The sequence below is a fragment of the Strigops habroptila genome, chromosome 7 (genome assembly GCF_004027225.2).
Source record: "Strigops habroptila isolate Jane chromosome 7, bStrHab1.2.pri, whole genome shotgun sequence".
Taxonomy (NCBI): Eukaryota; Metazoa; Chordata; class Aves; order Psittaciformes; family Psittacidae; genus Strigops; species Strigops habroptila.
Window position 1 is genome coordinate 28962532 of NC_044283.2, and position 144179 is coordinate 29106710.

General features: G+C 39.9%; 5 protein-coding genes and 1 long non-coding RNA gene across 11 annotated transcripts; 2 read left to right on the forward strand and 4 right to left on the reverse strand.

The window, feature by feature from the left end:
* Nucleotides 1–12234: 12234 nt before the first annotated feature.
* Nucleotides 12235–19653, forward strand: SRD5A3 (steroid 5 alpha-reductase 3). The gene is made up of 5 exons (XM_030493100.1): nucleotides 12235–12772; nucleotides 15520–15671; nucleotides 16094–16285; nucleotides 17643–17765; nucleotides 18282–19653. Exons 1-5 carry the CDS (start codon nucleotides 12312–12314, stop codon nucleotides 18539–18541), a joined length of 1188 nt encoding a protein of 395 aa, XP_030348960.1. The 5' UTR covers nucleotides 12235–12311; the 3' UTR covers nucleotides 18542–19653.
* Nucleotides 19654–20356: 703 nt separating this feature from the next.
* On the forward strand, nucleotides 20357–31252 carry TMEM165 (transmembrane protein 165). Of its 2 annotated transcripts, none has more exons than XM_030493106.1 (6): nucleotides 20357–20684; nucleotides 22121–22346; nucleotides 24887–25062; nucleotides 25900–26082; nucleotides 28789–28894; nucleotides 30328–31252. In XM_030493106.1, the coding sequence occupies exons 1-6, from the start codon at nucleotides 20520–20522 to the stop codon at nucleotides 30402–30404; spliced, it is 933 nt and encodes a 310-aa protein (XP_030348966.1). In that variant the 5' UTR covers nucleotides 20357–20519; the 3' UTR covers nucleotides 30405–31252. The 2 variants fall into 2 exon arrangements, with proteins under 2 accessions (XP_030348966.1, XP_030348967.1); XM_030493107.1 differs by lacking the exon at nucleotides 20357–20684 and adding an exon at nucleotides 20747–21481.
* Nucleotides 31253–36748: 5496 nt separating this feature from the next.
* Nucleotides 36749–89321, reverse strand: CLOCK (clock circadian regulator). 4 transcript variants are annotated; one of them, XM_030493101.1, is made up of 23 exons: nucleotides 88888–89321; nucleotides 87160–87259; nucleotides 70651–70765; nucleotides 68142–68232; nucleotides 67492–67551; nucleotides 66931–67079; nucleotides 63186–63277; nucleotides 62205–62294; nucleotides 61120–61240; nucleotides 59858–59971; nucleotides 57239–57357; nucleotides 53434–53516; nucleotides 53108–53214; nucleotides 52353–52500; nucleotides 52054–52129; nucleotides 50968–51109; nucleotides 50476–50576; nucleotides 49513–49602; nucleotides 48513–48671; nucleotides 46175–46381; nucleotides 44712–44920; nucleotides 44190–44451; nucleotides 36749–42038 (listed from the first exon to the last, which is right to left on the reverse strand). In XM_030493101.1, exons 4-23 carry the CDS (start codon nucleotides 68186–68188, stop codon nucleotides 41856–41858), a joined length of 2559 nt encoding a protein of 852 aa, XP_030348961.1. In that variant the 5' UTR covers nucleotides 68189–68232; nucleotides 70651–70765; nucleotides 87160–87259; nucleotides 88888–89321; the 3' UTR covers nucleotides 36749–41855. The 4 variants fall into 4 exon arrangements, with proteins under 4 accessions (XP_030348961.1, XP_030348963.1, XP_030348964.1 ...); XM_030493103.1 differs by lacking the exons at nucleotides 87160–87259; nucleotides 88888–89321 and having other exon boundaries at nucleotides 48513–48659; XM_030493104.1 differs by lacking the exons at nucleotides 87160–87259; nucleotides 88888–89321 and having other exon boundaries at nucleotides 46175–46336; nucleotides 48516–48671.
* Nucleotides 89322–94252: 4931 nt separating this feature from the next.
* Nucleotides 94253–97037, reverse strand: LOC115610954. Its single transcript, XR_003992408.1, has 2 exons — nucleotides 96528–97037; nucleotides 94253–96437 (listed from the first exon to the last, which is right to left on the reverse strand). It is a non-coding gene; the product is annotated as an uncharacterized LOC115610954 (long non-coding RNA).
* Nucleotides 97038–102318: 5281 nt separating this feature from the next.
* PDCL2 (phosducin like 2) lies at nucleotides 102319–107425 on the reverse strand. Its single transcript, XM_030492802.1, has 7 exons — nucleotides 107325–107425; nucleotides 106813–106858; nucleotides 106552–106672; nucleotides 105984–106074; nucleotides 104876–105019; nucleotides 102829–103037; nucleotides 102319–102482 (listed from the first exon to the last, which is right to left on the reverse strand). The coding sequence occupies exons 1-7, from the start codon at nucleotides 107423–107425 to the stop codon at nucleotides 102319–102321; spliced, it is 876 nt and encodes a 291-aa protein (XP_030348662.1).
* Nucleotides 107426–108757: 1332 nt separating this feature from the next.
* Nucleotides 108758–122634, reverse strand: NMU (neuromedin U). 2 transcript variants are annotated; one of them, XM_030493108.1, is made up of 9 exons: nucleotides 122440–122634; nucleotides 119649–119707; nucleotides 115772–115819; nucleotides 115614–115673; nucleotides 115050–115079; nucleotides 112805–112879; nucleotides 111066–111119; nucleotides 109671–109710; nucleotides 108763–109112 (listed from the first exon to the last, which is right to left on the reverse strand). In XM_030493108.1, the coding sequence occupies exons 1-8, from the start codon at nucleotides 122564–122566 to the stop codon at nucleotides 109675–109677; spliced, it is 489 nt and encodes a 162-aa protein (XP_030348968.1). In that variant the 5' UTR covers nucleotides 122567–122634; the 3' UTR covers nucleotides 108763–109112; nucleotides 109671–109674. The 2 variants fall into 2 exon arrangements, with proteins under 2 accessions (XP_030348969.1, XP_030348968.1); XM_030493109.2 differs by lacking the exon at nucleotides 112805–112879 and having other exon boundaries at nucleotides 108758–109112.
* Nucleotides 122635–144179: the final 21545 nt, after the last annotated feature.

Below are 144179 nucleotides of genomic sequence, written 5' to 3' on the forward strand. Positions count from 1 at the left end.
ACATAACATTAAAATCAATGCACATTTATTACGCCTGATGATGCTGTATTCGATTAGCTGCTTCTGTTTTAGCTGGTAACTTCCAGACATTTGCAGTAGCTATGTTTAGACACATTTACTATGTGCTCGTGACAAAACCACAGAGCCATAGATGCTTTAAAGCTGAGATCTCCATAAAGATGAGGCTGCTCTTGAAGGTTTGCACTGACTGGAGGTCAAATTTGGGAATTACATAATTCTTCACAGCAATCTCATTTGTTAGGGACCAGAGATAATCTGTTTACATTTGGATACAGACTTGATATTCTTTTAAGTTAATTTATTGTTCTTGAAATGGTTGGGAGCAAATATCTTCTTTAGTCTCAGGGAAATGACAGCTTGGGTAGGAGAAGCACGAATTCCCCACCTGTTCCTATTAAGGTGCCATGTTTCTTCTTCTGAGAGGCATCCTGATGGAGCTGAATGGGTAGGTCTGTCTCTATAGTCATTTTGGTCCTGGGACACCTACCTAGCCTTTGGGAAAGGTGCCAGCTAATAACAGCCATCGTGGCAATACCATGGTGTGGCTACTTGTGGTTATAAGACTCAAGAATTCCTTTCACAGTGAACACCAGGTAAATATTAGGCAAAAACTCTCCCTTACTGGTGATCTGGAGACAAACCAAATTACAGTTAAGTTCGTCATCCAAGATCTTCTAGTTCCCCAGTGGAACATAAATCCTTACTTACTTATCTGGGCAATTAGATGACTGAAATACATAGACTTATAGCACATATTTTTTTGGAAAATGTTAGCTTGAGTCTATGCCTCATATTAATCTTTACTTCCTTAAATCCCTTTTCCAAAGGCAAAAGAGCTCCATTCTAGGCAAAGGCACCCTCAATGAAAACCTAATAGTGGACCTAAGACATAATCCAGTTATTTGTGAACATGACTTCACAAAATTATCCTCATACATTTTTAGTCGCATACAATGGCAAAATGCAAAATTTTGGAGGTTTCAATGTAACTATGAATTAGGTGAACCAAATGAACACACTGTCTTATTCAAACTAAAGTGTATTCAGGTATTCCTGGTTGATAATCATTTAAACATGAACTCCTATTGCAATAGGATGGCTTGCGCAGTTCTTGGTCATATAAAATAAACTGCGTAGGTAGGTTAGATTTCTTCTTCATCTAGCATGGATGAAATTCCTGACAGAACAGTGGGATTCGTTCTGGTGCTCAGGGCTGAGCTCTATAGGCAATTTCAACTCAGGCATAAAACAACAGAGGTTGTATTTTATATGCAGCATCACTAATGTTCAAAAGCTTCTTTAAACACAAACATTCTAAAAAAATTAATGTTCTGATCTTTTCTGTTGTTTCATTAATAAATAGTTTAAAAGTTGAGCAAACCCTTTTATGTCTCCTCCTAAGATTTATCTTTTCACGTCTCTATGGTCTATATTTCTTTTTTTCACACCATAAATCTAGGTTCCAAGCCAGATATTTGTAATAAGTCTATAAAGAAAACAGAAAGAGGTGTGGTAAGTTTATCAGCTTGAACCACACATTTAAATTTCTGGTGCACATAAAAATTCCAGACTTTAGTCTCTTGACTCTCCCTTTCAAAACATTTCCTGCATGGCTTAAAAAAAAAAAAAAAAAAAAAATGAGGGAGAGGGAGGGAGGGGGAGAAAAAGAAAGAGAAAGAGGGAGAATTTTGCACAGGAAAGACACAAAATACAGTTCAATACTTTTTAGAAAGCTGTAACAGCAGAACTTCTTGGATCCTCAGCAGAGACATGTTCAGATTAGCCCCACTGTCCTTCCAGGCAGGCCAGGCTGGCTGCAGGACCCACCATTTGAATGGAGGCAAGTAAGAAGCAGTGGTATTTCTTGCTGAGATTTATGCCTGTTCTTTATTTCCAATGAGAAATGAAGAAAGAATCCCCCTTTATTTCTCTGAGACAGTACAGGGGTTTTGGTACAGACCAGACTGGAGCTGCTGCAAGGAGAGATGCAAGGAGCCATCCCCCTCCATGGAAGGGCTCGATGCTGCTGGTGGGCAGCAGTGGGATAGCTCTGTGTCAGTTCCACAAGCAGGAATCCAAAATCCCAGGGTGGAAAACCGTAGTACTACACAGAAACTCCTTTGTTTTTCCCTTCCTGGCATCTCAAAAATCCTGTATCATAACAGCTTAGTACTAGTCACTAATCACTACTTGAGCAAGTAAGAGAGAGCTGCATAGAGTTATTTTCATTTCCTCCTAAGTAGCCTCTTCCAGTTCATCAGATCACTTTCCAAGTCTCTTTAGTTGTAAGTAGAAACAAATGCTCTACGTAGATAAAAGGAAGGAACCACGCAGAAAAAAACATCCACTGACTTTGCATTTTTAGGTGTGAAGAACTCTGAAGCTGCCTCTCCAGCACAGACATCACTCCAGCATGGGTTTTTGGGAATTAAACTATGCTTTTCCTGAAGTCTTCAAACAAGTCAGAAGCTGTTGATTCCACCAAGAGGTGAAATTAGGCAGGACAGCAGGCTAAACTGTCTGGATTAGGGTGAAATGAAAAACTAAACACTAGATGCATGTTTCTTCAGCCAGGATGGATTTTCAGAGGAGCTCGTTGAGCAGGTTGGAAATAAAATTTAACTAAAGGGGTGGCCTTGGTAGGGAATGCCAAATCCAAAGGTTTCCACCAAACCCCCGATCACTGAGAACTGGCAGGCAGAGAGAATACTGCTAAAACTGATTTTTGCAGAAGCAGGGAGGAAGCAAGCGCCATTGTCCAAAGTCATGCAAGGGCAAGCAGAGGGACTCATCATGAGTGTTGTACAGATGGTCCCATCAAAAGGCAGGAGTGACGAGCAGCAGGCTGGCCATTCAGTTGCCCTTTACATTTCTCACATACATACACTGCTCATGACAGCCAAACCTCTGACTATCGTGCTAATAAGTATGAGGAAGATCCTTAGCTTAACTCTATCCTTGTTCAGCAAAGCCACTTAAGCTTGGGTTTAATCCTTTGCTGAATAGGGAGAGGCTCCTGAAATAAGACCTAAGTCAGCCACAAGATAACAGAATTTGAAGGATCTGGGAGAGTCACTCTTGCCCAGTTAAAGCTGTGATGTGCCACAGTCTGTCCTCTTGGCCAACAGCATTCATGTACCTCGGCAGGCCAGCTCACCAGGAGCAGACCCATCACGCAGGATGCCCAGTGCTTCTGTTCTTACAACCCTGTCACTGAGAGCAGGAGACAGGGCCACTTGCACCCTTCTGAAATGGTGTAAATGACTGGCAGTGCAGAAGTGGTCTTTATCACTTATTGCCTTGTGCCCTGAGCACCATCTCCGACAAGTCAGCTTAGAAGGTATAGTGATCCTACCTTAGCTGTATTTCTTGTCACATCTATGGGCTGTGTGGTTGGAAAGAAAAACGAAAACTGTTTACAAACTGGTCCAAATTGCTGCCGTTTTCATCTTCCCTTTTTTTCTTGCTTTAACTACTTCAAAACTGAGAGTGATTTCAGCAGGAATGGTATTCTATATGTAAAGCACACCAGAGCTACGGGTATAGCAGAGCCAGCACATTGCTCTCTGCTCCCAGCACAAAGGGCAGAGGCACATGCAAACAATACATCCCCATTGCTCTGACAGTCATCTTGTTGCTCTCATTCCAAGGCTTTTGAAGCCTGTCAGGGCAAGATTTCATTAAAAGAGCCCAGAAATCAGCAGTCTGGAGAGCACAGCCTGCATCTCCTCCTAGGTAACAGTGCCAGCCCCGTGTGACCTCAGCTTTATTTTGAGTCCAGACAATAAGAATATTTATTAACTGCTGTCTCGATTGCTGAACAGCACACAATGAATCTGGCAAGTAAGTCGTGACATTAGCCAAAGCTGCTTACAGTATCTGAACACAAGGGCTGAGATTATTTATCATTAGAGACCCCACACACCTCAATCATATCTACCCGCTCATAAACCGTTTATTTTTCTAGCCTCTAGTTCAGAGAGCAACAGAGCAGCCTGTGTCAGTGCAAATCTGTAAGTAAGGCACTGCAAGTAATTAACTTGTGGATGACCTTTGATTTGCTTTGCCAATTCCAGACTTTTTCTTTTTCTCATTATTTTGTCCAGAAAAGAAATAATTGCCATTTGAAAAGATTTGCCTCTTCATTCCATGCCCCCAGATCAGGAGCTAATCCTGCACCATCATGCATTTGACAGATCTGGTAGGTAAGGAAACCTCAGCTCTCCTACAAGGTATTTGTTACTGATTAGCTGCATCTGAACATGCTTACAGCATGCAGTGCTCTTCAGGCACAGTTTCTCTCTCAGCTGTAGTCAATATTTATCACAATTCTACTGGGGTTTGCAGTGTTAAGCCTCTAATAAATATTTATTGTGAAAATTTCTAATGTAACACTTTCCTGCTAAATATTTACTAGAGATTTTCTGTCACAAAGTGCACTGGGGAACAAAATTCCTTCAAAAAACTGTTACTACCAAAAAAAAAAAATCAATTAGAAAAGCAAGCTAAGGTGAAAATCAATCAAACAGCTGGCAAAAAGAACTATAGAAAATTAAGCATATGCCAGCAAGGGAAGAAGTACACAGCAAAGTAAGGGTTTGGCAGAATAAAAGAAGATGTGCGAGCTAAAGTGGAGCTTGCTCCCTTCCCACTCCTGGTTTCATTCAGAACTAGGCTGAGATTTGTAACCAAAAGCTACAGATAATATTTATTTCCTTTGAATAAAATCACATTCTCTTGCAACTGCATTTGGAAATACTGCAAAGCCAGCACTAGTTTGTCTAATTTCTAACCTCAGACTGAAAGCTTAAGCTCAGATATATTCAGGATCAAGTCCTTCTAAGATAACTTAGCAGTTCGAAGCGCAAACCATACACTATTAGCACAGACCTTACATGCTATCTGCACTACTACCTTTTTCGCCCTTTATAGCAATGTGTGAGTACTTGTATTAATACGAAAACAAAGATGTTAAATTATCTTTCTGATATTGTACTGAGTTAATCAGGAAGAGTTAATTTACCAGAATGATATTTATACAATAAGGATAAATGGAGAAAAAAAGATGAATATTCATAAACAGCTTTCATTTCCCCTGTGACATGTTTAAGTTTAGCAACACAAATGATTTTCTACAGCTGTTTTTACAGCTGTTAATTGTACTTAGCAGTTGAAAACTTAAATTTCTTTCACAGGTCATGGACAGTAAGGGTTTGTTGAGCTGCTATATCTTTCCCAAGGCAGGACCATTGGGAAGCAAGAGCAGATTCATGAATTAAGCCTATGTCTTCATGTTTTGGTACAACTCAGCAGAACACTGGTAACATATGGAAAAAAATACACATCTGCATTCTGGGAAAGGGCAATAGCCTGGCATTTTCAAATCTAGCATTCGCCTTGTTGAAACAGTCAGCATCTCTGGAACACAGACACTTTCCTTAGCCTCCCATATCAAGGGAGGGGTATCCGCTCTAGACGATGCTCAGTCGAGAAGGTGTTTTTGCTACTCAGTAATAGCATTCTCATAGTCCGTGATAAATGTCCTGGTACACAGGATTTCATGTATAGACTGGGTATCTGAAACAAACTCCTTTGCATTCAGAATTCTCTATGTTCACAACATTGCAATACAAAATGGGGAGTCTCTTCTTTCCAAATGGAGCCATATGGGTATTTGAGATGTGACCAGATTTATGGTCACATCTTGAACCTTCTTTTCTCTAGGAAGACCAAAGCTTGAAGATTTTTTATCTCCTTTTTCTCTCCATGGCAGATGAAATCTCAGAATTAGAACACAAGTTCTACATAACAAAAGCAAATTCATAGCCAAGATTATTCTATAACACATTTTAGGGAAAAAGGTAGTTTTCAGTCCTTGCTGTTGTGAATGACCCCCTTAGCTAGTGAGTGATAGAAGAGCAACTGCCTGAACTGTGCTCTCCAGACCTCTACGGACCATCTGTAGGCTCCTTATGACAGCCACTGTAGAGCTTCTCCAGGTTCAAGTCAAGTAAGCTGTTGCTCTGCCCATACATCTTACAGCTTGCCTGCTCTGGAGTTCGGCTGCGCTCCAGAGTGAGTGCTTTCAGGCTGGCCCTCTGAATGAAAAGGAACCTCAAAATGGAAAGGAGCCACAGAGTGGTCCACAAGATGTGGTGTAGACAAAGTACTTCTCTTCAGATAGTTTTGAAGCAACGTTTCGTGGAACAACTTGCCCCAGAGAACAGCAGCTATGCCCCAGACTCCCTTCTGTTTCCCAGCTGATTCTCATGAACCACGTACCAGCATGAAAATACTTTTCATTCCCAGAGGGCATATGAAAGGGCCACTAATGCCATCTATTTCCATGCAGTGCATAAAGCAGCGTACAAACTGTCTTTGTTTCCTTGAGGAAATTTTCACCCTTCCCAATTGTGAGCTATAAATGTTGATATTGCCTTTCTCGTTGCCTGCCAAGTTTACTTAGAACTTTCCCCCTTCAGCTGGTAGCCCTGTTAAAACTAAATGCCCTCCATGGCTTTTATCAGCACTGGTCTTTCTCCTCTGGCAGGCAGTCAGTGCCCCTGAACTCTCAACTCTTGTATTTGAATCTGAAAGTTTCAATAAGAATCTCAGGGAGAAACCTTTCCTTTTGAACCCATGCCTGAATGCAGTCTGTCTATTCCACGAACACCCTGATCATTTTGCAAGCAAATTATATTCTAGCATATTTCTAAAATAACATAAAACAATATACAGAAGACAGAGTCAGGTGAGCATGTCCTTTGAGGATTTTGGTACAGAGTCAGACAATTATTTGCTACTATTAAGGGTCTGAATTCTGCTCCTGCCAAACTCTGGGGTTGTATCATGGTCCAGTGCCCTTTGACAAGGAAAGCATTAATGATTCATCCCTGAGAATTTTAAGTCATCTTCCCCGCTCTCATTTTAACCATAACTTACCTATAATCTTAAGTAAAGGTCTATTTATTCTTCATTAAGCTATCCTGCAGATCAAAATAATTCAGGTGGTAATTACGAGCTTTATGTAGTTTTCTCCATCAGAAACTTCCTTAGATAATGATAGTTTTTTAAAAAAATCCAAATGCAGGTCCATATAGCAAACAACAACTTGCTCAGACTTAGCCTTCACAGCACGTGACCAGCCCACGATCAATACCGTATCGTGCAAGCTGCAATAAAGCTGCTTTTATTCCCAGGGTGAAACTCCAAACTGTCTCAGATTCCAAGTCAACTATGTCGGCAAGATACTTGCTAGCTATGATCAGTGAAAATTCAGCAAATAACATATTGTGAACTGTGAATAGATCATGTATCTTAGCATCACGGCTCTGCGAGTGTTAGAAGTCACACCCTGGAATCTACGAATTCATGTGTATGAGTTATGCATTAAGAGCTATGCAAACATAACTGTTTATCACAGGAGCACTGCACCAAACCTACATGGGAACTCTCATCTTATCAGAGAGTAATTCCTGCTTTCCATCAGCTAGTGGAAACACATTTTCTAATTTGAAAGCCAAGGGGATGTAGCGATCCTTGAATGGTGGCAAGTGCATTTCAGTGCAAGTTTCTCAAATCTCTAAGTGCTCATTTTCTGTACTCTGTGATTTATGCTTTCCTGGCCCCACTATCTTGGTATTATCTTCCAATGATTAAAACCAGTACAGCACAGGGTAGTATTTTAACCTTTAAAATGTAGCAGTCTGTTGGCTTTCTTGGTTTGTTTTTCCACAAATCACAGAAGTGTGTGACTTTCCCCCATTATGCTAATTAGCTGAATCAGGTAATGTTTTAATAATTCAAGTTTCTAGACCTGCTGGTACCGACCAACTTATTAACATAGATTATCATGCCCCATAACCGAGAATCTAGATCTTAGGGTCCTCACTCATATTGGCTTTAAGCATGTTCATAAAGGTCTGAAGGACCGTGGCCTCTATTTGTACTTTCAAAGTTGCCCTTGTGCTAAATTCACATTGAATCCTGTCTCACAGAGATTACCAAGAAACCCACCTTTAGATATTTTGGGCTTTGTTAGCAAGTTAAAGTATTCATTGGAAAAAAAGTCTGAACAAAGCAACCAGCAAAATGTATCTGAGTAACTGAATGATTCCCTATTCTCCCTTATAAATTAAAAAAACCAAACCAAAATCACTACATAAAATCAGTGGTTAAGTCTATTAAGTCCAGAGTTGCAGCGAAATCTACTGTGGGCTGGCCATTAAATGATGCTGATTTTTGTCCCTTATGCAGACAAATTCTTTTGAACAATATGATGGTCTGAGTTGGAAATCTCCAAAGCAGACCTTTGCTGTCCCACCCACACAGGCATTTCATAAAGTGCTATCAGACATTATGGTCCATAGCGGCCCACACAAGTCCAGCATTGTGATACACGGATTTGAGCTCCTGTCTGCTCTCTCCAGCATTCTCTATATGGTTCAGCCAAGCCTTGACCCTCCTTCCCACCTTTTGCACAACATCTTTTCAGGCTGTCTCTCCATTCTCCTTGGTGGACAAGTTTTGCTGTAAGTGATGTCTCACAGCAGCCTATAAATTGTCTAGGTAGGTCTCCTTTAACAGACAGGAACACAAGGCAGTTAGTTACATTTACAGATAACTCCCTTGCATGGCCCAGGCCCTGGTGAAAAAGTGAGGGGTTTTTTCTCAGTGAAAATCTCTTTGCATGACATTCACCAAACCAGCTCCAGATTCAGGAGCGTAAATAACTTATACCCATTTTTATTCTGGATCCTTTAAGATTCTCTTTCAATCAGGATGATCTTCACCAGGAAGGACAACTGAGCTCATCAGCTGAGACATTTGTGTTTAGGAAATAAAAACCTGGCACTCTGGAGGTACCTGTCCCATCAGTTACATTAGGAACCCACCTAACTAGTTTCAGCTAGATACCTACTTTTCAGATAGCTAAAGTTACGTAAATCCACCCATCGAAACGGAGTAAGTGTTGATGAGCTGAGAGCAAAAAAAAGAAACACAAAGAGCTAACAGGCAACCACAAAAGTTTGCAATTGTCGAATTACAAAGCCTACAAATGTTATCGGTATATCAACTGCTACAAACAGCTAACGCCAGGAGGGACTGGCGTGGGAGCCCCGCAAATCTGCTGGTGGGAGGATGCTCGAAGGATGCAGCCGGAGTCCAGCGCAGGGCGGGCGGGCTCCGGAGGAACCGAAGGGTGCTGGTGCCACCTAGAGGGAACTATTGGCCTAAGTGGGAAAATCATTACCGCGCATGGGGGTTATAACGTGCCACTGACGTACAGCTCCCGGGAAAAAACTCCTAGAGAGGAAGGCTCTTACGGCTGTGCAAAAAAATATGCACAATTGTGAGAAGTAGCAGCTTACAGCTTACATCTTCTCCTCAACATAACTTGCAAATATAAATATAGAAGGTATATTTAACACAACCAACTGCTGATTCCTCTCCCCTTCAAATAATTTCCCAGCCTCACAGCTGTATTCTTTCCCTTCTTCCTCCAATTATCTGAACTCTGAGGAAACAGCCGACAAACCGACCACATCTGGAGGTCGGATCCTGCTTCTCTGCACTGCTGGAGCCAGCTGGTAAGGGCACAGTGCCTCGGGTGTCCAGGAAGCACCAACTGTGCAGCCAAGCAAGCCTCAGTCAAGCAACTTCACAACCCTCTGCTGATCACCAACTTTTCTGAATGATCTACCTGAAGTCCAACATCTGCCTGTGTAACTTAAAACTGCTCTGCATTATAACAGGAAAAGAACCTGCATCCACAAGCAAAGGAAGGATTAGTGCATAAATATATGTCACTGTCTTTCTCTCACCATTAAATCTGCCACCTACAACCTATGGCTCACTGTGATAATTACAGAGGTGATGATAACTTACAGGGACACTATGGAGCTTTCGGGAGTGTTGCTGATGGGTGGACTTCGCAGATTTCTCGTAGGCTGGAGTAATTTTTGAGCAAGTGTTCACTAAATCATTGTGGACCACAGCACTTTCCTCACCCTTACGCTGCTGTACGATGGTCGCTGCCATGGGTTGGTTTGCAGGCATGGCATTCATGCTGTGGCTCTTACTTGCCCATAAAAAACCCTACGTGGCAGCAGTGCTGGAGCTAAGGAATAAGATACTAAAAGGGACCTGTTCTGGCTGTTACATCTGTAGTTTTCCTCAGACATTAATTCCTCTCCTTTCCCATCTATATATCCTGGTAGAGTCCAAGCAAGTCTTAGCTGCGGCCTTCTGAATCCCTCTTTGCCTGGCTTCACAGGGTGCCATGTAGAATTAGTGCCTTGATCCTCCTACGTGCTACAGACCCACATACAGAGGATTCCTGTTCTCTATTCCCAAAATAAAGGTTAATTTTTCTTAAATAAAGGTTAATTGATGAAAGAGTATTTGATATTAAACATTTGCTAGTTCACTGACCTCCATGAGAGCTGTACTTCCGAGGCTCTGGCTTAGTTAAATTTAGGACATGGCTGAAGTGCCAAAAAATTGGGTACCAGTCACCCTAAAGGGGAACACAGCACAATGTACTGCATGTCTCTGGGTGCATGTGACTGTCCTGCCATTCCTCAGCTCCATCCCCCAGCAGCACGCTTGTAGGCCCTCTGGTCTCCACTGTCCTATGGGCACTGTAACAGCCACATTCTTTTTCCTTCACTTTACAAACATCCCCAAAGCTCAAACTGCACAGAAAAATGTAACTTGAGTGCAGAGGAAGCCAAGCACCTGCTCAGTATGCTGCAGGGCCATGCCATACACATGGTTGGCCACCAAAATTGCTGAGCAAAATTGACTTTTAAGCTTTAAAAGTCTGCTGTTCAGACAAAGGAAGTATCCTTTTTACGGGCCAGACTGTTGCTCTCCCTTTTCATATGTGCCTTATGAAAGCCATGAGAGGACCAGCCTGCAGAGACAAGGCTGCAATGCATCTCCTTCATGTTTCAGAGTGGAACTGAGGCTAAAAGAAAGAGGTACATCTCCTGTGCTTCACAGAGCCATGCTGTGAGAGTGGACAGCCTCCAGCTGTAGGTAATGAGCAGCACAAGAGGACACGGTGCCTCTAATCCCGACCTGCCGAAACCCCTTTCTGCCACAGAGGACTCCCATGCCACCAAAACAGATGTGGCTGCTCCCTGCTTACACATGGCCTGCTCTGCCCAGACCAGACACCGCAGCAGCACTTTCAAAACGCATCTGTGTGGGACACAGAAATGAGCACCTGCCTGTGTGCTCCCCAGGACAAGGGCAGGGCCATGGCAGAGTGCTAGGTGCGAGGCTGGGGAGCAGCAATGGCAACACACCCAGGCGTGCTCTCCTTCCACTGCTGTCACAGGGAATTACCCCATGGGATTACCCACACATCGCCTGCTCTTCCCTCCCACTCCCCAACAATGTCCACTCACCTGCCTGGTGCCTTCATATCGTGCTAATTACCCAAACCAATTACCCATGAAATGCCTGAACCAGATTTAGGATTCAGCTATACTGAACTGACGAGGGAATAAACTGAGCTCCAAACCTTGACATAAATGTATTCACTTTAAAATATTTATTATAACCCATTACACAGATATAACTGGAGAGCTACCAAAACATGCTTTAGCAGAAAATGTGAACTCCAACGATTTTTTTCTCAAAGCAATGTTATTGACATCATGAGTGCTTCAGATGAGCATGTGCTTCAGATGTGCTGCTTTGCAGGATTCAATGACAACATGGATTAACACAGTCATACATGCCAAAATAACATCACTTTTCTCATATATATTATGAAAAGCTTGAAACGCCTTTCGGTATCTGCTTGGAGGCAGTGAGTCAGATAAGCGACTCACTAATATTTGGTCAGATAAACAACAGCTGAACACCTGCCAAGTAACACTGGGGTTTCTCTTAGGAGGGGAAGGGTTGACCCACAGGGGGTCAAGAGGGAAGCGTCTCCCTGTGGTGCCAAACTGGTTTGGCTTCTTGGTTTCTCAAGGCAAAAAGAGAAGCAATGAAAGCTTTCCCTTCTTGTAATGACAAACCCTGTAATATTATTAGAGTAAAATTCTGAATATGGGACCCACATACATGTAACATGAAGGAGGTGGCTGACAGGTAGCATGCGACTGGGAGAAGCCCTGAACCGGGAACTCGGTGAGATTACAGGCAGCCGCAGAGAAGTCGTTCCTGGGTTACCGGAGGGGACACGCTTAACTCGTGGGTTTGCCTCTCCACAGCGCCGTTAAACCTACGGCAGCTTTCCGCCCGCCGCTGAATCTAAACGAAAAGCTGTGATGGAGACAGCGCAAACGCACACGGTGATGTCAGTCACACAGACCCCCGCGCTGTCCTGGGCGGCAGCTGCAGAGACAGAGCACGGCGACCCCGCTCCCTCACCCCGGGCCCTTTCGCCCCCCAGGCCCTCGCCGCCTCCGGCTGGAGGAAGGCGCTTCTCCCGACTGCGGCAACAGGAAGGAGAAGCACCGCCAGGCCCCGCCCGCCCTCCGCGGCGGTGGGCGGAGCGGAGCGGGGCCATGGCTGGGTCCGGCGCCGTGCCGGCGTTGCTGGCCGCCGCCTGGGCCCTGCTGGCCGCCGCCTTCCTGGCGGTGCTGGTGCTGCTGCGGCGGGCCCCGGCCTGGCTGACCGGCGGCGGCGGCGTGTCCGGCCTCTTCCAGGATCTCATTCGCTACGGGAAGACGAAGGGCGGCTGCGGGCAGCGCCCGGCCTGGCTGCGCCTCGTCCAGGTGCCCAAGAGGTGAGGGGCGGCCGCCGTTTGTGCGCCTCGGCTGCTGCGTGCCCTGTGCGCCAGCAGCATGGGAGTGACTCGGTGTGCATTTCATGTGATTCCGCTGAAAACGTGGAATATGAATAGCATTGTGTGCCTTTACAGAGTTGGGCTCAATTACTTTGCAGAAGTGTTTTTACTCTTTTTACATAGAGGCTGTAATTATACAGAGTCCATAAAGTCCAAACTGGAACAAAAACGTAATCCCTTGAATCCCAGTCCCATGCATTATATGCAAAACAAACCTTCCTGCAAGACCCTGATCTGGGACCTGGGAATATGGATTTCTGAGTGTAACTGTGGAAGTATACTGCAGGTTTACTGTCTTAACCTGTTCTCAGTCATCATCTTCTCCCTTCCAAGTTTCTTTTAAAACGTGACTTAGGATATTAATAACTATGTTAACATAATGATTTGGACCCTGAGTGATAAGACAAAAGAACCACTGTGTTATCCAAACACATCTCTTAATAGATGCTTAATAGGATGAAGGAGGGAAAAGATGGGGGGGGGAGGGGAGGGAACAAGCCCTAACCATTTCCGGCTTTTTATATGTTACTAGGATTTCATCATATTTGATCAGCAGAGATTTATGATTAGAACTAGCCTTTGGCTTGAACATAGGCACCACAGGATCTTGCAAGGCCAGCAGGACAAGACTGGGAGGTTATTTAACCAGAAGATCTGATCACCCCTAAATGTAACCACCTTGTTATCACTGACACATTTTATATACACAGCTTTCAAATCAAATGTGTGGGGAAAAAAAATAATTTGTGACGCAGCATGTTATTCATGGAAAGATAATGTAGTATCTTGGTTATGAGGCTTCAGTTACAGAAAATACAAGAGATGTGTTTAAGCTCTGCAATACTCTTAGTAAAAATAAAGGTTTGTAAAGGTTTTGTCTTAATTACAGCATACTGCAAAGTGCCACATTCTTAAGATAGATTTTCATTTGAGTTGACCTTTCTTGAACAGATATTTCCCATCATCCCCTCTAAGGGAAGATGGTGTCTGAAGAATGCTGCTTTTTCAGGGAATTGGTCTTGAGCTCTCAACATCTACAAAGCACTTCTATTACTTGAGTAGTGAACCCATAACCCTGCTAGCTGAGATAATCCCAAAGACAGCCATTGAGGCATTTTCTGTTTCCATTCATCTGCATCTTGTTTCCAAACAAGCATTGTGTTTTCACGGGCCTGGGCTTGTTTTTAACTTTGACATTCCATCTTGTCAAATGTTGTGTTGGTTTGGCAAATAGTGAACGTTCCTCTCCGTAAGGGATGATACATATGCTTACTGCAGTGCTGGATCGCTCTGTAGGTCAGATACTTTGCCAGTGTAGTTGGGATTGCAAAAGCTCACAGGGCATGTCTCTGCTAAACTGGCAGGGCTTACTGTGTGCTGGTAGCAAATAGCAGTGCATGTGGAGAAATTTCTCTGGTGAGTGAGGAGACAGGAGTCTGCTGAGTAACAGGACAGCCGGGAAGGGGCTTTAAAGTTGGAGATAACAATGAGTTTTTATCAATATAAAAGTTTTGTTTGTCTTCTAAGCAGAAAATGAGGGAGAGGGGCTAAATTTTACTTCTGCTGTTGCAAGTCAGCAGAGCAAATGTTGCTGTCCCTGCTTGGTTTGAGGAGGAACCAAGGAGAAGTGATCATCTTGAAGGAGCTACCAACTGCTAATGGTCAAGGCACTCTGGAGCATGCAGGGATCCTTGCTACCTCGGTGGTTCTGCCTTGGTCTCGGTAATGCTGTTGGTAGATACCTGAGCCGCTTTGTGAGGTGGTCACTTTATTTGGTTTCACCAAGCAAGGGTGTTGTACCCCTACACTCCCCCAAAAGAACAGTTTGCGTATTCCAGAAAAATGTGGTCTTCTCTTACTATACATTCATATCTTAGTTTTGTACCAATAGTACAATAGTCAAGACAAGGCCATCAGCATCTTCTCCTGGCACATATCCTGATTTTTTTTTTTTTGGTAGTGAGAAGGACTTTTAGTTTTAAAAGCAAAAGGAAATACTGGATCACCTAGTTTGAGCAGGGTGTCATAGGCCGTAACTTCATCCAGTTACCTGTCTTCACTGTAATGTCTTCCATTTCAGTAATGCATAATGTGCTTTCATAAGCGCATTGTGGGGGTGGGGCATTCTTTTTCTTAAAAAAACCTCGGTCTTGCCTTGTAATCACCCAGTGGTATGGGTGGTCTCTCCGTTTTTTCTGTATGATTGTTGCATATCTCTAATTTGAACAGGGATAAGGTATTTTAGTGTACAGCTGAGCAATTACTTCTGGGTGCCTTTTATCATCTACATTTGTCATTTAAGATGTTTAACATGTCACGTATGCATCCACTTGATCTGAGGAAAGTAGGAGTGCTGTTAGGCACAACAGCCTGGAAATGCCCAGAAAATTAATTTGGATGCTTTCAGTGGTGTAAATTATGAAGAAAAAATTGTGCACATCATGATTAGTTGTAAGTATTGAGGAATACCTTTGCAATGTGTGGTTTACACTTTCTCCTCTTTAGTGCAGCTCTGGTTATTAAGGTAAGCTAACTCACTAACCTGCTAAGATAAGCTAACTAACTAACCTTGCATCCCAGGTTCTCTGCTTGCTGATATGTGGACCATCAGGCAAGCATGTCCTGCAGCTATGTTTCCAACTGAGGAACAATGGGGACATTAATGAAGACCCTTTTTGTTCCTACAGGTGGTTTACTCACTTTTATGTGGTTTCTGTGCTCTGGAACGGCTTTCTGCTGATTTGGCTTTTCCGAGCTGAGTTCCTTGGAGGGTCACTCCCATCGTGGATTCAGCACATGCACCATGCACTTGGCAGAGATTCTCAGAGTGAGGACATGGGCAAGTATTCTAGCAATTATGATGCAGCTATATAAATATGAGAAAGCTCTGCTACCATCCTTTGCTGAATTTGTATTCTTCAAGTGCTACTTCATCAGCAGTTTTTAAACTAGGCTCCAAGTGACTTTCCTGGAATACCAAGTCCCTTTGTCATTATTCAAGGTAGAAATCATTCTAATTTATGGACATGATGGGTTTCAGGAGTCCTTTTAGCTGAAAGGGCCGTTAGCACCTTCTAGAAGTAATCTTGCTATGGTCAGTAGTGCTTCACATGTGCAAATATTTTCTCCAGTGCTCAGTTAATTTAAAATGAGGGTAAAATTTTGCTGTGGGGAGGGGAAAAAAAATAGCCTTTTTGAAGCACTCTCGGAGTTAAATTGTTCCTATCTGTCTCAAAGTTGCTACTTTTTATCTGCAAGCAGATAGCGAGCACTTCTCTGCGCTCCTGGTTCTCCTGCTGCTTTGGCTGCATAGTTGTCGAAGACTTGCAGAATGCCTCTGGACCAGTGTGTTTTCTAATGGTGTCATTCATATTGTGCAGTATTGCTTTGGACTTGCTTACTACATTGCTGTTGGCTCAACTGTGCTATGTCAAGTACCTACTGTCAGGAATGGTAAGTGCCTGCTTAATTGTTACCAAAGATGTAGTTTTGCTCCCATTTGTTTCCATCATGGCAAATGGTTTTGTAGAGGGCTGCTTGTGTAAGAAGTGTGTTAACTGATGACACGTAAAAATACTGTCATAGTTCAAAATAACTACACTGCAGTATGTCACATAATCAACCAGCATTATACACAAACACAGACGCTGACACACACTTGCATGTTAACGATCACTGTTGTTTCCTGAAAGACATCTCAGGTAGATGCTTTCAGGATCATTACATTTCAGGATCAGATCAGTTTTTCACTGAGATACATCTGTTTTATGAAGGACAGTAATAGGTACCAATTCTCAAATGCCACAATGCAGCTTCAGGTCTCAAAGTGGAGTTTGATTTTTGCTGTAAGCTTTCTTGTAAGGTGAGGCTGTGTCAGCCACATCCTTTGTTTTCCATTGAGAACTTGCCGCTGCTCTGCCTTGCATCAGTCAGGCTTTTATTTCTCTCAGTACTGTAATGTCTCCCATAATACAGCAGAAATTTGAATTACATTACTTGTTTCTGCCAAAACTTTCCACTGGGTCTCACAATTGAGCTGCTGTTCCCCTGCATAGATGAACCACAAGCTGGTTGTAGCACTTCTATGACTAATTTTTGTAAGGTAGTCACTACCAAGTATGTAACTTTAGTGAAACTTTGAACCACTTCAACCATATCAGCTCTAGTTTCATCCAGTGATTTTTTTCTAACAAAACTTCTGATCTCCTTTGTGTAGATAAAGCCTTTTTGTTTCTGGACCTGTTTTCTACTTTTCACATCTTGTAGGTTCTTAGAGATGGTGCATTGGCTTGTACATTGGGAATCAATTAACATTTTTTTGAAGGCATAAATGGTTAGTCTGTATGTGTGTGCACACGCGTGTGTAGGTGTATCTACGTATACGTCTCACTCACTGTGAACAAGACAAACAGCTGTGTACTTATATGTTGACCTGAGCCACAGCAACGTCTTTAATTAGGGTCATAAGAATTACAGTGTTGAATATTGAGGTCTTAGACTATCAGTTATGTGCCTCATGTGTACAAATGTTTTCCCCAGTGAAATGTTCCCCCCTGCCCCAGTTGTACATCATGCTGTACCTTAAGCCGCTGGATTAAAACCAAGATATTTTTAGTATAGAGCAGTTGAAGGAAATTAACTACTAGCTGAGCACTGAAATGGTGCAGGATTTAAAAGCATCTTTCAAGGGATTAGAGGCCCACTACTAGAATTTTGTAAGACAGTAACATTTAGAAAATCTCTGCAATGTTTTGGGATGATGCTTGGGAAGGTATTTCCTGGCCAGATATTATTGAAACGTCTTTTTCAGGAAAAGAGTTTTCTGCACAGATCTGCTGGTATCACGTCATAGGAGTTACGATGTATATTTGGGCTTCTCTTCACCAACACAGATGTCTTGTGATTCTAGCTAATCTTAGAAAAAGTAAATCGGGTAAGATGTTTCATTTCTGCCAATCATTTAGTTAGGTCATTTTCCCCTGGTTGTTTCAGTAGGCTTCTATAGCTTCTAGTATCTTACAGCATGAGTATTTTTCAGCTCCTGTAGTATGGTGCTCTCTAGAAGACTTTCAGTAGATCAAATGAGGCTATTTGGAAAAGAGATGGCTGAATGAGGGTTGGGTGTGTCAGTATATATAGTTCTGTAGAACTTAAAATGAAGATCTAGCTTCTAGTACCCTAAGGACAGACACATGCTAATGCTTAAGACTTGTGCCGTTCCTTGAGGACCTCGCTTCTGTCTCCATGTGAGCTAAAAATAGGTTTCCTTACTCTGTACAAACAGCCAGAGGTGGCATCTTATTTCATTAGGAAGCACAGAGCTGCCAGATCAGATGGAGGTGGATGATGATGATAACTTTAATGAGCATATGTTGTTCTGTAATTGTGAGTAGAAGAGAAAGGTTTCTTTAATGCATGTTTTTCTCAACTAATTTCTGTTTGCTTGCAGGAAAGGTTGTAAGTCTGAACCACAGTGTGCCTTTTGGAGACTGGTTTGAAAGAGTTTCTTGCCCTCACTATTTTGCAGAGCTCCTCATATATGTATCTATGGCTGTCACGCTTGGACTTCACAATGTGACGTGGTGGTGCGTAGTGATGTATGTTCTTTTTAACCAGGCACTGGCTGCGGTTTTGTGTCACGAATTCTATCAGAAAAAGTTTAGCTCCTACCCAAAGCATCGAAAAGCATTTATACCATTTGTTTTCTAGAATATTTCTTCTAAAGTATCTTTAGTACAAACTGAGAAGTGTTTCCTCTAAGGGAATAAGAGATGTATGGCTTGCTAAAGCCAAGGTAAAATTGCACATATTCTCTAGTTCTAGCTTAAAATCTCATCCATGTTACCAATTTAGGTGGGGAAATGTAAGGTCTCTGCTTATCAAATGAACTAAAAAAAAAAATCACCAAGGACCTTATTTCAAACTGAAGAGATGCTGATTGTCTCTTTTCTGTTTTATAATGGTATCTTATGTGAAAAACACTTGCTGTTGTGCAAGCCCAAATATAGATATGTGAAAACTGTCGTGAAAGGAGGGTGCAGGGAATAATTTGAACCACTGTATTTCATGTCTTGCCTAATATTTAAGCATATTTTTTCCTGATCTCTTTTCTTTGAATCACTTCAGAGGGAGGCAAATTGTGTCTCTTTCTGTGCTTCCCTGTTGATAATTAAAACCAGCCACTGCTTTATAACTGCAAGCACAGAAACCAGTGGAGAAGGCTGCAGTGGAGGAATGACTCATGCTCAGCAGTGGAGATAAACAGACCCATTCTCTCTGTTCTCTAGTCTGCACTGAAGTGTTTTCATTTATTGATGAAAACCTGTTTATTCCTAAGTGGGAAAATCATGGAAGGTGCTCTTTCGAGAGACAGTAGAAGAAAATTTGCAGAAAAGTAAGGTTCCTGGTTATGATTCTGTCATCCTTTAGTGGGTTATTGGAATTCCTCGTGTGTTAGAGGGGGCAGTTATGCAGGATGACCATATCCACGACTTCACTGGTTTCTAAACAGCCTGTGAGAGCAGATGTAATGAACTGCTGAGGCAAAGAACACACAGAAACCAGTACCTGACAAGTGGTGCAAAGAAATTCTTTACTGGGGACATGATGTTGCTCAGCACAGGGTTTCTTTGCACTTAATCACTGAATATTTAGTGCTTTTCATGATACTGGAGTGAATAATCAGTTTGCATGGTGTAGCATATGGGTGCTGTTGTTTCAGCAGGTTTTCTACTTACATGCATGTATTATTTTGTATATGAGAAGAATTTTTATGTACTAAAGTATACTGAATTATCTAATTAAACCAGTTTATTACACCACCTATTCCGTGTAATTTTTTCAAAATTGAGCAGTGTATTTGCAAAACATGAGCAGTTACTTTTCACAGAGTGCTGGGCCTCTCTTGGCTCTTGTGCCCCTCTCTCCATCAGCTCCATAGCTTCAGTTCACCGTGGAGCATAAACAGCCGTGTCTGGGGAGCTCTTCTTTCCGTACTGGGGTTTATTTTTAGCGATTCGCCTGCCTCCAAGCATCTCCTGTTCCGCTGGCATTCTTGGTCCCGTTTACTGGACTGTCACTTGCTTCTTGGGGAGCGCGGTCCTGGCCTTGCCGCGGGGAGAGGGAGAACCAGGATCACAGACACTCGAAGCATTGCTTTGTGCTGGGGCTCTGAGAAACCTGGATGAGCCCAGGCCACTTCTGTGCAAGTTTTTCCGTTCTCACGCATCGGCTCTGCTTCCCGTCGCTCAGCGCCCTTTCCCTGTCCGTAGGCAACTCCGAACGCAGGGAAGGACGTGCCCGGACTCGCCCTCTCCCCGGGGAAAGTGGCACAGCCGCCCTGCCCCGCCCCTCCCGACGCCGGGAGCCGGCGAAGGGGGCAGAAGCCATCGCGGGGGTCGCACCTCAGCAGCCCCGGGCCCACAGCGGGCCGGCTGGGGCCGGGGTCCCCCGCCCGCTCGGGCGGGGCGGAGGGCGGGGCGTCCGTCAGCGGCGGCCGTGGCCAATCGGCGCGCAGGGCCCCGCCCCTCCGGGCCGGGCCGTTGCAGGAAGCGGTTGGGGGCCGGTTGCGGGGCCGCGGGGCCGGGGCGCTGCGGGCAGGGCGATGACGCGGCGCCTTTAAGAGGGGCCTCGTGCCGTGCGTGTGCTCCCCCCCCCGCACCCCCCTGCACCGCCGTGCTCGGCCGCCATGGCCTCGCCGCCGCTCCCGCGGGCCGCTGCGCTGCTGCTGGCGGCGGCGCTGCTGCTCCTGGCGGCCCCGGCGGGGCTGCGCGCCGCTCCGGAGGAAGAGCCCGGCAGGAAGAAGGAGCCGCCGCCACCGCCGGCAGCGCAGGGAGCCGAGCCGCGGGCTGAGGTGAGGCGGGGACGGGCCGCACGGTACCGCGCCGCGCCGGCCGCCTGCACGCCGCCCCCTCCTGCAGCCGGGCCCCGGGCGGCCAGGTCAACCCCCGGGCAGCGCAGCCGGCGGGCGGGCCCGGCCTGCAGCGCGCTTCCCCTCTGGAAGGCCGTCGGACTCCTGCGTTCCCGCCCTTCAGCAGGAAAAGGGGGAATTTAGGTCCGACGCGAAAAATGGGCTAGTGTTTTTTTTCACCACTTAAGTATTCTGTGCCCTGCTCGGGGAGGAGGCGGGGAACCGGCCTCTCCGGGTCTTCCTCACAGAAGCAGGTGAAAGCAGGCTTTGATGTGACTCAAAACCTCCCAGTTCGTCCTGAATATTTAAGGTTAATTTCTTGACGTTAAAACTTTTTAAATGGTGTTCTTGGTTAGGACCTTCTGGTGCCAGGTGATCACGCAGGGGGTGGAAATATCACTAACATATGGCTTGATGTGGCATGCAGAGCATGTCAAGTTTTAAATATCAAACCCCCAAATTTACAGCACTGCTAAAGGTAAAGGAAGTCTGAGAAGTCACCGTGTACCACATAGAGCATGGAAACTTAAATACCCAACCCAAAAACTTACAGCAATCCTAAGAAGCAGAATGCTGGGAAGTCACCATGTTAAAACACGTTGCAATCTGTCTCTGCTGGTAGATGTGCTGAACCAAGCTGCCTAAGCCATCTCTGGTCAAGCATGGGAACACTGACTTCCTTGTTCTGGGTCTTGCTTTTGATGGTAGATATCTTAGCCTCTGTAAAAGTAAACACTTGGGTAAGTGGCACAGGGAGTGTGCCTGTCCAGTTTGACCACTGGAAGTCTTAAAGCTAGTTTTCTATGATGAACATAGAGCATGTGCAAAAGAAGCTAATGAAAACCTGCACAAAATTTTAATGTGGCTGAGATGCAAGATTCTGCAAGGGAAGAAAGTGATTCTAACGGGTTTTAAAAGTACTTTGTATTTCTCATAAGTTAACCCTCGTCACCCTATTTTGGTTTGAAGAGTTTAATTCTCAATACTTATAGCAGAAAACTGCTTGTTTGGTCAAGGTCATAAAGTAAACAGCCAGGCATTCTGAAGACAACAATATTAGAGCTGAACTAACGCAGCTTTCCCCATGTTTTGTTGTAATAGTGGTTCTTGTGTTCTGGTGATAGTGTGCTTGGTGAAGTACTGTTTTAATCATCAGTGCACGACCTGCTCTGCTTGCAAAGTGCCTAAGTAGCAATTTTGAGGTAGGTTGCAGCCAGTAACTAGTTAATGATCATTAGCGCTGCATGAGAGGTGTGTACTTAAAATGTCACACTATGCAGCATGGTATGACAGGAGAGATACGAGGCTCCGAACTTCACAAACTATTGCAGCCTATTAATTAACTAGTGGGTTTTTTGTTGTTTCCCCCTCCCCTACAGAAGGGGTCCTCGCTGGTTGCTCCCGTTCACATTGTCAATGAAGAGTCAGCTGACAAGACTAATTTGGGCTTTATTCATGCATTTGTGGCTGCTATATCGGTCATCATCGTGTCAGAACTGGGGGATAAGACCTTCTTCATTGCAGCCATCATGGCAATGCGGTACAACCGATTGACTGTACTGGCTGGTGCTATGCTTGCCTTGGGACTGATGACATGTTTATCAGGTTAGCACTCTTTTCTCTTTGTTTCATCTCTTAAACTGTGCTGGGTACATGTTTATCAATAAATCTTAATTGAAGTTAAAGTGAAGGTAGTAGGTATATGCACTTTCCTGGTTTTAGGAGAGTGTGAAGGTTTTCCTGGGGACCATGGCTCAGATTGAGTATTTAGGCTCTTACCTCTAATCAGGTGTTTATGCTCCCTAGACCTCAGTATGAGTTTAAGGAAGAGGAATGGGATTGGGAACCTAAGCACTTCCTTGATTTTGGGGCCACTGGTTTCCGTTAATTTTTAGCTCCTGTTAAATTAGCATGCCTAAAGGGAATGTGGGAGTGACTTCTGGTTTTCCTCCTAAGGCAAAAGATTCTTAATATGATGACAAATTTCCCTTGTCTGACTTGTAACCCTGTACGTGTCGCTGTTTGGATTGGTGCTGGGAGCAGCTTAGGTGGAAGATGACGTTCTGCCACGATCCTTTGGGATGGGTGGTACTGACAAATCCAAGAGCTGGGGAGGAGGTGGGGTGTCAGGTGGCACTTGAGGAACCTGTAGCTCTGGGTACTTACCTGGCCGTGATCATAAAATGGAGCAGCCTTCAGGTACATCAGGTGCAGCATAAATTTTGTTGTGGGTGTGCTCATTTCTGAATAATTAAAATAGTGTTTGTGGAGATGGCCAGTTAACTGGCTTCAGGCTTCTCTGCAAGTGTTTTTGTGAATGTGTTTGGGTCTAGCTATCGTTATATATACTGCTGCAATTGTTGCAGTCTTAGAGCAGCTTTTGTGTGCACTGTGTGTAAGGATACCATTGTATGAGTTTCTTCTATTACTCACTTAATATAGGTCTTTGAGTCTTCTATTTCTGCACTGCTTGCTTCATTTAATGTTATTTATTACCACAGGTGATGTGCTATTCTGTTAATCATGTGCTCTCTCCTTCTGCTGCCCATTGTGGCTCTCTCTTTTTCTATACTTTCTTCAAATCTTTCTTGATGCTTTTTCATAAAAGCTTTCTTTTCTGCTTTATCCTTCAGTTTATAGGTTCCCAACTATTTCTTCCTTTTCAGAAGGGAGCCTTGCTCCCCTTCTCCCCCCGCCTCCTTGTTTCATCCAAGCTGTGTCTGGAAATTCCTGGGGGTTTTGCCCGCTTTGATTTCATGAAAATATGCTCACTTAAACTCGCTCCAAGTAATCAGTACTTGAGGTGGGTTTTTTTTTTCAAGCTGTGCTTGACAAAATAAGCTGCCTTACTGTTCTGCTTATTTCATTATGTCTATGCTTATATATGCACATAATGCTAAAAAAATAGCTTTTTGTATGGTTTCTTGCACTGCTTTAGTATTTTCAGTCTTCAAAAAGAAGTTTAGTTTAACTCCTTCTGGTTTATTTAGCTGTGCAACTAATACTGTTATATGTGTATGTGTTGTGTTTACTAATAGTACAACTTGATCAATTTTGGTCTCATAGTCTTACTTTTGGTAGTGGCTGTGTGAATTAATGTCCAGATTATGTAGTAACTTCTGAGTGCATTTTCATACTAAGTGTATGTAAGAAAACAGACATGGTAATATACAATGATAGAATAGTTAGGGTTGGAAAGGACCTTAAAATTGTATGCTTCTTTTTAGCTAATTGCATGTGGAGTAAAACAACAGAGAGTTGTGAGTGCATGGTCCAAGCAGCCTTGAAGGTTAGGTGTGGAGTTTTAATTTCTTCTTGTTTATGTAGGCCTTTTTTGTCAAAAAAAAAAAAAAAGGTAACTAGTCTTACTTTGTGAAGAAGTAAGTACTTTGTTATGTTCCCATTTGAGAACTAGTTTTGGCTTAGTTTGATTGCCTTCAATACCCATAACAGTAGGTGCACGATAGAGGTAGCTTTTTGGTTTTCGAGTGGGATCAGTGCTTTTAAATTAAAAGAAGATCAAAGTTGGTCACGTTGTGTGCTTGTGGGGAGTGTGGGAGAGGTGGGAATAGTAATGTGCAGGTATTTGCACTTGGCAAAAGAAGACAGATGTGGATTCATGCAGCTGGATGATTTGTGGGTATGACTAGTAGGCTTAACTTGTAGAAAATCTTATCCTAACTTTATCAGATAAATGAAATGATTGGGAAGAGATGCTATCTAATGTGTAGCCGTATAAAGAAAATGGTGTACTGGTATACACCATGACTAATCTAACATGTTTACAGATGATAGTTTCACGGCATGCTTGGAGGAAGGCTGGACTTGCATAGTCCTTGATGGGAAAGATAATGTTGCTGGGACTGACTCTTTGGAATAGCAGCACACCAACTTTGCTTGGTGTGCATTTCTGCATGTTGATGGGCTTCAGTCTCTGGCATGACCAGTAACGGTTGGGGTTTCTAGAGTGTTGTTATCTTGGAGCGGGGGAAGAAAATTATATAAACCCGACAAAAGATGCAATATTTATTTATCAGTGGACATTTGAATTACAGACTTTGCTAGCAAGCATTCTTTAGATGTGGGAAAAACAATTATGATCCTCGTGCTTATTTTTTTAAATGACACATTTGTTTTCTTTTCAGTTTTGTTTGGCTATGCTACCACGGTTATTCCTCGTGTGTACACATACTATGTTTCTACGGCACTGTTTGCAATTTTTGGCATCCGGATGCTTCGGGAAGGCTTGAAAATGAGTCCAGATGAGGGTCAGGAAGAGCTGGAGGAAGTTCAAGCAGAAATTAAAAAGAAAGATGAGGAAGTAAGTCATAAACTTTCTGTGAATTGTGGCTGATGAAACAGTTACAGCCATGAAGCTACAGAATGATACTGTCATGTTTGGGGTGTTCAGCTGTGTCTGCAGTTGATAGTTTAACACAGAAAACGTTTAGTAAATGGGACAGAAGTGGGCCCTGGAGGCTGTTTCCACAGGTGATTCCACTTCCATGGCAAGCCTGGCTTCTCAGGAGAAAAGGGACTTTCTCCATAGAGGGAGAGAGGTGGGATGGGTGTTTTTATTTATTCCTTGATGCGTTAGCAGAGAGGACATGAACAGTTTACTCTTGCCTCTACTTTCATTTCTTTATATGGGCAGGCAGACGAATGCTGAAATTTGTAGTGTTGCAGCAAAGTCTCTGTTATAATAACTTTCTAAATATACTGGCCCACTTCTAAGCAGTAGTGTGGAGTATTAATCTTATTTCTTTTAAGTTTTGGGGTTTTTTTTCATCAATTTTATAAAATCCTAATGTGAGAGCTGCTGCTTGGGAAGAGGGGGATCCCAACAGGAGGAAATCTGTGGCTATGAACCAGGTGTCATTCCTACTGACACTGCTGTGTAAGTGCAAGCAGTACAAGATGGACAATAACTGGAGGTTCGAGGTGATAATAAGTGTATATATATGTGCACACACGTGTGTGCATACATGTAGCTAGTTTTATAAATGGTGTCTAATATTGATAATGCAGCAGTCAGTGCCTAATAACATTCCAGATACTAAATGGCCAGCTTTACCGTTTAAGTATTTAATTTGTGGTGTTCAGATGATATTTTTAATCTTATGATTGATTGATTGTTTTTTTCCTTTGTCCTCCACAGCTTCAGAGAACTAAACTGTTAAATGGGCCAGGAGATGTGGAATCAGGGCCAGGCACCACTATACCTCAGAAGAAGTGGCTACATTTTATTTCTCCAATCTTTGTCCAAGCTTTTACTTTAACATTTTTAGCAGAATGGGGTGATCGTTCCCAGTTAACAACCATAGTGTTGGCTGCCAGAGAGGTGAGTGTTGCAGAATGCTGCTGTTCTTTTGCTCTCTTTGGGTTGCCCTCAAGAGAAGTGGGAAAGACAAAACCCTCTTGTGGTAGGAGGTATCAGATTTTCACACCTACTGCCTTGCTGTGCCTTACTTAGTGTTACATCTGTGCCAGGACCTGAAAATAAATGCACTGAAGCTCTATGTAGTATTAAAACTATCATTATGTGATTGGGACTGCACAGGCATTTCTGGAAATAGTTGATTTTCTATCATGCAGCTGAATACAGTTGTTTTTTGTTAGTGTTGAGAGATGTTACAGAGCAGATGTTTCTTTGATCTGAGTGGTTGTACAGTTTTAACACAGTAGCTTTAAAAAGAAACCTTTATCCCACCAAACTTAAAGCTGGTCAAAAAATACCTCTTCTTAAAAATCTAAGTGAATATGGTACAGTGTATAGAACTAAAGTAAACCCTAAACTGCTGTGCAGTAGATAATACTGTAAATGAAATTGTATTCAGCATGATGATTGGAATGTATATTTAAACAAAAATTAAGGTTTATAGTCAACCTTTTAATAAGCATAAGTAGCTTACCTGTGCTCTTTCATGCATTGAGATAATTCGCATGTCTGCCCTAGGACTTATGCTTCTTTCAGTGCACTTCCAGACCTTCCCTAGGGATAAATCACAACTGTGTAATAAAGGAGGCTGTAATCTGAAGGATCCTCTTGTCTCTATTGCAGTGTAGGGAAGGTGCTCAGTGCTAACAAGGCAGGGAACAGCAGGATGAGAGGGTAATCTCATTGTTCAGTCAGTTACATGCCATCTCACAAAATGAGGAATATTTATTGCCTATGCCCAGATTTTATATATCGCTTAAGCCCATCTTTTCACATGTGGTTCTTGACTTCTGGTTGGCATTTTCTGAGTGTTCCATTAGGAAGCATCCATCAGACTCTGTGGTCTCTTCTTCACAAAGAAGAATCAGTCTTCTGTGTGAAGTGTTGAGCATTGCAACTAAAGACTGGGATGTTGTGCCTTTAGCATGTGAAGTGTTTGTATAAGTAAGTGCTACAAAAACAAATACTACAAAAAATGGCTTGAAGATATCTTGATCTTGGCTTTCAAAATCAGTGAATGATTATGGTCTGGATCTCTTTTCATTTTATCTGTGGGTCTGTTTTATACTCCCTTATTTCATAATATAGTCATCTAAATCCGTACCTGAATACTTCACAGACACATAGCAGGAGCATTACAGAAATGCTTATGAGAAAAGAAATTACATTTGAGCAGTGTGGTAAGTCAGCTGTGACCATACGTTCTTCAGAGAAAAGAGAAAAAACCCAAACCTCTGTGACTGCTCATTAAGTGAGTAGTGTCTATCCTGCCACAACAAACAAAATGTGGCCCCTTTGGAGGAAAAAAGGGTGATAATTTGGCTGTTTCAGTGCATACACCAGGGGAGTGAATTAAGTCTGTCTTCATGAATCAAGTCCTTACAGCAGTCCTTAAGAACTTGATTTTACACCTTGCTGTAAGACTTGTTCATTTGTCTAAGGAAGCAGAAAAGGAAACTCAGTAGTGTCCTACTAGACTGGCTTTGCCTCAGCTGCTGCATCTAAGCACACTTTTGCTTCTGGAGACTATGCTGAGGGAAACAATTGTAACTTGCTGTCTACCAGGGCATGGGATGTGGGGTGAGATCCACCCTCAGCTGGGGGGCTGTACAATTATCTGAAAAGGAAGGGGGGGGTTGGGAAATGGGGATTTCCAGGAATTTTGGGTCCTGATCCTGGAGGCAAGTATGTTGTGCTGGCACAGTCCTGCTTCCAACCTGTCTGTTGGAGATTCATGCATTCCTCATGTGACAGCAGCAGCTCTTTTTTCCTCTCGGAGCTAAAAGTCTCACTTAGAAATGTGCAGGGGACCCAACGCTACTTTTCCTCATTCATCTTTGTACAGCAGAAAGTCATGATCCTACCTTGCTTTCACTGTCAGTTCTTAAAAGACTCTGTGTCTAATGCTGAAGTCTTCTGTTTTATAGCACATTCAATACGTATGTGTAATTTGTAAGTGGATCCGAGAAAGCTGTACATGTAGTAGAGTTCTTCATGTATTGAGCAGCTGCTTGTTATGCAGTGATGTGAAAGCTGTTGGTGACAGTAAACTTTGAAAACAGTTTTTTACCCTCTGGAAATTCTTTCCTGCTTCCCAATGTGGGTGATTGGGACAGGGGGGCAGAGCACAAGCTTCTGAAGCCGGACATGGGACTTGGAATGTTTTAGCTGCTGAAAGCTTGAAAGCTTTCATTTGCAGTTCATGTATTTATTTTCCTTTATAGTGAGGTTGGTGTTCTTCCAGCTGATGCATGTTGTGTTTCTCAACAGCTGCCACCTTCTCTCCAGAGGTTGCATAATTTTTTCAGTACAGCAGAGTGATTTCTGAATCTATATTTAACAACTTGAAGATGCTTCTCGGTTGAAACATGCCATATGCTCCTGTACTAGTCAGGTTTAGGTTTAAGTCTGTCTCACTAGCTGATGTGCACTGTTACTCGTCTTCAAGGCAGCGATGGATAGTGGAGCAGAGCAAACACCAGAGAGTCCTCCACGCTTGATATTGTGCAACCAGGGAACCCAGGTGTTGCTCCTTCATGGCAGGAGGTTGTCATAAGACTAAAGGGTTTTCAACTGTGCTGATGTTGCCCTTCTGTGTTTTTTCCTCAGGACCCCTATGGTGTGGCAGTGGGAGGCACAGTGGGGCATTGCCTGTGCACTGGTTTAGCAGTTATTGGAGGGAGAATGATAGCACAAAAAATATCGGTTAGGACTGGTAAGTGAAAACTCACTCCTGCCAAAACGATTCATTCATGTTGGTAATGTTTGTGATATGAATGACTATACGTGCTTGGGAAAAGCGTTTCTCAAACCTTTTGGAAAACCCTAAAACCTAAAGTTTGGAGCCTGTGTGTTCCATCCTACCTCCCCCTGCCCTGCCGCGTAGTGAGTGAGCTTCCCTCCCAGGGGGTACCGAGCACTGTCCCCAGGGCTCCTGTCCCTTCTGCCAGGCAGAGGCTGAGCCTGCGCAGGGTGGGTGCATCTAAGGGGTCCAGCATTAACTGAGCTTAACAGTTCACTGTCTGATTTAAGGTATTGTAGCTCCAGGATTAAAGATGGGCACAGGTGAAGCGTGTTTTTGCTTTGCTATTAGCTGGCTAGCAGGAGACCACAGGAAGGAAATACAGTATTTTGGATAGTTGGTATTTATTGTTCAACAATGATAATGGAAATTGTTACAATTGAGTGCAGACCTTCAGGTGAGCAAGACAGCTGCATAGTTACAAGTTATGCCAGCCATATAAAAGCTTTAAAAGCTACTCTGTGTGGCATAAATGTGTTTTTATCATACCTGCTATCTGTAACAGAAGGACCGGTAAGGTTATGCTGGGTGGTTTTCTTTAGATTAGGTTGCAGCTTGCTTCAGCTGTCCATCCTGTGATGTGGTGAGATTTCTTGCTCTCAGGAAGGATTCTGTGAAGCTGCTTCCTATAAATGCTCATTCTGAATATTTCTTCTACAGTTGCAAGGTTGTTAAAAACCAACTTCACCGCAAAAAGTGAAATGTGCATTCTGTGGTGTTTGTTTGCCAAGGAAATTGGTGACAAAATGCTAATCTCACAATGATTTAATATGCTCCTAGTAAGCTCAATGTGGATCTTTGACCACAGGACTAGCCTTGTTAGGTTAGACAAAAGAGCTGTATAGCCTGCTAGTTTGTTTAGAGAAGAGAAGAACATACACAGTGAGACTTTTCTGGAATACTGTCCTACCCTCTAGCTAATTGTGCCCATCGCAAACAGCTAATGTTTTTTATACTGTCTCTTTCAATACAGTTACCTGAACTGTACAAACCATGCTCATTAGTATGTCACTCTTAACTGATGGCTTCCTTCAGCGTGAGAATATTTTATCTTATTTCTCCCCATCCAGCCAAATATTCAGCAGGAGGTGTCAACCTCAATTTTATACTAGCTAAAGTAGTAAAACAAAGCTTCCTTCTAAGGACCAGAATATATTCTTGTAGATGCAGTTAGGCAGTGGGGTGGCATGTGGGCATCCTGACACTGAGGTAGAAACAACGTCCACGATTTACAGCATGAATTTCAAATTTAGGTTATTTGGGTATTAAAAATAAATCTGTAATGTGTCATGGAAGATGTTTAACTCTCAGTTTCTAATCTCTTTTTGGTTTGTGTTTCTTTTCAGTGACAATCATAGGAGGCATTGTCTTCTTAGCATTTGCATTTTCTGCACTATTTATAAGTCCAGACTCTGGTTTTTAAACTTTTTCATCACTGCAGAGGAACAAGGATTGGAAGCATCCAGCAGTGATCCTTGTGCGTTTTTGTATATAGTGTACAGAATTGTAGTTGAACAAGCACTGAAGATGAGACACTGAACTTTTTATAGCGAATGATTCATGGGACTGACACGTTCATGGACAGCTTCTGCAGAGGACATCTGCTTGTTGTCTGGTTTGTTTATTCTGTGGTGCCTGCTCCCTCGGTGGGATGTGTGTGGTTTTCTTGCTTGCTGGGCTTGGCTCAGCTGAGATCTGAGGATCTACTCTCTTGAGTGTGGAGGCTTCCTCTGTTACACCCGGCCACTTTCCCTGTTTCTTCAAGAGCTGATTCTTAAGGCTTCCCGAAGCAGGCTGTGGCTTGTTCCATGTTGCTCAACAGAAGGCGTTAAGGAGCAAACTGCTGCTGGCTCCCACCTCCAAGGACTCTGTTTCCAGGGTGCACCAAGGCTGGATCATCTAAGCCAAAAGAAACCTGGGAGCAGTTCCTATACCATTGAGTGGCTGAGCCACCAACGGAGAATTTTATAAACTTACTTTAGAGGGAAAACTTCTTAATCAGGGATTTTTATCAGGAAATCGAAGTGTGGTGATTAACAACCTACCATGGTCAATATGCAATCTGTCTGGCGTTAGTATTATTTGACTTTTTTATTTTATTTTGAAATATTAAAGTATATGGAAAGTAATAAAATGGTCCAACTTAACAATGTTTCATTCCCAGGACTGAACAATAATGGAATTCTTAGATTTAGATGTGTTCCTGTTTTTCTTTTTAGGAATAGAAATGTAATCTGGAAGAGTATTAATAAAATATAGTGTCTCCATTTATTTTCAGTATTGTTTTTGATGGTTCCTGTAATTCCTGCCACAAACGTTTATCTAGTGATTGTGTACTTCAGGTGAGGGAAGTGTACTAAATTTATTTTGGATACTGATAAATGCCAGTGTTATAAAGATTTTGAAAATGTTAAGCATTGAAGATGCGTGGCTTGCAGAAACACAGGCTGAGAGAGCTGGGCTTGTTCAACCTGGAGAAGAGAAGGCTCCAGAGACACCTTAGAGCAGCTTGCAGTACCTAAAGGGGGCCTGCAGGAAATCTGGAGAGGGACTTTTTACAAGGGCATGAAGTGGCAGGACAAGGGGGAATGGCTTTAAACTGGCAGAGGGGAGATTTAGATTAGATATTGGGAAGAAACTCTTTACTGTGAGGGTGGTGAGACACTGGCACAGGCTGCCCCGAGAAGCTGTGGCTGCCCTGAGAAGCTGTGGCTGCCCCATCCCTGGCAGTGTTCAAGGCCAGGTTCGACACAGGGGCTTGGAGCAACCTGGTCTAGTGGAAGGTGTCCCTGCCCATGGCAGGGGGTTGGAACTAGGTGAGCTTTTGAGGTCCCTTCCAACCCAAGCTGCTCTGTGATTCTGTGCTTACATGCTTTTCTCTGTTCTTCAGTGATCTGTGTTCTGAGCTAATGGCCTAAATAGTTCCCCAAGATCCACTCAGTAGTGCTCTTGTAAAATAGAAGATATGGTTTCTAATACTATGAATCTGCCTGTCATTGAAGCTGAAGTAATATGGAGCATTACAGATGTGACCTTTGCAACTTACAGACAGAGCAGTCCCTAATTATTCTTCTAGGTTTCTCTGCCAGAAGAACCCCTTAACGCCTCATTTCTCACACTGAAGACTGGAGCAGCGCAGTGCCTGTCATGCGCAGTGGTACGGAAACAGGCTGCAGTTTCAGGCTCCAGGTCTGGATGTTCATGTCTTGGCCTGAAGGCAGGGTGCTGCTGGCAGGGCCCGTGCTCATTACTGGGTGAGCCACTGTGCTGCTTTGGCGCTGTGGGTTGTGGGGCTGGGTTTTGGGTTTGTGCTCTTTATTGGTGGTTGGATCTTTTTTCTTCCCTTTCTTCTTTTGAACCAAGCATTGTAGCCAGAACCCACAGCCTCTTCTTTCCCACAGCCTGGAAACACGCACTCTGCCTCTGGTATACACAACCCTATACGTGCTGCTTACAGCTGCTTTGACATGAGAACAATTAGGACCAACAGCAAAATGAAGCTATTTATCATGGTGGTCACAGAGGTGAGTGTGAAGTTGCAGAGCAAATCTCTGCAGCTTCCAAGTTTGTGTTTTACAGTTACACATGATGTGAAGCACTGCTTTTGACCAGTCATGGCAGTGTATTTGACTGCTCTAGTGCCAGCTGGGCCAGAAGCAGTTAGTCTCAACAGTGGTCTCTTGGGCTTTTTAAAAGCGCAAACATCGACTTATCCTTGGCAATGTATTATAAAACTAGATAGCTCATGACATCTTAGTGAAAGCTTTGAAAGGTGCTGTAGCAGTTGCTACTAGTTACAGTGATTTAATGTTGGCAAGTAGCTGCTAGAATGTTTCACGATGTGAGGAAGCTCGTCGGGCTGCCACCGGAGCCTGCTGAAGGTGACCAAGGACTCCACTGGTGTGTCTTTAGCAGCCCTGTCTGCTGCACTGTCTCCAGCACAATAGGGGTCCCTCCACAGCATCTCAAGGCACTCACACCCTCATGCCTGGTTCAGGGGTTGGGATTTGAGCGGCTTTCATCGTACATTGTTCTTGTACTTCTTGTGCCTGGCATCAGGGAGGTGTGTTGCACTGTTCTATCTCACAGTACCTGGATACTCAAGATACAGGTAATATCTTCAGGAGTGCTGTGTGCACATACATACATATATATCTATGTATATATAAAAAGTGTCTTACCCTTTAGGGTGAGTTTGCATCAAAACCTCTCAGATTTTGTTACAGCCTTTCCTCTGTCCATACTTTTCTCAACATAGCAGGTATTAGGAGTGGCAGGTACGTGTGCTGCTGGTGAGGTGAGGTAAGCCTGCTACTACGGCTGCAACATGTTTGGGACACTCTGTGGGCTGCGTCACTGGCCCCTGGGCTGAGATGTCCTGTGCAGATGTCAAACGCAGAACATGAGCAGCTCTGGGCTGATGCTGCAGTGACTTGTGATGAGCTGACAGGTTGTGTTCTGGCACTTGAGATGCTGATACGCATGAGCAATAATCTGCTCCATGCCCTTCCCTTCCACGTCCTGTGCTCAAAGTGAAAGATGCTGATCTCTTAGTAAGAGAAACTCTCTCTGCTGCTTATACCCAGAGATAAAGCAGGAACCATGGGACACATCTGAGCTAAGCAGTACAGTGGGCTTGTGTGCTGCACCTTTATCTCACTTCTTCGCTCAAGATCCTCAATAAACTGAAATGTGTCTAACAGCAGAGCTGGGCATTTGGGAATGGATTATTTTGTCTTTCCAGCAGCTGGCTGTAGCGCTGGCTTCCTCTTTTCCTGGATGCTGTCCTTTGCCATTTGCCAACTTGCAGGAGCGCTAAGCCGGTGCATTAAAGCACCCAGGCTGAGCAGAACCTGTGTGTGATCAGACCAGAGGTGGGGTGTTCATAGACATGCTCCAGCCATGAAGTGTCACTTGGACAAAGCCCTTTGCGGAGAGCATTCAGTGCTTCTGGCTGCCTCAGCTTGCTCATGTGGATGAAGCAGAGCTGCACCTGTAGCTCAGTCTGTGGCAGCAGCATCTGGGCAGCTCTGGGCTGGGCTGGAGGAGCCACGTGCAGGGCTGGGAATTGCCAGATCTCAAGGTTCCAGCCCACAGAGCAGGCTTGATGCTGTGCTGATGAGGCTTTATAACTGCTTCTGTCACAAGGCACTGCGCACAGCCCCTTCCTAGACAGTAGTACCTCTGGGGAAGGCTGAGGCCTGGGTTTTCAGGAAGAAAATAGATAAATTAGAGTGTTCTTTCCCTTTTTAAACAGAGGGCATTTTGGGGGCTGCCTTGCATTTTAGAGTATGAAACAAACAAGGTAACCAGCTGAAATTTTAATTGCACAGCCCTGTGCCATTTCTTGTTCATTTGTAGCTGGAGAATGTGAGATACAGCGCAACAGTGCTTAAACGCAGACGGGAAGGCTCTGCAAACCATTGCATCTGCACCATGAGGATCAGGCAGCTGCCCCCCCAGCTTCCCATCCATCCCACAGCTCTCCCTGCAGGGGTGAGATGCAGCTGGTTCCAGTTGCAGCCACAGGAACCTCAAAAGCATCATCTAAGGCAGGAATGTGCAGCTCTGGCAGCAGCCGCAGGCAGCAGAGGCTTGACAGTGCTGCTGCCTGCAAGTACTCATTCCCAGGCAATAGAAACAAGATGGAGATGAGTCAGTTCTACTGGCGTGACAAAACCTCACATCAACTGAGATGTTTAACATGAGAAAAGCTTGTGATTTATTTTGCAAGGTTCCTCTTCCCAATGCTTAGGGGAAGCCTGCCTCATTGCACTGCATGTGGCCAAGTACAGGAAGTGAAGATTGAAGCAAACTGCTCATCTCTTGTGCTGCCAGAACAAAGTTTTTCAGTGAACCCAAGCACAGGTCCTGTTCCCAAGGGAGCCCGCTCTCCCTGGGGTAATGAAACCAGGAATGTGTGTGCAGGGCAGTGCTTGGCCTTGCTCTTTTGAGACACGCTCCTCAGGTACCAGGCCTGGAAAGGTGGAGGTTCTCAAGGGGCTGCTCTCAGCCTGTGCCGTGAGAGGCCTCAGCACACCACAGCCTGTCCACGAGTGGTCTTACAACACCTCCTAGAGAGGGGTTGGTGGCTGGGCAAAGATATCTCTGCTTTTGAATGAGGCTCAGGCAATTTCAGCCTCATAGAACCCGAGTCAGCCTTAATTTCCAGACATGGAAATGGTGATGTAACAGCACTTGTGCACTGATGTGGCATTTTTCCATAGGTGACTGCATGAGCCCCTGCAGTCAGCACCTTTAGCAAGGTACAGCCACGGGCCCTTGCTAAGGTAGGTACAGGTTACGTTTAACCTGTAACATTTTCCATCTCTATGTGGCTTGTACTATAGCTGTGTATTTCTTCTGGATTACTTAAATTCACTTCACAAGTGAAAATACAGTCACCAAAGGGCCTAACAGTGATGGAGACCATGTGCTACGGAGAGTGCTAGGAACAGCGTGGAAATCCTTGTTGTTATAGGTTACCCTTGAACAGCTGGAATCTTCTGGAATTTAAATCACTAATGCCCGAGACTTGGAAGTGCAACTAACCTTTGGATTGCTAATCTTTACAAGTACTTAATCCTTGCACTTTCATATAAGCATGGGTTTTGTTTCTAAGTTTGCACAACAGCAAAATGCCATTGAAAACATTGCTCTAGGTGTGGCAGCAGTTCCAGTTACAGCTCTTCTTCTTGATAACTTTATGGAAAGCTGTACTGGTATTTCCAAAGTTCAGTTTTAAGAAAATGGATAATCTGGCTGGCCACATGCTATCGGCCTTATCGCTGGTGGGTGTTGACAGGCTTTAACCACAGCACTTCTGCAGCTCACTGTGTTTGGGCCCAGGAGGCTCACGACATGTACAAGTAATATACAACTTGCACAAGTGTTATTTAACTCCCAAAGGCAAAAGATCAGTATCTTCACATGGGCATCTAGTGCGATACCACAGAAAGAAAGAACTGCAGAGCATAAAAAGGGCTGAGTGTTTCTGTCATCTTCTCCAGGCATTCAGCTTCACGTACAGGATTTCCCTCCCTCCCACCTTTCCTTGAACATTTAATTAATGTCAAAGTATTAATGTTTACACTTTCATCAGTGCAAAAGGACTGGGGAGACAGGGTTAGTGTACCCTGAGCAGTTACACATTATCAGCCAGCTCTTCCAGGGGAGAGCTGATGCTCTGAAGTTGTGTTCTCAGCTAAGTAAGTGTGTCTGCTTCCTTTTCAAGAGGCACAGCCGGTGTTTCAAATCATTGCTACGCCTTTAGAATTAGTTCTTTGATAATTCCCCAACAGAAGAAATGCGCAGGGAGGGGAGTTGAAAGAACTGAAGGAGGATGTTGTGCCCATGCCAGGCAGTGAGGGAAGGGCTGTGCTGGATAAACCCCTCATGCACATGCCAAGGCCCTGCAGCGCTCTTGGTCCTTTGGAGAGAAAAGGAACCCTACATGTGAGGATACAAAAGCAGTCTGAAGTTGTGCATGTTCACACAAGTGCTCTGTGAGTAAATTCCAAGGCAGAATTGTAAATACACAAATCAAAGGTCTCTGGCCTTTGGAGTAGGGCACCAGTTTATGAAGAGATAGAGAGAGAAGACAGCTAAAAGGGAAGAGAAGGTAAAATCCACATCAAGCATCTTCTCACAAGCTGCTTCTGTGGGTGGGGGGGAGCGTGTCTTTGTTCCAAGTTGTGGAATGTGGATAAAACTGACATGGAGCAACTCAGAAAAACCACTTCTAGAACGTTAGAAGCTACAAAAAGCAAAATTTTAAATGAGTTACATTTATTCAGTTAAAAAATTGACAGTTAGTAATGGTCACATGAACACCAGGGAACTGTATCTACATTTCCTGACATCAACATGAGCGGCACTGGGGTTTTTCTGTTTGTTTTCTTTCATGTATATAAATCTAATGCCAGATAAAAAAATACAGAACAGAACTGAAACCCAAGACACTGTGAAACCAACACTGTTCAAAACTCAAAATTCAACTTGATGTATCTGAAAATAAATAATTTTTACCTTGCTTGTTAAAAAAAAAGACAACTCACCAACTGCTTTCAAAGCAGTAACAGCTTTAAGACCATTCCCAGAAGTGTTTCATAAATAATCACCCCTTGATTGTCTGTTAATGCAGCATCTCTCAGTCTTAGCTGGGGTCTCTATTTAGGCCATACAGTATTTTGTTCAGACACAGTGTTTTGTGTTCCCCCCTACCCCCCCGTTTTATTTAGGTACAATTGAGTATAGCATATCATGCTGGCAAAACTCATGCAGATGACATAGCATGAAGCAGAGCAGAGCTTAAAATCACCTGTTTAAAAAACAAAACCAAAAGCAAAACAAGGAATGTAGTGTTAAAAGATCATGATAATGAAAAAGCCACTATCCAGTCTCATGGACAACCAAGACAATTCCAAACGTTCTCTCACAGTTGTCTCATCTACTGTGAGTTGTATAAATACGTCTTTCCTTCATCCAAATTCATTTCATTCTCTTCAACTGTTTCCACCAGGGATAAGTAAAAAAATAAAAGGTTAATTATTAAAACTAGTCTCTTTTCCCTTTTAATGAAAATAACCATTTTCCAGCTCCCTGACTGTGCATCTACTTTTAATCATTATTTCAAATAGAGAAACTTACGAATCTGACATATTCGACATCTCCTGATGCCACGACATTTAAAACACTCATGACAACACCTGGGTTAAATCTCTGAAAATAGAAATGGTTCTTGAATTGACTTCAACATCTGAAAAAGGCCACATCTTTAAACCTTCAGACCATTTCCACGCAGATTAGAATCCTAAGGGACACTTACAACTATAGAGCAGGCAAACAAGCCTCCAGATGATTCTCTCTCATAGGCAACTGTGCAATTTACAAACTCCTCCCAGGGAAGCTGTCACCAGAATCCCTTCCCCTGGCTGTGTAAAGCACAAAGGCAACTGGTTTTAGAAGCCTTTTTAACCTTGCACTTTGAGCCTTAAAGGATCACCATGTTAAAGAAACATTTTCCAGAAATGTCTCTCTTGACAGTTTTATGCATGTTATTCTTTGATACCCCCCCTTTAAACAGTTTCACTGACTAAATAAACTGTTTTCCAATAGTCTCTTCAGTAAAGTGCTTGTTATTACTCACAAAAAAATAAAATTAAAAAAAAAGAGAAAGTGCTATTTGAGTCTTCAGATAATTTCTTTTTCTGTGAAAAACTGCCTGATATAGCTTTCTTTTATTCACTTTTACATAAAGCTGAAATGACACCTATCTCTTGTAAGGATACTGGGTTACTCATTTTGGTGTTTGGCAGTAGGCGAGATGCCCACAGAAGGTGGTGGTGACACACTGGAACTGTAGTGCAGAAGGTAAACCTTCTAGATGAAATGGAAGGCATATGGAGAGCTCCTACTAGAATCCTTTCATATTTATATACAAATATAATATATATTAAATATAATATAAAAATAGCTATATTCTTTTTCTCTGAAGTTATCATAGAAGCTTTTCTTCAAATCCTCACCCATTGCAGGCAAACAATGTGTCTCGTAAACTCCATGCAACTATGCTGCCTTTTCACTCCATCACGTATCACCAGCCCATTTCTTCATAAATCCAATCCTCTCCTTAACAGACTCCTTCCCTTCTGTCAGAGTCAACCCCTAAAGGTTATGCTCCAGAACCTGCAGCATCACAGCATCTGTTATCATGCTATTTATTAGGACGTTGCAAATAAGTCTATGACAGTGGTAAATGAGTCGGGCAGAAGCAAAAGGCTGATTAAGAAAGAGGTGATAGCCTGGTCCTCTTCCCACTAAAAATCAAGGACAGTTCGGCAATTGATTCAGCAACAGGAGAAGCTGCAGAGCCTTTACATACACGCTTTGCAGTCACTACCTGTGAAATAAAGCATCTACATACTTGCACAGAATCAGGGCCGAGTCCTACATACTCGCTTTTGTTAGAAGTTTGCCTGATTTGTGGCAGGAACTTTTCAAATGTGTGCTATATTTTTCCAGTTTCTATGAATTTCCCCATATTCTAAGACTTTCCCTACTAGCTGGTAGTTCTGTAATTGTATGACCTCTCTCTGAGGTTACAAAAAGCTTCTTGATCAAAGCGTACATTTCTATAGTTCTCTTTCAGCAGCCATGCTGTCGTCATCATCTAATTCCTCCCTCACCTAGTTTAGCCTTTTCACTGACAGACCTATAGCAGCACACCAGGGTTTTTGAGAAGGGGGAAATGGGAAAGGAAGTTTAAATGAAGCTTTATATAAAAAGCTGCACCATTAACTGCCTGGTTGGGATCTCTATTTTCTGTAATTCTCAGTATAATAGCTTAATAAACCTACTTTACCCTATTCAATAGTTTAACAGCACTATTAAAGCTCTTCCAGTTTTCTTTTTTAGTTCTATATTATAATTGCTTATTTTTTTTTATCTAACCTACTTTCCACTAAGCTAAAGTACTGATAGAACAGACCTCTCTAGTCAAACGCAGCTTCATTTAGGAACAGGTGGAATGGCGTAGTAGGGACAGAAGAGCAAGGCAGGATTTCCTCACATAGAACTTTACACAAACAGGTTTCTGACAAGAATTCCACCCCAGAGAATGCCAGAAATCCCTTTATAGAAGGGGAGTGTTCCTTGCTATGTTTGGTATCGGCATCTGTTCCTTGCTCCAGGTTGCAGCAAGAGGTTTCTTGGAGCAGAAAGCAATCTGATTCTCTTTGGTACCATTTCTCTCTCACTCTCCTTCCTTGTTCACTGCTGTGCTTTTTGGTGCCAAATGCTTGCTTTATAACTGGGGAATAACAAAGATCTAATGATAGAACACATGCAGAGGCAAAGGCTAGCTTCAAAATGCAACCAACATGCTTGACTAAACTGGTAACACCTTCCTGCGGGTTTGGTTCATCCAGCAATACAATCAAACTGTTTCATAACACAAAACAGTTCATCACCATTTGGTTACATTCATTCAACTCCTCCTCAGTATTCAAGCTTAATCCAGCTTTCTCTCCTTAGCACTAATTTTAACTGCTTTTACTGCTTTTGTTTTTAATTATCAGATCTATCAGCATTTATTCATTTTCCTCTGAAGTTCTGGTTTCCACAAACTAGTGCCATAAAAACCTACTGAACATTTACTTAAAATAGCACATCGTAGCTGTTGGAACTTTTTATTTTCTTTATAGAGTGAATTTGCCTTCTGAAGTCTTAGTTCAGTGATATCTCTTAAATCAATAGCCTGGTAGTGTTGAATGCAATCATGATCTCCCCCAAAACACACTTTAAATGCTATGAAGACGATTAAAAATAGAACACCCCAAAACAACAACAACAAAAAAATCAACTTAATATTCCTCCTCCTGCAAAAGGAGTTCTGTACTTTTAGATCTTTTAATCTTCTAAGAGTATTACCTTCCAGGTCTGAGATTTGAGAGACTCCTCTGTTTCCGGCTAGTGTTTGAAGGGGAGTACCAGTCCAAAATGTTCATGGTCTCAACTCAGACCACTATTGAAATCAACACAATACAGAAATATCTATGAAGCAGATACACAAGTTTGGTTGACAATGTACTAAGACTTCAAAATTGAAAATGGTTACAGATTCAAGACATTGTGTTTCAAGATGTTTAACATTATCACCTGAATTAAAATCAAGGCACTATGGGTTTTGTTGTTGTTGTTAAAATGACCCTGAATCAGTTCTAATTTTTGAAGGAGAATAAAAAGATTCCAACATATTTTAACAAGTTAGTTACAATTCTCACCACAGAGAAAGTGGTTAAAAAGTGCCCAAAAGGTTATTAAATGTAAATATATTTTTGTGCAAATTACTCCTATAACTGAAACATTCTTGAAAATTACTGTCTTTTTTTTTTTTTTAAACCTTTTACATAAATATTTCCAACTACGAACTATATCAAAAGATAGCTTTGGGGAATAAAATTCCAAACCGTCCACAAGAAAGCAGTGCAAATTCCTATTTTTGTTTTTCAAATAAAATGATGAATCAATTATGAAATGATGGATGATATTCATGAATCTGAATGTCCTGAACCCTGATGCATGATCACCAGTTCAAACAGCTTCATCAATAATTTAACCTTGAGAACAACTAACCAACACACTAAACCTCACCGAACAAACCCTGACATCACAGACAAAGCACAAACAAGAGACTTGTGCCCACATTAAGGGTGAAAATAATGATGCATCATGTTGTAAACAAAAGGGTAGAACAGAGGAAAACATTAGTCTGAGTATGGCGTGAGAATTTAGGGAAACATATTCAAACCTACAAATAACAGATTACATTTTCATGCATCATATAAAATATTTTGCTCTTTCTCCTTTTATGCAGACATATACACAATATTTTACAGCATCTGTACAACAGAGAACTGGATTTCACACAACATTTTCAAAATATTTACTGTCCTATAATCATCTGAAAAAAATTAGATGGTTTTTGGACTATATTCCTGGCATTTTTTTTTTCTTCTGCTAATTCAAACAATTGCTCCAAGTCCATTTTAATACTTTAAAAATGTACAGGATTGATAAAAATACCAATATTTTCAGCATCCCTCTCATTTCAGTCACATTTTGAGATTTCACCTGGACGAATCAACACATGGCAGCAAATCCTTTAGAACAAGAAACAGGGGCAACTGTCAAAGTTGGCCACGTCCCCATCATCATCTTGTGGCTTTTCTTAACAGATTCCAGAAGTTAGAAGCCGATCTCAACACTGTGGTGCTAGAAAGCCTTTGTACTGCTACCTCTGTAGCCTCAGTGCAACTGCTGGCGGAGCAGCCCCCTCCTGGTAGTTCGCTTCAAGAAGCGGCAGAGCTCCATGCTATTGTGGCTGTACTTTGGAAGGATCAGTCATCTTGTCAGTTCTGTGTCGAGAAAGTGGCTGCTGCTGCTGCTGAGACTGATGCTGCTGGTGGTGGGACTGAGTAAAAGTGCTTTGTTGTAGTGGGAAAGCAGCAGAGAGGATAAGCTGAGCTGACTGATTTCCATGAAGTAACCTGGATGTCTAGAACATGGAAATAAAAGAAAATCATTTTTCCTGCTGCATTGAGAAACTGCAGGCCTGGCTGCTTTCTAACTTTTCATAAGGGCTCAATCAAACTAAACTTCTGATTTGGTCATTTATGCTGAGCAAACAATGCAAAGATTAGTTCATACTAATAAAATTAATTACAGCATCTGACCAATTATCAAAGCAGCTGTAACTGGTCTTTCTAATTTCCCATGACAATGGGTAGGAACACATGGCAATTTGTCTCCATTTCAAACCACAAGAGCATAACAGGGCTTAAGGAGTTCATCTGAAAAATGCAGGTGGCTGTCATTGCAATCACATGAAAAAACAGTGCATGACTTGGCAAAGATCACATTTATCCCCCCCCAGCCCAAATGAACATTCAAAGAACCTGCTGCATTTACAGGCTCAAACATCCCCTTCGGAGGAGATTTATTACTACTGGAAATATTACTTACTTTTAATATTAACCTTCTTAGAACCAAAGAAGAAAAGCAACTAAGGATAGGTACAAATGCTCTTGGATATCTCAATAACATGTTCTGCAGCAGAAATTAAACTACAACAAATGCTGCATCTTCAGATCAGACTGTAAGAAGGCCCAGTGAGCAGAGGCAGGAAAAGAACTTTTCTCCCTTCTTAAAGAGCATCTGCTTCACTCCAAATTCTAGCACTTCAGTATTCTGAATACAAACTAGTAACACTTGCTTTAAAAGAAATTCTAGGGCACAAACAAACTTTTGGAGATCTTCCACAAATCTTCTATTTCAACCGAATTAAGTCAAAATTGTTCAAATTTTTAAATTTAGAAACAGAGATACAGACACTACCAACCTGCTAAACACCACTGTTGTTACAGTATTTATCTGGCTTGTCAGAGAACACATTCAAATCTGCACTCTGATTTGATTCAGTTCAAGAGTCTCCCACTACGTAAAAGAGTGCTGAGATTCAAATCACGAGGTATCCCTCACATATCTTCAGAGTCAACCTGCAGCTGAAAGGCCTTTGCCTGATGCGTGACTGAAATCTGTATGTTCCCATGAAAGATTTTTTCAACACGTCAGTATTTTCTGTCAATGGCATAGTGAAAGAAAATTTTCCTCAGCCCTAAACTGAACTGTAACCATTCCTCGTGCATAGAAATGTAGATTAAACCTCCAATTACTTACTGCATTTGTATATATCCCACCTACACACAAAATCCCAAATTTAGTGCTAATGGGAAACCACACATAGCAAGAAGTATTTGCAAAACAAGGATTTATTATGTATACTCCTACAGAATGATAATAATAAAAAAATTAAGTTGACATTCCCAGAGTAGTTTAAGGATGTTAAGAATGCGTACGAAGTACACTGTGATAGTTACATGGACTTTATCTTTCTTTGGAGAAAGCAACATCAGAGGCCAAATTAATATCTTTTAACCCATGTCCTGTTGGAGGCACTTCCTCTCTAGTGTTCTAGCTACCACTACATGTCCCTCACCAACATCACCTGGTGGAAGAGCTGTGTGCCAGCAATTATCTGCAAACAACAAATGGCAATGGATTTCCCATCAATTCTTTTTGCTTTCTGGTTCTTTTCAAGATTTCCTATCTCTAAACTCCTTGAGTTTTGCCTTCCTTCTCTTTTGATCCAATCTCTCTTCTTTCTTCACTAAACCAAGGTTCTTCTCTACTCTCTGCTTACTTGCTGCTCAGCCTCCCCTGTTCCTGTCTTATGACAGATGTTCATGCCTCATGTTACAGGGACATGTCTTGCTTTAGGCTGCATGCTGCTTTCCAGACCAACCAATTCTGAGATCATCTCTCATACCTTCTTGCATTAATATGTGAATGCAAAGAAAATGCAAGCAGTTTTAAAGGGAAACATCTGTTTCTTCATCCCATGCTCAAGCAAGAACATCAAGTCAAAGATATAAAATAGGGCAAAGCAGTGCAATTGCAGGAAAGACTACCTCTTCTTCAAGTAGTAAGATTCTAGAGAATGGCTACTGAGTAAACTTACCTCATGCATCATGCTGGTTCACAGGTTACTATTTTAAGCACTCTGTTTTCAGATAAAGCACCCCTAGGATAAGCTAGCAATGCTGGAAGTATCAGAACTTGGAAAACTTTATAGAGAATGCTGCATTACCTGTAAGAACTGCTGGGTATGCTGGGTCAGCTGTGGCTGAGCTGGTTGCTGAACTGTGGTGACCTGCTGCTGATGGTCTTGCTGACTTTGCTGCTGCTGTTGTTGCGTTATTGACAAAGGCTGTGGTTGCTGCTGTTGGGCAGCAAAAGTGGGATAAGCTGTCACCACCTGTCCCATAAACATAGTACTCGGTACCATTACTGCTCCACATGCTACTGGGGCTGTGACAAGCTTTGTTACAAGTTGCTGACCTTGAGAAAATCTGTTAATAGAAAAAAACCCAAAAACATTTGGAGTCCCTTTAGGAAAAAAAACCATATCGAGCATCACACGCCCTTGAGAAATGCAGTTTTGTCAGGTTCATACTCTGCTCTAACACCATGGGCCTTGACAAACCTGCAAACATGCTATTTTGGGAAAAGTTTAGTTGAACAGTTGTACCCATATACAGTTAATAAGTCACATGATTTTTTTAATGCTTCATTATAGCAAGTCATCTGAATATTGCTCTTGAAGATTTACCTGATTTGTCTATCCTGGGTAAAAGTGGTTACTGCAGCAGCATTCTGGTTGTTGTTCTGTGGTAAGCTGGAAGGAACCTGGACCACATTTCCTGTTGTTGGCTGAGAAATCACCATAGTGTTATACAAAGGTGCTGAGACTGTGTTCTGTGACTGGCTGGCAAGAGAAGACTGTTGATTGTGTCCACTAAGTACATTTTGTTGATTATGCTGAAAAGAAAAAATATTTTATGAGATCGTGATTTGAAAATAGCCAGGTACTACAGCTGTTCTCATTGCCATTGCCCATACTTCACAACTGCCAGAGTCTCTTTATTACAACTGGATTCTTAATTTAAAATACACAGGTATTTCTACTGACTGAGCAGTTGGAGGTGGGACCGACCCCCAGACATCTGAAAATCTCCTAAATTAACTTCTCCATCTGTTCAGGTTATTTTTTTCCTGATTTTTTCAGCTACTTGCATATTGTTTGTTCAAGATCCTATTTTCTCCTCCTTTAGCATATCTGTGCCAGACTCAGACTAAGAAGTGCACATCACATCAAACTATTTCTTACTTGAAAGTTTGGAACTAGCTTGCTGCTGAGATGGTAACACTGTCTACCACTAGTCTGCCTCTTCACAAATCTTGAAAAGAAAGTATGAAATTTGGGTAAAAGTACAGAGGGTGACCACACACATGGGAGGGGTAAGGAGCCTTTAGACACAAAATGGTCAAGTCTATTAGAATTGCTCAGCTTGAAGAACAGGCTTTCTATGGAGATAAATGTGACAGAGGACTTCCGAAATCATTCATGACTGAGAAGATGAAAAGTTAATTGCTGCTCAGTGTGTTTCCCAGTATTTGAGCTGGGTGGCAAGTTTGAAAAACAAACATAATCATGTATCACAAAGTAAAGCTGTAGAACTCACTGTGAGATACTGTGGATTTCAAAAGTTTACATGGAATTGAAAGAAATTGAATAAACTCACAGAAGAAAATGGTTATTACATTACAGATGTCATACACCTCTGGCACCTGACTGAAATTGCTGAAGAGTAGAAAAGTAAACTGCAGAAGCACCAATATATGCTTGTCATGTTCCTATGCTTTTCTAGTTATTTGCTGTGTGGACACTGGATTTCAAGCTCGCCTTGCTATCTCATGTTATATGTTTTATCAACAGAAAATTCACAAACATTCAAAATAAGGCAAGCTAAAAGTTTTCTTGATACTATTCTTTCAGAAAAAGCTACTTATGATTTATTTATATGCCTAAGCTTAGATAAAAACAAGATCTGAAATTGCATTATCAAGAACATGAATGCATTTCAATTGAAAACTAGGAACATGAAATTAATACAACTCAAAGGACACTGTTAAAAAAAAAATTGGGAGGAGAGTATTAGGGAAGCAACTGTTATGTTTCAGCTGCTTTTCAGCATATATTCTATACAGCAAAATCAAGAATGAGTATTTTACCTGTGTTGCAGTACTCTGCAAAGGCTGTTGCTGTATCATGTGTGAAGTACTTATATGGCCCGTGTTCATCCCACTTTGAGTCTGATTAGTCTGAACAACTTGACCTTGCATGTTTATTGGTGTAAGCTGCTGAACATTTGAAGAATTTCCAGAAGCAAGCTGCACAGAACCAAAGTTGAGTCCAGAAGCTGACTGCTGCAAGAACATCTTGAGAAAAAAATCCACAAGTTAGCTTTTAAGCAAAATCTGTAAATTGTTCAAGCTGTTTTAGAGAAACTAAATTTCAGTATTCAAAATCACTGTAAGATAACAGTGATTAATAATTTAGTTTCATCTTTAGTTTTATTTGTGTTGGACTAGATGATGTTCAGAGGTCCCTTCCAACCCTAACAATTCTTTGATTCTGTGATTTTAGTTATTAGAAGTGTTGAAACAGCACTGCAACCACCAAGAGCAAAAGACCCATCTCCCATACAGGGTCGGTATTCAGAGACTCTACTATAACTGGTAAGAATTAGAATCCTGATTTCTAGAGCCTTAAACAATAAGGTTTAATATTTGTTCTTAAAGAAATAGTGCTGTTTAGAGACTAAACTGTAATTTAGCCTACAACTGTCTAAAGACAAAGCATATTTGAGATCACATTTCTATTTGTAGGATAGAATCTGCCCCTCTACTCTGCTCTCGTGAGACCTCATTTGGAATGCTGTGCGAGGTTCTGTTGTCCTCAACATAAAAAAGACATGGAGCTGTTGGAGCAAGTCCAGAGGAGGGCCACGAGGATGATCAGGGGGCTCATACGAGCACCTCCTGTATGAAGACAGGCTGAGAAAGTTGGGGCTGTTCAGCCTGGACAAGAGAAGCTGCGTGGAGACCTCATAGCAGCCTTCCAGTATCTGAAGGGGGCCTGTAAGGATGCTGGGGAGGGACTCTTCCTTAGGGACTGTAGTGGTAGGACAAGGGGTAATGGCTTCAAACTTAAACGGGGAAGTTTAGATTAGATATAAGGAAGAAGCTCTTTACAGTGAGGGTGGTGAGGCACTGGAAGAGGTTGCCCAAAGAAGTTGTGAATGCTCCATCCCTGACAGTGCTCAAGGCCAGGTTGGATGGAGTCTTGGGTGACATGGTTTAGTGCGAGGTGTCCCTGCCCATGGCAGGGGGGTTGGAACTAGATGACCTTAAGGTCCTTTCCAACACTAACTATTCTATCATTCTATGAATCTCCATCTGAACTTTCCAGCATCGTTGCAATAACTGAACTCAGCACAAAAATATTTCAGCCTTTACAAAAAATTAGGCCAAGACTACATGAAGACAGGGTAATAAAGTCGTATGGATGTGCAGCACTTAGATAGTTTCCCTAATTTCCACAGTCCTGAGTAGAGTCCCTCCACGCTGCATGGGAAGAGGGCTGTGAATCTGTCCTTCTGAGGCATCTATAGGCAGTCTACTACTGGCAGGCTTATGCTAGACATGATAAAACACTGAAAATGGCAGATGCCAGAAACTCTTACTCGTCAACAGAATTTAAGCAACATACTCAATACTTCCAGAAAGTGTCTTTTTTTCTACTTTTCATTCACCATCCATGCCGAAAATATTTAGATTATTTACTTAAGGGGTACTCTAGTTTTTGGGGGTTATTTTTTTTGTTGCTTGGGGTTTTTGGTTTTTTTGTTTGTTTTTAACTCGAAAAACCCAGTAAGATCATTCTTTTCTTCCAAAGAGAGCTGCTGAAAGGAGAATGACAAAATTCAAAATTAGGAAAAAAATATACTGGTTAAAAGACAGAAATCAGGTAGTCAGCTGCTAGACTGAGTAACGCATCCTCTAGATTTCCTGTCTTTCTGGCTCAGTAACTACTTCAGTATAGCATACAAAATAAAACCACTTCACCAGGAGGGCCTGCAGGAGAACCATAGCCTGACAGTTAGGACAGTTTAAGAAACAAAACATATGAATTTGACACCCTTGAGCTAAAAGAGGAAATAAATGCTCATCTTGTGCATTTTGGATTAGTATTCTAATTGCTGCAAATCTTTGCAAGAAATAACAATCACTGCATCCTTTTACGTTGAGGTTTAGGCATAAGCTAGGCTTGAGCTTCTCAATACTGAAAAGATATACTGAAGGCACTTTGCTTCTGATATACATTCAGAAGCAAAATATCACGTACCCCAGGAACAGTAGCTTAGATGCTATGGATTTTAGGCACATTAGATCCAGATGGCATCTGATGGGGATAGGGAGGATCAGCTTGTGAAATTAAGTGCCTAAGTCTCATTTTAGATGCCTAAATTCTCTACAGATCAAACCTGTAAGAGTTACACTAACTCACCCCGAGTCCTTGGCCATGGACAATTTGAAGCTGCTCTTGAATCTTGCGCAACTCTTCCTGCTGCCGATGAATATTTGCTTCTATCATGCGTGTTCTTTGCTCTAGCTGGTCCTTTAGATGTTGCATAGCTCCTAACTGAGCTGAAAACTGAAACACAGGCTGTGGTGAAACGAATAAATGAAAAGCTGAGCAAAAATAATTACATTTACAAGCAGTAAATACACTCCTCCACAGTAGGAAAGAAATCAAGCACTGCTTTTTAAACTGCTAACACCATAACCTGATGACAAATTCATTAGCATGAAAATGTCACAGACCTCATATTTAATTGATGTCACAGTTTATCGATGCATCAGAATTGGTGAGCTAAAAAGTATAAATCCACAGCAGAAGAAATTAACTGGTATCCAAATCATCAAGACTAAACAAAAAGCCTCAGTAATTTACACAGTACTGCAGATGTTAAAGCTCTCTCAGGTTAAAAATTAGAACTGTACCAGTTTGCCAAAAATTCACCCAGAGCTAAAACACGCAAATAACTTGGGAATACCTTAAGACGCAAACTGTTGGAGGCTGAGCCCACAGAGAAGCTATGTTAGCCACTTCTGTTCTTCCCTAGACATCTGCTATGGGCCACAAGTCAATGTAACCTTTTGATACTTATATCCTCTGTAGAGCCTTCCTTCCCTCCAGCAGATCAACTGTCCGGCCCAGCGTGGTGTTGTCTGCAAACTGACTGAGGGCGCACTCGATCCCCTCATCCAGATCACTGATAACAATATTAAACAGAGCTGGCCCCATTACTGAACCCTGGGCAGTGCCACATGTGACAAGCTGCTAACTGGATTTAACTCCATTCACTACAACTCTTTGGGCCCAGCCATCCAGCCAGTTTCTTACTCAGTGAAGAATACACCCATGCAAGCCATGAGCAGCCAGTTTCTCCACGAGAACAAGACTGCTTGAAAAATAATAAACAAGAAACCAACTTATTACATACCTGGGACATGCCAGACTGGAGCTGTAAAGTTGCAGGCTGAGATACTGTTGGCTGTGCTACTGGTTGTCCAAGAGACTGGGAGCTTAAAGACTAGGATTGAAAAAATTGTTCCATAACTGGAATGAACTTCCTACTTGACATGAAGTACTTCTTTACATAAAGTGTCAATTCCAAAATAACATCATATGAACATATGAAAAAAAAAAAAGTAAATGTTTCCTGAAAGATCTAACCTTAAATATCAGAGAACAACAGACATGAAAGCAATTGATTATATATATAGGTATATAATTTTTCCACTGCTAAAATATATAGAAGCAGTAGGTATAAAACAGGAAAAACAGAAATTACAATTACAACTGTTTTACAAGTCTTCTTTGTACCAAGGGAAAACTTTTTCAACAAGTTTGGAAGTTGACAGCTTTGATTTATTCTTAAACTAGTAATTTTAAAAAATACATATTTTCATAACCATTCCATTTTTGAAATGAATGTAGTAGTTCAGGTGCAACATGAGTATCAAGTGCATGAAGCATGACATTTTCTCATGTTACCAAGATTTCAGAAGCTATATGAAAGTATTCACTAATATTTTTAGAGTCATAAATATATACAGCAACACACACAGCATTACGTTGGCACTTACAGGTATGTTTACAATTGCTTATATACATATGTATATTAAAAATGCAGGATTGTAGAAAGAAGTTACATGCAGGTGAAAGCAGAGATTCATACACAATCTCACAAACCCTAATGTCATAAAATAGATACTTATATGCTTAATTATTGTATTTCATTGTATACCAAAGTTGCATATTGATGATACAATTCTGATACTCCAAGTGAAACTGTTGCAGTTTAATATGTGTTTTCAAAAGAAACAAAGTTAAGGTTATTCAATAGTACCTCTTAACATTGAATTCCATTGATTAAGTACAAAATTTTTCTCTGAAGAGTTACCTGACTACTCAGAGATGATCTTCTTTGCGCAGTCTTTTCATGACCAGATAAACTTTGCCTTGGAGGAGTGCTAGTGTCCACTGTCATTTTAGTTGGGGTTGCTGGCAATGTTCAGAATTACAACAGAAAGAGACATGTTAATAGTAATCTCAATTCTGCAATGCAATAATCCAATTACAGCATGTTTTTCATGAACAGAAAGAAAATTAAGGCCTGGACTCTATTTTTACCCTGGCTATCCAACACCACCACAATCTGATGGACTGAAAGATAGTGTTCTAGAGCCTGCTATTGTACTTTCAGAAGTAGAAGTCCCTACATGAGCTCTGAAAATCTGAGTTGTCAGCAGATTTCTGAATCATCAAAAAGGACATTTTCATTTGCACACTTTTCATAAAATGATATTAACTGCTAGTTATGCATTTAATTAAAGTAAGTAAAGTAGAGGAAACCTTCACTGGGATGGCAATTATATTTACAATTGGTGCTTACATGAATGATCCGATACTGCAGTATGTGAAGATTTTCTTGAACTCCTGGAGGAAGCAGAAGGTGTGGGGCTGGTATCAAACCTTTCCAGCGCTTCTTTGAGACTCACTGTGTTTATGTGATTGTCAGACCCAGAGTCCTGACTCTGAAAAGACACACATGAACAACAATTATTTTATCTGATTCAGCACACAATGTACATTTCTGTTAGCAGATATCTAAAACCATGCTGTGCCTAATATCAACCCCCTTACACAGGTGACCGCGCAAAAGTAGTGGCCTGTTGGGTATCTGTTAGCTCAGTTTCCATTCGTGGCTTTTATCCTTGGAAAAGAATCCAAACTGAAGTCATATAAGCCTAGAAACCAAAACACATGCAGACATAGGCCACAGACTGACTGCTGAGCTGACCTCCTTCTCTAGCAACTCAATTCACTTTGAACACTGGTGTAATGAGTGAGCTGCTTATTCTTTGGAGAAAGGATGAGTTAATTCCACTAGAAGGAGCACTGTCAGCTGAAACTTGCTGAACTGCCAAGGGGAAACATTTCTGAACTGCCTGGGGAAAACAGGACAGAGCATCTGTACAAGCTGGCTTATCTAAGACTCACTGAGCTTCCAATGACATTAATTCAAAATGAACTTCGTATACTCCTAAGAAGTGGGACAGAGCCACAAAATGGAACAGCTCCAGCTTTCCTCCTGTGAATTCTTTTAAGCCATCTTTCTGCATTGACCTTGGTTTTTCAGATTATGGGTGCTTCCAGTAAGGAAGAATATTTATTTATGAATCCATCTCTGCAGGAAGCAGATCTTAATAAGGACTTAGGGGTGTTGCCATGTTATAACTACACGCACATGAACTCCTGAAAAGAGGATGGTAAGTGTTCAGGTCAGACCTCCGCTAAACAAACTTCTTTGATAGCTTTAAATAGTTACATTATTTAGAGATCAATGTAATTACTTTACCTGTAATGGGACAAAACATTTCTTGCTGCTGTGCATTTGCTTACATATTACTTTAAGTATGAAAGAAAGAAGAGGTAAAATAAAATTATATAAGACACTCACTTTATCTGTGACACTCACTTTATCTGCTGTTATCTCTGGAAGAGACTCTTCAATACCAAGTTCTCGTCGTCTTTCTGCTCTAACTTCTGCATAACTAGAAGAACAAACCAAATATGACTACCATATTATTGGATGATTTAAAAACACATACTTCAAAAAACAAAGACCTCAGAGCTACTTTGCTCACAAAGCATCTCAGGAAGTTTTCCAATGATTCCTTAAACTACTAGGATTTCTCTACCTCCCAGAAGACCAGCAATAGAGCTCCCATGCCATTAGAATTTCTCTAATATAGATTTAAAAAAAAAAGAACTTACCTTACAACAGTGTGCGTACAGACAATAAACTCTGGCCTGGAATTCCACTGGTGATACGTAATATAGTAATGTGTTTGCAGCCAAATCCATTGTTGTCCCTTTGTAAGGAATCTGTAGTAACATGACTTCCCTTTCCCATATTGCATTACTGTAAAGGTGAGGAATAAAGTTTACTGTCTTTCCGGGCTGTAAATATTGCAATTACATAATAAACATTATTTCCCAGCTTTATATGGCCCCAAACCATGTCTAAATCCAGTATTATGACAATGACTAAGAACAGGTTTAAAAATGTAGCTTTCTACCAAAAAAATAATCTATACTGCATTTTTCAGAGATCTGCAGAATACAAACTTCCATTTTTGTGGGTTTTGTACATATTGTGAAGTATGCACATGCAAAAAAATTTAAACACAGCTTTACAAAGAAAAACATAGCTAAACAGAAAGTTTATTTTATTACAGGTTCAAACATGTAATAAAGCCTTTTAAATGCTATTGGAAGAACTGGAGAATATAGTGCTGTGCACTCCAATTTACCACAATGAAAACTCTAAGATAAACTTTTATCTGTTTGGTAGGTCTGTACCAAAAGAAAGGTAAAGATCGGCAGTGCAGTAATGTCAAATGAATGGGAGTAAAGACACTTCATTCAAATGTGTCACAGAATTTCACTAAAACAGTTGTACAACTCAATCTTTAAACCAAACATCCATAAAGCAAACTTGCTCGTTTTAGCAACTTAGTCATACTCACAATGCTCGTGACATTTTGCCAGATTATCTAGATCATCCACATGATAATAATCATATCCTGATGTTCCCAGAACTTCAAACGGAAGATAACCTATTATCGGAGGTGCCCTAATTAATACAAAAATTAATGTTATTTCATTTTCACACAAAACCCCCAAAGTTATTTCATTATATAAGTTTTCTTGTTTATAGTATGTGCTCTGAAAAAAATTAAAAATTAAACCCAACACAAGTTACGAGTAGTTAATATTGATAAGTGAACTCTACATATTATAGCCACCACTGTGATTCAGCTACTATTGCTGCTATACATAAAAGGAATTGCACCTGTGATCCAAGAAGAGGAACTTCCATTCTAAGCTATGTCTAGATGTGAACTCTTCATTGGGTTCTTCAACAGTGCACATTTCCTAAAAAGCAGAAAAATAAAAATCTCTCTCAAAACTGCTCTAGTCTAATCCATCAGCTCTTTTGAAATTCAGGCTTACCTAAAGTTAGTAGATAACTCCACAATATTTATAATGTTATTTTTAGACAGTTTCATTGTTTTTACTCATTTAGATGCATAGTACTGAGGTAGAATCTACCCTCAGCTATGCCAGGCTGACACTCAGTTGATTTAAGAGGAACAACCCCGGCGTGAGATTAAACTCAAGCTCAGGATCTACAAACACAGTAGTACAAGCAGAAATCAACAGTTCCTGCAGTTATGCTTTTAACTTGTAACAAACAAAAGAAGAGATGAGACGCTCCCACCAGACACTCTGCTTACACTATATGCTTATAACGGGTAAAAAACAACATTAGCAGAAAGGTCAAGTTATTTTGAGTTCAGGAATAGGATTCTTCCTTGGAGTGAATACAGCGTACTCTAAATCACTTTGGCTTGAGAGGACAGACAGCTACTACAAAACCCACACTACTCATGTTTAGAACTCATGAAAAATAAGACTGTGATTGTATTTCCACTATTACAAAAAATCCTCAAGGTATTCTGTACACCATTTTAAATGTATTCCACTTGGACATATGCACAAACAGTGCATGTCTGGCAGTTTCTACTGTCCCCTTCCAGAGAGGTGAAGATGCTCCACCAGTTACTGTGCCTGATGCTGAGACGGTAACAGAACGAAGTACCCCAGGCCAGTCAGTTCTTTTACAAACCCCTCTAGTACTGCCTTACAAGAAGATGATGGAACACATGCACACATATAAATACACTCCTCAGAGAATTAGAGATCAGTAAATCTTTCATTTTCAGACACCTGCACACACCTGTCACACTTATAGGAGCCTGTAACAGCATTACCATTGCCAGGAACACGGTAGAATCTACTGATGATCAGATACCTCAAGTTTCTATAAAGCTACACTATGGAAGCCACTGCTGCACTAACACAGTATTCACAACAGATGTGGACAGACAAGCACACTGCTGCTCTGCAAATATCTACTACCAAAATAGTCCTGTGGAAAAATACAGTAACTAGCTTGTTCTTACAAAGGGACCACCTTCCTTTTCATTCTTTTAGGTTGTAATACAAAGAGTTTAAGTGGACATCTTGCAGTTCTTCATTTTGGTATTTCTAAGTTTTCTTTCTATGAAAGAAAAAAGTGAACTATCTAGGTGATCATTTCTCCTTCCCTTCACTGGTGCAAAATCTAAAGACAGTGACTAGAAAGTGAGTTATATGATGGAGGTAACGAACAAAAATTACTCTGGGCACAAATTTATGACTCTTAGTGTGTGACTTCCAGTTATCAAGACTTAACCTTCAAAACTGAAACTACCTCTAAAACCTGAAGCTCATCTACTTTCTTAAGATTACAGCCCTTAATAAAGCAGCACACATAGCGAAGTAAAAGAAATGACAGTGTAAGCGTATATCCTTGAGATATACTTTTGATTTGTTGTTTCTTTTAATCTAGTTATTTGGGCACAAGTCAAAAGTAAAAATAACTTCAATACAGGAAGTAAAAACACAGCAAAAACATCTCTGTTAAAGAGGAGCTGGCAGTAGGTTAGTGCCCAATTACTCGACGCATTTATATTAATGATTTGCAGATACCCCACTATAAAATACACCTGGTAGAAACTATCTTGTTCAACAAAGCATCTTGCTGAAGTTGTCAACAAGGCATCTAGAAGAGAAAGGACTTTCATTTGTAACAAAAAAATATTCTGATAGACTCCTTTTGGCTGAATTAATCCTGCCCTCTTGATAGGATTCAATCATTTACTAGCCAAAACTCAAGACAAATGTTTTCAAGAATGTACAGGGACAAATTCCTTCACTGGGGAGCAAAATTTGTGGCGTATTTTGTTACAAAAGTGGTGGTGTCATATGCAGAAAATAAAAATGTGAGCTTTCAGAGATTATTCTCATGAATACTACGGCTTTCTGCAAAAACACTGTATATCCTTGAGAAATGACATTCTAGGTAAAAAAAATCCCAAGCCGTATGCCATCTGAAATAAAAAGTGGCAGATGAGCAACAGGTTCTACCTCAAATAAGGCAAGCCAGTACTAAAATACACATTTAATTACTGGCTGTATCACACACCTGTTAGTAAAGTTACTGGGATGGTAAAATTCCTGACATAACACTTATTTGCTAGTCAATGCTAGCCTCAATAATAACACGAGGTGTCAGAGTATGAATAAGTATTGTCAGATTGAAAGTCTTCACTCTAATGTTAGTCGTCTTCACAAGATTTCCCAGATGAGCAGCACTAGTCAAAACCTTTGAGAGGATCTTAGAACCTCTGTAACGTGAGAGCTTCCTAGAAGTCAAGGTAGAGGAATGAAACTTTGGCCACAGTATAACCTGTAAGGCTTTCACCCTCAGGAGACTGAGGCCTGAAAGATCACAAATAGATCTCAACTTCCAAATAGTTCCTCAACTCCAAATATCCTGTGCCAGAAGCAGGAAACACAAAAGCTTAACTGTAGTACATTCTAAACTGTCAGACTTCAAAAGACAAAAATATTTGCAAATATTTCTGTGTTGGTCTTTCCTCCCCTTCCCCAAGTACTTCATGAAGCAAAAATCACACATATAACATCTCTACAAACTGTAAGCATAACAGGTAGAACATTATTTAGACACACATTGGAAGAAAAGTGTCAGATGAAAGATTTCCATAGCTTCAGGAAAAATAAACAACAAGCTTTCTCTGCCATGCAATCTGGTAAGATCCAGTTCCTATTCAGCCTGATGGAACTGAAGTTTATACACTTTCTCCACAGGCTCCCTACTATGCTTTCAAAGTGCAAAATATACAGACTGTGTCTTCAGAGGCTGCCGCCATTAATCTTCAGCCTAAAACACCAGTGCCTTCAACTTACAGGCAGAATATTTAAATGTTCAGCATGACAAAGAGCAGCTTAACCATGTGCCATATAAATTTCATGGCATTTCTTTACAACTGAATTGCAAGAACAGATGTTAGATAGTAGACTATCCTGTACCTTAACATATTTGTATAAAACATAATTTGAATCAGAATCACAGACTCTTGTACTGTATCCTGCATATTTATTTTGACTGATTTTGGTAAGGAACAGGATTATCCTTAAACTAAACTTGGAAAGATACCTTCGTTGTACACTAGCAGGTAAGCAAAATTTTCCCTTTAAACAACCAAGTTACTGAATAACACTACTGAAACAAAACCCAGCTCTCAGTTATTGACAAGTAATGTAAGCTTTCATTAAGCCCTACCAGATTTGCTGTGTCAAACTACAGCAGGACCATCAGCAACATAAAATTCACATCCGATTTTCAACTAAAACTATTAATTTCTCCAGTGAAAGTGGAATCTCAATGTTACCTTTCATTTTAAACTTCTAAATTATATTCCTACAGACTCCCAAATTTATTCCTTAGACATTACTATTTTATATGACTATTTAGAAATGGCATTCACCGTAACAACTTCATTTGATGCTTTGCATAACATTTAACCTATTTGTGTGTTAAATAAGAAACACGGGCACTTTCAGTTTCACATAATAAAATTCCTTACAGTTTTGATTAATAATATGTGAAATGTTGCGTGCGTTCTCTCTGAAGTTTTCTTGTTCAGAGTCCACTTAAAAAGATACATAATGAGTTCAATTGTACGTACCTTGATAAATTGAGGAGTAGCTAATCTAACTGTGGCTACAAAGCAAACTTTGTCTTCATATGAAGGCCGGTGCGAACGTTGAATAGTTCCTTCAAAACCATTGTGCGCTGAGTTGGGAACTGAGGGAAGACAGAGAAGAAGTCAACACAGACTACAGTATTAGCAAAGAGGAAAACAGCAACAATATCACAAATGGCCCAATGTTTCTCTAATGTGGTTTGCTTATAACTTAACATGCATAAAGAAAAACACTACATATGATATATATACATACATGCATAGGAATAGTAGTTATACAGTAATGGGAACACAATCATCAACTAACTTTCTCAAAGAACTAAAATTACAGTTAATATGATATTATCAGACAAAGCAGTTTTAAGAAACTAATAACAACTCTCATCTTTCTTGGTAACCACTGAAAATTACTGAAATACACCTTCTTCAAAAACATCTTTAAAATTTCTCTTTTGCATCAGGTTTTGCTAAGTTTTTCTTTTGAACTCTGAAGTATTTCTTTTTTAGGCTTCCATCACATTCAAATGACACAAGCTGAAGACATACTGAGTAACAGAACAAAGCACAATAATGATGTACGCGAAAGAATCAGGACACTGAGATTGCAACAAAGAAACTCCACTTACTCAAACACAGAGATGGATGGAATCAGAAGAGGGGCAAAGGATGGACTAGACCTCAAAAGAAGTAACCTTACTTTTCATTTCCGGCAGGTATCAATTTATTTTACCTTTTCTGGGCTCTAATGATGGTGGCTCCAAAATGCTGTCAGGCTCTTCCAAGCCTAACTGGTTTTAGTTCAACTCTAGATTAGAACTTAAGTTTCTTCATGCAATTTAAGTTTTCAGCTCCTTGCTCTTTCTATCAGAAAGGAAACTGGCAACTTCCTTTCTCTACCTTATCCCGTCTCGGTTTTTCTTCAGAGTTTATCTTGCCTTGTAAGCTAAATTTTCAAATTTCTGATTGCTTTCATTGCTCTCCTCTGAATTCTTTCCAGTTGCTTTATTTACTCCTGACAAATAGCATCATCAAAAACTGGATGAGGACACAGGGGTTCCAAGAAGTGTAGTCAGATTATTTCATGTGGTTTAGACACTGCTCATGGTTATTTGGTCATATCCAGTTTACATTCCACAGTAACTCCTTTTTCTAAATGACTGCTATGTAGCTAACTGTAATCTTTTCCCCTGTTCATATAGTTTGCTACTCCTAAATATAGCAACTTGCATTTGTTCTTAGTCAATTTGTCTCTTGTCTTGGTGAGTTTTTTCCCCCCCAAAATAATTAATTTTCTAAGTTCAGGGCTTAATTCTTATCCTGGTTTTAGTGTTCTTGCATCATTTCATGACTGCAAACAACATTCCATTACTCATAACATCAATGAAAATACTGATCAAATCCAGAAGCAGGCCATTAAAACTCCATTTTGACAGTGAACATTTGTGACCTTCCCCACCAGTTTCTGCAGCTACTCTCCAGTAACTTCAATTAACATGTGCTTCCCTTACATGTTTGTGAGAACAGAATATGTTAACTGTCTAAAGCATATTAAAGAAGTCCATCATTTATTTGTGCTTTGTCCTCTTATCCACACAGCCTGCTACTCTGTGGTAGAGGAAAATGAATGGACTTGAAGCAATTTCTACCTGGAAAATCCACAATGGTTGCTATTCAATCCTTTGCTAGTTTCATGAAGCTCACATACAGTTATTTGTTCTGGGGTATTTCTCAATATTGAATTGCAACGAATTGGTCTGCAGTTTCCTAACTCCTCCTCTTTCCAAGACTGGCAATATATTTGCCCTTTTCAGGCCTGTTTCTTGTATTTCCTATAATGTTACATACCTGCATTTGGCACTAAGATTCAACCTCTCCCATTTTTGTGAGAAAAATAAGATACTGTTTGGTAACATTCTGGGAGGTGATCTTTATGAAGATCTACTACTGACTACACTACACAACCCATTTGTTTGGCTGACCAAATAAACATGCCTCTCCAGTAAATAGTCAGCACAGCGTGACCAAAAAGATTAGAGATGTAGTACAGAAGAATAATATTAGTACATAAGTATAAGTAATACAAATAACTTCAATGGAAGGGAAAAGAACTCAGTGCAGAAAACTGTACTGGCCCATCCACTCATCTGAGTGGTAAATCCTGTCAGTGAAAGCACAGAATTTAAATGGGTGTGAAACTTCCCAGCTCACTGCATAATGAGAACTGCAGGTACTCAGTACCACTGACCTTCAAGTTTGCCAGTCACTCGCTCAAATACGGATTATGATTTATTTTAATGCATTTGCTTAAATGTCTCTTACATTCTTTAAAAAAAAAAAAATTTACAAGATTTTAGTTGTCTTTAATTGAAAGCATTAAGCATAATTACTACGTTTTGCATTCAAACGCACAGACCTGCAATGCCCACTAGGCAGTTTTAATTCTTTTTCATTAAAGCAATATAGGAGTGATATAACTCTGCTTCAAGTTCGTATTTTGCAAGGCTGATTTTAGTTCATCATTAAGTTTTGCACAATGGTCCCAAACCTCTTTAGCTGTGAAGCTCCTAAGTATTTCACTCTAACACTGCTGAAATTACTTACCATTATTCAAACACTTGAAATTTCCTATGAATTTTACATATTCATATGTAGGTTGCTCTTTTGGATCTATCGTTCCTCGCAGCATATGGCAACAGAATTCTAGTTGATATTTTGCTGAGAAAGGAATAAACAAATTAATATGCTACATGCTTGATGAAGCACACAGGAAACATGAAATGGAAAGCAGGAATAATTAAGCTGCATACTTATTGAGAGACTGTAAGTCTTGTGATTTCAAATGGCTACAGCCTCTGCTTTTAACCAGTATGATATTAACTAACCTAAAGGAGAACTCCTTCAGAATGTGTGCATGAAAGGCTTGAATGCTAATGACATAGAGAGAACCCTGAAAACCAGAGCTGTTTTAAAGAAGCAGCTGCCCTACGCTTAAGTTTACTAAAGCATGCACTTCCAAAACCCATTAGACTGCCATGTTTTTATTCTCACCAACTGCTGCAACTGTTTAAATAGAAGCTATATAAACAAGATGATATACAATACACAAGAATACACAAGGGAGAGTGAAATGCAATAAAACGCTGAAAATTCTACTCTTCAGAGGAAGGGGGGACAAAAAAGTGCTTCTGTTCTTCAGGGCTCACCCATATGTTTCTGCTTAAATAACACTGGAAGAACTGATCACGTGATACAAAGCAGATTATTTTTAACACAACTACCATACTGGTTTCGCCTGGGAGTTAGAGTTAATTTTCTTCTTAGCAGCTCATATGGTGCTGTTTTCAATTTGTGACTAAAACGGCACTGATAACACAGAGGTGTTTAGTTACTGCTGAGCAGTGCTTACACAGAGTCAAGGCCTTTTCTGCTCTTCACAGCACCGGTGAGTAGGCTGGAGGTGCACAGGAAGATGGGATGGGACACAGCTGGGACAGCTGACCTAAGGGATATCCCATGCCATACGACATTGTGCTCAGCAATAAAAACTGGGGAAAGGAGGAGGAAGCGGAGGTATTTGTGCTTGTGGCATTTGTCTTCCCAAGTAATCATTACACATGATGAGAGCCTGCTTTCCTGGAAATGGCTGAACACCTGCCTGCTGATGCGAAGTAGCAAATTAATTCCTTGTTTTGCTTTGCTTGTGCACGTGGCTTTCGCTTTACCTATTAAACCATCTTTATCTCAACCCACAAGGTTTATCGTTTTCACCTTTCTTATTCTCTCCCCATCCCACTGTGGAATGTGAGCGAGCAGCTGTGTGGGGCTGAGATGCCTATTAGGGTTAACCCACAACAACTACTTACATTTTAAGTATTCTGGTGTCAATGAATCTCCTTCCAGCAGATGAGAAGATAATATTTTATAAATTTCTGAATGTTCCCCCTCTGGGATAAAATTAAATACACTCTGATCCACAAGATCAGACTGAAAGAAAAAGATTTAATAAGCGTTAAACTAATGCAAGATGCACAATGTCACAAAGCCTACCATTTTAATGCAAAACAATTCCACAGTTCAGAACAACATTAGTGACTCAACAAAGCCACCTGCTGGAATACACATGAATATTTTGCAAGAAAAAAAATTCACTCTGATCTATCTTAATTTTGACACTGCAAACCATTTAATGAAAAACACTGTAAATACAGCAAATATACATACATGTTAAAGTGTTGTATTAACCTTGTATCAACCTCCCTGGGATGCAACAATTCCAAGCAAAGAAGCATTTTAATTAGAAACTATAGGATGTTGTTCTAGAGCACTGTAATCTGTCAGTGGCATCCAATACATTGAAATTGTATCTTGGAACAAAAGACAGCATCTCCTTACATCATGTAAGTTTTTCTGTTGCCAGTAATTGTATACAATTGAAATTGATTTTATGAAGACAGTTGTGCTGGTTTTAGCTGGGGTAGAGTTCATTTTCATCATGGTAGCTGGTATGGGGCTATGTTTTGGATATGTGTTGGAAACAGTGTTGACAACACAGGGATGTTTTTGCTACTGCTGAGCAGTGCTTACAGAGAGTCGAAGCCTTTTCTTTAGCAATACTCTGCCTGACTCATGTAGAGGCTGTGAGAAGTGTGAACCCTATAGTGTCTCCTGCAGTTCACTGTGTTATTTCACTTACATTGAAGGGAAACTGATGCTAGTCTGGCACTTCCTAAATCTGCCTAACAGAGTGCCAACTGCATTCTGTATTTCCAAAGGAAATGTTTAATATAGGTGACAGACCGGTAGGAAGGAGTTATGCTGAAGAAAAAGCAGACACATTAAAACAAAGCATACCTCTGTTCTATAATGCCTATAATGCCAAAAAGGCTAACGATTAATTAATAGCATCCATAGACAAACTGATATGTTACTGAAAATGATTTGTACTTACTGGCAAATGTTCAAGTAAGGGAGTTATACTTTCAGACACATATATTATATTTCCATCTGTCATAATTGCTAAAAAAAAACCATCAAGAGCCTGAAATTAAACATAATGTGCAGTTAAATAAAAAGAAACAGAGCATATTAAAAATGTTAAGCTATATTCAACATGGAAAATAATTTAGACCAGTTTTATATTTAAAAAATCTAAATTTAAAATTTAAAATTGAGGATGACTCTCAATACTAAAACTTCTTAGTCTTGCTTTTACACTGCAAGCATTACAATTCCCATACTATTCTGTTCTTAAATAATCCGTGGTTTCAGAAGTAAGTCCATATACAGCTAGCCACTGTTTCCCCCATCTCCCACTCTGCCTGCCTGTAAATTTTAATTCAATCATCACTTAAAACATCAGAGAAGTCAGAAAAATGAGCTAGAGACAAAGGCAAGAAAAGGGGGAAGAGCTAAGAGAAAAACAAGTAAAAAAGGTGGTGAAATCAATGAATTTCAGTATTTAAAAAAAAAATCAATATTCCCTATCTCAAAATGAATTTGTAGCAAGATTTTATTCAGACTTGAAACCTGTGAGATACAGTTTAGACTGCATTATCTTCTACTTAAACTTATTTCCACTGTATTTAGCAAGAGTATCTTTTAGTTGCATGCTATCAAATGTAAAAGCACGACAAAACTGTAATTCTAAATAGGAAATTTTAAAGCTCACATCTTTAAAAAAATTTCTTATACCATATTGTTCTGTTTATTTGTGGACTTGCTCTGTTACCATGTTTTCTGCAATTGAAAATGCAGTTAAAAAAAACTTTTGCATTACATTGCATGCATAAGAATTTTAACTGTTTATCTCCATGAAAACTTGTAGTTACAACTAAAATAAAATGTTATTATCATCAAACTGAAAAATTTCATCATGGAATGACTCTCCATGAGGAAATGTCCTACTCCCAGAAAACGAGAAATAACATACCTCTAACATTAACTGTGTGAACTCTTCATTACTAAGGAATGTCGGTTTCCAGTCCTGTCGAATCTCACTGGCATCTGACTGTGCAGTAATTTCTACAATCAAACATATATACAGTACAAGGATTCACACTTTCAAAAGCCATTATTTTCACACTGAGCAGCATATACACAATAGGAAATAGCAGAAGGTTTTCTGTTCTCATCTTTTTTTCATTCACTACATATAGATGTTGTTCCTTAAAAAGGAAATCAATGTCTTCTCCCCCGTCACAATTAACTTTGTCTTCTCTTTCCTTCTACCAGTTTATGCTACAGTCCTGCCAGACTTCAAGGTAATGCTAAAGTTAATAGCAGTAAGTAATGGATTTTGACAATGGAAAAATACTCCTTCCTCTGAGACTATAATAAAATGTTTTATTGAGAGTGTTGTTTTCAAAGATTTAGAAAGCCAAAATTCCTGATCAGCTTAAGTCATTAAAATGCCTAATCCTCAAGTATTTTGGCCAATCCTGGTCATTCTAACCTTTGCACTAAAAATGGTCACTGTCCTTTCTCTTCTTCCCACTCTTTTGTGTAAAGAAGTAAGGTAACATTAAAGGAAAAAAAAAGAGTAGGTTTTCAACAAAGACTGTTATGAGCTGTATGACAGGCTCCACTGCAGAATTACTGTGATTCATACACAGAGATGAATTTTGAATAGAGATTCCTGTACGACTTAAGAGAAATACATAGATTAACTTCCCCTACATAGGTGAGAGAAACAACAGTTGCTAAGCAAAACCAGGCCCCAGGTTCTGAATGCTGATGCTTCCTTGTCAACTGATAACTGAAACAAGAAGCAAGACCACACAGTACTTCAGCTTCGATGAATAACAAGGGCACTACAGAAGAAGTACAGGCTGTAAGAACAACCTTGAACACGCAGTCATGAATCAAGTATTTAGATGAATTGAAAGAACAAAACTATGTCTTTAAGACTTTTGATTTCTAAAGGACAAGTCTGTACAAAGGCCGTAAGCTAGTTTGCTGGTTCGGATGGCTCAAAGAGCACAGAAAACCAGGAATTGAGTTAAATATGCAAAGGGCTGGAAGAGTTTACAGTTTCAGTTCTCAGACTGAAGGAGGAAAACTTTATGGAAGAGCTTTAGACTAAAGTAAAAGATCTGTAAACAACAGCAATGTCACGCAAGAAACTGGCAAGAAGTGGAGAGCTGCAAGGAGAGAGGAAAAAAATCAACAAAGAAGATGGACCAGAATTTCCAAAAGATCAGATCTCACAGAAGACATAAACTGATCAGGCTTTTGCTATCTGTTTTGAAATGGTATCACAAAGCAGGAAGAGTGGGCTGGAGAAGAAAGGATAACCTAAGTAGAACCCCAAATCTAATTTTTCAGTCAGAACAAATATATTGAACACTGAGGGGCAAGTCAAACAACATGGAAATGAAAAGCTATGCCACTGAAGTAGAGGCAAAATTCACGGACCAGATATAATCTGCACTTTAGATCTGGTAGTGATTCACTGGCTCATTCTGGTCCATACAACTTTGTCTGACTTCTGCAGTAGAAAGGATTTACACTAAATAAAATCTAAAGTTCATACCTTTACTAAACCATTCTGAATTATCTTATTGCAAGAACAGGTGTTGTTTTATATTTCCCGTAATTAGAACAAGTATGATATTGGAAAACAGAGCCAAAGTAACATGGAAATAACTTGTTTTACTTGATAACTTCACAAAAATGTCTCATAATTCTGGCAGAAAGTTTCATTGAAAGATAAATGGCACTGAGGTCACATTCCTGAGCTAGCTACTAGACAGAGGAGCATAATCAAACTTGTGCATTCAATTCTAGTCTTCAAATCCTGGACCTGAAACCACTCTGCATCAGCACTGAGCATCCTCAAACAAAATTGCCAGCTGGGCCAAGATCTGTAGCATTTATCTGTGGGCTGTACAAAAATCAGTCTACTAGAACTAATTATAAGCATCTAAATTTTTCAGTATTCAGTAATTTTCAAAAATATCTTGTTTATGAATTCAAAGGAAGATGATAGGCAGTATTAGCCAAAGAGAAGCTCTCAGTAATATAATTTCAGTGTGATTAGCCTGCTGTTTTTTCCCAATGAGAAAAAGAATCCACATTGGTCAATAACCTGCTCAGTTGGTTCATCTGGAGCTGCCACCAGACTACCAAGCCTGGCCAATGTGGAAACGGTCCAGAAAGAACCAGGGCAATGCAGTTAATCAAAACCCGGTGGTTGAACACAGTACGATTTTCAACAGTAAAGCAGCTAATCAGTGCTGAACAATTAATTTATTACTAGGGTCACTCTGCTTTATTGTAACAGATCCAAGCATCTCAGAAGGCAAAATATGCTTCTGACCTTGCCAACATTTTGTCCGAAACATTTTAATGTAAACCAGTGCAGAGCAATGCTAGTAAGCAGCTGCAGCCAGAGCTTGAAGAGACTTTAATATATGTGTAGTCACACAAAGCTGCACTCTGTCCCACCAGGTGAAGGACAAAAGTGCCATACCCTAAAAGGCATCCATCTCCAGAGCTGTTTTGTACTCCTTTATCTTAAAAAAATCAAAATACTAATTAAAAAAAATAATCTCAGAAAGCACTTTGAATAAAAAAATATGACTGGTGCTGCTGGCTGACACATGTTCATTCTACACCCTGTATTTTATGACAGGAATCATCAATACAAGAAAAAGTGATTTTGAAACAGAACCAATTTTCACAAAGGCCCTTTGAACCTACAAGAACTTTTACAGAAAAGGAGCCTTCATATTGCTTTTATTTTTGTTATGAGACAAACATGTCTTGGAGAATTAAAACAGCATTATCAATACTTAATTGGCAAAAAAATCCTAAGTCTACGAAATCTCACATGCATTATTCCTCCCTTCCCTTTCCATTTTAACTGTTATGTTTACCCTTTTAGTGGCACTATTCAGGACACATTTCATACTACTTGAACCATAACACTAATGGAACACATATGCTAGGACATGGAAAAATATTTATTGTACCTTAACATACCTTAAATTGACATGCATACTGTTGATAAATACATACCTATTCATCCACTTAATAGCTTTACGACTTTTATTTATAACCTTACAGCTGCTTCTTTTGTCCCTACTGCTTTCTAGAGAGTATGCGTGCTCAGAAATTACTCAGGCAAATGGGTGACGTTCATTTTCTTGAATTTTTTTATGTTGCTTATCACACCACAAGATGCCATATTAAGAACAAGTGTAGGAGCAGGAACAGTGATTTTTTTAATATATATAAATATCAAACCAATCCTATCTAAATATCGAAACAAGTACTTCCAGCAAGTACTTCCACTGAAATGGATCAGCAGTTTTCCTGCAGAGAAAAACTTTGACAACTTGTGCCTTATGAAGCAATTATATTCTAAAGGTCTCCATCTGTCCAGAACACAAACCTTCAAGTTATTTCAAAAATAAATGCTTCTATTTATGAAACATACTTCTTTGACAACTATGGGACAAGAAAAAAATAAAATTAGTACTGACATTTGCAAAATATTAGCAAAACCAGTTCTATCTCTTCTACGTAGATCATGATCTTAAGAATATCGCTCTTTAGGAGCTCTTTACATTTTTTTGACAATTGCCTTAAAGGAACTGCAAAACTGAATGTTTTATGTACTATTAAAAAAAATAAAAATTTACACATATTTTATTACTATTACAAATAATTACCTTTGTGCTTCCGTAAAAAGTCAATGCTCTTCTGCAGTACAGTGGATTTATCCATCTTCCGAGCATTACCTGGAAGCATGGAACCCAGCTCTTTGATAAGTACATTAAACTGATCTCGACGTTTCTTTTCAGACTTGTTCCTAGACACTCTGAAAAACAAAACAGAAAATGTTTCATAACAACTATGAAACTTTCTTATAATAAGCTGCATACTACTGCCAGGTTCTCGATGCAAACAGCTCCTTAAGAATTTCTGCTGTGAGAACTGTCACAAAAACATCTACTCTGTATCTCAGACACCATTTCTGAAGAGTGGCTTCCTCCTTCTCATAGATGTTTGCAGCTAAGCCTTTGGAATAAAGCACCCTTTTACAAAAATACAAATCACTGAACCACAGTTATAACACACAGCATACCTGAATAACAATAGTAACAGAAATGCTGTTGAATAACATGGTTATTTATAAAAAAATTACATTTTTGCTGTTTAGAAATCACCCTGGTAAGTTCAAGTATAAAAGTAAATGACATTCCTTAGCTTTAAATAAGTTTAGAACTTACCTTTTTGCTTTATCTTTGTCATCTTCCTCCACCAGCCCATCAAAAATGCTTCCATCATTTCTGAAAGAAACAAATGCTTTTATTGTTATTTATTTCAATTGGGTTTAACTTTCTGTAAATTTGATGCAACTTTCATTTCCTGAAGTCTCAAAAATGGAATTACACAGAATACTAAGGACAAATGCTCACCTAAACTGCTAAGAAAGTCTATCTCAAGAAATCCAGTAGAAAACACGTCTCAACTATTACTTTTCCCTTGATATAGGTTAGTGAGTCACCTTACTACCATCTGCAGCATCGCTAACTGTTTAAATGTATTTGTTATCCTTAATGAAATATTTAATTACTAAAAAAAAAAAAAAAAAAAGAAAAAAAATCAAGTAAACATTAATAATCAGCTCAACTTGCACGGAGGCTGTTCAGTGACTGAAAACAAGTAATACATTAAGATTCATCTCAAACAATAAAAATCACTATTTCCAATGACTACAAAACACCACATCTAATAACTACCAAAATAACTGTCAAAAATAGCCACTCTAATTTTTTGCATAAATTAATATTCTCTATACGTTACCTGTAAGAAAAAGATTATTAAAGAAAGCATTGAAGAGTAATTCCCTCAAAACTCTCAGTATTTATTAACATACCTGTCTGCAATGGAGCTCATTTTATGGGTGCTTATGGTAAAAAACATAACATAGCACACTTTAGTCTTGTGGTAGACATTTGTACGTTTGCCTGTAAGAGAAGAAAAGAAATATGAAGATGTGACTCTGGAGGAACAAACATGTTCTTCATTAAAGCATACTGATGTTTTCATTTGCTCTATAAGCTGCTCTTTCCCTCTCTTCCAACCTTCTGCTCTGCCCTCCTACCTTCTCTAATGTAGTCTCCATTACCATCATAACCAGGACTTTGATATCTCATTTTACACGACAGAGTCCAAGAGAACATTGTTTTATTAAATGCCACAATAAATAAGTCTAGACTAAACCAATACAAACCTTTTTCTGGCTCTGAATTCAGACACACCTCTTCATTTTAACTTTTACCTAAAAGACTGCCATAATGTTGAACATTGAACAGATGTAAAATACACTCCTCAGTAGTAATACATTTTATTTAGAAACTGTGCAAACAGAAAGCATCTGGGATATAGTATTTTACAGCTATAATTCATCACTTTTTTTTCTTGAGCACATTGCTATAGTAGACATTTGAAGTCACTATTAGATTGCAATCTCCATACTGTGAGAAAGTTAGGTAACCTGGCCATTTCTTAAAGCAGACACTTATTCATTACAAAGTTTCAGCAGGAAGTTTTTGGTTTTCCAGCTGTACATATGATTTTGAATAAAGAATGTGAATGAACTTTTAATAGTGAAAGGAGTATAAAATTAAAATACGTATTTAATTCAACAAGTACCTTCTTTTAGGTACCCCAAAATTACAAAGGTTACAGAAGGCTGAAAGTCAAACATAAACCAACACAATTAAACCCTTTTCTTTGATACAGAAAAGTCAGTTGTCAGATGCTGCTCAAATGGAGCAGCAAGATTGTTGTCAGTGATTAAAGAACAACTGCACGCAGCAAGAAGTTTTATACGAGCTCAACAGGCAGATCTTTGGGAATTTTTACTATGTTATAACTTTAATAGTAAAAAGGCATTGCATTTATTTCAAAGGAGGTGGTTTTAGTCACTTCAGTGACTCATAGTTTCTGAGAATGAAAAATCTGTTTGTTTCTGAAAGTGCCAAATCCAGTGGAACTTGCAGTGTTAACACAAGGAATATGGCAGTAACTCCATGATCCAGACAGCCTGCAAAATGTTCCAGGAAAATCCTACCCCATTTTTTAAACATATCGGGAAACTGAGGACAAAAGCTTATGTTTCAACCAAACTGTCTCAGTCTACAACAGCCACATACTACGCAGGTTTGCTTCACAAGACTAGTATTTTTCCCCACAAAGTTTCATAACTTGAGTGTAGCATGAAAGTAAATGGGAAAGCTGTGCTGCAGCACAATCTCTTTTCGAGGTGCATTACAAGGTGTGCACGTGGTTTTGACCAAATGCTCCACGAGACATCTTACCCACCTCTTTAATTAATACAACCCAACATTGTCTTGCCTTTTTTCTTCAAAATCTAGTGCTCTGAAAGAACACTGGAAGCAAACTATTCCTTCATTCCAGTTCTTCAAATTAACAATTGCACTGGCCATACTGATGAATTAAATTCCCCAAATTAGTTGGCAAAGTTTTATGAAGTAGTAGAGTTGCACTATTTGAAAATCAGCCAGAATGGCACAAGGAAAGTAAATTATGAAGTGTTTGTTTGAATTTTTGTCAAAAGCACACAAGAACAGACAGGTTGAACAGCAGTAAAAGCAAACTAACATCACTGGCATGGAACTAAGTTTAATATCAAGGCAACAAATAGAAACTTGTTTTCATTTACCTTACATAGTATGCACTAATTACACTTTTAGACCTGTGCTAATTTTTAAACAAATTGGGTACCTAACATTATAGGGATCAAGAGTAATATGAAATTCTGTAGGACAAATGATATATTGTTCCCTTAATCAGCAACAGAAAAACACATGTATACCTAAATACAGAAAACTTTCACCTGTGACATAACCGACATTGTCATTATGCAGAATTGGAATTTAAAAGTCAGTATTTTCACCCTAATAAAGCACTCAATTTCTAGAATTCAACAAAATCATTCACTTGATACAGTATACATATACATACAGAATATATATTCTATGTCGGAACTGGCAACTTTGATTTGGTATCCAAGACAAGTAGTTAAAGGAACTTAAAAGCATACAGGAAATGTAGCTATAATGCATTTGTTGCTCAGTTTGCAAGGTCTGATCCTTCTGCCTTTGCATCCAAATTTGCAAGACGCTGAACATTCTTAGTGCTTATACATGCCAATGGATAAGACTGCAGAAATAATTCCAATGAAACCAGTGAAGTTTAAAGCAAACACTACAGAAATCAAGGACTATGTCCATTTCTAAGATTCAAATTCAATCATGTTCTAGAGAACAAAAGACACTACTTAACATTGCTACTCAGCTCTCCAGTGTTTATAGCTGAAAGCCATAGGAACTTTCTTAATTATAAGAATACAATTTTACCTTTTACACTTTGGAACTTGTTAAAGTGTGAGGTTTAGAGGTGAAACCTGGTTCCTTTGAAAAATAATGTGGAGTTAGATGTAGCCTCTTCTGCAGAAAAGCATTAAATTCTGAACTGTAAAAAAAAAAAAAAAAACCACCATCAAAAAAGGAGTTTTAAAAACCAATAAGTTCTTAAGAGAAGCAATCATTCCAACAAAACTAATTTATAAATGCAGTATTTTGATTATTAAAAATATCCCAAACATTTCACTATCCAAATTCAACTTGCTTTAAAGCTCTTCTGACACAATTTCATCTCTGCTTTAAGCTATTGCTTTATGCCTATCTCCATTATAATTTTAACTTTTGAATTCACACACCATCTGCACCCTTCACTGCCACTTGCTACCTTCAAGGTATATCTTTATACCATTATTTAAACACCTTTTCTGCTGAAACTCTTACTTCAGCTTCTCCTGGCTTTCTCACTTACGTCTTCTGTCTTCAAGACTCAAGAATTGCCACTCTCAGGACTACAGAATGTGTAGAATGCTGCTGCTGGCAACTATAGCAAAGTTGCCCAGCTGCATTATTGCTACTCCCTCAGACACAGCCATTAACCCTTTCTTTCAAAATCCACTTCAAAACTACTTTCAAGAATGTATTCCAAACTTACCTCACAAATGCAGTTCTTCCATTAAAAAACTCAGCGTGAGTATAAGTGATCGCCAGCTTTCATTATACCATCAGATTTCATTTATAGTTTCTTCCCTCGAACCATGTTTCTTTTCACATTTTTAAGTTTAATGAAATAATTTTTTCTCTCATCTTTATCCCATTTCTATCTGCCTTCCTTACCGTTCTTAAAATAAAATGTATTCACTGCACAATGTACTTGTACCCCTTCTGAAAAAAAAACTATTTTAAAGCATATTAGATTTTAAAAAAGAAGCCGGGATCTAAAAAATTAAGCTTATGCTACTCTTAAATTCATTACTGTATTTTATAGAAAACACCAGAATTAGAAATTGATTACAAAAGTTAAATTTCTCCTTTCCCTGCACCTAACAGAGGCTCCTAAATGGTTAAAATAGAGATGCAAATACTAACAGAAAAAGTTAAAGCATAGCAGAACAATCTGCCAAGAGGAGAAAAACAATTACAGCATGATTCAATGAAGCCACTCGTTCTTGTCTGGCCAAATAACCTCCTGGCCCATTGACCTACTTTTTTAGGTGCTTACAGCCTCCTCTCCTATTCTGTTTTGTTCCGTTTGACAAGTGCAAACATTACTAGTGACAAAGAGTCCCAAGGAAGACTAGGTTACAGAGACTGCAACATGAAACCTGTGTTTTTAAAGTGCTTGGAGTCGAACAACTCTGCCAACTCTCTCACCCAGCTCCTAACAGAGTTCTACTGAGGAAAATTTCAGACCTCATCTCTGCAGTATGTAGAGGAGTATTTTTTTAAAAGAACACAATTAAACACTTAAGACAATCAACACAGGAATTAAGCACAGAACCATATTCGATAATGTCTAAAACAGAAGAAAAAACCTGAGGTTTTAAAGATAATTTCAAAAGGAATTTTAAGATGAGGAGGAAAGGAACATTTTTTTGTCATAAATGAATACAAGCAAGCTTAAGCCAGACCCAAAGGAAAGCTAATCACAGTGGAAAAGCTTTTGTAACCAAAACCACATAGATCTCTAACTCAGTAGAAATGGCATGCGTGTGAAAGCCAGCAGAAAGGTTAAGATGCCTGCAAGCCAGCATTGTCAGCCACAACTGTTCAAACATCACGAGTCTGCCTCCACAATTCATGAGGTTTATTTAAATACAAAGAATTGTGTGTATTTCTCTCTAGATACTGTATCTTTTGTACACATTCTGTGCATGTTTTGAAACATCTCTGCAACCAAGGTGGCTAGAAATTTACTATCTTTAAGAAAGTTGAGGTCCTCAATAAAAAACTTAGATGCTGCCATGGATATACAAACTATTAATACAAAACATTGCTCAATCTGTAGAAAAATCACAAAGGCTAGTAACACTGCAACTTCTGCACTGTGCTGACCTATCACTCACAGAGAGGCAGGAAGTTATTTGGTGCCAAGTTATTGCTTGGCCAAAGACATAAGGTTCTGTGTAAGTCATAGGGTAAAAAGCCACAATCCAACCTGAGGTAATAGTGGAAAGTTCACAGAGTCTGATAAAACATTCCATGTTTTAGACTGAAAGAATTTAGTCCAGTGTTATCGTCAGCGCTGGTATGCACATTGGCAATATTATTTCTTAGAAACAGATTCAAAGATTGAACAGTGGAATTACATTACAGTCTTGCTCATGACAGATGTTCTGTCAGGATGGGACTGAAAAATGGATGGGACAATAGTCAGTGAGTTGCCTGTACTTAATTTTGTATATAGTCAGTGACTGAAACCCCTACGCTTCCAGCACTTCACCTTAATGGGACCATTGCTAAATATTTTGGAGGAAAAATCAGTATTTCCCTTATATTGTAAAAAAGATTTTTATATAAATGTCTTGACTTTCTAAGTAAAATTTTCATGATTTTACAGATTACACCCCTTATACAGAACTAATGTGAGGTGATATGCATTAGTAAGTCAAAAAATTTCACCCAGGAAAGATCACAGGAAAAAAATATAGGAAACAATACAGTTTTCCAGCACTACAGTTTCTTCATACAGAAACAGATTAACTTCTTTAATACAACCTGATCTCTGAACCATAATGCTATTTTGCCAAGGGAGCAAACTAGTTATTATAATCACTGCGGATTAGCTCTAGAGAAGATCTTGTTTAAAGAGCCAAAATCAGAGCACACCCATCTGCCCCTCCAGAGCATCTGATGCCCCAGCAGAGCTCCAACACTAGTTACATACCACGGTAAGCAAGCCAAAGAGCAGAAAAATCACACTGTGAGCAAATAGCTGAGCCAGAACCTGATTCCCAACAGAAGCATAGCATCAAAAGCCCTATTCATACAGATTCTGAGGCTAATTATAAACCTTCTTGACACTCCGTTCCGATGGAGGACAAAGAACATTTGCTTCTGGTAACTTGGATTATGAACTTCTGGGGTTTTACTCTACTAGCACATTACACCATAATGGGCAAGCAGAGATCCATCCATTACCTTATGCCCAGAATAGTGCATCACTACCACTCATGCTTTCCATTTTGTTCTTTGCTTCATAGGTTTACCTTCAGCCCAACCATTTTTCTTTTTAGCTTTTTCTTTTTTGGAGGGGGGGTAAACAGGAGAAGGGGAAGAATTTGCTTTGGTTTAGTAACCATAAACTTCTGTAGAGAGAAAGAGATCTTTAGACAAGTAAACCATAACCTGTTCTCTAATCGGATAGACTGGCGTAATGTAACAAATTAACATGTTTCAAGATACTTGTTCCTTTGCTTGCAATGGTATACACACCAATGGAAAGCAAATTAGGGTAATGACTGATTGATCCCTTCCCCCTAATAAAAGGCTGTTAAAATACTATGTTTTTAAAACTGACATATGTCTCTTTCATTTTCTATCTCAAAATAAAAAGAAAAAATAGCATAACAAAAATATCAGAAGATTGGGCTGAAAGGAATTTCAAGAAATGCTGCCCAAATTTTGCAGCTGAAAAGGTTATTCTAGAAGAAGTCATATATTACAAACTTTGCTCTACCACGTCAACAAATTAACTGTAATCTTGGTTTGTGCTTGTGCAGAGATGCTGACACATCCCAGAAACGTCATTTTTTCTGTAGATAAACATGCTGTAACAGCAGGTGTACATCTTTACCTGCTTCACAGGAAAAGAGAGTAGGAGAGAGCATGCACAACTTGATCCCAGATGGCCTTTAATACGAAAATTTGTGAGTGGACACACGTAGCCTACTCTGGAGAGCAGCTTGCATAGGTCCATCACCTCTGCAGGGAGTAGACAAGGATGCATCCATGTGCAATGTGAAGAAGAAAGGTCAGCAGGACAGATGACTGGTGATGTGGGTTGCCATTACCAGAGTAACTCATCCAGACTTAAGTCTGTTCCTGAGTGACTTCTGGGAAAGAGGGTAAGTCTAAGCAGTCTATAGGAGAGATGAACTGCCCGTTAGGTGGCCTGTTGCGGTAGTGGTCAGAGATATCACAGATTTAGTCACATTATAATGTACAAAAGGTGCACACTATTTGCTCACAGATCTACTTGTACATAGTCGAATCAAACAGCAGCAGTTGGAAAAGCCTACAGATCACTATGAATGGGAGACAATGTAGCAACCGCAGAGGTAAAAAGAGGTTAAGTTCTTAGAATTGGTTTGTCACACAGATATGTCCTTGTCTACTCCCTGCAAATGTAATGGACCTCTGCAAGCTGTGCTGACAAGTCTGGCTAAGTCAATGTAAATAATATCTCCATAGAAATACGGATAATGAGGATTAGAGGAAAATGCAATTCTCTCCTGCATTCTTCGTGCATTAGACTGTCCTGCCATCAGGAGAGAACTTTGCTCTGTAACTTGGGACTGAAGGCAGTTTGTAATTTCTGTCTCTAGCTCATGGTTAGACAAAACACCCCTGCCCACCACTCTGTTCCAGATCATTTGGGCTGATCTCTGCTTGCCCAGCTGTTCTGCTGCCACCCTTCCACTCTCCTCCGGAGTCTGCATCTCCTTCCCCACCAGGGAGATGAGCCCATAGCTCTCTCCCCAGTACAGTGCAGGTCTCTAATTGACTGCAATGAAGATATGTGCAGGAAGGCTGTAAGAAGACTCAGATTCTTTGCCTATGCTACACTGGAGCGTGGCCCATATACCCCACTGATGTGGCCTTTGACTTGCTGATTTGACTTCTCGGCTCATCCTCAGACCTGCCTGCTCACTGGGAACTTGCTGGCAATCTGGGCTCTTGCCTGAGCCTGGCTTCTAACAATTGGCTGTGGGGTGCTGAAGCACCTACCAGCCTTTTTTCCCCTCCATCCCTTTCTGGGCTGCCTGTGTTATTTTTGCCTTCTAGGATTGAAATTAACTACATCTGGAGACACCTGAGGTGTTGTTTACATGCCCCCTTCAAATTATTAACAAAGATATTAAAAGAAAGTGATTATAACACTGATTTTCATAGTTCATTAGTGAACATGTTCTCTGACTCAGAAAATCATAAAGGATAATAAAAAATGAGTACAAACCTAAGTTTGTAAGATAAATTTGAAAGCCAGCATTTAATGACCTGGCCATCAGAAACAATTGCTATTCTTCTGTGTATTCTCATTTAAAGTATTTTCTCCATCCTTTGTATTCAGATCCTTACCAGAGATCCCCCTCCTCCAGTAACAAAGCCGTAAGTGTGTCAGAAATAATGCTTGTAAATCCTGTGCAACTAGCCTGTACAAGACAAAGACTGTGGCTACATGTTACAGTTCCACTTGCATCCATTTTTATAAGGCTCCACCCTGCTTCTTGCCACTCTTCTTGACTCTCACTGGAGGCAGCACTCCTTTAGCTCTGGTCACCCACAGACACAGGTTTGCGAAATGATGTGTCTGAAAGAACCCACATATCACACGCTTATAGACACAATCTTTGTTGTCTTGTTCTTATTAGAAAGTGTGGCTTCGTGTACCTTTGAAAATTGGCACAGCTGAGGAACAGCACCGCTCTACACAGAGGGCCGGGAACCTCTTAACTACGTCTGCCACTGCTGGATCTGTAACTGGGAACTATGGGTTAGACGCAAGAGTATGGATTGTGTGTGCATATTTAAAATACAATTTAGCTCATAATCAAGCCTGATTGAAAAACACACCTACTGCCTCCTTAAACTGTGCTTAACAAAAAATCCCCCAAACCAACCCCACTATTTCACAATGTGGGTTTTAATCAAAAGCAGCTAACCTGTTAGCGTTATAATTCAAAACTGAAAATCTTCACATATCCATAATTCTCTGCTTCCTCTAATAGGATCCTGGACAGAAACAACCTGCAGCCAGCCAGCTCAAGAACAGATCCTAAATTAATGCTCACAGTACTGCAGAAAAAAGGGTACAGAGGATGTAGAATCTGGAGAGTCTGCTATTCTCTTTCACAGGAGGCATCTAAACTTGGTATATTTTACAATGAACAAAAAATCCCCACTTCTTTCTTCCAGGCTCTTAACAGGATCTGAGAAGCTAGGCAATTGACAGGGGTTTTTGAAAAGTCCAAAAGGGGAAAAAATACCACACACGCATGCTCAAAAGATGAATATTATTAATTATCCCTGAAAATTATCTGCTATATACAAACAATTTTCTACAGAATCAAGTTACTAGACAAAAACCAACCAAACAAAATGTTCTTCACTTGAAGATTTCTCAGTATTAACTGAAATTTAAGGAAAAAACTTTAAAATAGGGTACCAAGATATCTATCCTGGCGATAACATCACTTTGAAACGATTCATCCAATTAAAAATGTGCATATTTATAAAACAGAGCATTAACAATGTTAAATGCTTTCTATTAGATACAGATGTTAGTTTAAACAATTTGTCTAAAATGGTTTATTATGTTTTCCTCAGAGTATAAACACCACCAAGAATCTTGATAAATTTACCCAAAGAGGAAAATTTTACTGAACACTTTATTCTTACAGTGAAAAATACATATAGGAAAATTCACCAGGAAATGATCAAATAATTAAAAATTGTTTTTCCTCTCCTCCAATCATAAGAGGGAAGAATGTCTAGGTATAGAAAGTAAACTAATTCCTGAAAAATGTCCTGAAAAAAATTAATTATCAAATTAAACAGACATGATTATTACACGTCCACAACAAGAACATCAAGTAAATTCTTCTTCCATTCTATACAAAATTTCTGGTTGGTGCTGATATAAACTGATGTTTAAATTTAGAAAACGAGGCTTTCCAATTATTATTACTGCAACAACACTCATCTATCCACTACAATTAATCTTGCAGAAAACATGAACTTACATGTTAGGTGAGCACCTTAAGTGCCAGACTTTTAGAATGCAAATGTGCCTTGCAAGTTGGGAAAGGTAGCCAAAAAGCAGTTTTTGAAATTCACGCAAATTAATCTTTCCAAAATTCTATCCTAGGCCAGAAAAATTTACCCAGTGAAGATTTATTATCTTTTATATCCAAATGAACACTTTGTACATAAAGAGTACTGATTAATCTGGAAAACCTTTCAGTCAAAATTTCTTGTTCTGATCTCACTATTGCCTTCTAAAATCTTCAGAAATCCAAGAAGTCAACAGATGGCCGAGAGGGTCTATAAGAAGTTAAGTTATGCAAGTTATTTCTGCACCAAATGCCTTTACAGTCTATTTAGGAGAAATTTTAAGGACATAGCTATGAGTATTTAATCAATTTTGCTTGCTTTATATCACCTTACTTTCTAAGGGACAACCAACTATTTCAAATAAACAACTTATTCCTTTAAGATAGCATTATCTAGCACATCCAGAAACATCTTACCGCTTCTCAGTTATACACGCATTAAAAAGGGGTGGAGGGGGCAGAGGGAAAGTGGCAGGCCATGACAGGTAACTCAATGAAATTAACTCAAGGGTGGTTTTGTTTGTTTGTTTGTTTGTTTTGGGGTTGTTTGCTTTTTGTTTGTCCATTTTGTTTTGGTTTCTAACAGGAGACAGACTTACTGGTAACTCATGGGCACAGTACTCACTAGAATGTGGGGGAAACAGACTAAATACTTCCTCTGACTCAGTCCGCAGGTGAAGAATTACCACGTGTAAGATTGCAAGACCAGTATGTACACAGAACATGCAGGTAACTACATGGCTACAGATACTAGGCACTCCACACTCTAAGTATTATTTATATTTGCAAACACTTTTACCAAACTCCTTTGCCAAACCAAAAGCTTTCATAATGTTAGCCTTTGACCTATCATTTCCACACCCATAAATTCCCTCTTTTCTGCTAGCATTAGTATGCGTGATCACACAGTCAATACAGCCTAAAACTGGTCCAGCCTAAAACTAACTGAAATACTGTTTCATTCAGCTAAATTAACTACATTTGTTTCACCATATGGCTGCTCAAAAGCTATGCTGGCACAGGGGAAGGGGAAGCAGTGAATCACCAGGTTAGACATCTTTTGGCAACAATGCCATTTCATGCTGACCTACACCATGTGTTAAATTACAACCAGAGAACAAAATGAGGAAAAACAAGATTCACATTCGTGCTCAAAGAAACGAGCACTGTAGGTACTACTTGAGAAGTCTGCTTCGTATTTAAATGAAACATCTGTACTCTCCCTGGCATTGCTGCATGTGACAACCCATGACAAATGAAATTTATGGATAGAATGAACTTTGTTTACATACTCCAATTCAGATTCATGGATCAGCTTCTGGATATGAAAGTAAAACCAGAATTCAGCCTTAAAGTCAATGGGAAACTCAAGCAAAATATAAAGCACAGAAGTATAAATATCTGACATGTGGCTAAGTAGTTATCAACCTATCTATCAAATAAAATGTTAATGAGCATGAACTGTGACTTTTAAGATGACCCTCAGTACAGATACTTATACAAGGGAATTCACCTAAATGAATAATATGAAACTAAGAAAATTTAATGAAAGAATGATTTATACCCACAGCAGCTATTTGTAACTCTTAGAATTGTAGAAGTGTACCAAATGGACGCATACAAAGGACAGTTGCTAACAGCAACACCCAAGAACAAGTGACAGGTGTTTCAGAAAGCAAGTATTTAACCTGAAACTCAATTATTCATTTCATGTAGAAATGCAAACATGTAAATAAAACACTTTAAAACTATTTAGTGATAGGCATATTTTTTTTTCAAGTTTATTGCACAATCCTGGATTGTGCAGCTGTGGAAGTGCTTCTGATGCTCACATTTGCCAGTGCGGGTGACTCATGCACAGCTAAATTATTCTATAAAGATTTTGTGAAGAGTGGACTTTTTGACTGCCTGAAGAATGGAGTAGGCAGTGCACTTCACTGGGAAGTGTCTTCAAAAAGAAAGAAGTAAGACTTCACACTCACATTTCCCTGAGATGAGAAAGTAGGAACATTTTAACTCCAACACTGAAGTACAGTCCAAGCCAAAAATTACAGAACAAGCAGCTCCTCCTCGCTGCCTCCCCAACCCTGCACATCATCCTAGAGACCAGAAAGTGATAACAAAAGAACAAAGAATGAAGTAGTAGAAAACCAGAACAAAACAGAACAAGGAAATGCTAGGGGATATTGACTTCAGTGTATTCTAAAAAGATGTAGCAAAACACACTTCTGTATGAGCATTCTTACCGTTCTGTTCATGAGATTAACAAGATTTAACAGAAGACTTACTTTTTCTTAATTTTGATGTCTGACAGTGGATCCTTCAGTTTTCCCCCCAGTATAACTACCTGTTACAGAAAGAGCAAGCATATACATTAAATCTCAGTACTGTACTAACAGAATTCCAAACCCCTGCATTGCACTACTCCTTAATTTCATTAAAAAAACCACTGGAGTTACTCTTTTGTCAATAACTTCCAATATAAATCCGGACTCAACTGGGATTACAGTGATGGCAAAACCCAAAGACACAGTACACATCCTTCATACTACCAAGGCAAGAAGTGCCTTAACAAGAGAGGGGAAGAAAAAAAACCAAAACAAAAGTTTTGCAATTGGTACAGAGAGGAAATGTCTTAACTGTGGTCTTTGCTAAAGAACGGCCAAAAACAAGGCAGAAAAAGTTTACTTTTCCTGTCCCTGGAAATTCTTTGCAAAATACTTTGTAACCACTTTGGGGATAGATATTAGGCATCCTTTCACCACCCTGCTATAAGCAAGAGTCAAAAGGAAATGGAGCATGAGCCAACATTTAGTCAATAATTGGACTTGCTCAGACAGGAAGGATGGTGCATTATTTCAAAGAGGATAGTACTGCATGAACCGAGCAGATATAGCAATGCAGTAATAGAAAAAAACGCATATAAAGTCAACTCTAATGTAATTTTACTGTAATCAGTCTGCATATATATTCTTATTTATATGGAAATAAAAAAGCAAAAACATCTTAAGTACTCAAGTACTAGAACACTGAACACAGAACACAATTTCTGACTGTTCAGTAAATGCTGGTCAAAGGAAAACTGTAGTTTGAAGTAGCACTGTAACATTCAGCCAACTGGTTTTTAGCATTCAGTTTCTAAAACATTATCAATTTACATAGATATCAAATTTGCTCTAATACTTTCCTCATTCACCTGAGCAACAGCTGCATGCACTCCTCCTTTGTGGCTTGCTACTGACATGAGCAGAAACTTACCCAGCTTGTGCTGACTAAGCGAGTCCAGAAAACCTACTGAATTCACCTTCTGAGGGTCACCAAGAAGCAGCAAAAGAAGATCAACAAATTCCTTGCCCCATAGATCAGTATGATCTTCAAAATGTTGGGCCCAGTCAATATGATTGTAAATTAAATTGTTTAATTATGATGACCATATTACTTTTCAAGCATTTGGAATATTTTAAATGAAGGTTTCTGTGACCCTGCAGACTAATTCGACACACAGCAAAAATTCAATTACTTCCCATTTCCCCATCTCCTTCAAAAATATTTTATGATCACGATATTGAGTGAAAGACATAAAACGTAACTGAGAAACTTCTAAGCCAAGTTTTCCTGTTACCATGTTTGAGACAAGAATTTTCAAGATTAGGTTACGGAGGAGAAAAAGGTCACAAATTCAGTTCCTTTTTGTATTTTTGGGAATTCAGATTCTGCCCTGACACTTCTATATGAACTTTAAAAAGTTTCAAAGGAGTCCTCAAAGTTATTTATGTGAGAACTCTTAGTCCTTTTTACTATTTAAAATACTCAGCACAAAATCATATCAAGTATTACTCACTACATTTGCATGACTTTAAACTCTTTTTCTCAGCTTTTTTCTTTTGCTCTTTCACCACTTTTCAAGGTTTTCTTTCACAGAATGATCAGACTGCACTATTTCTATCTACCATAACACATGTATTGGTATGCTTACTTCTTGCCCCTCAAAGCCTTCTCTGCGTTCTCAAGTTCTCGTCACCTCCCAGATTAGTACCACCATATTTTCTTTGCAAACATTTAGACCCTTCCCTTCCAGGTCAATACTGAGGATGCTAAAATTAGTACTGCTTAGGACTGCCACCACAATTAGCAAGTAGGATATAGTTAAAAACCAAGTTGCACTAGATATATCTTAAAATTAACATCTTAAATCACAGCAAATAAAACACCCCTTATAGGGTCTTTTCCTCTTTATTAATGGAACCTAACTTTGATCATGCAGCACTGAAGTTCTGAAAAGTAACATTAAAAAAGTATTTACAAAAGCATTATAGCTATTCCAATTTTCAATTAATATATCAGTTATCAAAAAATAAAGCCATAATCAGGTTTTATTTTCAATGGCAATGCTATTCTGCTCAGAACATTGTGAACATAGTTTCAATGACCTAGGATCTTGCTAGGCCTACCTAGCCTATCAAGCCTATTCAACGCTGGTATTGAGGAACGATTTCAAAAGGTATCAATATTCACAGGAAAATCCCAAAACTAATATGAATTATATGTTGAGGCCAAAAGCTAACAGGCTGTTGAAAAAAGCTGTATTCTATTGAAGCATACATTAAGGCTTGAAACAGTTTAGTTATGCCTAACACATTAAAAAATATGCAAATAGAGTGAGAATGAAATACACACTTTAACTAAACAGTGCAATATTCACAAGACAAGATTATTTAAAATAATGAGGACTCTTCATAACTTGTTGGCTTAGATTTCTCATATTTTGACTCTCAACAAACTTCCTCTTGAATTGCTGTATGAAGTAGCTAGGTACTAAAATCTGATCTTTGCTTAATGCATTGGGTTTTTACAACAGCATAAAACTATTTAGGTTGGAAAACATCATCAAGTCCAACCATTAACCCAGCACTGCCAAGTCCCCCACTAAACCATGTCCCTAAGCACCACGTCTACACGTCTCTTAAATACCTCCAGGGATGGTGACTCCACCACTTCCCTGGCCTTAAGTTGCCCTTTTAGAAAGGATTATACAAATTGAATGGAGAGATGCTTAAGCCTAGGAGGATAAAACATGCTAACTTTTAAAATATGTTTATGCTAGTTACAACATGAGGGAATAGACTGAATAAAATCAATTTAAATAACACTGCAAATAACCGGATTTGAAAAAAAAAAAAAAAATAACTGTCTTTCGCAAATTAATAAAGTTCTCCAAAACACTGCTGATACTTGTGCTCCTACAACCTTCGGTATGTTTTTTAATGATTAAAGGGCTGTTGTTTTAAAAATCCCCATCAATATAAATCTTGAATATTAGAATATTAGAAACATTCTGGAAAAATATTAGAAATTTTCTGGAAAAAATGCTGAAAGCTAAGGCCTGGATTCTGCAAAGATCTCACAAACAAGACAAGTTTAGTCCTGATCATTGACTTAGACATGCCGGATATTACACGAGCAGTAAGCGCGCAGAACTCCTGGGAATCTCTGAACTTAAAATGGGGCAGATGGGGAGAACTCTTACAACTGTTTCTTCAAGATAAAATGGTTTAACACTGGCAAATAAACATTACTTAGATTTTCAAAACCTTAACAACTCCAATCCACAACTTCAAATTGAGGAATTCAGTCAGGGGGTGGGGGGAAATAAATCAGTCTTGGTTCATGACAGCTCAATGTACAGAAAAATGGTAACAACTGCAAACACCTGTGAAGATTATCTATTTGACTTTTTTTGTCTTGCTCCTACTTAATGACTGCAATAAAACACTGGACTTGGTGATTTTTTCAGTGCAGATGAGGAGTTCAAGCAAACCACTTGAGGTGGGAAGTATAAAAAATCTAGAATTATGTATAAAAATTAAGAAATTTAGGAAATTAGAAGACTATTTTAACAATTTAAGAATATAAGCAGGGAAGAATAACAGACTAAATCAAAATTTCAAATGGCAGTTACAATTTAGTCATTTGATTCACTGTCACTTGTAGTATTTGTTTGTTTCCTTGACAACTTATATTAACAAAAGTTGCACAGAACACCTGTGGCACTTTGAAAGTTGTAAATATTAGCACTGAAACTTGTAACTGGATTTGTAGGATAGATACTTATCACAGATGTTCATCACCCTCATACGCTGACCTACAACCAAAGTGAGCAATTTTGGCCCTGTTTCCATTAGCAAGTAAACTGTAACAGTAGAAATGGATGAGTAGACCAAATCGGCTGGTGCTGACACTCCTATGCTAGCTGTTCAAGAGGGTTTATTTTGGATTTGAGTTCGTCCGGTCTCCAGAAGCAAACATCACCATCACATATGCCATTCAAAATTTTCCAGGGATTTAATAATTCATACAGACCTGTATGCTAAGTGTAAGGTCCTACACCTGGGTCGGGGCAATCCCAGGCACTGCTACAGGTTGGGTGGAGAAGAGATTCTGAGCAGCCCTGCGGAGAAGGACTTGGGGGTGTTGGTTGACGAGAAGCTTAACATGAGCCGGCAGCGTGCGCTTGCAGCCCAGAAAGCCAACCGTATCCTGGGCTGCATCAAAAGGAGTGTGACCAGCAGGTCGAAGGAGGTGATCCTGCCCCTCTACTCTGCTCTTGTGAGACCTCGCTTGGAGTATTGTGTACAGTTCTGGTGTTCTCAACATAAAAAGGACATGGAGCTGTTGGTGATTTTTCCCACTTCCTCCTCCTCTCTGCCTAGCCCAGGGCATTCCTTTGCTTCGGTCAGCAACTCCACTATGGTATTTCATTAATTTAAGTGAACTCCTCTGATCCAAATGTAAAACCTAGGATACTCTCTTAGCTCACTCAGAAATAATCCTTCCCCCCATCAAATCTCAGTTAGGAACCAAGAGACCACTTTCAGATCATTAGCTCTCTATACCCTATTAAACAATTTTTGATTTAATGAGTTGCTATTTTTCCTTACTGTGATAAACAGAGCAGCCCAAATAATTAAGACCCAGATAACTAACTCCCTTGCAATACTACATTTCCCATTCCTTCTGGACAAGGCCTGGTTGTGTTGCTGCTACTCATTCATTTCACTTCTATATCAGGTGTTTAAGAATAAATCGAATAACAGGGTGGCTTGACTTCACTGTTCTCCTGTGTACATGTATTTTTGTACAAGTAGTGACACAGACATGTTTCCAGAGAAGCAGAGACACTACTGCAAGCACTCAAACATGCACTCAAGTCAGTGTGAAAGAGTACGACTTTCAAATCTCTATTTCCACAAATCAGTGTCAAAAGTATTTTCTATTTAGTTATTTGCTTTTCACACTTACATGAAAAACATTAAGGAAATGGGTATAAGAAGAAGTTTTTATATAAGTAAATACAAAAGTATTCTGTAATTTAAGAACAGTTTTAAACTGAGGATTTTCAGGACAACTTAAAAAAAAAGCCCTGAGGAAGAAACATAAGTAAAAGAAATATGAAAATGTAAAGGTGAAGGAAAGCAGCCTAGGGAGACACAAGCAGTAAATAAGCTGAACTATGCCCTGGAAAACACAAATTCTTAATAAAACAAACCAGGTCCTCCTGATCTAAAAAGGTTACTTGAAAAGCAACACCAAAGATTCACAGCATGCGTAAGTTTTCAGGATGCTCAAAAGGAAGTCTTTCATAACTTTTAACCACACACAGTATGCACTGTTCAAAACAATCTGGTTTATTATGATCTGTTCTGAACACAAGATCAGCAATAAAGAAGAAAAATCAAAGAATATAGAAAACTTGAATGAAAAATGCACAACAGCTATGGAAATATATGACTGTGAAAGACAGAATCAACAGTAAAGGGGATGCAGTCAAGAAATAGCACAAGTGCAAAAGAAAGTCTCCTTACTCAGTGTTTGTACCTGACATTACAATGGAGTTGAGATCAGGCCTGTTCACTTCTCACAGTACAGCTAGAACACGTTCAGTAGCTCTGTCTGGGTACGACTAAAAAGATTTGGCATATATCTACCTCATCTGATTTGGACAGATGAAATGGATTTAGACAAATCACTGAACTGGTGGCAACCATATTTTCAGAAATCTATCATGCCATCTAATATGAGAGTTTGAGATGGCATGAAAAAAAAACCTCAAACCAAAAAACCCCCAGCATAACTGTTTAAGCAAGCACTCCTTGAGTGCTTGCTCTAAGATATAATTTCTATTTCCAGTGGTAGGATTTTCATTGCCTTATGAATCAAGAAAACAGCCCGTTACTCCCCCTCATCTCATTCTCAGACAACCAGGCTGACTTTTGGTAAAGTTTTAGCTGAAGCACATACACAATGCAAAGAATTACTGCTCAGTGATTTAACTCTTGCTAAATTATAAGCTATTAAAACCAACGTCTTAGAATATCACGTCAAGCATCATCAGCTACAAGCACTGCTACCTGTAACTCCATTCACAACCAAACTTCATGCACGACCAAACATTTCCAATGCATGACAAGCCATTAGGAACATAAGAAGACTTTCTGCCAGCAAGAAAAAATAACCCAGTTTCAGCAAGACTGGCGCAATGTCTGATCTACCTAAACAGATCAGGTTTCAGGGGGTTTTGACCCAGTGAATAAAACAACGGAACATCAGAAAAAGTTTAACAATAATATCTACTTAGAAAAAGCATGTAAACACATACATGAACGTTACAGAGGGCTATGGCCATGATCCCCATGATACAACAAATCAAAACCCCTTTGTCACTAATAAGATGAACCTTAAACAAACTACGCTATCTGTTCTGTGCTTCTCTTTGTGTGATCACAGATGTATAAAGCAGCCAGTAACCTTACTGCAAGATAAGACATGAACAATCTTGCAAACATGAAAATCTGCACATCTTCACCTCCTGGTCCACCTTCAGCTGGATAGTGCATACTGACCAATCAAGGAAGCAGGGAAATGCAACCCTTTCAAAATAAGATGGCATGTGAACAGAGATACTGCTACTTGAACCTATTAATATGCATTCTTTTGCTTTATATATACATTCTTACATTAACTTTTATCTGCTGAAAAAACAAACAAACAATCCACCCAAAAAAGCTGTAAGCACAGCAGTACATATGCTCATTTACTGCAACGCGTCCCTGGGAGAGATACTAATTCAGTCTCCAGAAACCACAGGGCCACATTAGCACACTTCACTGCTGGGGACAGTGCCACCACACGATATGTTGGTTTTTGGGGTTTCTTTTTTTTCCTTCTATTTTTCAAAGCAGCTCAGGTACAGTTAGTTCGATTGTTTCATTCCATGCTCCAGTGTACTGGATGAAAGCTTATTAAAAGCTTATTTGAAGTTTATTCTTGCCCCCACACAACATTGATTTCAATCTCAAATTGAAGTGGAATGTCTACCTTGCCTGAGGTTGAAAAAGAGATGCTTCTGTTTAAAGCATCACTGTTCTAGTAGCAATAAAATCTACATACTTACTTAAATTACCTAGAAATGCATTGTGCCTTGCAGAGTGGGTGGATAGCGTTAGTAGTCCAAAAGTGATGTCATCTGAGCAAGTCTTCTTTGGCACAGTCTTCTGAAAAACAACAACAAAACCCCACAGTTCTGTAAAGATGAATCCATTCAGAACAACTTTTAGAGCTGAGCCCTTGATTGCTGCTCTCTGTTTTAATTCCTGCCATTTCAGTTACTTTATTTCCATCCCTCAACTGTCCACAATTTCACTTTATTCAACTCCTTTATTCAACATAATGAAGGAAAAACACATGAAGAACTTCAAAAGCGCACACCACCTTTTACGTAGCTCTATCACTGCCTGAAATGGAAATCTGCGAGACAAATGCAACAGCCTAATGGCAACACTGCCTGCAAAACATTAATATTACAATTATTATGTCACAATTGCTTTGGGGTATATTATGACCTTGCAGAACATCAATAATACGCTAGGCAAATTTCTGGAAAGAAAATACATCAACACAATTTTAACTTTCTCTGCGTGTATGTGTGTGTGATAATTCAAACAGGACATGTGATCTACCTCAGAACACAGTTCAAAAGAGAACATGGCATACAACAGCATAAGAAAGACTCAAACGTCTTCCCCTAACTAATGAAAAACTCATTTCGGTAAGCAGAAGCTAACTATACATTAGAAACATTCTACTTATTCCACAAGGAAATAGCTCCCATCTACTACCCATCACAAATTCTGTATTCCTACATACAGTGCTCTGTTTTAAACAGGCATGCACCAATTTCATAATATAATCTCACTGCTGACAGTCCTGCTGGGTTAACTGCTAGTTATCATTATTGATACTTTCTATTTAGCACTCCCACGTGACAAAGCATGTTAAAAAACAACTTCAAAATCCCTGTTCTTTAACTCCTTGTCCCCTAGTAGATACAACATAGATACAAGAAGCTGTCAAGCTGAGGAAGAAGAATGCCAATGTCTGAAGAAGGTCTACTGAACAAGCCTAATGGGTTAAGAAAGGGAGACTGTTATCATCTACTTATCTGTACAGTAAAACGAAATATTCTAATGTCAGAAATCAATGTTTTGAATCAAATACCAGTATATAGATAAGAAATAGCAAACTATACGAGGCAGGAAAAGTGCCTAAGTGCCATTTTAAAAATCAATATATGCAAGTTTATGAGGGATCATTTTTCATTTTTATGCCAGCAATACAAAGATTAATCTAACTCAATATAAATGAACCATAAATTTAACTGTCTGTATAAAGGTAATACGAGTTCAACTAAAATATTTTTGAAAAGCAGTTTCAGTTATTTTAATGAAAAAAAGTTTGTGATCCTTTTGACTTACATAAAGTGGTAGTGCCTCAATTACCTTTGATGTTAGAGGTTTCTATAGCACTGCCTCAATTGCACTGGAACTCATAAAAAGTCCTCCAGCTTAAACAAAAACTGGGTGTAACAGCAGGTAGCAACAGAGCAACATGAATGCCTGAGACTGAATCTTCAGACACAACTGCCTGTTGCTCAAAAGCAAGTTAAATTGACAGCTAAATTTCTTAAGTGGTTAGAAAAATATTCTTGGTATTAGAATGCATGTCCTGATTTTCCTGCCAAGCTGATCAAACCAGCATATTCTCAAATCCTTTCCCTGTCTCATCAGATTTTTTTCTTCATAAAAGCCAAACCCATCAACATAATTTATAAGTTTCTAAGTACCTTCTTCCTGTCTCATTTCCCAGCATCTTCCAGTTAATCTTCATCTTGAATCAGACTTCGCTCCTGATTTTATTATTCTTTCTAGATCCTGCAAAATAAAACATTTTCTCTCTTTTCCTTCAAATCTCTGTACTATTTGGACTTGCTTTATGCTGGCTTTTGCTTCTATATTCTCATCTGCCTCCTTGCTGATCTACCTTATTCTGCTCTTAGAAACGACAACTGGTTTAATTCACTCACTACGACTCACTTATTCATTTGAATCCTTGTCCCCCTTTCTGAGGTCATTCTCCTCATTTTCTACATCAGTGAAATTCAGATCACAAGCTCTTCAAGGCTGAAACTGTATCTTATTATCTGTGAAACATCATGCAAAGCTTTAGCGCAGCACAGCATGTTTAATGCTTCTGAGCTGGGGGAAGAAAAAGACCAATTTGAAAAAAAAAATTATGTACAGTATTTGAACAATAAAAAAACATTTTTGGAAAGCATTTTAAGCAAAATTGCTGAGATGTTAGGAAGTTATCATTGGAATTATCATACTAGTTCCAAACTCTAGTTTCATCCACAACCACGCAACTGCTAGTAGTAGCTTGATTACATATAATGAATATTGCTGCTGTGGATGGCAAGAAAAATTTTATTAAATCACTTTACTACATGAAAACTGACAGTAAGAAAAGTGAGTATATGTATGAGACTCTGCATTCCTATTCTGACAGTTCTTGGAAGCTGTGATTCATGCTGCTACTTGCTTTTGTACTCACAGTCAGAGGAAAATCCGTTTTCCTTTAGAACATTTGTTGTTACTATGAAAACTACTTTTAAATAAGCACAAATCCAGGCCCCCAACTATTTTGCAGTCCGTTATATTTTAAAATGGAATTGTTTTAATACTTGAAATTAATGAATTAAAATTTGTGAATACTATAAAATTTGTGAAGATTATATATTGGTTACTGAAGGCTTGAAAAGCACATTTTACATTATTGAGCTGGGAATTCTCAAGAAACAAAAGCAGCAAGATAATAAAGTTTTCTTCACTTTCATCACTCCTAAGTCTGTGAGAAGTTTCTCTAAACCTATCAGGAGGACACACTAAAATTCTCGACTGAGACTTGATAAAATCTTGCAAGTTGAACATAATGAGGTAAATTTCAGTCAGCTGTTTATCATGATTAATCAGTAATGCAAATACATGCAAGACAGAAATGAACCAGAGAAATGTCATTTAGACAGAAATCCAGCTCCTTCTGCTTTTCAACTATTAACTCCATGTTACAGGACACAGGACTGGGCTTACAGAAAATCCCATTTGGCAGGTACTATCTTTTGTTCTTATGCTGAGAAAGAAAATCTTATTCTTTGGCTGTTAATGGATATATTTCATACAGTATCTGACAGGTATAAACAGAAATCTTTAGATGGCACCCTTTCAGTTTCATCTCTCCACTAGTAAAAACACTTATTCACTATGATCTTTAAATGGAAAAGTCCTATATCTTAAGCCGAAGTTACACTTTTCCTTTTTAGTACCAATAGCGAGGTCTAAGTTCTAGTCTTTTAAAAGAAATATATCAAAACCATTTTTCCCGCTGAAACAATGGGAAGATAAGAATTTAATCACAGGTTAAAGTTATTCTTTTCATTTCAGAAGGATTTATTTTACATACCAAACCAAACTAAAGGTCAGACAACCCTGCGGTCAGTGAAACACAGTATCATGTAATTCTGCTCAGGACAATAATTCCCTGGTTAACATTCAAAATATCTTTCACCAACACACCATTAAGTAAGTTCTTCAGGGGCAGCACAGCACAGCTCTGATAGCTCAGCTCTCCTCTCCCCCACCACAAGAAGGCAGCTTCCCCTCCCACCGTCCCTCTGACACACCACGACATTCTCAGTCCTCAATCCCTTCCAAGACAGCCCAATGTTATGCCTGTCTCTTCAAGCCCCACTGGCACATACATCTTGTGCTCTGCTACCCAGCACAGACCCAGCCATGCTGAAAAAATAAACAGGCCAGTGTCAGTTGTATTGCACTCTCTCTCTTAAGAGAGGGTAGAAACACATTTCTCTCTACCTGGTTTGCCTGTTTTCCCCAAACCTGTAGGAACACTAGAGTCTGAGATTTCTACCCGTCCTACAAACATGGCTGTAATTGGTCAATGATTTCAAAAGCTACTGGCAAATATGTAAGGCAGGAATGAGAGAAAACAAGGAAAAAAGCATAAACCACGTTTTCTTTGGAAATCATGCTTAAAAAAAGGCAACACCCTACAGCTTCTCAAGGAGAAAACTGTTTAGTTGTTTACTGAGCCAAGGGAAATAAGGAGACTTTGGCAAAACATTTTCCCATTTCTCTTGACCTTTTACACTTCTGTTTCAAATACATCTTTAGGGGTCTAAGGACTGGGAAAGTTACTCCATATAACAAGACAGCTATTTCCCTAACATATCTTGAAGCATTTGGATGAGTGATGAAAATCTAAAACTTTGGCATTTCTCTAACAAGATTCATCTGAAAAATTATGAACCTTTTACCTTACCACACCACACACTCTCCGAATTCACAACCACCTCCTTGCCAGCAGCCACCAAACTAGTGGCATATTATTCTGTCAGGATGCATGTCAGTAAAAACCACAACTCAACAGCCAAAAGCCAGACTCTGACACGACATTAAACACTCATTGAAACAGCCAAACACATCAAATGCTCTCAAATGCCAGAAACTAATATTTATGTCACTAACAACTTTATCCAAATATAAAAATGGTGAGTTATGTCTTATTTATAACAGCACTCTCAGAATTGGAAATATGAAACTAGTTATTAACACAATTTATATTAAAGTATACTTATTTATCAGGGAGCTTAGTATCTCATACTCTCATTCTCTAAGACCACAATTTAATATTTGAAAATGTAGATTTCCTCAAGACTTCTAATGTACACATTGGAAAATTCACACATCAACTTCCCTCCCTCCTACAAGAACTACTTGTTACAGGCTGGCCCACCTCCTCTGTGTTCACAAATACTTGCCCCAATAGTATTTAAAAGCAAGTACTGGAACTTTCTGGATATCTACTAGTTCAGCAGATAGAGATGCTTATGGTATCCAAGATCATCCTTCTGTCAGCATTGAGACACACAAACTTCTGGAGCTGCACGCTAAAAACTCTTGTAGATGATGTTAGCAATACTATACCCTTCTTATAAAGCACTTAAAATTCAGGCACCATGCTGGATGATCAGCCCATTCCCAGGTTCTCCTTCTCTTCTGTGTGTCCCACAGCAACACCACTAACACATGATGAGTTACTAATTAAATTCTGCTCTGTCTGTAATAAGCAATACTACCCTAAAGTATAGTCTTCGCTGAGAGATTATCAACAGGGCACAAGAAGGGATTTCACACAACAATTCTGAAGAACCAAAGCCAGTGACAGTCGCATCACTCAGCAAGACTTGAAAAAGTTAGTGGAGATGCAAACCTGCTTCTGAGGGTCCATAACACACGTAAGGTTAGTCCCTGTTCTTGACATATATAACTAAGCTCTTTCCACTGACACAGGAGTAGTATACTCTTTTAACATGCCAGGAGGAAAAAGATGTGCTCTCATTTTGTCCAGCAGCACAGGGCTACAGCACAGTAACTTGGCATAGAGAAATCCAAAAGCCACTCTCTATTCTGCCAGAAGAGGTTCAATCCATAATCTCTAAGCAGGCTCCACATTTCACTGGGAAGATGTATCAACTCAGAACTTCTCATTTCAATGGCAATCTTCAGAACATGGAAGAAAAAATAAAAGGTAAAGCTTTGCTGGACAGAGCAGAACCAGCAATGCACATGCCTCTCTAGGGAGAAGGGCACCCAAATGACAGAGACAAGTCCTGGTTTTCAGTTCCTAATGGCATTTAAAGTTTTAAATGGAAGAAAATACAAATAGTTTTTGGAACACAGGCACTCACCTCCTTTTTCTCCAAGAAAATTACTGGCCTAGTATCTCTCCTTGGCCCAATTAGACCTTAATCACCTTATACACAAGGAAAAGTGGATTTTTAGGGGTTTGGGTTTTGTTGGTTTGTTGTTTGAGTTTTTTTAAGGAGCCATCAACAAAACCTCTTCCTCCTCACCCCTTTGTTTTTTCTGAACAAAAGGGAGAGTCACCACAGGGTTTTGGTCTGAGTCCAATCCCATAGGTGTGCCTGAGGTGTGGTTTGAACATGCCTTTGGACAAGTGAATGCCTAATTTACAGATTGCCTAATTTAAGAATAGTAAACACATCTAGATGCCAAGATGCTCAGTTGTGACAAGACTGTGGAAGATCTGAATGAACACAAAACTTCAAAGTGTTTGGAAAACTTTACTAGTGAAAACCTAGAGACCTGTAAAATTTCGCCTACACATGGTTACAATTTTATTTGGGGCTAGACACCCAAAATCCACCTAAACCACAGTTTTTAGTTGTCTGTATTATTTTATGAATCTGGCCATATACCAAAATAACACATATATAAAAAAACCTCAGAGATACCTGCAAATATCCTTTTTAATGGAACTTTAAAAGGACCTCTATAGAAGAGCAAAGCCACATATATTGATTTTTAAAATCCACTTTAAATGGCCCTGCCTTACTCCAGGAACTGTTTTCTTCTGGTTTATATAAGCATAATAGACTAGCACCACTTATCTTGTGGTACCAGGCTGTCACTGTGGGTAAAATGATGCTAGCTTCAAAACTGAAGCTTTCTCACATTCTCTGAGATTATTAAACACATAGTTTTAAGGACAAAACATTTAAGTAGCTGCATTTATGCCTAATTCGGCTACATTTTTATCATGAAGATGAGGAATGCCTATAGTATCTACTAAGCTTCATACAAGTCTTTATCAGTCTTGAATCTCATGGGTATATCTAATTTTTAAGGAACTATATTTAATAAAATATTAATACTACTAATGATGATTTTATAATATACTCAGCAATACTCCTCAGAACATCAGTGCAGAATTAGAAACCTAATTCAGTGATTTTAATGACAAAATGTTACAGTTGGAAAGAGTCCAAACTGTGCAATGCTAAAGTGCTGAAAGAATGAGAAGCCTTGTTGCTTCCATATAATACTGAACATATGACAAGTGCAGAGCGCCAAAACTTTTTACATATACGATTATATATTCTGAAAGAGGCTATAATTAAGAATTTATATTATACACAAAAAGTATGGTAAGAGAATATTAAGACTATAAAATTAAACACTCAGGCATGAGGTATGCCAAAATTAAAGTGGCTTTTGCATTACAAAGGAATTTTGTGGCAGCAGTAGGGGTTGAGAATGTAATCCTCCAGGGCAGCACACAGCTGCATTAACCATGAGTCTCCTTCCTCTTCCGTGATTTTGTATTTCACATCTTTAACTCCTGCAACATATGAAGAAGGGAATCTCCAACAAACAGTTTCAAATTATTACAGACATCCCCCAATAACTGAGTTAACAAAATAGCCAACTGCAATACTAAGTTATTTTCACCACAGGAACCATCCACAACAGTGAACAAGATAACTTCCCCATGGATATAGCCAAATTTGCTTGTGGCACAGATACATTGAGACACTGGAATCTCATTTTAGACTCTGTTACATGACTGAAGGTGCACTTCATATATTTATTATTATCCTGGAAGACCACTACATTCAAAATAATAATACCAATACCACTAATAACCAAGATTACTACTAATAATTCAGTATTAGTAGAAGACAAGAGATTCAGTTGAATGGTTTGGTGGCTGTCTATCCATAGTTTCACAGGTATTTTTTTCCCTTTTTCCAGCAGCAGAAAGAAAGCTGCCTTAAACCAGCTACTGCTCCCCTAGCAGCCTGGTGACTCTCTCCTGTTCTTGTAACTGGTTCCACTGAAAGGGTGGCACAGCTTCCTACCAGCTCAATTAACACAGGAAAGTTAAAAATACTTATGAAGTAAATAAATAGAAGATAAGAATGGCAGGAACAACTACTACTGTCTTTGTTATGCAGCTATCAATCAGTGCCCTAATACAGTTTTAACATACATTGAAGTCTTTTCCTCAAGAAAGCCCAACTCATTGCAGTGTGATGAAAAGGAAGGCACCCTAGCTGTAACTCCACCTCTTCCTAATTATGCTGTGTGTTTTGTCTTGAAAATTGTATTAGGGTACATATTTTCTATTCTAAAAGGAGAACTATCAATATTGTTCAACCCATAAAATTAGGCTGAAACTGTGAGGCTTTAGACAGCAAGTTATACATAGCTCCTGGAGGGGTGCAATAGCTAAAAAAGCAGCTTTTTTCAAATGATGAAATTGCCTAGAGAAGAAAATTGCATTTTTGATTCACAACTATTTTCAACACAAGTCTACTATTTTTAGGGGGAAAAAAAATATAATCAAAACTATTCAAGTTAATCACATTTCATATAAAGCACATGTGGGGATAGTGGAGGTCAATATCTCTACTAATGATTTTTATCTTCAACTTCTTGCACAAATTTCAAATACAGTCAAGAAAATAGCAAAAGCTCAAAGCTCTTGAAAGCAGCAATTTCCTCGGCAAGACCAATCCATCCATGAAGATTCATGACTTCAGTGAAATCCTGTGCTAACAAAATAATTAACCAACACTACAAATTAAATTTAAAGTAATTACCACTCAGTTTTCATATTGTTAAGTACAGAAAGAGTAAAATTAGCTATGACAGAGAGTTTATGGAGCCCTTAGAGATTAATAAAGAAAACACTCTCTGCTTTCCTCACATCTTTATTTTACTTGTGTGTGTTAAACTCTTCTGTATAAGAACATGAAGTGGAAGAAACAGAAAATAAGACGTGGCTGAATGGAACCTTAAACTATTAAATATCAGCCTGGGAGTTATTTTGTCCTGTTTGGACTGTTTCTTAAGAAGAGGCAACTCTTGCCTTACCAACAAAATTCTCAGATCTTAAAAACACCAGCACCCCCATTCAACTAAAATCCCCCTAACCCACCTATGTAATGTTTGGTAATCTGAAAGCAGTGCCTGTAATGTGTTGAGAAAGTATCTGAAAAGAATATATATGAAAATCAATAGTTTATTAAAAACAATTAATGCAGTTACTTGTTCTGTCAAGTAGAATTCCTCTACTGTAACAACCAAATGCTGTCTAACTTCAAATAACAGGCCCCAAACTCACAGATATTCATAGACAAAATGAATTTTATTCCTGTAAGACTCAATAGTGTGAAACCACAACTGCGCAGACTGAACTCTGCCAGGACTACCACAACTGAGGTGTATTTCTCAAGTGCTTCTTCCACTGGAGTCTTTGCTTAAACAAATCCTCTTGCCTTCTGGCACACCTGTCACCCGGAGAAATGATCCAGGTTAAATATAACCACATTAAAAAAAAAAAAATGTAGTTAATTTTAACCTGGATCATTTCGGGCGAGTTCAGTGACGGGACACGGTTCCGCGAACCGCTGTGCTGGTACGGCTGAGGGGGGCAGCAAAGAGGTGAGAGCTGGGAGCAAGGAAGACAGGCCCGTTTTAGTCAACACTGCCACCAACAGCACCGCTTGTCAAACTATGTCATAGGAAAAAAAATACTTACTTTTAGGATTTAGAGGATCAGGATCTCTGATCAGCCACTCCACCTTTACATGCCACTTCACAGCCCAGCTAGAACTATATCTGACTTCCCTTGCGCCTCTTAGTAGGTCAATTTTTAACATGTACATGAAAACAACAGCCTTACAAAATTGCCACTACAAACGATTAATTAGTTTACAAGTATTCCTCCTTATGAAAAAAGCATTTCAAATTTATATCCAGGCCTAAAGTACCAGGAATTTGGAAGCGAAGCCAACCAAAAATCTGAATCTATCTTAACAGAAACACTAAAATGAAATACCACGGATTTCCAGCCCCTCGCTGGTCATATTTCACATACACACGCACGGAGCATTTGACACACTCATTTCAAGGATGCATGCAAGTCCGGACAGGATTGGGGGCTACTGAGCAGTCCTCACGTTTAAGAGCACGAACGCACTGAGGGCAGCGCAATAAAGTTATCAGAGGAAAAAAACCAAAACCAAAACAACCCCACCAAGTGCGTGCTCAACCCCGCACCCCGCAGCCCCGGTCCACCTGCCGCAGGGACGCGCCGCGCCCCGAGGGCCGGGAAAGCTGTCCCGCCGCAGGAAGGGCTCGGGGCTCGCCACGGCCCTGCCGCCGGGCCGGCACCTACCGCCGTGCCCGCGGTGCGCCGCCTGCCCGCCGCGCAAACACCTCTGCTCACGCCGCCGCACGGAGCCGCCGCAGAAGCCCCCCCCCCCACCTCCTAACGCGTGGGGGTCCCTCCGGCACCCGCGGGACGAGCCGCTAAACGGAGAGGTGCGGCGGTGGAGAAGCAGCGCCCGCGGCTCCGTCAGCCCCACCGCCGAAGGGCCGCCGGCGGCTCGACACGGCACGCCGCGGACACGGCGGCGGGGGATGCCCGGGAGTCCCGCGGCCGCCCTGCCTGCGCACAGCCGGGGCCGGCGGGGCCGGGAGCGGCCCGGACGGGCGCCGGGCCAGGCGGGCAGAGCTCCAAACGTGCCCGGGAGTTGTGACAGGAGCAAAGTGGGTCACCGGGCCTAGCGGGTGCCCCGCGAGCGCCCCCGGCCCCCGGCGGCGGCTGGCCCCGCCGCGCCCTGCCCAAGGGCAGCCGCTGCCCTCCCCGCACGCCGCCACAGCCGCCCCGGCAGCGGGGGACCCGCCGGCGCTGTCAAACTTTAACGGCCCCGCTCCGCGGCGTCCCCCCCGCCACCCCTCCCGCCGCAGCCGGGCCCGGCGGAGCCGCCCGCCCCGCCCCGCCGCGCGCTCCTCACCCTGCCCCGCGCGGCCGCTGCCCGCCCGGCCTCTCCCGGCGACCGCCGCTCCGCGCGCGCAGCCCCGAGCCCGCCGCCGGCACAGAGCCTCCTCCAGCGGCAGCGCCAGCACCCGGGCCCGGGAGTCCCCCCTCGCCACCGCGCCTGCGCCGCCGAGCCCACCGCCGGGCGACCGCGGCGCCTCGCGCCACCGCGCGTGCGCCGGGGCGCACTGCACCCCGCGGCACCCCGGCCCCCCGCGCGCGGGGACGCGCCGCGCACGCGCAGGGCGACGGCGGCGGCCGGGGAGGCCATCCCCCCCATACACCCCCGCCGGCTTTGCGCGCCTCTCCACGCGTGCGCGCCCCCCACCCGCGGCCAGGCGGGCACCGGGGGGCCGCGCAGGCGCAGTGCGTGCCGCGCCTGCCTGACCTCGGCTCACCTCGGCTCACCTCACCCTGCTGGGCGCGGGGAGGAAATGGCCGCCGTCGGTCGTGGGCTGCGGGGGGCGGTGTGATCGCGGGGTCGTGTCCTGGCGCGGCGGGGACGGGGAAGCCCGGCTCGGCGGGACCCGGCAGCGTCACGTCTCCGGCTCGGAGCGTCAGGGCTCGCCGAGCTGGCGACAGCCGGGCTGCGAGGTGGGGAGCCGGGGAGCGAGGACGGCCCGGCCGCTCTCAGCCTCCAGACAGCGGCGCCGTGAGAGGCCGCCAGCGATGCCGCAGCCAGGCAGGATGGTCCGGGGCTGGTTTTGCAGGCGGGCGCGGAGCCCGGAGCCGAGCCCTCGGGAGGGAATCCGCTGAACTCGAGCAGTGAAGCTGGCGCAAGCCGCCGTTCCGGCAGTGCCCGAGCGTGTGACACGGTGCCCGGCCGTATGGTGATTCCCAGAGGGGAACCCGGGTGATCTCTGGGAGCAGACGTGCCAACACAGGTTCTGTAGGGGACGAGCACCCCATCCTGGCGGTGGTCGGTGATCTCTTTAATCCGGGTGCATGAACCGGTAAAACGCAACGGAGGGGCAGAGAGCAGACTTGACCGTCTCCGTCCTTCTGCCTCTGTGCAATGCTTTTAGTACCAGTTTTGTAAAACAGCCTTGCCTAACGTTAAAAATAAGCGGCCTTAGCTGAGTTTTAAATCTCAACACCTAATAAAACCCGGTAACTTTTAAAATGCTGTATTAATATTGCACGGTTTGTACAGTTTGTATTGTACAGAGCTAGTGTTGGCCATTGAGATCGGAGAGATTTCTGGAGTATGGAAATGGAAGCCTGATGGAAGACTCACACCAAAAACTATCCTGCGTTCTGACTGAAAAGCAGCAGTTTAAACCCATTGTTCTCATTTGCTAATGCTTACAGTTTGGGTTGGTTTTTTTGTGTGGCTGCAAGGTAAAAGAGCACTTGTGAACTTGACAACTGGAGTTCCCTGTATGAGGTTGAAGTATTTTTGTTCGCCTACGCAGTGCTGAGATGTAAATTTTTTCAGAAAATGTGTTGTATCAGCACAGGAGGACGCAGCTGTAGTGGGAGTTTGCAGGACTGCCTCTGATAATAAAGTTAGCATTTTTGTGTTTGTGTGTTGGTAAAACAAAAACTGCAGGATGTGGTTGTATGCTTGACTTTGCAGAGTAAGTTGTGAGACAGCCCAGCTAATAAATACGAACAGCACCAGGTATCAGAGTTAATCAGAGAGATGCCTAATGGATACTGCAGAGTCTTGATGTAACGGATTCCAGCCATACTGCCTACTGCATGACTGGAATATGCTTAAACATGCAGCAATTGTGTTAGCATAAAATTGGTCTGCATGCAGCAGGACAAAGCAGCACGCTTTTCTGTAAAACAAAACGTTGCTCAGTGGTAAGAGTATGTAAATATTCACAGTTTTCTTTCTCAGCTACTTACAAGGTTATTAATTTTTCATTTGATCTCCTAAACAGCAATATACCTAAAAGCGTAATTACAGATGTGTATCTACAGAAGCTTAATTAGCATTTGTGTCTAGAATGAAGTAAGGAACTTGACTTGGCTGCAAAATCTCATAGATTTTTCTTTCTGGATCATTTTACAGGTAGATCAGTTTCCCCTGATATTCGATTCACCTTGTGACCAAAGTCATGCAAAGATGTTGTAGGGGCAGGAACCTCTTCAGCAATAATGCTGCTAAAGAGCTAGCTATGCACTCAGTTTTTCTCTTGGAAGAATTTTAAAGAGTATTAGTAAAAACACTTATTTTTGTTGCCTACTGATTCATACTACTTTATTTCTAGCTTTCAATTTCTGAAAATGTGATGTAAACAAACCAAATCATTTCATTACTCATTCAGAGGATAATGCTCTTACAATGAAATGTAGAAAAGATAACAGGATACAGCAGAAATGGAAAACCCAGGAGAAAATGTAGGAATATTTTCAACAAAAAATACCTAATTACCCCAACTAGAATACAGCCAAGAAATCAGGAGGCTAAAACCAGCATCAAGTTCTATGTATCAAATTTGCCACAAGATCTTTAGTAACCAGTAGTAATTCTTCAGAAAACAAAGTAGAGACTGTACTGTCTTTCTTCACACCTTGCCTCTATGGGAGTGTAACACTTAACCGCTGCAGTAGCAAATTGCTGTGTGGCTTGCAGATCTTACATTTCAGGATTGACAAGATTGAAACAGGCGACACAGCTTTGGAGATGACACACATTTGCTTTTACTGCGGAAGTTATGGCCTAACCAAAGTAATTTTTTTTAAATGCTGTTTCTCTTTTGAAAGGATTTTAAAGGCTCATGAGGGAACAGGGCAGAAAGCTTAGAAATGGTGTGGTAGGTTTATGGAACTATTCTCTACCCAGGTACACTATTTTTATGGCTATCATCCATATGAGTTTGCTCTGGTGTGCCATGATAGTTTTGTTTCACTCACACAGGTTACATGAGAGCCAACATAATTTTCCATTATGTTGCCAAATAATGAGCCAAATAATTGCCAAATAATGAGCAGCAAATCTTTTGTGAATTATTGAATGATGGAACTGGACTGGGCCAGAAATGCAGATGTTTCCAGCACGCTTCCATTAACTATAAGCCATGTTTCCTGGTAAATATTCAGAGCCACAGAACAATGACGTGCTTGGTATGTTCCTTCTTGATCCTCACTGGCAAATTCAAAAGAGAATCTGTTGGAGGAAGCTGATCTTGAAACTAAATTTCACATCACTCCAGGATACTAAACTCGGTGGGTTTAACAAAGACACTGACTTGAAAGCCTGTCACAATGTACATAACCCTTGCAAAGCAAGATTGACCAACATTCAGTCCTAGACCCTTTTCCTACAAATGGCATAACTGACCAAGAACCAGAAACATAGAATCATAGAACAGTTTGGGTTGAAAGGGACCTGTGCAGTTGTGTGTTGCACTCGTGTGCCTCATGGCAACCACAGTATCAGGAGGGAGGTTCACCACTAAGAGGAAGCGGGTGGTAGTACTGCTTTTATAGCAGCCAACAATGATGCTTGCCTGAAGTGACTGTGGAAACGTATCTGAAGTTACTGATGACCTATTTACATTTAAAACTACTAGTTAGCTTTCTAGTTTTGAAGTGGCAGATAACGGCAGTTAAGCCATTATCTCTGAAGTGCATGTACTAGTTATCGCTTTGACTCTACAAAATAAAAGGTTCAAAGCCAGGCTGGACAGGACTTTGAGCAACCTGGTCTAGTAGAAGGTGTCCCCTGCCCATGGCAGGGGGGTTGGAACGAAATGATCTCTGAGGTCCTTTCCAACTCTAGCGATTACATGATTCATTAGCACATGGGAGATGGGGTTTTTTTATGATGAGTCACAGGAAAAATAACATTAATACTATATAGAATTTGTTTCACTACTCAAAATCTGAATCAGGAGTGTGGTCTCTTCATTTCACTCGTAGTTTTGCTTATCTACATCTTGTAACTGTAAACTGTTTTCTTAAGGATATACTTATTTTTGTTAGGAAGGAACAACTGATGCAACTGTCAGGATTCTAACTTAGTGGACTGGGAAGATTATCCTTGACACTGGAGAAAATTCTTGAACACCTATCTAACAAACAGAACTGTTAGTCAGTGGATTCAGGGCCAAATCTTGATTTTGTATCGCTATACATATTGTCTGTGGATCACCTTTTTAGTGAAGGGAACCAAGAAGAGACGTAGCAGAGTTGTGCTACAGTCATTTCACTGAGAATTAAACAAGTATCTTGTACCCATGCTGGATAAAAGGAGGAAGAAAGCATGGATTACAGCCCATCAGCTAACACTCTCCCTTTCCTATTCGTTTGTATGAAATGGAGAATTTAGACTCAGGGTCAATGACAGCCATCTTTATGCATCTAATCCGTTCAAGTATGGATTTAATTTATGTAAGTTTTCTTCCACAAAGCAAAACAAAAAAAGATATGAGTGAAAAAAAAGCTCTGGGTTTTTTTTCTTTCTTTTTTTATTTTTTCAGGCTTACCAAAGGGGCAGACCCAGTATTTGAGCTAATTTAGGTCAGAGCAGATGATCTGCGTTAAATTTTTCTCATGTAATACGTGGTTTCATCACATCACTGCTTTTTGCATTGGTGGCTTCATGAGCAGGAATATTTTGCACTGAAAGTGTCATCATATTCACAATGCCCTTTTTTGGGTTTTCTTCTAAGTCAGTTTCTATTGCTCCAACTTCAGCTAGTTTCCATTCGAGCTCTGTAAAAACAACAATTTATTCTGATAACTGCAATAAATTCTCACTTAAGAGAAAAGGACATTTAGTAAAGACTGAGACCCATCTTAACACCAAAAACCAGCCATCCTTGCAACAACCCAACTTTATCCCAGTAAAATATCTAACCATGAAATTGCAACTTTATCAATTCTTATCCAATGGTCTTATCACAGAATTACATAAATGAGTTCTTTGATTTTCACAGACTTTTTTTTTAAACAAAAATAAAAAATGTTTTCCACCTTTAAGCAGTGATCTTCAGATCTAACGATTACAAACAACATCAAATATTCTATAATGTGAATGATTTAAAAGTATTTCTCATACCTTCTACTTTAAGATACATTCCTCCACATTGAACTACTCCGATGAACCTGCCTTTTATTTCACCAGTTTTATATACAAGTAGTGTGGGTAAACAGCTGTCCTGGTAATTCTGAATGCAGCTGTTCACAGCAGCCTTGAGAAACTTGACTTCTGGAAACTTTCTGGCCAGCAGGCTGAGGTATTTGTTAATCAGTGAACACATTGGGATGCTAGAAAAGAAGAAGAAAGCACAATGACACTGCTGGTGTAAATGATTTGTAAAATAAAGTTATTAAAAATAAAGCTTTTGAAGAATAAATGTACCTTTTCCTATAGTCTGCTTCTACTGTAATTTGTTATAAGGACTGCGCCACAAATTTTATTTAGCTTCTAAGGTCATTGTGATTTAAAGAGCCGTCCGAGTAAAAATACGTAATAGTCACAGTCTCTAAAATAGGTCAGTAAAGCTACCAAACAGTTGAGCATTGTGTCTCAATTTTGTGCTCCACTAAGATATTAAAGCTCATTTTGTCCATTTATGGTAGAGTTTAAATGAGATATATATATTTTTTTTTTAATCTATATAAAATGTAAAATACGTTTTACTTTAATTTCTTAGAGCTGGCTTTCAGTTTAACATTTAATTGCTTCTTCATTCTTTTAGTAAAATTTAAGTAACATCAGGGAAACCTTTGTGTAGTCATGTTATCACCATAGGCCTGTTCATGACTTTCATAGCTGCTATTTACAATACAATCACTATAAAAACCTCAGTTAAAAAAACCCAAACAAAACAAACAAAAAACCTCCAAACAGACAAAAAACCCATCCACAATAACAAAACAATGTTGTGGGGTTTTTTGCTCCCCTCCATCCCGTTAACCTTTTAGAAGTTAGGATCTTTGTTGCAAGTGGCTGAAATTAGAGGCTGGTTTACCCTATGGATCCTCGACGACTTCCCGCAGTGCCCTCTCGTGGCCAAAAGCAGGTGAAGCAGTTTTGTTACCGGCCACTAGAGACTTCGGAGATCTATTCATTCCTAACGAATGATGAGTTTTCTCACAGACTCGTATTTATGCAAAGTATAGAATTGGTTCTCCAGTAAACAAAACCAACTAAAAGCAAGAAAAGCTGCTATTTTCTTTCTTCAGATCTGTAAATTTACATTACTGTAATTTGAACAATTTCACTTTCACTTGATTGACCTATTCCTCATGGAAATAATACTCAATTCCTGACAATTGAGAAGAATCAGAGAAGCTTCTTCCCAACAGACTTAAGGAAAAAAGAGAGCCAGTCTGAATCTAAACAATTCATTCAACATTCCATACCAATTCTCAGTGCTTTTCGAAAACAACTAATGGAGTTGCTAGCATATCCTGAACTGATCATGGAAACCCTTTGACATTTCTGCTGGATCCTGCCACAACTTCTGCTACCATTAGAGAATTTACTGGGGAACCGATAAACAAACAAATTCCCATGCTTTTCTCAGGTTTTATAACTGAGAATTTTGCTATTGGGCTTTTGATTAGTTCGAGTCGAAGGGGAAATAAGGTAGAATAATCCTGTAGAGCACTCCTGCTGAGAAAAGAACCTGCAAACGAACTCCTTTTTACACAGACTTTTTTTAACACAGGCAGTGGACACCACTTTAGAATCATAGAATGGTTTGGGTTGGAAAGGACCATAAGATCATCTAGGCAACGATGCCTCACTAGACCATGTCGCCCAAGGCTGTGTCCAACCTGGCCTTGAACGCTGCCAGGGATGGAGCATTTACCACTTCCCTACTTTCTCAGTGAAATTCAGGAATCTCAGTGAGGTGTAGTGCATAGTGATAAGCATATGCAGCAAAAGAAATCTTTCATATAAATGAAGAAAAGTGATTAACTCTCACAAAGTCAGTTAATAAGTCAAGGAGGTCCCATTCTCTACGATTCCATCATCTCCAAACAATTGCTATTTCATTAGTCTACTGTATTTCATTTTTCTTGGTATTGCTTTTTAATTACCAGTTCAATTCTCTATATTGAAGTATTAACATCTTAAACAAGAATGTAATTACCTTGACCGATAAAGATGAATTATAACCCAAACATCTTCTGGAGCATTTGTCACTTCCTTTACATACTGCTCTCCACAAATTTCTCTTAGCTCCCCATACTTCTGCCTCCTCTGAAGACACTTCCATTCTTGCAAGCGTTGCTGCCTAATTAAAAATAACAACAATAAGCATCTTTGTAACATTTAAAATGCCTTTAAAAATAATATCTAGTGCATTTCTCTCAATTACTTAAAAAAAATGCTTTGAGTAACCCTTTAGCTCAAGGTCTTTGATTGTTATTTCAGAGCTAGAAAGGCTTTTATGATAATCTTTATTCAATAAGATAACATTAAAATACATTTTTTTAGTTCATCAGTATCAGATTTGGAAAATCTGAGTAATAAACACATTGCACAAGGATTTATCATTTTAGACAAAGCAATAAAAAATAATCCAGGTGCTAATTTTTTTAATTATTACGAATATGAGATTAGTTTGAGGAAGAACTATTTACGGTTTTAAAATCACAAAAACTGGAATGTAAAGCCAGTAGATGGCAGTCTTCATCTATAAAAATACTTGCAAGGTAGGGAAAAAAATGCCTTACTGAGATTAGCTGAACTAAAAGCAGCTATTAATTTTACTAACTGAAAGCCACTATAGAAATGTCCTTTCCAAAAAAGATTAAATAATACCTGTGCAATGTTGTTATACTCTAGCAACAATGCTAACATAGGTAAATGTGGAGTATATGACACTTCAAATATACAGCATCTCTAAACATACAGTAGCACAATACATCTTCAGCTGAACCGAGGATGTATAACAGTGGTTTCTGCTGCGGCCCCTTTGCTTTTAAATATCCATCTTTCAGAGTATAAACAATTTTGTTCTAACAAAATTAGAAAGTAAAATATGGTGTAACTGCTTCTCTTTGCCACTGGTAATCAGGAAGAAGTAGGACAGCAATCTGAGTGCTATTTGGTGGCAAAGGTGCAGAAGGTGATGAAAGGCAGATGCGTCAGCAAACATGACTGTTCAAAAGATTTTACGCTTATTTTTCAGGAGCATGTACATGTATGATAGCGGCACGTGCACTCTTAGTCTGGATAGAAATATCTTATTATACCTGTACTTTTCAATAGCTTCCCTATCAGCCTCATCAAAGTCATCTTCAGCTTCCTCTAATTCTTTAAGATTCATTCTTTCATATGGTTTCACTAGAAATAACAAACAAAAAATTAGTCACCGTTTGTTCCCCAAACTGTCTGCAAACATTTCAAATGTATGAAAAGTGTTACACAGGTGTGGAACTAATGGAAAGAAACAGATGTACTAATTTCAGAAGTTAGTCAACTTTGGCCTAACTCTGGGTAAGAGAGAGGAGATTTATTTAAATATGGCTATGCAGGAAAAAAACAGAAATACAGGAGTGGATTACGACCAGTTGTTCAGAATGTGAATCTTGCTTATACTGATTGGGAAAAGAGGTTATTCATACATCTTACACGCCATAACGTTTGTCACTAACTGTGTTGTATCTACGTTGTATGTTTAATTCAGAATCCTTTTTAAAATAACCAAGTGAAAATCACTGAAATAAAAATACAGTAGTTGTACAATGTTTAAGTTATTGAAAATACCTCTGCTTTTCAAATTTTGTTATACTAATGGCATGTATTTTTAATTTTACTTGCCTTCTGCTTCCTTCTGCAAGCGTAAAACCATTTCTTCAATTTCATCTTTCGGGTTTTCTTTTGGGGGAAGAATTCCAAATTGTCTCAGTATGTCATTCCATTCAGTATCTTCATTTGGATCCTGTTTTAATATAATGAAACAAAACTAAATCAACAAAAAGCAGTCTTATGCATGTTTTCAAAATCAAAACCAGCCCTTTTTCACTTTGGCACATATCAAGAATGTTACAAAAGGAAACTATTACTTAGAGGCTGCAATACCTTCACAGACCATTCCCTATCATGAATTTTCATTTGGCATTTTTCACTTGTGAACAGAAAACAGTGAGAAGATAAAAGAAAAAGTAAACTTAAAATGTAAGCATAGGTAAAATAATCAGTCTCCAAAATATCAGCTAAAAATTGCCTACAAGATGTATGGAAACCTGTTTCAGAAACACAAAACTATACACTGCTTAAACACACTTAAAGAAATACAGCTTTATACAGGCAGGATTTTTGTATCAGTATTGTGTTGCTACTAAGAATAATGTATTAGAATCATAGAAGCAACTACATTGGCAAAGACCTTTAAGGTCATCACGTCCAACTTTGTGGCAATTTCAATTAAACAGTTAAGATGGAGGAGCCTCATGCTATTTATGCACAGGCCCTGGCAGCCGCCTTTGCCCGTCATCTCCTCGCTGCCCGGCATTTTTTCTCTCCAGTTGCCTCCATTGAGGTGGTTGTCTCAGGCAGCACAGCAGCCTCCAGCACCTCTCTTCCCTACCTACCTGCAGCCTCCCCCATTGCCTAGAAGTTCCCGCCCCAACTCCCTCATCGCCCTCGGTCTCGGCTGCTGCAGACCGGGGTGACCCCCTGCGCCCACCTGCATGGCTGCCCCCGGGACACTGCCTCAGCTCATGGAGGCCGCTGCTCTACGCGGTGGATGCGGCTGTTGGGGCAGGGCCGCCCCACTGCCCTCCCCGGCTGTAACGGCAGCAGCCTGAGGCGGCGGCGGGCCCCGGCTGTTTGGCCCGTTGGTTACTGCTGAGAAAACTGATCCTGTGCAAAACAATTTCAGAAGAATAAAAACAAAACAAGCAGAAATAGACAAAATCCTGAAGGCTCCCTGCCTTGCCCTTCAGCCATGGCCTGCATGAGTGAATGCTGGCAGTTGTGTCGTGTAAGGCAGTTGTAGGAAAAACTTCAATAACCTAATTTAATACAATGTATTAAGCTTTTTTGTGGCAGGCCACACATTAGTTAGACTAGGGGTCATATATAACTGTATAACTCAGTTCATAGGTAATTGCAGCAGTTTAACTGGAGGCACAGCAAACTGCAGAGTGAAAACAAGCGGGTAAGAGGAGGAACAGGACTTAAGCTGGTTTCCTCCTCTGAAGCCATCTGTTTTCCCACCTACCTTATGAAGTTCAGCTGCTCATCCAAGCTTGCAGAAGCGGGAGCAGTAATGCTGAGGTCAATTTAATCCCTGACCAGTCAATACAATCTTAAAAAACCCCAATCCGCTTCTACACTAATTGCCTAATTGCTTAATACATAATTACAACCTGAACATCATAAGTTAACATAACCCTGGTGTGAAAACAAACTCAGAGAGAGCACCTAGGAAGACTGTGAAACTAATTTGTGCTTTTGAGTACAATTTCTCTAAGTCTACATCAAAACCAGCTGAGATTTCAAGTGAATCCTAATTCTGGAAGAATGTAAATAACACCTTCTTCCAGAAGGTGTTATTTAAGTCATCTTCTGAATGAGAACCATACTGCATCTGTGTACTTAATAGCTATTAAAAAAAAAAAAAGATGCCATTGTATTTCGTTTGAAGTCATAATATCTCTTCAAAACATGCAACTTGTTCAATTTCCTTTAGTTAAGGGAATGGAAATTCTCTCCTTTTTTTTTTTTTTTTTTTTTTTTCAGCCAGTGAAATGCTATTAACCTTAAGGCTTATGGACGACTGCCAAACTCCTTTATCATAGATATAGTTCTATAGATCACCTGCAGAGCAATTATCTTGACCCTGCAGAACGCCAGAAGTCCACAGACTACAGTGAAGGGAGTGCAGGGGTAGAGAACATCATCGTGAAAACCAATCCACACCTTTTCTTTGGCCTGCCTAGATAAGCTGTGATTTTAAAGACTGCACAAATCACAATATATATATATAAAAAAAATACAATAGTCTACATTGCAAACATTCTCATTAAAAGAACTGCCTTTATTTATAAGGGGAAAAAAATGTACGTAACAGTGGTGTTACATACATGTAACAAAATATACATAACAGGCAATGTCTGTTGCATGCACACATTGATTTTACAGTTACATTACACACAGTTGTAAACATCACAACACTAGGAAGCAATAGTTTTAATATGATTTTAGTATAACCAAAAGAGTAAAGAAACATTTGAATCCTTAACAGAATCTAGTTTAAGAACATTTACATTCTAGTGACTTTGTACATTAATAACAAATAATTTTTGTAAGGAAAACAATATGTCCATGTACTCAGCATTCCTGCAGCATTAGTTCTAGGTCAGGAATCTGAAATCCTGAAAAATAAGAAAAAGCATTAGCTGTTGGTATGATATAACACTAAATACCTAAATAATGATAGAGCTATAAAATGTATTAGGAAACAGAGCATTATAATATTGGCATACTTTTTTATATCCTCCAAATAGTTGACTGCTTTTGAATTAAATTCTGAAGGCTGGACTTAGTTTCAGTTTCTTATGTAAGATTATCGCCAGGATGTTGGTTTACTTCTCAGTATGTATTTGACAGGTAGTTGAATCAGTTCTTCCTGGCATATACTTACCATCATTGCTAAATTTTCAAACTGTTTTTGAATCTCAGATATTTTCCGTTTCTTGCTGCCTGAAACACCCCTGTGTTCTCTGTTCTAGGAACTGAGTACCTACAGCTTCTATTCACTTCATCTGAAGATATGTTAATTTAACACATATGGGAGAAGTTTGTAGAAATCTAAGTTGGCTACACAGTCAAAGGCTTTCTGAGACTACTTCTCAACATAAATATTGTGGCCTATTTGTACAAAAATAAACTCATTTAAATGTAGATTATCATTAAGAATATTAAATAAATACCTCCTTAACGAAAATCCACTGATCTCCTTCCATTGCGTGGCTGAAAGAAAAATATTCAATACATGATCTGTAAACAAATCCCCACACAACTTAGTGTGTATGGAAACTGGTAAACTTCTCAGTTCTGTCAACTTAATCATCATTAAATATAAACCTGAGACCAGTTATTGTTTAGTGTATATCCACCTCTGGAAGAGAATTAGAGAATATAATTCTCTGTGTATAGATTGAAGAATGAATTATGCCCATCTTGTATGATTTTGTAAGGGGGAGAAAGCCACAAGAAGGCACTCTAAGAGACCATTATCCATCGTTCTTTTTTCATTTTCTTAAAATGTGCTTTCAGACTGTTGTTATTGCATTATAAGTGTTTGTTGCAATTAACAAACAAATAAATGTCACTCAATGATTTTATTTTTAGATTGTGTTCATTAACATAGGCAAAGAGTTTCTCCCTTTTCACCATAGTCATTCTCAGAAATATTTTCCACTACTGAGGGACTTGATACAATTTCTCCTAAAGCTGCTAAAAAAGTGTCTTTCTAAGCTTAATGAGGATTTGTTTTTTACTCTGGCATCGTGAATGCACCGCTAGTAATATTACCCATAACTTTGGCCTGTCATAAGAACTCTAAAGATGCGAGCCTGGTACATAAGAAATGTAACCATATAAACTTGCTGTCTTTTCATTAGAATCAGAGAATCATTTAAGTTGGAAAAGACCTTTAGGATCATCAAGTCTAATCATAGCCACTTCTTTAAACAAAGCCATTACCCACTTTCTTATTTAAATAGGAAAAAAATATTAACCAATTTCAAGAGAGTTATTATTAAATCTGACTTGCCATCTTTAACTTGCTCAATATTGCTAAAATGGAGTAAAAGGACTCTGTGGCATGAAAGATGAACAGGGTAGTTTCATTCTCATGAGAATTTCTTATCTGGTTTCTAACTGTACTGGCGAAAACACAAGGGAAAAAGGAGGGTCAGGCCCAGTAGCTGTTTTGATACACTGTGTAAGCATGGCGTTGTATTTATATCACATGCAAATGTACCGTGTTGAACAAACCTTTAGAAGGATTGTCCGATATGCTATATTTTCTAGAACTTTCTCCGAGATTTATATACATAATGACCAATGACTTATTAAGGCATAGCATGGTATTGTGTATACACAAACATTAAGATGTGTACAAAAATTACCTACTATGCCTTTATTTTAATCCAAGAATATGTCTTGAGCAGATTTTGGGTAATCCTGTATGGTTGGATGCTCTTACTGAAAAAAATTCCCTCAGTCACAGTAATTCTTACTGTAATTCACTGGTTTCTGTACATTTTGATTTGTAATGCTTAGCACAAAATTCAAAGGAAAAAAAGTCAAACAAACCCTACCCTGTAGAAAAAGTATCCTCTGCTTTGAAACCCTCCAGGTCCGTGAAGTTCTTCCTGGGAAAAAAGTATTTTAAATAATGTCTACTCTTGTAAATTAACACATATAGAGAGGTTATTTATGCACATACTTAACGTATTTTTTCAGTACAATTATACAGTCTTGCCCCATAAGGCATGCTTTATGTGTATTGCTCCATGTCAGTAACATGTTGTCATGTAGATATAGCAGAAAACATATGAATGAGGGCCAGATTCCACCTCAAGTTTTGGCTTGATTCATGTTGCTTTAGAATGGTTCTAGTAACAATGAGCAGCCTTTGCCTTCAACTTGCCAGGTTTCATTACCCATACACAACCAGAGTGCCTTCAGGAAAGAGGAGTCTCTATGGACAAAATGGAGTTGGTCTTCGAACCTCACAGAAAGACAACAGTGCAAAGCTTAAATATCAGAAATACTTGGGCTCCTCCCAAGAATGAGATCCCAGACTGTTCCCAGAGGTGTGTCATGATCATGCTTTTAATTTTGACTTTAGTTCACCAGGTATACCACGATACTCAGGTTCTTTGCTGTACATAAAACATGTATGATTTTTATTTATATTTTCCATCTCATTCTAGCATTACCTGGCTTTGAAATACCCATCTCAGATCTATAATCCATTCAGTACTATAGTTTTTTTGTATTTCGAAAGGATAAAAATTTGTCTTTTGGGTCTTGTACATTGCCATTGGAGTGTCTTACAGCATCTGTATTTCATTATTTTTCTACTTTTTCTATTCAATGCGTGAACAAAAACAAAACCAAATAAGCGAAAAAATAGGCAGCTTTTGCAAGTTAAGGAAATTGATCTAGGACATAAAAGGAATCAAGACTACAATGGCTAACATGGAATTGTGATTTATGTTAATATATCATTCTCTGCTTATGGACAGGTGCCTCAAAGAAGTTTACCTAGTTTTCTTGTTTGATTTCATGTCAGAAGGTTAGTATTAGAAAACAACTGAAGCTAAAATCTGTCTTCATTGTAACATCCACCTTCTGATCTTCCAAGAGATATTAAAAAATAATTGTAATGCATATGCATGTATATTCACAAACCTGCCTGTATATATGTATACAGAAACATAAGAATTTGTGAAGAAGTATGGTTATTTAGAGTTCTATTTTAATGTCTACCCTCTGAAAGTTATGTTGTTCAGTGTCTTAGACGGACTTGACAATAAAATTTGTATTAATCTGCACCTGAAGTTAAACAGTAAAATTGCCTATAAATTACTTGGCAATTCTTAGAGCTGTAGGCCATAAATAATACACATTTAAGGAGTAGATATTATTAGAATTCTGAACAGGAGGGGACAGAGGGGAGGTATGGAAGAACCCCCTAGAAAACATAACTTCAATGCAATATATTTGCATATATAAAATTTGAAAGGCTTTTTCTTTTTATAAAAGGACTAACAGATCCATTTTGATACATAGGTTCTGTGTTCTACCACTGATCTATGTTAAGCGTATGTTACTTCAGCAGTTTTTGGTTTAAAATGTTAAGTACCAGGAGGGTTATTTTTCACTAATTAAAGAATAGAAAACCCTCATGTTTCTAATGCAAATGTATTAGAGTGATATTAAATAATGAAAATAAAAGTTACGGGCAGAAAGGTCTACAAGGACATTTTTAGAAGAGGTAATGAATCACAAAGTGTGAGAACGCAAGTATACAGAGTTTAAGATTACATACGTCTAGTTTGTATCTCTTCAGTCTTCTCTCATTAAGCTGGGGAACGAGTTGCAGTAAAGGATGCAGGACAGAAGACTGAGAGGACATGAACACAGATACACGAGCAACAGTGAAATTCAGACCTTATGATGCAAAAAAAGTCTCTTCCTGCAGTATTGGCTTATGGACCAAACATGCACCAAAAAAACGACTGAAGATGTTAATTGAGAAATCTATTTTTTTAACATTCTGACTTGACAACAGGTACCAACATTTATATTTACACTGCAAATGTGACTCAGGATGATAGAGGGAAAAGCTGCGTCCTCACTTTTACTCATTGCAAGTTCAGAACTGTTTACAGACTTCTTGCCCAGACAATTACAATTATTCAGACTTTGATCAACCTCTGCGAGTGGTACAGAGAATATTTCCATACAGTACTCATGCTAACATTTCTACAGTTATCTACAATGGAAGTTAGCAGCTCCAATCTCCATTGTACTGAAAAGTCCATTTTACTTCAAAATAACTTAAATTGTAGCGTGAAAAATTATTTTTTTGCTAGAAAACAGTGTGCAAGAGGGATCCATTCTCAAGTAAAATTTGTAACCATGGCACTGGTCACTCTACCTAAAAGACAAGCTCCAATCATGAAATTCCTTGTTTTCTACAAGCCTTGCAGACAGCCTGGTTAAGCACAGTGGCATGGTGTGCAGCCTAAATGCCCCCACTGGCAAAACACAACTATGCAGGCTTGTGGAGAGAGTTCCATGGTGAGAAATAAAGCAGAAAAACCTATGTTCTATTAATCATTTTAAACCTTCAAGTCATGTAAATGTAACTTCAAAAATAATGACTTTTCATATCATACTTCTTAGAAAATACAAAAAAAGAATTACATGGAGTAACTAGAGTTAACAAAGTGTTAATGTACTTAATAGCTAAAATGAACTTGCCTACTTGGAACAAATTTTGTACTGTCTGCCTAAGGCAGGCAATGTGGCATCATAATATTTACGAAAGGTGAAGTCTGACATGAGTGGAGTAGTTCAAGGGCATCCCAGCTGGCCACTTGGGCTCTGTCTTGCAGTCAATGGAAAGAGGCTAATAAAGCCAAGGAATGATGGATCTCACCCAAGTTAGTATCTATGGGAACTGGGCTAGAAAACCAAACAACTAAACCAGAAGAAGTGAGAAAGCAGAAATCTCTGTGGGCAGGCATGGGCAAAGGTATCCAGGATGGAGACGAAGGGGGTTGCAGTAACCTCTTAAGCAGGAGCAACAGCAGGAACAGCTCATTTCACTGTGCCCTGATTGGCATTAAAACCTCCAGAGCCTCTGTCATGAAAACGCTGGCCCCTGTATCAGCAATACTGCTTTCTAGAAAATATACCACGTTTCTGAAGAAACGTAAAGAACAAGACAAAAATGGACATTAACATGTAAGACTGATTGTTAGGAAATGACAAAACATGTAAATGTTTAACTTTCTCAAAATCCTACAGTGCACAGAAAAAACACATAGATGCACAGAAAGAACAGATTATGTTTGCACTTTAAAAGCAAGAATGGATCACATGTAGTTTATTTGTTGGTTTATGACAATATTTTTATAGCAACAATACTAGGCTATTTTTTAAATTGTATTTTTCATTTAAAATACTATTCAAAGTCTGAGTGAGACTTAGATACTATTTTGCCTGGTACAAATTTATGACATGCATAAAACCCCATACAATTTAATGAATAAAAAAAGCTTTATGAGTTCTTCATATTTATGGTCATGTTCTCAGCTTCTATAGATCTGTATTGTTTCACTGAATACGTTATGTTCCAGCACCAGAAAAAAGCATTTGATCTTATTCTGAAATGTTGAAGCTGCAAGATTAAGATGCAGTTGGGATCCCACGAATGTCTGGATGCTTTTCACGCCTGTACAGTATTGATGATTTTCTCCCGTGTTATTAAAACACACTTTATATCTTAAACATGAAACTCCCATTTCTGAGCTTGATATAGAGTTGGAGAGACTACTGCAAAAAGGAATATTACCCTGGCTTTATGTACAAGCACACATGTACTCACAGGAGGTGCTATGCCACTTACCATGATGTCTGAGTTGCCTGAGTCATGAGTCTTAGAATAATGAAATAAGAACTGTTCAAAAAAATTGAAAGTGGGGGTTTACTACAAAACAGGGCAAGGGCGTTATCACTTTCTTGACAATGTTAGTGTGATTGTAAAATATACATAGAAATCTTACCCTTTTGGTGTTGTCTTTTTCATCTAAGCCCTGTGGGAGTAAGAATCAGTAGAGAGGCTTTTATTTGTTAGGAAAGAAAGGGGGAAAAAAGAAAAAAATGGACAATTTTGATTGCATTATAAACTTTTCAGTACTGGGTTGGAAGATCATCCTTCCTTGGCAGACACATTACATTTCTTTGCTTATAAATGTAACTACTCTTTTCAAACTCTGTAGAGAGCATTGATTACTCTCCACTAGAACAGTAGGTGGGTTTAGCAGATGCTCCTTTGTATATCCCTCGACTCTCCTAAGTACATTTCTTTCTCCATTGAGAGCTCATAATTTTTACGGTCTAGAGCAACAAAAACGCCTAAAACATTGTATCCAACCCAGAGATTATTTTCCAAACATTGGAGTCTCCCTGCTATCTTTAATATCTATTGGATTAGGACATACAGCACTTCAGAGTAAGAACTGATAGTATTACTTCCAGCACTGAGTGGCACTTCAGGTACTTGGTCCTCAGAATTAATTGTATGAATCAAGCTTCAGAAATGCTAAGTAGACTTTCGTGTGTGTTACCTGTTGTTTCTGGAGAAATCCCATGATCAAGAAACAAAGTTCTTCCAGTGTACTGGACACCTAATGCAAAGAAAACATGAACTCAGGTGTCACACTTCCAATCCTACTGCATATAACAAACAGCATCAGAATAATAGAGTAACCTCTGTCTGACTCACCTGAGGCTGGGAATCTGGGGATAGGTAGGCAGAGCATGCATCGTCTATCTGTAAAATTTCACACAGTCCTTTTTTAACAAGTCAGATTAATAAAAACAAGTGAAATGTATATGTTCAGAAACAGTTCAGTGCAGCTAAAGGCATGGCAAGCTTGTCCACCATAAGGAATCCTTATGAGGTACATTCATGAAATATTTTGCATTCAAGGGGGAAATAAAGGCCTTACCCACATAAAAAAAAAAAAAAAAAGTGTACTTGCTTGATCTGAACAAACACATACGTGTTCTTTTTAATCTTACCTACCTCATGCCCCTCTTATTTTTAACCTTCTAAGACTAAGCCATATTTTAAATTATGATTTTAAGCATCTCGGTTATGGACTATGTACTTAAATCTCTTCTGTGATATCTTTGAATTACACAAAACTGCAAAGAAAATGACAAAACTAAAGCAAGTGATCAAATGAGCAGTCCACAAACACAAGTCTTCCAATCGGATTCCAGCATCCCTGCAGGTGTATGACACACACATCTCTTGAATGATTCTATGTGCCAGTACATCTTATGCATGCCAGTCAATTTGTGCGAGTCACCAAGCAGGCAATATCTGAGGTTTGCACTGGTTTTCCAGGCAAACGAGGAGCCTTACAAGATTGTGTTTAAAGGAGGTGGTTCCCAAATCATAGTCCTAGTAAGAGATATATTCAATATATTTCCAGGGATCTAAACTCAGAGAGCACTGTGGAAGAAGTCATTGCTGTTAAGCTTAGGCATGTCTGCACAGAATAGAGTGTGACACACCTAGACAAAAAAACTAAATCAAATAAATGCACAAACTAACCAAAATTCCCCGACTGCCATTTCATCTGGATCAAAACAAGTGCCTGTTTAGCTCTACATTTTATCTCCAAAAATAGCCACATGTCAACACCCAGAGAAGACCTAAGACAAGACCAGTGGCTGAGTAAACCCCATGATATCCAGCCACCAGCGATCTGCAGTACAAGCACTTTGAGTTGAAAGTAGGTCTTTGTGATAAAACTCAGTGAATTTCTGTGCTGTGAATGTGACCAATCTCTCTCTGAGCTACTGTGAACTTTCAGCATCCACAATGTCCTGTGGCAAGGATTTCCTAAATACTGCAGGAAATACAACTTTTTTGTCTTGATCAGATTTTTCAAAGTTATCTTCATTCAGTACTATCATGATCTCACCTTGGAATAGTAGTGAATAAGCAATTCCTACCCATCTTCTTCCTTCTGTTCATAACCTCGTAAAGACAATTAATCACATCCTCCTTCTGTTGTCTCTTTTTCAGGATGAAAGGATCTCATAATATTGAATCAGTTCTAGTGGAGTTATTAATTGAGAAGGGAGAAGAACTGCAATAAAGGATATTTGAATTCATGGAATTCAAACATTACCAGTGCTGAGGAAAAAAAGTCTCCAGTACTCCAACTGAAGCAGCACAATTTAATAATAATGAAATAAAGAGGTTTAACTTTTCTTTCTATAACCTTAAAACTGTATCAATAACAACCTCGATTGCTCTGCACTGGTTTTTTTTTCCATTATATGTTTAATACTGTTAGTCCAGATGCCAAAAAGCTTTGCCAATCATCTTGTTCACACACTGCATTAAAAATGTGGGGTTTTGAAAATAGAGAGTAGGCACTGCATTGGATCTTATGATTTTGTTATAGGTAAAAAACCATAAACAGGACTCTTTAGCAAAGAAAACAATAAATGAAAAAAGCAATAAACAAGTAGTGCATATCTGAGTAGTTCAAGACAAGAGATGATTCATTTCTCTAGAGGCAATCTGCAAGAAAGCATTAGCAGAGATAGTGGGAAAGCTAATAGCTCACAGCATTCCCCGTTCAAGTAGTTTTTGCTGGTAACACATCTCCCTGTTCTCTTTTCTCTTCATCTTGTGTTTGTCTCTGGGTATATTAGTTCAGCTTCGCTACTTTCAGAGTAAGAAAATGCAGAGGGAGAAATCAGCAGTGAATGAGATAAATGAGCTGAATGAGTGAATGAAGTAATTTTGGAATCCTACATTAAAAAATTGCTGTTTCTTCTTGGTGAGGGATTTTCATTTGTTTGGGGTTTATTTGTTTGGTTTGTAGTTGGAGCTGACTCTTTAGAAAACTACCATAATTCTGTAGCGGGGCAAGCCAGAGACTGCTTCATGTTCAACACAATGCAAGGCAAAACCTGCATGGACAAAGCAACGGCTGAGGAAAAGCCACCATTTCTGTTAATTCCTTTTAAAAAAATAACAAAATTGTAATAATTTCTATGGTCCTTGATGCATCTTCTCTGTAATTTTCTCTCCCAAGTCAGAAATGTGGCCTGAGGGTGAGAGCTTGTGAATTGTTTGGGGTTGGTTAAATAACAAAGAAACAAAATGTGAGAGACAAGTAAAGGAACCCAATATTTAGTTACAGGGTTCCCATATGTATAAATTCAGAGTCATTCCTGGAAAAAAATAGGTTCGTTTAGAGGCAGGGCTTCTCTCGAGTGATCCACTAGTAAAGTGACAAACAGGGAAGAACTGACTCTTTCACTCCTAGAAACTCTGGTGAACTAGTATGCTTCCATAATCAGGTTAATTTAGGATATATAGCTATGCATCAAATTCCCTTTACTTAGAGCCTCTCCAGTCCTGCATTATTCTTGCTATAATAGTTTTATATTGCTTATATTATGTAATTTGACACAGAATTTAGAATCTAATGCATACTTTTTCATTCACTGAAATCAGCAGGAACTTTGCCTTGTTTCCAGTCACCATAGGGACAAATCCTTTGTTACAACTAGTAAATCTTGGCAATAAATGCAGAAATGTGCAAGATAGCATTTTAAATCCAGAATGTATGTAACTCTTTTTCAAAAACCCCTTATAGCTATTGGGTTCTTACTTCCCAAGAGACCATTTATTCCCAGGAGATAAATATCACCAGGGCTTGTTCAAGTGCCAGTCAAGAAATACATTCATTTTTGAGCCAATACCTCCAACATGAATTAAGGGGAGCTGTCAGTAAGGGAAGTGTCTCCTGTAATGGCCACAATAGGAAGAAATTCACTCTCTGCATGTCTACCCCTGGTGAGTCACTTGCTTTTTAATGTTACCAGGAGCTACAAAATTAAATGTCAACAGAATACTTGAATGTTACAGCAATGCCAGGACATGCAGGTTGGAGGCTAAACCCTCTCTGTATGTTATGTCCTGCTGCTCCATCTGTTACAAAAGGACAGGGAAGTACCCATGTTAACACACATGTCACATTCCAGGGTCAAAACAAATGTTCGTTTCAAAGATGAGAGTGGAAGTTACAATAGCAATTGTAGCAAAATGTTAAGGGGGCTAATTGACACAGTATGTTATCCTTTATGTAGTAAACTGAGAGGCTAGGATAGGACTAAATATGGTGTCCCAGCCCTGTGTGTAGAACAGAAGAAGCAAGAGGTAAGGCTGAATGAGTTGAAACAATTCCTGTGTATCATGTACAGGCTATAAACCTACTGAATGGGACACTTGTGTTGCTTCCAGGGACAGTGATTGCCTGGTCATTGACAGTTAAATGACAGCTGTTACCAAACATAACTCTCCATTGAACCAAAACAGTGTTTTCCCAGAATGATATCTCAACACCCAGCCTCAACATCCTCCTGGAACAGCTGTTCAGAAAATCTGGAAAATAAGGAGTTTCACCTCTTTGCTGATGTCAGGATAGGACATGTACAGGACAAGCAGGGCTGGAAGAAGAAACACCTGAACTCTGTGCAAGAGAAATACTGGAGAGTGGGGTGTGACTGTAGCAAGGATGGACACAGAGGAAAGTGGGAATATTCCCATGGCAGATGATGCTTACCTCTTTCCATAGCTGCAAATCCTCATCTGCATTAAGTGCTTGGGATGGCATCGGTGCACCTGGAAACACAAATCATGCTTGACAGTGCTGTACAGCAGAGGTCATTTGTCTAAGTATCCCATGTCACTGACATAAATAAAAACTCTGAACACAATATGATACCTAGCACACTTATTAAATGCGAAGTCTGAGAGCTGTGTGGTCCAAGAAAGTCTGCTGCCCCAGGTGTGGTGGGGTTTGTCCAGTAGTTTCTGCCTGCTCTATGTTAGCAACGCAGCAGGAGGCTTCTTCACAGGTTCACGGCAGATGCAGATGCTCACATCTTTTAACAGTAAACAGTGTGGAAGTTACTCAGGTTTCACTGAGGGTCAGGCTAGCATTAGCCCATTCTCAGTGATAAGTAGCAGGCAAGAAAATTTGCACAGCAGCTCTTGAATGCTAAGAACTGCTCAGGAAAATGCAATTCAGCACCTACAACCTTGAGCTTTCTGAGAACTCAGCTCACCTCAAGACATGCACCGCCAGTTGAGAATCTGGGTCCAACCTCTTGCTTTCTTGTATGTTACAATTAAAGAATTAAACGTGAGCTATGTAATGTATGCTTGCATATGAATAATGGTTGTGATACAAACATGGTGGTTTTGAGAAAGTGATAGACAGCACATGTGTAACTGGCCTTGTTTCCCCTCTTTGGTGTATGTGATGTGGAAAAGCTCAGTCCCTTAGAAGATTAAGTATGTTATCAATTGATTAATACTGAAGTGATGCCATGCTTGGCTTGAGGGCAGCTCCTTTCTCCAGCTCTGCCACCCAGGCTGCAGACCTGGAAGCCACTGTCTCTGGGTCACTTCTAGAAAAGGAAGAGGGCTTTCCAGTGAAAAATTTGCTTTTTAAGATGTTTTAGTTTAAGGAAAAACACCAAATAAATTAAAGGTATTACAATTCTCCTACTTTGTTTCCTATTCTTAAATTAGTATATTCAAATTGGAGTATTGCCTGCGATCAGTATCCTGATTACAAAGAGTAGAACTGGGCAACACTTCAAATTATCACACCTTCCCCCATAAACCTTTACCTGGCTGTCTCTGGGCACTGCTGCTGCTATTGCCTGGTTCCCAAGGCTTTCCAGGGAGAGCAGAAGAAATCCAATAGCCTGTAAAACTTAGAGCAGCAGGCAGGAAAGCCCGAATATTACAGCTTGCTTTTTTTGTTGGGTTGTTCTTTTTTTACCTGGAGCACAAACTTTTGGACAGAGAAGATGCAATTATTTCACCAGCTCCTAAGTTTCTTTAGCAATTTTCCACTTACTCACAAAACTCTTGCTTCATGTGCAGTCCCATCTGTTTTGTGCTCACACCTAGGACTATGTGTCCCTCCATCACCCTATCTGGAACAGTGCTGCAGTCTCTACAGGACATCCTTCTTCTACGCACATACACAACAGCACGCACAGGGAAACACTTAGTTAACACTTAGTTATTTCGTAATACACACAAAATAACCATAGGAAGAGAAGGGGGGGTGGGGAATAGAAAGAAAAAAGAAAAGAAAGAAAAAAATAAGGAAAAAAAAAAAGAAAAAAAAGGAGAAAAAAAAGGAAATAGTGCTATTGAGGAAAACAATCCTATTCAAAAGAAACATGGAGGAGGAAAGCCTGAAAAATTGACACAGTTAACACATTTGTTCTCTTATCCTTCAATTCTGCCAACTTCTAAAAACTCAACTTCTTCCAAGGCAGCAGAATGCCAGATGCACGGTGTCAGTGGAACTTCAACCTGGGATTCACTTCTTATATCTTCTCTCCACTGCTTTCCCTACACAAACTCCTGGCAATCATTTCTATAATAACGATGATGAAATACTGTGTGCCATTGCCTGTCCTTGCTCTCCTTTTCCTTCCTTCCCCTCGTTCACATCTCCAGAATTTATATTTAACAGAATGTTTTGAGCAACCTGGTCTAGTGGAAGGTGTCCTTGCCCATGGCTGGGGGCTTGGAACTAGGTGATCTTTAAGGTCCCTTCCAACCCAAAAAGTCCTGTGATTCTATACTGTATTTAGATTTCTTTGATTCTTGATGTTAAAAAGAGGAAGAAAAAAAAAAAAAAAACCCAATCAACAAACAAAACCCAACATAGCAAATCTGAACAAAAAGCAGCTGATGAAAGCAGCTCACACACATATAATACAAACAAAACAGAAATACTCCTTGCATGGCAATTTATTTTGTAATGCTGCTTCACAGGACGTAAGCAGTTAATCTATCTGGAGGGGGAAAATAGAATAGAAAAGAGAACATGTTTTGTTGAAAAGCCCATTAGTGGTGCTCATTTCACAAGCACTCCCTGCTACAAAATAGCAGCTTTCAGATGTAAGACATTTCAAATTAAATCAAGATAATCAAGTGCTATGCCTAAAGCACCTCAGCGGCTCTGTCCTTTCCCTCTTAACCTCACCACCAGGGATTCCTCATGCAATCAATATTGCTTCAGGTTGGACTAGATGGCTTCCAGAGGGTCCTAAACATTCCTACGATTCTGTGATACATCTCGTTTCTCTTAGCTTTTAAATTATATTTAAAATGAAATCGCTATGAACAAAAGCCGCTTCCCCAAGTTGCTGGAGTGAAGTTTTGCCGGGACAGGGTAATCCTACAGGGACAAATGAAGAAGCCCCCCCAAAACCACCCTTCAAAACCGTCCCCAGCCGCTGCCACCTCCTGCGCATCTTGCCAGAGCGGGAGGCTGCGGCTCGCTGGCCGCAGGAAGGGGCTGCGAGGGGGATGCTCCTCACCTTTGCAAGCAGACATCGAGGCGGCGAGGAGGAGGAGGAGGAGTAGCGCCGCGCCGTCCCCTGCCTTCCTCAGGCTGCGTCGGGAGAGGGCTGCGGAGGGCTGCTCGTGGTGGTGGAGGTGTCCCATGGTTTGTGCCGTGCGTGTCCCCCGCGCTGCCTCCCTACGAACCGCTTCTCTGGGCACGGCTTCGCTCCCGGCCAAACTTTTTAAATCTCCTGACACGTGGACGAGCATCAGCTTGGCTCACAGGCGGCGCCTCAGCAGCACTGCCCGCCCTGCCCACTGTCCTGCCCTACCCGCCCGCCTGCCTCCCCGCCTGCCTTCTCGCCCCGGGACAGACGCCCCACCTCCTCCGCCCGGCCACTTGAGACTCAGCCCCACTCCTGCTTCCTCCCCGGGGGGCACATCCACTTGTAACCCTTGCTGGGGCGGTGGGTGCCGCCGCTTGGCATCGAGGTGAGGGGCTGGGCAGGCTCCAGGCTCGTTCTCAAACCCCTCTGTAACAACAACCCATCTTTGAAAACACAAGTGTATAACAACACCATGAGCCCCGAGAGCAGCGCTCATGACTGACACAAACAGTGCTGCTGCTCCCTTGCTGTGCTCGGTGGTTCGGTGATGAAATGCCGGTGTCAGTGGGGAGCGTTCAGGAACTGTCCCAGCCCACTGCAGGGGGGAGAAGAGGCATGAATTAAATTGTCACACAGATTTCCCCCAACTAGTTGAAGCTAGGAGTGAAAACTCTAGGAGCTTGCATGTGGGAGAAGACATCGGTGGCTGGGCTGTAGGGCTCTGAGGATGTGTCCTGCCTGCCAAATGATGAGTTTTCCGAGGGACCCCCCACTACAGAGGTGTCACTGATTCCTGATTTTCCCCGTGCCTTGAATACACACACACAAAATGCCACACCATAAAGCAAAACTCAGAAATATGGTGATATTTAGTGATTAAAACCCCAATACTGTGCTTTTCAAGGCATTGTACTTGAAATACAGCTGCAGACCTTGTTCTTGGGTGGTGTTTATGCCTGTAGATGGCCAAAGCAACTACATTGTAAGATATTCAACAGCAGTCAGACCCCAAATCTGTAAAGACTCTAGGGCAGTTTAGTCCAGCCACCCCAGAAACACAGCAAGCCCTGGCTTACCAGACCTGCTACCTGAGTCTGCTGGGTTTTGGCTAGGGGGTGAATGTGAGTGGCAGAGTAAAGCTGCCTGACAAGAGCAGGGGCTGTTACTGTGAAACAGAGGATAACTTGGATTTATAAGTATAGCATTGCTGTCTTCCCTTTGCCTTTATCCTTATCAATTGTATATGCTACAAGTTGTGCTGTGCCACCCTCAGCACTTTGACAGGCCATCAATTTTGAAAGCTATGCCAAGCAGCATGCTAAGATGCTATAAAGTTCTCCTAGTAATCTCCTAGAACTCTCTTATTAGATTCAGTAGCAAAGCTTTCCTTAATATGACTGGGGACAGAGCTAATCCTTGTGTTGATGGAAAACCAGTTATGAGACCGGTACATAAATTAAAGAAGCCTGTACTTTGTATGTATTATTGTATTTATATCTACCCAGTTAAAAGAGTTGTTTTAAACTAATCCAAATAGAGGAACTGTATTTGGTTCTCATTTCTGTTAACAAAACCAGAATACATGTATTTAGAAGATATTATCATAAATGGGAAGTCATCAGCACTGAAAGGTGTCTATCTCCCTGACCTATCTTGATTCAAATGCATGAATCAATGTCCTTGGCCTAAGGAAAGATTTAATTTCTTACGTATTTTAATTACTACCTTCTTGTTAAATATTTAATAGGCCATGAAATAAAATAAATTACAGTCTTTATTCGAGAGTGAGATACCTGTAAATATTTTGCACCTGTTGACTGGTGCTGAGTGTTTTAAGAATAGTGAAAAAAGATACATCTTAAATTAAACTTTCAGTTAAAAGAGTTTGGATTAGCCCAGAAATTGCATTTTTGCATTTTAATACTGCAAACTGAAAAACATTAAAAGAGATTTTGAAGACTATGAGAAACTTTCCAGGTGGAAAAAATCTGGTCTTCTGTTTACCAGGGAAAAAACACCAGCATTTAATCCTTCTCTCTATGCTCAGACTTGTATTGTTCCGTAATACTTCATGCAAAACCCGAATTTTGTTTTCAGCAGATTCCTGTTAATGTGCAAAGGCAGTAGCCATTAAAATTGGAAACCTATTTGCACCGTGAATTGCATTGTCTGAATTCTAGCAGGCTACAGTCTTCCAGTACTTCCAACCCAGTATGAACTGCATTTCATTTCAGACTATGCCTTTTTACTAACAGCATCAGTGTAGTCTTGCATTTTTGATATATGTGTAAGGTAAACTGATTTGGGCATAACTGTAATCCTCCCAGTCATATACTAGAAGAAAAAATATAACTTTTAACAAAAGTGTGTATTTGCACTAAGCCCAAACTCAAGTTTATACAAAACCAATTTTTCTACTGAAACCTGTGCAAATTTTGACAGTGCAAGTTTCCCAAGCTTGAATCACAGTTTATAGGAGGTTTACATGGCTTATGATGGTCACCTTTACACAAGGAACTTGCTGAAATGCAAATGAGCATTCTTGTAAACAGGAGAAAAAATACATCTTTCTCTATTGTATCTGGTTTTGTTTGGTTTAATTGCTTGATGAAATTAATGTTACACTATTGCAGGAACAAAGCACATCCTCATTAAATGAGTAGCTTGGAGGATGTTTTGGATGCTGTAATTAGCTTCTTTGAAATATTTATGTTCTTCCTAATGTTGCTTGAATAAATGTTAATTATGAATAGTGGAAAGGAAATCAAACAGCTGAGTATGTGAAAACGTCATCTTCTCCATCTTCAGTGCACGCAAGGTCACAGGTATGTCACTGGATCCACTCACTGGCTGTGTACACGCGCGCACAGCCTGTGAAGAGGTCAATGCATACTGTTTTTTCTATGGCTTTAATTTATTAAGAATGATGAGAAATCATTCCACCTGCATCTGAACCTAAGCACTAAGAGAGGTTTTATCTGTACTGCACTTTCTTCACCAACACATTCCAAACTTACTGGAGAGCGCTTGCAATGGGTCAGTGTGTGCAAGAAAAACTTCATTTGGGTCCATGAATATCTTCCCTCCTTCTGTGCTATGAACATGTTGCATACATGGATTTCCTTCTTACTTGTTTATGTTCTAGGGAATTAAACTTTGTGGAGGAAAGCCTCAATAATTAATGTCTGCTCAGATACTGCACTTCTTCAAGGTATTCTCTCCATCTATCAATGACTAATAATGTGTAAGAGGGTTGTATCAGAACAGAAGAAAGACCCATGAGGAAAAGTCACTGGAGACTCAATTCAAGATCAGCATGTCTGAAGGGGCTTTTATTACAGTGATGACTTAACACAGAAGGGTATTCACTCAGCAGAAATCTCCAGGGATATCTCCCTACAAATAGCAGGCAAACAGAAAACAAAACCCAACATACCATATAAGGGATGAGAGGCCCTGTATTATCTCAGAATATTCTTTTTTTATGTTATCCAAGATAATGCCTCAGCTCTTCCTTTATGAATAAATAAAACTTAAATGACCTTTGGAGCCTCTAATGAACTAGTGAGGGGAACCTGCCTGAACTACTGGAAGTGAGCACAGAATCACCAGCCTCTGGGCTGTGATTTCACTAGGGAATGGTGCTGGGACTGATTGCAGCAAATGTTCAGGGCTCTCTTCAAAAGCCCCAGAATGTTTTGTATAAAAAGCCCTTGTGTAAAAGGAGATGACTGAGCCCTTTCATGACTAAAGAAATTTGCTCAATAGACACCAGTGACCAAATTCAGCAAAAACATCATAATCATTCCAAAATGGTAGACTGAATTTGGCTCACTCTATATAGTGAGACTGAAGTCTCCTGGTCACAGACACACAGCATGGGCCCAAACTGTGTAATTCCTCATTCTTTTAGTTTGCAACAAACACTTAGAGGTAGAATAGGAGATCTCTGAATTTCATATCTGCATTGTTTGTAGTCTCAGCAGAAAGATCCATGTTCTTACGTGAAAAGTAATGCATGTGGAGAAAATATCCCTCATTGTACTTATGCTGCAATGGGCAGTATACTAGCTACCATCACATAGAAAAGAGATACCAGAACCACAGGGACACCAGCTCACTTCTCAGTGAAGTAAAAAAAAAAGTGAAATAGGATGTTATGAATCACTAGGAGAGAAATACTATTACTCTTCTAAGAATTATAAAGACGTGCAAAAAAAAAGCAAAAGCCTCAAGATAAAAACCACTACTCAGCCTTTGCACAAGTCCCTAGTGCTTCCACATTGGATTACTGCAGTTATGATCCCATCATTCCTTCCAGATGAAAAGTCAGAGAATTGTAGTGAGTTCAGTGCAAGGTAAGTTTGACAAGACAGGGTCTCTTCAGCACAGAAAGCTGAAATTTGGGAAGGGATACAATACAGGTCTATAAATATGTACGTAGATATGAACAATGTGAAAAAAGTGAGAGAGTGACTTTTAACTAATTCTGCTAACAAGACCTGTAAGCCACGACTCCATATCCCTTTTGTTGTATCCTGAGATATTTCTGAATCAGTCCCATGGAAATGAAAAGCTCAGAGTTCCATTAGACATCCTTTGCTCAGTCCATGGTATTTAATCTCCAGCTTTGGAGTAATCAGATTTCATAAGAAATATACCCCACAGAAATGTGTCATCTTTATGGACTTGCATGTGGTTTAGAAGTGGAACTGGTCACAGATGACAAGTCTTTCCTACCACATACACGGACTTGGTATTTAAGGCATTTGACTTCAAAACTGTTTTAATTTATGGCAAGATTCTTGGGTCAGGTATCATTCTTTCACTATACACGTCTGTCAAGTACAGCACAGTAGCAATCCCATCCTTAGTTATTGCTTTCTTTGCTGTACCATACTATTCAGTTTTAGTACTTTTTTAGGTTGTATATTACACGTGGCACAGATTGGGAAGATGTAATAAACTTTAAAATGATTCATTCTTCTTTCATTCTAGAGAACAAACCCCCAACAAACTTAAGACACCCCATACTTGTCGACATTGAGAAGCTGTAGCCATATTTCTGGCTCTACTCAATAGCGTTGAACCACTGTGACTGGCTGGACTAGCAGAGCTGCAAGATTAACTCCTTAAGGAAGTTCTTACATTTTGGAAGACAAAAGTGACACTCTCTCTGTATAATTAGGTGACATTTCAGCATCCGCATGAATCTACACACAGATATATACGTAACTGCTTACAGTGTGTGAGTAGTAAGAATGACTCCACAGAGCAAGCATCAAATGAAAGCTACATGAATCACATTTAAAAATCCTCTCATTAAAAATCCACCTGCTTGTAATACGTGGTGGATCACACACGTTCCTCCCCTAAAAACAGAAGGTCACTTTCCTTATGAAAAATGCTACTTCACAGGAAGAAACATGTACAAATGCTGAATAATACGGTCTATTACTACTCCTATGAATGACAGTTCTTCCCATAACAGCAAATAAAACCAAACTGTCTGCAGTTTCCTTTTCCCTCACATTAAATAAAATGCACGTCGTGCATGCATTTCTGACAGAGAATATCCACATGCTTGCAGGAGTCACGCTATAGAAGAGGAACAGTGTCAGTAACATATCATAGTTTTCATTTATGCCTTCTGATTGCTGTGCAGATGTGTCGCAGTGGCACAGTTTGCATCAGGGAGCATATGGTCAGGCAACTAAGAGTGATGTCATGCATCAGGTTCCAGCTTTTTCAGTCAGCTCTATTGGTTTGCAGGCTGAGTCCAATTTAGTGAGATGCTGTATGCCACCAGCTTTGCTTCTCAGATGTGTAACCAGCTCATGAAAATCACACCCGTCTGTGCTCCACCAATGGATGTTTCATATTCCCCATACTTAAGTCACCCTCTTTTCTATTTGAATAAATGGAAGGAGCTAATGCTAGTTAGTTCATTGAAAACAGAACCCAGTATGGGCAGAAGCAGTAGAAGATGCTCATGACAGGTCAATCAAGGCTGCAGGCAGTCATCTTCCAGCTGGCAGAGTACTGGATTTGAGGTTATAAAGAGCACAATGCTATCACCTAAAACTCAAGTCCAGCTACCTGGCAAAGGTAAGGAATGAAACAGAATAATTCGACAAACGTAGTTTAATAGGGGAAAAGTTAACAAAATAACATCCATGAGAAAACCATGATTTTCTCTAGTTTGTTGTTTTGGGTTTTGGTTGTTTGGGTTGTTTGCTTTTTTTTTAATTTGCCTAGAAATTTAGGACAAAAACGTTTTAGCTGTCAGGAAAAGCATGACAGTGTCATATCCTTCAGAGAAAAATCAATCCAATCTACATGAGTGAGATTTCCCTTCCTAAATTCTTTGACTTCTGATTTTATATTGCTGTCTTCTCAGACAAAAGAACTCCTCAAATAGACACATAATCACTGTAAAAAGAGCCCCAAACCGGTTACATTGCTGACATAAGATCTGTTAGAAGTTATTATTTTTTTCTGTTGGTGAATATCAGAAATGGAGATTGCAGAAAGCAAGAATGTCAGAAGGATGCCAATCAAACTATGAATTTGAGAGCTCTGAGACAAAACAGCAAATTAATTCAAGCAGTGCATGCTTAAAAATACAGATTTATTTCTTTCAAATGGGCCGCAAACTGGCAGAAGCTTATCGAAAGAAAAAGCATCAGCCTAAGGCACAGCAGCTAAAAGGGAAGCAGGCTACAATACTATATAACAGGCTATAATATATACTAGGTTTAATTGTGGTTCTTCTTGAGAAGACACAATGAAATTCTCAGCAAAGGTTATTTATCAAGTATTACTAGGTCGCAGGCTGTTTATGGGTTAAAAGTGCTAGAGCACACTTCTCTCTCCAGCAGACAGTTTACCACTTCTGCACACATTGGCACAAAGGGGAGATGTAAAGATTAGTTTCAGACTTACCCTGGGCTGAGCATGGTTTTGCAAGAGAATGAGACACAGTCTTTCCCAGGTAAAATGTAAATGCAAAGCACTGCTAAATCAAAGTGGAAACCCTATACAATTTTTCTGCAATAAGAAAATTGGGACAGAAAACAACCAACTTTTTGAACTGGGCCCAAATCTATTTTCAAATTACTGTGCTGTGGTTTTACATTCTGGAGGTACCAGCATTAAAAGGACCTTCCTTTGAGATGGAAGGTTTCAGTGTTGCTCTCCTGAGTAACAGATACCCATAGAAAGGCCTATAAATTTCAGTCAGGAAAGTTCAAACTAACATCTGCGGTCTGAAATCTATTTATACTCGCTAAGGAACCAAAAATCTCTTTGCAACAATTTTTGACATTTAAGGTTAAAACAAAGTTTGTCTGAATTTGAATCACTGTGTAAATTAATGAGATGCTTGAAAACAGAGATTCAAATAATAACAGCACTTGGTGACATATAATCATGTTTCTTTTGTCCTTTCTGGGCAATCTTGTAATAACACAGAGAACATGGGCAGCCATCAGCCCCGCCAGGAGTGACCACGAGCCAATGCTTCCAAACTTTGCTTTTGCTGGGCTTGTTTTCACTGGTGGCAGATTTTTACTGACAGATCAGCTGAACCTCATTACTCCTAGGAGTCATGCTTCAGGAAGTCAACACCTTGAAATATCATGACCTTTCCATGACAAGAAGAAATGTCACCAAAGAAAAGGCAATAGGAGTGAAAGAAAGAGACTGAGGATCACAATTAGTGAAAGTATGTTTATTGCACTATAATAGAGTAATAGGCTTTTTACTAGAAATACAATTTCCACTTGAATAGTTGAATCAGTTAGTGCCTGGTGAAAGATCATCTTTGCTCTGTTACTCTGGTTTGACATAGGTGAAGCAGCAAATAATGGAGCTGCACTAAATTTAAACAGGTAAATGATGAGGCCCAATCAGTCATTAACATATTCTGTTCTGGAAATTTGTGTTTTAAACCTACCACTTCAGTGGATGTCAGGTTTGGAGACCTAACATTTCACTAGGCATACATGACCTGACAGCTCCTGGCATCAGTCCCTTGTGACGAATGCTCCAAATCTAGTGACTTTTGAAAAGGTTTAAATGAGAAAAGATTTTCTGGTGCTCTGTTGGCATGAAGCTCACAGTTATGCTGAGGTGAGGTATCAGTGGAGTTATCTGAATTTACACTAGCTCAAGTTTTGCTCCAGACAAACTTAATGCCTGGTGGCTCAGGGCTGAGCTCTGTATAAAATTATCTTGAGGTTTTGTCTATATTCATATACAATATTCTATGCTGCATATAGAGTTTTTTTCCATTTTCCTCCCAGGTAGCCACAGAAATTCTTGAGCTGATGCAGCAAGGCAAAGGACCCCCAGCACTGACTTTGCTTGTAGTCAGTGCCAGCACTGGTGTCTCGGGCTTGAATTTGCAGCAGGTGATTCAAAGCTGAGCAAGGTGCCAGGCAGATAGCTGAGGGCAAGGACAGCTACAGATTGAACTGCCCTCTATTATGAAACCAGTGTTTAGTGCAGAACAATATAACATGGTAACAACCCAAACTTGTGAAGCTGAAATTGAAAGTATTAGTTTTCACTGTATCAGTGAAATGCCATAGCATCTGCATGGAAATATTCCCTAGTCTAATTGCCCAGGCAACTATCTGCTGTCATTAAACTCTTGTTCATTTGTAAATCTAATATTTTAATTAAAAGATTACAAATACAATTAAGACTTAAATAATAGTAATGCCCCGACTGAAGCAGCTCAAGAGATATTTACAGGGCTGTCTACCCGCAGGCTGGTGTTCAGGTCCCAGAGGAGGATGCACAGCAGAAAGTCAACTGGTCTCCTGTCTCCTGTGCGCTCCTCCTATGCTGTGGTATGTGACCATATACCTCACACATTCCCAAACTTCCAGCCACTCACCCGTAACGCAGTGGCAAGGCTCTACTTTTCCTCCACCCTACAAAGTAGCAGTGGGCCCTTGTGGGAAGTTGCAGGTTTGTTTCTTCTCTCTTTCAGTGGAGATGTAATTTGTCAAACTCCACCTTTAGCAGAAGAAAGTTGGGATCAGCCTGCAAAGAGGAGCAAAGCATGAGGAATGGGCTTTGGGTAATGATGATTGTGTGTATTTGAGGGAAGACTAAGAGCAACCCCCTATAAAGGAATCATGGTTACACATATGACAGTTTTATAAGCTTTATTAACAATATATTACCTAAGTAGCGCTGCTGGTTTAAGCCAAACACACTCAAAGAAAAAGTAAGGACACATTGACATGCCCTGCTTCCTCTTCTGGACTATGTTTTTTCTGAAACTTTTCATGTGTTTTCCAGTCCAATAGACAAATGTGTTTGTACAGGATAGTTCTTTTACAGCAACAGATACTTAAGAGGGTTAATTACTCCTAGTCTCCCCCAAGAAGGAAGATAAACAGAGTACATATTACCTACTTATATATGGAACACAAAGCTAGAAATTATTCATCAAAGGCCAACAGCCATGTCAGGTTTGAATTCCTTGGCTCTGGTTTCAAAACATGAAAGCATATACCCTCCCCCTAGCTGACAAAAAGAGAAGACACAAACCATGACATACAATCTACATTATTTAGCTATAGCTAACAGGCAGGCAAAAAACCAGACAAGGGACGAAAAGCTCCTTGCTCCCACTGGTACAAGCTCTAAACACAGACAGTCAGGAGGCTCCTACATGGGTAAGTGTAGTGGACACTTCTTTTTGCTGTTTCCAAGAGGTTTTGAAGGGCAGGCAGCACTTATGAGAAGCTCCCGGTTTCATCAAGTGATTAATATGCCCTGGCTGCCTCTGCAGGATGACTTATTACTGTCATTTGCAATTTTCCCCCTTCGAAGGGCATGATTTCATAACTGTCAGTCTTAATCTTTTGGTCTGTTTTGGGACTGAAGTGCTACTTTTTCTGTTTTTTTTAAGTTCGATTCAGAAGTGGCAGTTGGGGTAGTATCTTCCACAAAAATTGACACACTCCAGACATTTTGAGTTGATTTCTATTCACATTGCACATTTCCAGATCAAAGTTCTGAAAATGGTAAATGCTTCTGTACATTAGTCAGACTTACAACCTTTCCCAGCTAAAGGACGCTTAGAAAGTCTTAATGTTCAAATGGGTTTAGTTCCATATACTCTGTCTGCCTCAAACCCTTATTCTTTTTTCCTTCTGTTAAAATCTATGTATTGATAACTGTCATAAAGCAACTGAAATATGTATTTTATGCCTGTGCAATGAGTACCTAAAACTAGGAATAATAATATACAATACATTTATTCTTTGAGAATAAATTTTCCTTACTTAGATATTTTATTTATTATTATTTCCATGTTTTCCCCTATTTAGGTAGCATCCCCTTCTGCAGTCCTAAACATATAAGCCTTCTCTTTGGGATTCCTTGATATATCCCCAAATACACTCTTCTTTAGCTGCAAACCATTTCCCAAACATGGTAGATAGTAGCATTGAGAGATTTGTGCAGCCTCTTTATTTGTTTCAGTTTACAGGTCCTGATTTGTCTTGAATCATAATACATCCTATTATGGTATTGCATGAAGATTTTCACTATCTGAAGACAAACTTTTTTTAGAAAAAGAACTGTCTTAGAAATTAGTGTACCCGGGAATCTGAAAAATTAGATTAGGTTTTCTAACAAGTCTGTTACTTTCTCATCATCTCTAATTACCTCTGAGCATTTCTTGATCTTGCAGTAACAATGTAAAAGCACATTGTCCTTCTTCTGCTACTGCAAAAGATGTGTGGGCTGACCAGGTTACTTGTGCATCACCTCAATCCTGCAGAAAAAGGAGAAAAAATTAAGAAATAGTTTAAAAAATAATGCCCTTGAACTCAGCTAATCCTAGAAGTCAAGCATGAGTCGCTTTTCTGGGCACATCTCAGTCTTTGCAATGCCTTTTATAAGGATTCCAACATTTGCCGCTGTGGCACTCCTTACAGGACATTGCTTAACTCTCCTTGTGTGGTCAAGGAGACAGAGAGATGTTCCAGATCCAAGGAACTGGAATGTAATCATGGAACCATAGAATGGTTTGGGTTGGAAAGGACCTTAAGATCATCTAGTTCCAACCCCCCTGCCATGGGCAGGGACACCACACACTAGACCATGTCATCCAAGGCCAACCTGGCCTTGAACACTGCCAGGGATGGAGCATTTACCACTGTGTTCAAGCCATTTAAAAAGCAAGGTCTGCAGGCTTGTGATGTGCCCTAAAGCCCTACATTTAGCTTTTCAGCTTCAGTTCTATTTTCAGATATGTGAGTAATACCTGTGGAGAGAAATAGTTGGAAATTGGGGTTATGTCAATATGTGCTGATATGTTGTTAAAGAAGTGTGATCTCTTTATTTCAGTATAAAGAATCACCCCCCCCCCAACTATTACAAACAAAAAACTGTTTTCTTTTCATATTCTCAATATAGTCCTAAGGAACCAGTTCAGTAAGCTTTTAAAAAAAAATAATGATGATGAGGTTTTTATTGCTAATACCTTAAAAACAAGATTTTTATTTTTTTTCCCTAAAAAGCAAATGAATTAAGAAATATGAATCACTTTTTGGGAAGGAAGAAAAAGAGGCAAAAAATCTTGGTTTTTGCAAAAGCTTATGAACTTGAATTAATTTTCAGGTTTGCCCACTGCTCCCTCTAAAATCAGGTGGATGTTGGAAAACCTCAGTAGTTTGCCCATCTTCACTGTTAAAATAGCTGATAAAAGTTTAAGACATTAAGAAAACTGAGTTCAGGTAACAACGTTTACAACAGCAGGACCTGAGAGTCTCTGACTTCGAAGAGGCTTCAGTATTACTGAAAAGAAAGAATATTATTGAAAAGAAAAAGATTATAATAAAAAAACCTTGAGCTATTGGTCCAAATTTATGCATGAGGTAAGTGTGGATACCCCAGCATTTGTTTTTACACCTTTGTACCAGACCCAAATGTAGTGTATTGTCAAAATAAAAGCTTTTATTTACTAAAACTGCCCTGTAATCTTGCACTTTCACACTAGATAATTTCTAAGGACACCAGCTGATGTGATGCCAGCAATAGGAGCCAATGCTCTGGACTGCAGAAGGTCAGATAAAACAAACTGGAGCTAAATAGCATAGGTATATGCAATCTGGTCTTTACACTGGCATTAGAAATTAGACAAAGTGAGAAATGTAGCATTTCTGTGACTAGAAGAGGAAATTTATTGTTAAATAAACATTTCAATTCAAAATCATGTAAAATCAGCAACTGTTGTTGGCATAGGAAAACAGAGGTGGATGAAGTTGAAGGTGAGCCATTCTCCCTGTCTCTGCTAAGAAATGAAATGCTTTTACTGGTCACCAGTACAAAACCAACATGCATCAGCTCTGGCTACACAGGAGGGTAGATTACTGCACTGTTTTTTTTTTCTGGTACCTTGGTACTGAAGTAACTTCATGTTAATCAGCATGTAAACAGGGGACACTGAAGACCATCAACCTACACTGCTTATATTGTCTTGACAAAAGACACCTGAAAGGTGAAAACTCCGTGTTGCTAGGACAGCTTGCCTTGTTCTCCAGCAAATCTTGCTTTCCCTCTCTTTTCTAACCAAATGTCACAAAATGTTATGCTGCAAGCAAGAATTATCCATTACAAGAATTATCCATTTCCAAGGAAAGGAAAGGTACGTGTGCTTTAACTTGCTTAGTTAGGAGAAGATTCACAAAGCAGGTATGGCAGCACACACTGATGTGGCTGTCAATATGGCTGTTTGTAGGATTTACTAGTACTAATAATGGATCCAAACAGAAGGAACAACCATTTTCAGCCTCCTTTGAATTTCTTTATTTCATAATATCAACACCAGATTTAAATTTTAACAATAACCCATTTACATCTTTAACGATTTAAGTTGATGGAGCTGGAACTGCAGGGCACTATCATTATGATTCCCTAGACTAATGTTGTCCCCTTTTATGACACCTAACCAAACTGCTAAATATTTAACAATATAATGACTAGGAGTATAAAATGGGTCAATTTAATTCTTCTTCATTTTGGCTAAGATGGCTTTTTTGTTATCCTGTGCCTGTGGCAGTAGCTGTTGCGTATCGTTAACAAGAACAGCAGCTAAAAAGTTTGCCTGCATGTCAGTCCAACAGCCAATTTTCATACAGCTCTAAAGGCCAAGGTTCTTTTCATAGTTTTCTCAAATGGAGAACAGCAGATGTCAGGTTGGCTTAAGAACTGTCATTTTCTACGTTTTCTTTGTGATGATTTTTTTTTCCTGGCTAGTTCAGTACAATTTGGCATCAAAGATAACTAGAATATTATAAACCATCTTCCTACAATTCATTGTGCCACAAGCACCTCACACCCACAATTCTAAGATTAGCCAGTACTTAAATTTCGCCTCCCCTAAACTGGCTGGTGCAAGTGATTGGGTTTACTAATAAATTCCTTCCAGAAATCTCACTGATATATATGAAGCAATAACACTACAAGTGATGCCTAATACCTTGAGTATCTCCCCGATCCTTTTAGAAAAAGAAGTCTTTTGAACCAGCTATGGTGTAGTTCATCACCTAACATGTCATTTGACCTCCTACTCCTCTTTCCAAGTAAGAGAACAAATTAAATGCACTCACCCACAAACCATGCACAGTGCTATGCAGCTGTGTACAGCAACAAGCTGTTTGATCCTAAAGGCTCTGGCATACCTGCAGGTGTGATGCTCCTCAAGTGATTCTGACAAGTTTCTCTTTCACACATTTTCCCTTTTGCCCTGGAGATGGCAAGCAGTTAAAAAGGAATAGAAATTGAGCACTACTTAATTTATAAGAGGAACATAGGGAATTTTCCATCCCACAAATATAATCCCACACTGGAAGCTGTAAATAAATTATGCCATATTCAGACATCTTTTTAATGTTTATAAGAATCTTATAAATTATAGATGATGAAATCAACTCCAGATTTACACAGAGAGGAAAGTGTAATAAAGTCTCATACCCTTACAAGCCCAGGGAGAATTTGATATACTAGGTGCGAGGGTGTTTCAGAGGCAAGCTTTTGTTTACAAACATCCTGAGATGCTTTATAAGACCTCATGAATTCCATACTTAATGCTTACACAATGGCAGTCTGCAATAGATATTATTTCCACTAGAATGTCAGGCTTTCGTGCAAGGTCACTGTCAGACTGAAAAATTAATTTTAAAACTGCAACAGTAAATCCTAAAACTGCCCCTATAACTTACTAGACAGCCTGAACTAAGATGTTTGTAGGAGGGAGAGGGGGTGCTGGCACCTGGGCAGCAAAAAGCAGAGGGCTATCCTGGAACAGAGCAATGGGAAATGTTGTACAGCTAATGTGCTGTTAGGGTCAAGAGCCCTGGTAACTGGGAGATTGTCTTCCATGGTGCAGTGCTACAGATGTCTGTGGGGCTGATGTCTCTTAGAGAGCTTTTGGCTTGGGGCCCAAAGATCCTGGGCCAGGCTCCCTGGAAAAGTGACTGGATTTGGAGAACTTAGCAAAGCCTGTAGTACTGTTAGGATAGAAATCAGTGATATAAGGACCTGACCAGGGCTGTAGCTTGGAGGATAATCCTAGAGTATCCTAGGATTATCCTCCTGAGAGTGTCCACACACACATGTGCCCATATAGTTGACATGCCACATCGCTCTCTGAAAGAGTGCCTTGTGTGGAAAGGAAGTGCCTTTAATGACAGAGTACAAAGAGACAGTTTCTGCTTAATTGTACCTGAACCTTGAGTCTAACCACAGCATGGAGAATCCAGAGCAAATTGTCTGTCTTTAATTCAGCTCATGCTTGGTTTGGTGATTTATTTTTCTTCTTGCTACAGCTAAGAAAAGAACATGGCCCTCGGCCTGCTGAATAATAAACATCAGAAAGATGACAAGGGAGAAAACAGTTTGGCTCATACCAGAGTAAGAAGGTTGTCCTGAACCATTTGCCCTTGCACCTTTTTCTTCCTGTTGTTGTTGCACTCCTGTGTTCACACTATGTCACTTCTAATAAACTTACCTCCAGTAAACAAGTAAAACATAAAAGATCCACACTGTGACACAGCACTAAAGTGTTCAGGTTCGAAAAGCTTTCTCCCACAGCCTGTGTTTCAGTACTACCCAGCCGCCTGCCTGTTGTTTGGCGGTCCTAGAGCAGACCCATTTTACTGCTGCCTTTCCATTTGCCCAGCCTGGGAGAGCTGCTTCCATGCTTTCCCTTACAGTGGGAGCATTTTGCTGGGTGGGAGCACCACTGCGAGATGCCAGAAGAGCGACCCACCATGCTCTTCATGGCGGGAGCCCAGAACCAGGGCCAGCAGCCTGCACAGCACAAAGTCTTCACGTGGGGACCCCTGTCATTCCTGTCAATGCTCACCCTCATCACACCCCAGCTTCAATAGCTCTTCTGGCACCAGCTTTTCCTAATTACATGAATACTAATTACAGCATTGCATGCAAAATAATTAAAGTTCCTGTAATGCTTCCCCACTTCTCCAGCTTTGCCCTGGAGCTCAGAAAGCCTCATCATGGCAGCTCACTGTAGCACGGGTCCTGTGCCTGCCTGCTCAGTGTACTTCTGGCCCCAAGTAAAACTGGTTTTGCATAATGAACACACTCAAGCACAGCCATGGAGCTTCACTTCAGCAGGGCTTTTAATACTTTTTAAAAATTAACTGCTATGCAATCACTATCTTAAGGTCAAATCCTAGAGCTCTTATGAGCTTTAGCTGAGTAAAAAGGTACAGGAGAGTTTCCCCGGGTAGATCTTGGGATTTTGAGACCTGAACTGTGTAAGCCTGTCTTTATCCCACTGAGCACTGGAATCCTGGTCCTGGCTACAGGACTCTGAGCCTGTGTCAGTTTCCCTGGCCAGGCTTCACTTAGGCCACAGCTCTCAGAAATGAAGGATCGGAGCAGGTTTAGCTTTCCTTCTGGATTCAAGACACAGCTGAGGTACATGTCTAATCTGGGGAGCTGGGAAGGACTAAAGGCACGAACTTTAAATATAATTCCCTTCTTACTACCATGGTAGTGCAATAACTGCTGCAGAGTGACAAGTACCACATGTAATGGGTAAGTCTTCTCTATCGACACCGTGGACATTGCACATGCATAGCAAGTATAGTAGCTATAGTACTAATCAATCAGTCTCTCCTCAGTGTCATTCCAGGCATGATCCTGAGGGACATTTTAGTAGTATGAATAATTTTTTAAATTATACAAGTCTCAAGAGGCGCTTTCTATTTCTAGAGGCACATCATAAAAGAATTAGACTCCTTAAGTCTGTTTCTTCAAGTGCCTCTTTAAAGGCCTCATCGGAAAGGAATTATCTGGCTTTATTTAGTTTTCTCTCTTTCAGTGACACTATTATGTTTGGGGGCATTGTAGTGGATCTTGAATGTAGCTTTTCTCCTGCCCTAGCTCTGATTGTGGATTTGCCTAAAAAAAATAAAACTTCAGCTCAGTATTCTTTGAGTGGGAATCATGAGGGAAGGGAATCTGCATTTCCAGCCTCTGTAGTCTTCATTTCATGACCTAAGAGATGACGATAAAGTAGCTGTTAATGGCAACATATTGCTAAGAGGTTCACCCACTTTCCTCAGAGGGAAACAGCCTTTAGAGACTGATTCACAGTGAAGAAAATGGAATTCTTTCTTTTCCAGGGTCTTTTCTGCCTCTCCTAAGAAAGCCTTGGTTTCACATGGTTCCTCTCTCCAGGGCAGCAGTTTATCTCGCTCCTTAGAAAACTGGAATTTGAGTGTACCTTCCTAGCCCAGGAAAGATCTTTATGTACATGCCTTTGAGACTCAAGCCGTAGCACTTGAGGCCATTTTTTACTGAGTGTGTTTTAGAAAGAGTGTAATTGTGCAGACTACCTGCAAACATTATGCCAGGACATGCTTCCAGATCATGTTGGCTTAAAATTAACAACTGAAAAAAACCCTCTATTGTCTTTAGCTCTGAAAAGAGGCCATTCAGGTTTAAGCATGCCATACTGTAAGTCAAATATGATGGTCTATTAAATGTATCTTGGTTTAGCATATATTGTATTTCATACACGTGCACCCAAAGGAGTTCATGGGATCTGAAAAATTCAGATTATGTTCAAAAAAGCATATGGTACTTGGGCAGTGTATAGAGAGCATACATACAAGCTTTATAAAATAACAGCTTTTGCAAAACATAGAAGAAAGAATCCCACACAGCTTCTTTGCTGATGATTCATGAGGATATATTTTCACCTTACTATAAACATAATCTACATATTGCATTGAATATATACGTATAGACAACTGCCAGGTATAGGAGTTTTTATAGTCCAATTCGAGTTGCTGTAATAGGAAAAACAAGCTGCAGATGGTTTGCTCAAAGAAGACAGTAAAGCAAGCAAACATACATAGTCCCTGAAAATAGGATAAATAGACCATAAAATAGGAGTATGCAGAGATTTCTAGTGTATCTAGATTATACAAAAAGATCTAGTCACAGTACTACTTCATTTGTATGGCAACAGATTTTAATATAAAGCTCTGATTTCCTGTTTTGGAAAAAGAGGGAATACCTTTGATTCATTGCATTTCCATCTTCCCCATGTCCTTCAAGTCTAAGAAAACCAAAATACTTGTTTGTCCTTTGAAACATAATTAAAATAACATCCTGGAAATCTCTACCTGAGAGTAAATGGTGCTGTACCACATCCTTCCAATATAGAAATAGAGCATGTATTTAACTTGTTCTTTTCTCCCTCTGCAAATTTAAACATTACATCTTTTCCAGATACAATGTGTTCAAAACCATGTGCCTCTGGCCGTAGGAGAAATGGAGGTATAAGTAAGAGCAGAAGTTTCCTCCAGAATAAAAACTCAGTTCATGAACAGGAAGACAAAAAACTCCATTTAGCACCTTATTTTTTTGCATCTGCAATACTGTATCCTGAGAGACACAAAAATACTTTGCAGCAAATTAAACAGATAAGTTTTCCAAGAAACTTTTGCAAGACAAATACAATTTTGAGAGCTACACTTGCTATATAACGTCCTAGCAGATCAGTACTTCTATCGACCATGGCCTGGGGCAGAGTTTGGACAGATGCAGTGATGGATTCAGCCCTCCTCCATGGCTGATCACCTTGATGAACCAGAAACCTCTCCCAGCCTGAGCTTGAAGATGCACTGTCCTTACTTAAAGCCAAGCTCTCAAACACAGCTATAACCTACAGACTGCAGCCAAACTACAAGCCCATGCAGTGCAAAAAGCCATTTGCTTGAAAGATGCATTTGCTTGAATGTACACAACAAGTCCCACACAACTGCTACACATTTCAGCAAACGAAGGGGAAAGCAGGGCCAGGCTTTGCTCACAAATGAGCCAAATCCACTTGATTGCATTTTGTTACTAGAATTACCTACAAGAAGCTCTAGGCTCTGTCAGGTTTCAGAGCAGTATGCCAGAAGGCTGGTGCTGTGGTCATCAGAAGGTGGTTGTTCAGTACATTGTTCTGTCATTCTTCAAGGTGATTATACCAGCCAGCTCTTGGGATATGTGACAATTACATGACATGTGGTAACTGTTGGTGTTTTGTTGTGGTTTTGCCTTTTTTTTTTTTTCCCTTACCTTTTTTTTCAACTATGTATCAGTTTTCTCTACAATGATCAATCCCATGGAGCAGCCTGAGGGAAAGCAACCTGTAGGAACCAGGACCTGCTTCACAGACTTCACTTAGGTCCTTGGCTTACAGGAGAAAAGTGAACATTCCCTCCAATTACAGGATTGTCACAACTGTGGGGAACAAATATCCCTATCCTTGTCCTAGAGGTTTTGGAAATCTTTGTAAGTTTATGAAATCCTTTTTTCTTCATTCCTGCTAGTCCTTATAGCCTAATCCATGGTGTTAATACTAAAGAGAGCTGGTATGGAGCATCTGAGATGTTAAACCAGCACTGCAAGGTACATTTAAGTAAGTGCTGTGGTTAGGAAGGTATTACGGCTCCCTGCAGAGGTGGGGTCAGCTAATGCTAGACAGAGTGGAGACAAAGAAAGTTGAAGGAGATTGGTTCCTAATTTCCCTTTCCATGTTAATTGGATTAGCAGTTATTTATCCACAGTGCAAAGGAGGAAAAAGGAGTCTCAAAGGTACATAAAGATATGTATACTGGTATAACAGGAATCCAAAAGTCACAATTCACACTTCTTTGTGGTTGCTGGGCTGTGCAAGCCTCCAGGCAGACTCACTTGGACACTTAGGGACAGGGCCAGCCTTCCAGTAACTTTTACTCCACCCTGCAACCTCTTTCAGCTGCAAGGGTGGGAGGGCTGAAATAGTTTTGTTCCTGGGTTTGCTGGTTCCAGAAATCAGTTTTGGTAATTTAGCACAAATTGTCATAATGATACATTGAACTGAGACACCTAACAATGCAAGTTTGATGTTAGTGATTTATGTGGTCAATAAGAACCAGACTCAAAAACGTTATTAATCAGCAGAGTCAGTAAATATATAGAAAATGTGTAAAGGAGATAAATGGCAATTGAAATGTTTACAATCTGAAAGGAAGCAGGTTGGTTTTTTGGGCTGGAATATTTATTTGGGTTGGAAAGTGCTGATTTGTTACAAGTGAAACACTTCCACTGGAGGCGAAAAACTGAAACAGAACAAAATAAAAAATGACTTGGGGAGAACAGGGAAGCCAAGATAGACTAGTTGACATGGCATTCACATAATATAAGCCTGGCACCAAGTTGGTTTTAAAGACCCCTGTACATGCAATGTATTTAATGAATATTAATTTTGTTTACAATTTTTGTCTCTAATTAAAGTGATTGTTCTCCACCATTTTATGCTTATTAAAGATGGAATATGTTAATAGCTTCTACTTTAGTCTCTGTACATTGAGCATATTTGTGTGCATGCTTGTGTATGCGTAGGAATGCTATGAAGAGCCTACAGGTTTTCATTAGTAAATAGTGAGACTCCAGCCTTTTTTCCTTCACTTTCTCACAGAAGTATTAGTCTCTGAAGCAGGATGAAGTGGCCAGAGCTATACCAAACAGCCAGATTTCCATTTAAAGCCACCAGGCACTGTACATAGGCAACATCTCTAAAAATCATGTCCATCAAGCCTGTGTTTGTTTCTGTGAATGCAGTCGTGATGACGTGGAAACAAAACATTCCCCAGATTAATGAAAAGCTGAGCACTTAAAAACAATTTTTCCGTTCCATTAATGAACAAAGAATTTTCCAAACTTATTTGCCTAAATGCACGTTGACAAGCTTCACGGGGAAAAGCATTTTATTATTTTACTCCTCAATAAAACAAAATTGCTTTCAACCTAAAAATCCCACAAATTCTGGCTTACAGCAGTCTTGGTAACATTCTAGAGGCTTACAAAATTCTGCACAGTGGAATACAGAAAGTTAGTGGGGCAGAAACCACTGCTTTCAGATACCAATGGCTGAGTGCAGAGACAGCCTGGGATCCACGTTGTAGTTCCAGCTGCAGCAGCAGCAGACCTCAAATGCTCCTACAGTTGAAGCCCTAATTCTGCAAGGTTACTCATGAGCTGCCTCTACCTCCATGTGCATACAGGGCACTGGAAGGCTCTCAGAAGAGCACTGAGGGAGGATGATTGCTGTCATATCAAAGTCTGACTGTGTGTTACTCTTGTCTTTGTAAGCCATTTTATTGACTTCTTGATTTAGAGCACAAGGAAACCAGCTACATCTCTGTAACTTCCAGGTTTATCAGACACATCCAAAAGTGTTAAGCTACTTTAATTTGCCAGATGTTTCCATGCCCCAGTCGTGTGGCACAAACAATGAAAGTGGCTTCAGATCCCATTCACTATTGTATCTTATTTATATCATGAGCATATCCTCCCTGTTGTACCATTAATCTTCTTACTTCAAGGCTTTCTTATAAGGCAATGGCCAAATTTTCTGGGTTTTTTTTTGATGTACAATAGTTATACTAATTTGTTATTATCTTGATAATGAACAGCCTGTTTTATTCTGTTTAGTATTAGGCTGTTCTCTTAAACATCCACTTCCCTATACATTCACATACACAAAATTTTATGGTGAGATCTCTGTCAGCTAAAACCATTACAGTCAGTGTTGATGAAGACATTTGGACTAAAAGCCTGAAGATGTCAACAAGATGGCAGACCTATGGTATAGAAATGATCTTTCAGCTATTCTGGGTACATAAAATATTGTGAAAAACATCTAGAATTTGGCCATCAGGCTCAAAATAATGCCCAACCCTTTTTAAAAATGGTTCAAGAAGCAGCAAGTAATACCTGTGAGACTGAGGGGAGGTGGGTTGCATGACCTTTTTTTTTATTTATTTGGGGGAAAAAGAGTAAGCAAGGAGAAGAAGGGACTAACAGTGCAATGTGCTTTTAAATTACTGTAGAAATGTAATGAAAGGGAAGCCTGTTTAATAGTTGCATTGCATGGCTATACTACAAAATTGGATATGAGATCTTGCTAGTCACACACATGTTCATGTTCATAAAAAAGTTTAAGTTCTTTTGAAAATAATCACAGAGAGAGACTATGAGAGTAAAATCTCCACCTACATTGCTGACTAAACATCGCAAAAGAGACGGTGCAGTTTGACAGGTATAAGGCAATCAAAGAGCATAAG

Coding starts and splice junctions, on each gene's coding strand:
- PDCL2 (XM_030492802.1), bottom strand. CDS start 107,425: ATGCAGGTGGGCGCAGGGGGTCACCCCGGTCTGCAGCAGCCGAGACCG. Junction 106,673..106,812: donor ATAGGGAATGGTCTGTGAAG/GTATTGCAGCCT, acceptor ATATTAAAACAG/GATCCAAATGAAGATACTGA. Junction 105,020..105,983: donor GAAGCTATTGAAAAGTACAG/GTATAATAAGAT, acceptor ATTTTTAATTAG/GCAGCAACGCTTGCAAGAAT.
- TMEM165 (XM_030493106.1), top strand. CDS start 20,520: ATGGCCTCGCCGCCGCTCCCGCGGGCCGCTGCGCTGCTGCTGGCGGCG. Junction 20,685..22,120: donor GAGCCGAGCCGCGGGCTGAG/GTGAGGCGGGGA, acceptor CCTCCCCTACAG/AAGGGGTCCTCGCTGGTTGC. Junction 28,895..30,327: donor AAAAATATCGGTTAGGACTG/GTAAGTGAAAAC, acceptor GTTTCTTTTCAG/TGACAATCATAGGAGGCATT.
- CLOCK (XM_030493101.1), bottom strand. CDS start 68,188: ATGTTTTTTACCATAAGCACCCATAAAATGAGCTCCATTGCAGACAG. Junction 63,278..66,930: donor CTTTTTACGGAAGCACAAAG/GTAATTATTTGT, acceptor GTTTGATTGTAG/AAATTACTGCACAGTCAGAT. Junction 44,921..46,174: donor TGCAGAGTACTGCAACACAG/GTAAAATACTCA, acceptor TTTTCTTTTCAG/CATAATCAACAAAATGTACT.
- SRD5A3 (XM_030493100.1), top strand. CDS start 12,312: ATGGAGACAGCGCAAACGCACACGGTGATGTCAGTCACACAGACCCCC. Junction 15,672..16,093: donor TTCTCAGAGTGAGGACATGG/GCAAGTATTCTA, acceptor ATCTGCAAGCAG/ATAGCGAGCACTTCTCTGCG. Junction 17,766..18,281: donor TCTTAGAAAAAGTAAATCGG/GTAAGATGTTTC, acceptor GTTTGCTTGCAG/GAAAGGTTGTAAGTCTGAAC.
- NMU (XM_030493108.1), bottom strand. CDS start 122,566: ATGGGACACCTCCACCACCACGAGCAGCCCTCCGCAGCCCTCTCCCGA. Junction 115,820..119,648: donor ATTTGCAGCTATGGAAAGAG/GTAAGCATCATC, acceptor GAAATTTTACAG/ATAGACGATGCATGCTCTGC. Junction 115,674..115,771: donor CCCCAGATTCCCAGCCTCAG/GTGAGTCAGACA, acceptor TCTTTGCATTAG/GTGTCCAGTACACTGGAAGA.